Genomic DNA, 144,179 nt, shown 5'->3' with positions numbered 1-144,179 from the left:
GTGGTGTGTGGCATGAATGTCCATGAATGTCAGTTGGTGAATCCACCGGTCACCCCAAAAGCGCCATTGCACCCTCTGCCATTAATCGAGGTCCCCTTTGAGATAACTGGCATGGACCTCATCGGGCCATTAGAACAGATGGCACTCAGACATTGCTTTGTGTTAGTTCTGGTGGATTATGCAACGTGATATCCAGAAGCAGTGCTTCTGCGCAACATCTCAGCATGCAGCGCTGCAGAGGCACTCTTCAGAATTATCCTCCGAGTGGGGATTCCGAAAGAAATCTTCACTGATCAAGGTGCTACTTTTATGTCAAGTACACTACGTGAACTGTACGAATGATTGGGTATTAAACCGATTCGCACCAGTGTTTATCAGCCACAAACAGACGGGTTGGTGGAACGATTTAATAAAACCTTTAAAAATATGATTCATAAGTTCGTGCACGAGGGTGCTAGAAATAGGGATAAGTGGCTCGAACCCCTGTTATTTGCAGTCCGAGAGGTCCCCCAAGCCTCCACAGGTTTTTTCCCCATTCGAGCTGCTGTATGGGCATTGGCCACGTGGCATGCTCGTCATCATGTGGAAAGCTTGGAGGAGGGACCTTCAAACAGTAAAAATGAAATTCAGTATGTTCTTGATCTTAGAGCAAACTCCATACTTTGGGTTGACTAACACAGGAGAATTTGCTCCAAGCTCAAGAACGCCAAAGCTGGCTCTATGATTGGGGAGCTCGGCTACGGGAATTTGCACTGGGAGACAAAGTGCTTGTATTACTCCCAACCTCGAGCTCCAAATTACTCGGCAAGTTGCAAGGGCCCTTTAAGGTCACACGACGAGTAGGAGATCTCGATTATGAGGTAAAAATCAACAGATAGAGGTGACGCACATCAAATATACCATCTCAACCTCCTGAAATTATGGAGGGAGGCGGTCCCTGTGATATTGGCGAAGGTGGTTCTGGAGAGGGCAGAGCTCGGGCCGGAGGTGAACTTAAAAGCCAATCATCTCACACCGGTCACTTGTGGAGGCCACCTCTCAACTCACAGACTTGGCTAAATTGCAGAAAGAATTTGCAGATGTGTTCTCGCCTCTACCTGGTCGTACAAACCTCATACAGCACCACATCGAGACTACGCTCTGGGTAGTGGTGCATACTCGTCCCTACCGACTTCCCGTGCGCAAGAAAAAAGTGGTACGAGAAGAACTGGATACAATGCTTGAGATGGGAGTAATAGAAGAATCCCACAGTGACTGGTCCAACCCGGTAGTGCTGGTTCCTAAGAGCAACGGGTCATTCTGGTTCTGTGTGGATTATCTAAAGATAATGCGGTGTCTAAATCTGATGCATATACAATGCCTTGTATTGATGAACTGCTCGATCGGTTATGCACAGCTCGATTTTTATTCGACACTGGATTTGACAAAAGGCTATTGGCAAATCCCCTTAATCCCAAAATCCCGTGAGAAAACGGCCTTCTCCACACAACAATTCATGACGCTTCCGTTTGGTTTGTTTGGGGCTCCAGCTACGTTCCAGTGGCTCATGGACCAAGTCCTCAGACTGCATGTTGCTTATGCCGCAATGATTGGCAGCGGCACCTGCAACATCTGAGGGCTGTCCTGAGGTCATTGAGGTGAGCGGGGCTCACGGCAAACCTGAAGAAGTGCGCAATTGGGCAGGTGGAAGTACAGTATCTGGGCTTCCACTTGGCCCACGGGCTGGTGCGGCCCCAAATTGATAAAACCGCAGCGATTGCAGCCTCCCAAGACCTAAGACCAAAAAGGAGGCAAGACAGTTCCTGGGGCTGGCTGGCTACTATTGTAGGTTTGGACCTAATTATTTGGCTGTCACCATCTCGCTGACTGATCTTTCTAAAAAGGCAGCACCAGTTCCAGTGGACGGAGCAGTGTCAAAAGGCGTTTATGCAGGTGAAAACTGTACTCTGTGCCGGGCCGCTTTTATATACACTTGACTTCTCTCTCCTTTTCATTTTACAGACGGACACTTCAGACAGGGGGTTGGGGGCAGTGCTCTCGCAGGTGGTGGAGACCGAGGAACAACCAGTGATGTACATTAGTCGGAAGCTCTCTTTGAGAGAGACTAAGTACAGCACCGTGGAGAAGGAATGCTTGACCATCAAGTGGGCCATCCTCACTCTCCATTACTACCTGTTGGGGCGGGCCTTCACCCTCTGTTCAGATCACGCCCCGGCCAAGTGGCTCCACCGCATTCAGGACACTTGCCGTTGGTATCTGGCATTACAGCCATTTAAGTTTGAGGTGGTCCACAGGCCAGAGGTGCAGATGGCTGTTGTGGATTTCCTCAATCAATTAGGTCTAACAGCTGTTTCTTGTTGAAATAATCCAAGAAGAGCGATAAGAGGAGCCCACGCCAGAGCCCAGGGAGAGTGACAGTGATGCACAGCACTGCGGCATGTTAGTGTGTTTGAAGAAAGCTACCTATGAGTCATTATTGTGTGTGAATAAAGAGTTGAACTTACTTGAACCTCACTTCCTCCTTCCCATACTGACCAGTCCTACTACAATAAGCTTAATCGATCAAATTAATAATGACAAATAATACATCACCGGTTATTCATTAACATCCCTTGTCAGAATGTCTGTACATTTATTCATTTAAATGTATTTATTTAAAATGTACAAAGTAACCCTGCAACTAAATTCAAACAAGTTGACTAATATTTTGTGTATATAAAAACTAGAGATTTTGAAATAAATTTTTGGCAAACAAGCCATTGTCCATCAAAGCCAACCATTGAGCTTAGCAGTCCTCATGTGCTCTGTAGAGGTCTGATGCAGGAGCTTGCAGATCACAAATAATTTATAAGGGCCTCCCATTCATAAATTTAAAGATTCCACTAAAGCAATTCAGTTTATTTGCTTTGTTTAAGAGCACTAGAGTCTGTTCAATACTGGTCTGAGTGCCAACATCCCCGGGATTCTGCTTGCTTTGGCTGATGTCAATCAAAGAGAGCTGCTTTCCAGCATTTGTGCATTAGATAAAAAATAGAGATATATTATTAAATACAATTCAAATATTAAAACAGCATATCCACTACATGGCCAAAAGTAAGTGTACAGCCCTTTCTAGTGGGTTATTTTACCCACACCCATTACTAACAGGTGCAAAATAAAATCAACAGATACGCATCTCCTTAAACATTTTTTAGCAGAATGTGGGCCCTTTTCTGTTCCAGCATGGCATTACTCCTATTCACAAAGCGAGGTCCACAAAAAATGGTTTAATGGCTAAAATGGTTTATCCCTACAGTAATGTTCCAACAATATAGTCAAAAGTTTTCCCAGAAGAGTGGAAGCTGTTATAGCAGCAAAGACAGCACCAAATCCCTATTAATGACAAGGTTTTAAAATGAAATGTTCAAAAAGCACATATAGACTATGGTAGGGCTGAACGATTAATCAAAATAAAATCAAAATCACAATTTGACAGTGCTATTATCAAACTGCAAGGGCTGCGATTTAATTAAATAAATAAATAGTCTGCATGTGCTGCTCGCTGCACTAACTCTATGTGCTCAGCTCTGTTCTCTGTACGCATGAGGCTAAAGAGCTGAACGCCTTATATTCACAGTGCTCTAGATTCACTGACTGCACATTGTGTTATTCCAAATATGCTTGGCCATTAAAAGTTACTATCTAAAATAACCTCAATAACTCCGGGTTTTTGTGGACAGAAGAGTGGATGAGAGCATTTCTCAGCAGTAAAAGGCCATTGTCAACTCAATACAAAAAAAAAAACATCCTCCTTCATTGTTCCACCAAAATGAAGGCTAAAGGGTTTAATCAGACTGCAAAGCAATGCCCTTTGCAAGTTAGGAAATTATTACATATTAGTGGTAGTGTTTAATAATAATAATAATTATTATTATATATTTTTTTGTTGTTGTTACAAAAATATATTTCCATAATAACTTATTTTAAAAATGTAAGAAAAAGTGGGCTGATGCCCTATCACAAAGTGGACAAAAAGGTACACAGTTAAAAGATACAATGTAAAGGTGATGTGAATCTGTTTTTTCCCCCTCTATGTTTCACTGTATTTTTTATTTATTTAATCAAATGTGAACATCCTTTCTTGAACATTATTTCTATTGGCAGTAGAGCATGTTTGCCCTCAACTTAATTTTGGTCAAAAGAAAACACTTACCAAGTTATTTTTAATGCTAATAATTCCATCGCAGTTTAAATTGCAATATTTTTCCAAATAATCACAATTAGATTGTTCAGCTCTAGAGTATGCTGTTTGGGTGTCCACATACTTTTGGCCATGTAGTGTATGAACCTAGGATGTGTTTTAGACTTTGTGAATTTTAGCTTTTTAATCATTATCTAAATGGAGAACTTTTTATACGATTTGTATTTGCTACATGGACAAAACCGCTCAGGAAAGCCATTGATGATATTGACATTTTTAAAAATTCATCATAGACATTGTGCTTGGGTTAACCTTTTCCAAATCGATCTTATAGCAGAATGTGTATCTGAAACATGACTGGCAGTGGTCATGACAGAGGTCATTTGTCTCTTTAATGGATCGGGGGTTTACAACAACAAGGGGCATTTGAGGCTACAGTCCATCAGAGCTAAAAAAAAAAAAAAACAATTACTGCAATTACTGAAACTCATAAAGAAGTGTGTGACATTTAAACTGTACCCTGACCTTTTAAAGCCATATGATCAGCTGACCCCCACCCCCCACCCCCCCAAAAAAAGACACTATGTCATATGATATGTTGACCCTCACCTTTCATGTGACCTTATTAAAGCCCTTCCTCGTGGCCTGAACTGCAGTCTGATATTGCTCAAGCCCTACTGAGACCCTACTATTGGCCTGTAGTGATCTGGAGGACTAATTGATTCCTTGATCCATTCACACTAACACAATAAGCGAGGTAGCCATGAATATCTCCTGCTGCAACCATAGTATAAGATCACAAACCATCACCCCCTGACATAACAGCACCATTAGCTGATGGGAAGGTCACAATTGTTATAAAGACACGCCCTCCTCGAAATACAGCACCGTGGTTCTCAACTGGTTTGGCTTCAGAATATGCGCCAAAAACCATATAGTTTGATTCAACATAGAGCCTTTGAAGAAATTGAAAGTTTTTTTTCCTCTCACAAGACTATTTATTATCCTCACCATTAATGATTATTTAGTTGCATTTTATCATTTCAATTTAGCATTAATTTTCCCTGCTGTCCATTACCCGATCAGAACAGACCAGCAACCCATTTTTGGGTTGTGACCCTCCAGTTGAGAAACACTGATATAGCACATGCATTACAAGTAACCTCTAAAGCCCAAAGTACACTTCGGTTAGACGTGAATGCTGAGTGATTTCGTCATCAGCAGAGTGCTCAAGCACTGAACGCATGCAGCCCGATTTTTCTAACCATGTGTCTTTGAACGCTAGAGGTGTATCAGTTCAAATTTATCACGGTTCGGTTTGTATCACAGTTTTAGGGTCACGGTTTTGGTACAGTTCGTTATTTGTTATGTTCGGAAAAAAATTATATTACTGCCAAAGCCAAAGTAAAAAATATTCTATTTGGTAACAAACACTTCAAGAGATTTGCCCTCACTACAAATCACCATGGTTTTACTACAGTAACCATAGATTAACCATGGTATATGTAGTAAAATCATAGTAACCACAAAATTAACATGGTTACTGTCATGGTTACAATACTATAGTAAAATCATGGTTACTATATGGAATCTACAGTATTACTGTTGTAAAACAATGGTTAATTGTATCAAAACTATGATTTCTGCCAAGAAATCAATGGTGACAGCAGTCATTGTTACTTTAGTCATGGCTACTACAATATTACTATAGTAAAACCATGGTTACTGTATGGCTACTACAGTATTACTGAATAAAACCATGGTTAATTTTCGTTAGTGTCCTTAACTAATTTTTTCCCCCCTAATTACTAACTCAATATTTTACTTAATACCTGCATTTATGCTACATGGATCAACATAAAGTGCATTTCATACTCAACTCAACATATATTCAACATTCAGAAGCTGTATATTACTATAGAAGGAATAACCTTGCTGTTAAAATGGATACTAGAAGGGATGTCATAACGCAACATGAGTGTTTTAATCATACGCGGAATTCCCACATCTTTATCAATGGTGTAGGGCAACATAACTTTGAGCGTTTTAGTTATTGTTATATATCTGTCCGGACTAGCACTGAGTTCCTTAAAGATGAAAAGGAGTGTGTCTGTGTGTAGTTTCGGGCTCACCTGCGGCTCTGTGTGTGCCACGCGCTATCTATCCTAGGGTAATATCAGCGTAAATAAACATCGATGTATTACCAGTATACAGCACTCACGTCAAGCAATGTCTGCAAACAGTGCCTGTTTTGTAAAGGTTTTATGACCATCACTGTTGTGACTGACTGCAAACAGGAGATTTGAATGATGCAGAGGCTTCTCTATCTTGTGGCTTGTTTTCTCAGCTTGCCATTTTCAACTTCACACTAACACGTGCAGAACTGTGATGTCATCAATTGATTTAACATACTTAGAGTTAATAGTACAGCTTCTCTCTGTAGAAAGTTGACCAACGTGAAACAGGCAGAGCATGTCTACAGAGTGATACAGGTGCATTAGCGAAGGTTATAACTGCGCATGTCTATCTGTTGCTTTATGATCTGATGCAAAACTGTATGATCCAGATGCGTCATTAAACTTGAGATGAACCGCAGTGCAAATGCTTACTGAACCGTGGGTGGCTAACCGTACGGTTCGTTTTTTTACAGAGAACCGTTACATCCCTATTGAACGCACAGCATGCGCATGCGCCTGGAATTATTTGCACTAACTAGTGAGTCCACAAGGTGGCAACACTCAAATTTGAGCCTTTGCATTCACGAAGAAGCGCTAGAAGATGTAATCACCGCTAAACCACAGGAGACTTAGGTAGAAACAACAACAGTGGATGTGCAAGTCAAGAGCACGTGTGTGAGGAGGTCAAGAGATAACTGCATTTGTATAACTGAAGTCCGAAAAATAAAAAGACATCTTTATGAGTCTAAACTCCTGAGGAAAAATAGTCCAGTATCTCATAGCAGTCGTAGCATGCATGAATCAACCACATGTGTATGTGTGCACAGTCAAATGAAGTATACTTTGAAAGGCAAGCGTTTGACTGTACACAGACCGAAGTATACTTTGATACTAAAACTGTTCCACCGATCTGAATTCATCTTTACCAATCACATGGATAACCATGTTTCTAAGTGTGTATTCATCGCCATGGCAACGCACTGCATGTATTTCCCTCCTGAACTCCTGCTGGGATGTTTGACAGGCAGGCTGTGAGCAGAAATCCTGTCCAAAAACCAGCCCATCCCCCAAGGAACATTTCACATAAATTGGAAGTGCAACATCCAGCAGAACTCCATTAGTTACACCACTGGAGTTTACACGCAGTACATGTGTTCCTGAATCAAAAATCACATATGAGGAAAAGGTCACTCAGGTAGGGAAGTGAGTGTGGGCAGCTGCATTTATGGATCTCCATTACTTAGGATAATTTCAGAGAGAGAGAGATAAGATGTTACAATCAAAAACATCAATCACGTGGACTGTAACTCCATTATAGGCCAGTTTCAAACCATAGCCAACTGCAGAATTCCATGAGCCTAATAAGCATCTTGCCTATAATGTATGGGATTCATTTGTTTGGATATTGATTTACATTCTTAGAAAAGTAGACTGAAGTACTATTAAATACCTGAAATCAAAATTGGAGTTTTGTGGATTGATGACTCACTCTGTAGATTTTTGTCCAATCAAATGCTCTCTAAAATGAGACTTCCCTTCCTCCTACTACCACCAACTAGCAAGTGGCAAATCATGTTTCTTGGCTAACATTACTACAGACTATGGCCTATAGAGCTGCACAGCCGTGACATCAATTTGTAGGCAAACCCAAAAGGGTAAATCGCCATTCCTATGGGGTTGTTCAATTAATGATTAAAATAAGGTCTGTGGTAAAAATGACTTGAAAATACTTGGATGTTTTGTTCAAAACAAAACTTTCCTCAAACGTGAATTTTGAAGCCACCATGTTTAAAAATATTTATGTTGCTAATATGTTGCTAGACAATACTACAAATACCACAAGCATGTAAATGAACGTGCCTGACGAAAACCGAAGTAGCAACTTGTTAGCAAAACACAAACACGGTGGCTTCAAAATTCACATTTGGGGTATGACTGTGTGTAATTTATGTTGTAGAACAAAACGTCTAAGTATTAAAGTAATATTAACCACAGAACTTATTTTACTCCTAAATCAAACACTGTCATTATAAAAACCCAAAGGAAAATTCAGAGGGAACCAATGGCTCTAATTCTTTTTCCAGGTTTGTGACTACAACCTGAACAGCTCTATTGGCCATTTAAAAATAAAAAAAGGACTGTCTTTTCGATATTTCCCCACCAAATGTTTCAATAATAAATACAGAAAAGAAAACCACTATCCTTAGGCCATTTTATTTGGTCTTTACTAGTGCCCGACCGATTTATTATCTAGTGACGGTGGTTCTGCAGACAGTGCGGAGTTAAGCAGTGCGGTGTTAAGTGGTGTCTTCACAGTAAGTTGCTAACTAGTTTGTGAAATACATACTCGAAAGTTAATAAACAATGACCCCATCATTTTCCCTTTTCAATATAACTAATATAACATTAACCCTGTCCCTGACAACCATGTCACTCATGTTTATCACATCTATTTGCTATGTTAGCCAGCTATAGTTTGTCAAAGCATCTTTTTGCAGCTCAACAGACAAAGGTGCAGTGGTGGATTGTATCTGTTGAGTGTTGAATTCACGCACGTTGTTACCTAGTTGGTAAGACGCAATGCTGGAAAGTAAATAAAGTTCATCTTTTGCTCTCCGTGACAAAGAGCTTATAGCTAACTAGCTAACCACGTAGCTACTTCCATTGCTTGTCAGCTGAGTGGAAGCTAATGTGTAAACATGTATTCACCAAACTGTTTTGTTCAGGATTCACAGTTTGGTACACCCTTCAACCGTTGCATTTACAAAATGTAATATTTAAAAGTCTGGTTTTCCAATGTTGAAAGTTTCCCCTGAACTTGAATAGCAGAATATGGTGTAACACTGCTGCCGCTGTTTATCTCTTGACTCGGCAGGTGTAAATGCTTCTTGTTTTATAACCTGCCCCTAATTGACTGGCAGTATTAAAATAGTCAGCATTTGATACTAAACAGTACTACTGATGTTTATTTAGCTATTTATTGTATTTTTATTTATTCTTTATATAAATGGTCAGCAACTGACTGATACTGAACATACAGTACTCATGTTTAGCTATTTATTGTATTTTTATTTATTCTTTATTTAAATGGTCAGCAACTGACTGATACTGAACATACAGTACTGATTTTTATTTAGCTATCATTTTAATTTATTCTTTATTTAAATGGTCAGCAACTGACTGATACTGAACATACAGTACTGATTTTTATTTAGCTATCATTTTAATTTATTCTTTATTTAAATGGTCAGCAACTGACTGATACTGAACATACAGTACTGATTTTTATTTAGCTATCATTTTAATTTATTCTTTATTTAAATGGTCAGCAACTGACTGATACTGAACATACAGTACTGATGTTTATCTAGCTATTTATTGTTTATCTAGCTATTATTTCTCAGTGTTCATTTCTAGAATTTGTTGACAATATATAATAATAATGTCAAATATTCTTTGATAAAAATATTTAAGAAAGCAGCCTTCTGAGTACCTTTGCATAGTCATATCAGTGCAAAATCAGTGCACAATCCACATAGAAAAGATCTGTTTCCATTCCAGCTCAAAAACTATATCGGCCACCATATCGGTAATCGGTGAATTTTTCCCCTCTAAAATCGGTATCAGTCTCAAAATCCCATATCGGTCGGGATCTAGTCTTTAATGACAGATATGTTAGCAAATGTCAATAAAGGACTAGTTTTTTTAATTGCAAAATTCCACAGGCTGAATCATATGAATGAAGAAAACCATTTCTTGAATGACTCTTGGTATTAAGGCCAAACAAACTGCATATGTGTCACCAAGCCAGATTGAGTCTCATCTGAAATATTCTTTGTATCAAGTTATCATTTAAAAGCAAAGATAACAATTCACATAACACAGAAAGATCACAATTCACAAAAAAATAATACAGAATTTCACACATTATCTGGGTTTCAAAGTGACTTAAAGTCCCCATGATATTGGTTTGAATTTGAGTTTTATGTCCAGTGTTGATGAATTTCCTATTGAAACAGCAAGTTTGGGTGGGGCATATCCCATATCCCCCCCCCCTCCCAATTATAATAATATAATTCTTATAGAAAACTGGTAACTATATAATGTGGCAATATTTTTAATAGAGTTATACTCTATTGGTATTCAGTTCTTGTTGGAGTCATGCATACCAACGGACAAGGATCTGTTTTTATGGTGGAAAGGAAATGCGAAGCAGTACGAGAAACTCGGAAGCTTATTAGACCGGTGTGGTGAGCGGGGCAGAGCCGAGCGGCATCTGGGCAGAGGCTGGGAAGATAATTGGCGAATGACTTCTACCTGCGCTCCACACTGAACTCACGTTCCAGCGAGGGGAGGCGGGAGTATTTAAGGAGAAGAGACAGCAGCAGACAAGAGAGAGAGATATGAAGCTTGTCCGCATGTTTGACTGTCTTTATGATTTGATGCAGCAGGCTGAAAAGCAGTGCGTGTTTTTGTTTCTTTATACACTGCAAAGTGTCATTAAAAGTCTATGTGTTTGTCAAGCCAGTCCCAGCTTCCTCCTTACCTTCATAACTGTTACAACCGGTATGTGTGTTAAATATCTGAACACGAGCAAAGCACATTTTTATAAAAAGCCAACAACGTTTTTCTGAATAATAACATGTGAAATGATAAAAATGTGATAGCCATTTATGTAGACTCAGAGTTTATATATGTGCATTACCCTAATGCCATCAGTATTGGTTTCTATGTAAGCTCCAAGTAAGTGCAAATGTTTTTTACTGTTATTTTTATTATATATATATATATATATATATATATATATATATATATATATATATATATATATATATATATATATATTTTTTTATTATTAAAGAATATTGTAAAATATATATATATATATATATATATATATATATATATATATATATATATATATATATATATATATATTTCTCCCAAAAGAAAACCATAGTTTGTTGAAGTAAGCTTATTTTAAAATAGTTCTTGGTAACATTTTTGAATAAAACAATAATTTACAAGTAATCGATTACTCGTTTTTTGTGGGTTAGAGTACTCGACAACAAAATTACTCAAAAATGCCTATCCCTACATTGCAGCTTTTTTGCAAGAATGTGAAACATGCCAGCACTTGAGTTATCCAACATTTACACAACTTCTGAAACTTCAGCTGATCAGAAGGTTCCATGTTGGTCCATGGTATTAAGGTAGTCAGAGGCTCTTTATACAAACTACAGTGCCTTCCACCACGAGAAAGGTACCATTTCATTTCCAAGTCAAATGTTGGACAAACCTTGCGAGCAGGTTTCACTACCACTGAGACACACACGTTTGCCTTTGACATCGATATGAGCATATACTGTAAATCTTTGGGGGAAAGCTGCTCTAAATCGGTGTCAAGCGTCTGCCATGTGGCTGTAGTCTTCTGGGAGTGAAGGGGAGGTGGGGTGTCTCTTGTGGGCTTTATTGCTTGTAAGTGTGTGTGTGTGTGTATGGCCAAAGACCTCTTTACATAATTAGGCTATGTCTAAATGGAAGGGTACCGTGAAATTGTGCCTTATCCATTAAAGGCATTTTGTATCTTGGTACGGATCTACCCCTATGATGTTGCGGGTAAAAATGCATGACACGATTTAAAAGGGTTATATCAAATCTCAAAGGGGAGAAATCTAATATTTGAAAGAAAATATTTTTATGCACTATATATACATACTGAAACTGTACTGTAACTTGCAAAAAAGGCATTAACATAGAAGTCTTAAAGGCACAGCAGCAAATAATTGGCAATTTACTAGCAAGGGTCACAAAGTAAAGTATATATTAGAACTTCTCACATATTTAAAGCCACAAAATAACTAAATGGAATGGAATCACTGTATAATCACAGCTTCAAAATGCCCCATTTAATTCCAAAACGAGATATTAAACTGGGGCAAGCAGTAATGGGTAATGTGATCCAGCTCTGGCACCTCTCTGGGCTCACTCTCAGCAGAGCATCACCCTGCAGTTCTTTCACAGCACAACCATGTGACTGTCAGAGGATTTGGCAGGCCATAATCACTCCAACAGTTGCATGTGTGCACGTATCAACCAACTGACTTTTGTTTTGGAGTTTAATGATAATTTAAAATGTCTTCCTCTGTGGAAACAGCTCTTTTGTGAGAATAGGAGCCTGACCTCATGAAAATTACAAGACTTTGGCAACATTTTTGCAAAATTATATCACGTGGCTCCTTCAGAGGTGAAACGTTCACTGAGTGGCACTAAACTGCGTTACATTTTCTCCCAAGCAGATCAGGTTAAGTTTAAACCTCTACTGAGTTTTAAATCAACAAATCCTAACTCCCTACCCTAAACCTGAAACGTTAACCTTACCGATAGTGTAAAAAAAGAAAACAACTGCTGATGAAACGTCATTTTGTGGTGCATCTATGACACTTTCAACATGTGCTCTCCAGGACTTGTACCACAGTCCTTTGCAGCACAAGTGTAATGCACTATCAGTTGAGCTACTGCACAATTTGATCAAACTTGAACAAGCTTATAAATGTAGATGGTTATGTAGTGCAAACGTTAAAATGTGTTGCCTTACAAGTCTTGTACTATAGTAAAAGTGCTTAGATGTCATAAGATAGCACTGTGTGAGGAACAGGGTGAAAAGGGTTATGTTGCTATCACAAGTTTCCTTATGTCATACTTAAGGCCCAGGTACACTTAGTTTTTCTTGCATTCCCACTGTCACTTCCAGGGCTTCATCGTGCCTCCTCTGGGCTTTCTCGGAGCCAATGGCCAATGGCCTTTGGCCCGCCGATTACCCTTGGGCCAAACAAGGCCAACTGGGGATTGAGGTGGGTTCAATATCAAAGGAAGTGTTTTGCCAAAGTTGCCAGATTGTGTATCCAGCGCACAATGGTACAAGTTCAGGAAAAATTAATTAATTGCGGGTACAGTACAAATCTGTTCAAACGCACAATGGACAAAGCAGTGGTCAAAGAAATAACTTTTCGTAGTTCGAGATCATGGACGGTGTGCAGGAACTTCGTCCCGCTGTTAGTGGAGAGACCACTCAGGACACCATAGCAGCTACAGTCAGTGAGCTGTCAACGCTAACTTATCTTGCTAGCTAGCTAATGCTTACAAACAATATAAACTCAATATTCTAGATAAATAGATAACATGATACCTCAGCTTGAGCTTTCCTCTTGCTTGTGAAATGGCCAGGGTGTGTGATGTTGGCACCAGGGCGGTGTGTTAAGGGCAGTCTTTAGGGCAACGCTGAGGGGCTATTGGCCTGATGGTGGGAATCAATTTTGGTCTTGCGGCTCAAGGTCCGAGGCTATTGGCACCACCTGGCCAGTTGATAGCCCTGGCTCGCACTGGCCTTATAGTGAAAAAGCGGCTATTGTGTTTGTGAATTTGTCAATTACAATCAATTACAAATGAAAAACAAATGGCATGTCTTTAAAGATGAAGTGTGTAATTTGTGCACTACAATTGCAAAAACATTGTTTTCAAACAGGTCTCCCTAGAACAATCTCTCAAGTCTAACATTGGTCTCCCAAACAGATAGAATCTCAAGCCATTGGTTGAGCCAATGTTGCCATTTCAGGCTTGTCAGGATGCTTACACAAACAGAGTAATGGATACCACCACAAAGCCACAGTGTTAACACTTTTTAACCTACGAATGACTAACTTATATAACGCATACTTCAGCTTTAAAAGTCACAAATAAAAGCATGCACAAGCCTTCAACAAGTATAATAATCCAAAATATTTGACCATCTACCTGTTGACCGCTGAATGTCATAGCAGTGAGCTCTATACCTTCACAATTCCAGTTTCCCAGTGCTTTTGATCCATTTAGCCAGATAAAGAAACCCTAATGAGCTATTGGTGCACAGAACTTGCATCAGAACCTAACTCCAAGGATCTTGCAGTAATGTCCAGCGCTCCATGTGTAGAGCAGAAGTGATGCTACAGAAGGATGAAACAGCCAGTTACCCAGACCAACAGAGAACAGGAAGATGCGTATTACAGTTTGAGGACAGGTTGAAAGTCCAGCCTTTACACAGCTGAGCGATATCTCCACTGCTCTGCTCTCCTCTCAAACTCTGCTGTATCTGGAATTGACCCCCTCCTCTCTTCCTCATGTTCTTTCTCTTTATCTCTCTCTGTAACCCTCTCCTCATGTCTCCTCCCCCAGAGCACATACTAATTTCAGCACACTCAAGAGCTCCACCTTGTGACTGTATAGAATTTTGCCCCAGTGTTATTTTATAATTCGTAATATGTTTTTACAAAAATAAAACGTGGAATGGTAAAAGGAAAATTGATACCAATAGCCTATCAGTGCTTGCAAGGCAGCAAAGGCATAGTTTTAAAGTTTTAGGTAAGTTTAGAATTTAGTCTTTGGTTCTGCGCAATTAAATACCAATGTTATGCACACGTCTTTTTTTCTGTAGGCTGAGCACAGAAATCAACATATATTGGAACACCATCTTTGCAGTTTGAAACTATCAATAAATGGTTTAATAGATGCAAGAAAGAAGACTAATCAAAACTCAGTATTAAAATAGATGCAAGATAGAATATATTTGCCACCTGGATTGTTTTATTTTTTTATTTTTTTTTTGACCGCACATTTTGAATTTTGGTGGCATTTTTGTACTTTCGATGGAAATTTTGCCCTGAGACCCCCTTAATTTCTGACCCTGCTTTCTATTAATGTAAGAGATTTTCAAACCTTGAATTTCTTCAAAAGTAGCCTATAATGTTTACAAAAACAACTATCTACAAAAAGTTTGACTGGAGTCTGTTTACTTGCAGAAGTTTAATAGACAGTGTTAGGTATTTAAAACAAACCACTAACCAAAATGTAACAAGTAATATCTATAAATTGTTGCCTCGAAAGCAAATTTGTGAAATTCATAAACATGCAGAGAAAGTAACTGAAAGAGAGCATTATAAACCAGAAAAAGAGAAAGTGTACACAGAGGCCTCCAATTCTTTCTTCCTCTGATTTGCTTTTGTCTCATTCTTATTATTCCATCCACAATGAAGAGACAGAGAGCAAATATGCCTCTCCCTCATGGACATGTTTCCAGTCCTATCCTGTCCGGTTCTCACTCCACAGTAGGTAAAATTTAATGTGGCTCCCAAATACAAATGCAAACAAAGCACAATCAGTCTCGTTTGCCCTGTTTTCTATTGTAAACCTCTGACAACCTGTTTTCATAGCTCAAAGCGCTAATAACGTGCAATCCCAGCCAGACATAAGCCTTGGTACCTTGTCCAAAAATACAGCTTATCTAGACATGACCTGAATGCAGCCAAAAAGTGCTTGTAGTTGCACCAGACATCAGTTGCACAGCTCCATTGCCTAAAAGAGAGCTGAGATGGGCCTTGCTTTATCTAGAGGACCTGATTTATGGTTGGACCAAGTAAAGCTACTGCTGACCTGGATATCTGGGGTAAGGAGGGTATGGACACGAAAGAGGATTGGTCTCATCTGCCCATTTCAATAATCTCTGAATAAATGTCATTACAGACATAATTAACATTTTATCCAGTTAACACTACACTACACTACACTGAACTTGTTTGTGATTGATCTATTTTTGAAAGCTTAAATCCCCATTAATTAAACTAATTTTCTTTCCAGAAACCTTCCTATCTATTTTTTGGATCTTTCTACCATTATTTAGGCAATTCACCCTTAAATGGCTGAAAATCGTAGGCTGTATTATACCCTGTGTAATACAAACAGAATTTTTCTATTTTTTTGAAGCTCTTTTTCATTCAGTGACAGTTCTAGTGACCATGTTTGTACACTGTAGCTATCAAATAAAATATGACACTGTTAAACACATTGCGTCAGGTTTGACCACTGAAGTTTGGTCACATGTTAAACGAGAACGAATGACTTTTGATGTCACCAACGTCCAACATGAGCCATAGGCATCATAATTAATTTGAGAGCTACGGCGGAGGGGAAGAAGTTTTCGGCATGTACCCCGCTCAAAGCTATCGCCCGGCTTAAGAAGAGCTGACTTATAAGTAAATTGTCTAATGAAAAAAATTATAATTTCAGGGGGAACTATTCATTTAAGTGAGAGTTTTCTTGTTACCACCAATCAGTACGCTTACATGCGCCGTTATAATCAAGCTATAGCAGGTTTTTGTGTAGTCCAGCTGTAGTTTTCTGTCTTGAAGTAACAGTAGTTTATACTAATTTGCCAAAAGAAAAATACATTAAATTATTTACTCGATAACAGTTCGCAAAACAGTTTCTCACTTGAGCAATATTGTACCAACCATTCAAATTAGTTTTTTGGCCAAATAGTTCCAGAAGAAAAAGAAACAAAATTAGGCAATTTAAAGAGATGAACTTTCCCTAACAGGCAGAAATTGGCTTTGTTGGTACAGAAATATTACCAAAATTCTAATTATATTCAAATTTTAAAGACATTATTTCAGGTAGGGGAAACAAATCTACAAGATCGATGTTGTCTCCTACGTCCACAAGAGGGTGCAATGAAACAATAAAGACCAATCAGCACCATCATAAAGCGACTGTTTATTGCAAAGAACACATCTGGTTGTTAACAAAAATGTGTAAAGTCAAAAGATTTAGCCAGTTCATCTTCTCAAATCTTAAGTAGAGAGTAAAATGGGAAAAGAAACACTTCAATAGACAGTTCTATGTTAACTTAGTGTTGCACAGTAACGTATACCAGTGCCATATTACTACAACAGACACAAGCTTCATAATAATGGCGATACCACAGTGTTTCCCATTAAAAACAGTTGTATGTATGTACTTAATGCTTATGCAGTGAGATGCTCATAAGAGCAAGCCAAGGCACAGTCAAGACACAAACGCCAAAGACCTCCACCTAAGGGGCCGTTCACTATGAACACATCTGTCTTTTTCAATGTAAGCATGTGCTAGACTGACATCTTTGACTGTTGAGCAAAGTCTTGCTGTTTTTCAGTGTCTTGTGCAGGAGCATTGCATTTTTAGATGCTATGTCAATATAAAAGGAAATTCAGCATTTAAAATGCATCTCGAGACACTTCCGTTGTTTTATTCATTGCACTACATCTTTTCTAGCCTAAGAATGCGATCGTTCTGAATGACAATTACTTCCAATCCTGTCTTATATGGAAGTACTGTTGGAGAAGAATAAGAGATGTAGACAAAAATTATTTATCAAGATTATGAAGCTCAAAATAAAGCTATTTTAAAACTGTGAACGTTCTTTAACAAATTGTCTTTTGGGGCCAACATCATAGGCCAGTTTTTATTTTCCATTTCAGATGGTTCTTCTGCCCTATCAGTCACTAGAGTCACTGCCTTCTATTTTTGAACAGAGCATCCTGTTTGTCTGGTATTAGACTGAGGGGCTCTGTCTCTTCACATGTATTACTCTCTGAGCTGAATGGGCAAAAAAGGGCGTAAAGACGTATTAAAACATTTAATCAAGCCTTAACCTCTCCCTTGCCCCTTTTTGTTCCTTATTGAAAGTACCTTGAGAAATAAATTGCAGAAAAATCTCATTCATTCATTGCATCATTTCTGTAATGCTGCTTCAGCCACTTTATGGACTTTCATTCAAATCCTCTTATGGGGGGGCTGGGAAATGCCTCCCACTGACTCTCAGAAACACCATGGTAACAACTTCTGTAGTAGAACGAAAAAGAAAATTCACACTAACAAAGTGATGAAATCTTTTAAATAATTCTGTCAGACCAACTGATACATTTATGACAGTGGGTAGAGTCTGCTCAAATTATATCTTATGACAAATCATATGATATTAATTGTGTTTAGGATCACTGAAAAGTCAGGGTGACTCCATGGCTGGGTCATTAAAGTTAACCCCCACATGGCAGAGGTCAGCTCAGCTTAAATGGGATTGTTGTAATTTGCCCTTTAGAGTCTTTATTGCACAAAACAGATATTTTTCAAATCAATCCTAATCAATCATACTGTATAAGACAAGGGCTTCCAACCAGGGGTCTGCAGAAAAGATATATAAAACAGATAGAATTTCCGTACATATCCATGGCATGACAACTAACTTCTTAACTATTGATCTGTTCAGCATAATATAATAGTATTTAATGTTCTCTTATTATAAAATGTTATTTATTCTAGCTTTTTATACTGGAGTTCCTGGGTCTGTAAAGTTTCAAAACACCTGATATAAAAAATAAAAATAAATAAATAAAAAATAATAATAATAATAATATATATATATATATATATATATATATATATATATATATATATATATATAGTAAAAAAAAATTTGTTTTATTTAAAACACAATCAAGCGTTCTAGTTGTGTTTTGTTGCAGACCCTTTTTGGAAAGCATAGACCACCAACAACCCAAACAGCCTATTAAATCCCAAGCTACAACAATAATGACGTTAAAAAACTGTTGGCCACAGTATAATATTGTCAGAGATGTGAGGTTAATATGAAAACTTCCACTCACCGATTCCATCTTCAGATTTCAGCACCATGATCACAGCGCTTAAGCAAGCAAATGCACGAATCTTACGACTCGCGGAAAATACCCAAAACTTCTCAGACTTTAACCTGCAAACTCACAGTTTTGAGCTGTTCCGAAACCCAAAATGTCTGTTGAAAAATGTGTCTGAAAGTATTCGCAGTAACAGCAGTGACCGAAAGGCAAGGCGTGAAACCCTCATGCTCTGCAGACGGGGCGTGACCTGGTGATGACGAGCAGCCAATCAGCGTCGAGCTTTGATTCTCGCAACCTTTAGGATTTTGGTGCGCGTGCAGACACACACCTACACACAAACTTCCCTCAAACTTGTGAGAGCTATAGACCTCTGTTGTTTTAAGATAATTATAATACATCCAGTATACTTGTGTAACCAAAAGTGATTTGTAAGAAAGAAGAAAGAGTAAAACATTTTCAGCAGACATTGAGAGCTTAAGTATTTTCAAGGATCTAACAGTGAAATTGGAAACAGTAGGTTGACTTTTCTTTAGCTAAAATCAGTCTTTGGTCTGTGTGAAATTCGAAACACTGCCCCCTGTGGCCAAAGTGGTAAGTGTTGTTGGGCGTATGGTCACATGTGAGCTCAAGAACTCCAGAGTGCAGTCTGGATGATGGGGCGTGGCGACACATTGGGGTGGGGCGACACATGTAGCTCCGCCCACATCTGATTTCATTGGTTTTTACAGCGAACGTTCTTACGTTTTGTCTCTGATAAGACAGTATGCTGCTTCATATTTGCTGTGAATGACACTGAGCTATGCTTAAGCTATTAAGCCGCATTCAATTCTCGATCATCGCGTTAAATTTTTAAAAAATATATTAATGAACTTTACACCGACCAGTTTCTCTCACCTCGCGCAATGACAGCGTCCTCATGTTCCCCTTCATCCTAAATCGTTCCACTGTTTTAAGTTTGAACTGCCCCTTGTGTCGGAGCTATTCTGTATTTAGTGTGGCCCTGCCCCATCGTCCAGACTGCAATCTGGGGCTACTCTGTGAGCTCCATTTTCCAGGTGAAATGTCCACGGAGGGGCACCAAAATGAGTTGTATAGACAGTTACTACGTAAAAATGCTAGTGAGGTGTTTTGCTGTCACTGTAAATGTTCATTTCTCTGACACCCATGGAGGTACCAACTGGACCTGGCAGATCATATTTAGACAGCTATGACACACTGCACTTTTTCATGATACAAGGCAAGCATTTAATTGTTATATGTGAATTTTTTAGCATTTTAATGTGGTTTGTATGTGCGAGGAACGGCAGCCGGTGGAGTTCCTGGTGCCCTCCTAGGGTAAGTTGGGGCCCCCATAGGGAGGTGCACTATGCAGACTGTTTAATATGCGTATAGGGAGTGGCAGTACCGGTCAATAATACCACATTGAAGATGAATAATACCAAAAATTACTCTACTGGTGCTCCGAGAAGACGTCCTGGCTGCACAAGACTAGGACAGAGACGTCCAACAGGCCCCATCAAGATGAAAGCCCCCTGTTAGATTTAGCAGTTTCTGTGATTTAAAAATTTGTACCTGTGATTTACTGTGACAAACTGAGACCTATTCATGCACTGGAGGAAAAATTCTCAAAAAAAAATTCTCAAGTTCTGTACCTGCCATAACTATACCCCCTTGTGTTTGCTTTGGTGCACCCAGACACATACCTCAACACTAATTGAAGAACAGTATTAAATATTTGCCTCTGATGATTAACTGCTGCAAGTGTGGAACACTTTGGTGTAGTCAATCTTCAATGTAAAAGTTCAAAAAAAGAAAAGAAAAAAAAAAGCAGGCATCAAGTAGGAATTCGCTTAGGGCCCCTACATGCTCAGAAACAGCCCTGCCCACTGTACGTGGTGTTGAGTCTGGCATTTTCTTTTTGCCTAGTACAAAAATGTACAATAGAAAAAATGTGATTATTGCAGACTTATAAACGTCAACAAAGAGATTCTTGGAAACGTCTGTTAAGCCAAAGGTTCTGTTGTTGTCATGGCAATGAGAGCTTATAAAGTTTCTAGTTCTAGACACAAATACTTCTGATATGTGGGTAGACCCATTAACAACACATTACCATCATAAAGTCTACACACACACACACACACACACACACACACACACGCAAAGGTCATGACAAAAATACCCACAGGCATATTGAATAGAAGTCAAACAAAGTGTTTTGAAATAAATCTTTGTTTCCATGGCACTCAATAAATGTTATTTCAAGAAGAAACCCCCAGATTTTTGATCGAAAGACTTATTTGCAGCAAGCCATGGTTTTGAAGATAAGCTTTTGTCGCTGAATGAACTAAATACAGTATATTTTGTCTCTCTCACTAACAAATTTGCAGCAAATTTAGTAGTGGTCGACCAATATGGGCTTTTCAATGGCCGATGTCAATGCCGATATCTAGAGAGCAGGATGACAGATGGCCAATATAAATGCTGATACAAAAAGCACACATTATATACAATGTTCACTTATATATACCGAAGATAGACCGATAAATTGGCCTCTCACTAATATTTAGTGTCAAACTCTCAGGATCTCGAGACCTCAGAGTTGTCATTACTGCACTATAATTTATGTAATCCTTTAAAAATACGTTTATCTAATTAAAATAGGGAACTGCTAATGGATTGATTGAACTAATGGAAGAATATTAGAACATGTCATGTCATTACGAATGAAGGAGAATTCAAACAGAAAACAAACAAAACTCTGATGCATGATAGGACAGGGATATTGTCCTATCATATGAGATACAAGATGTTTACATTTCTCCACTGCTGTAGTGTGAAGTACTGTAGAAAATAATAAAAAGCCCCAAAGTAAAATGCAAGATTCTGTAGTGGCATATTTAGTCCACTAGAAGGGGCTGCCATTTTGTATAACATAATGGATGAGCACCAAGCAAATATTTCTACTGCATATTTAACCAAAAGACAGTTTTAATGCATTGCTTAAATGTAAATTAAAATATAGCTGAAGGCTATATCCTGTTGATGGGCTAGAAGTGTTTTTCTACAATATAAAAGCATTGGATTATAGGAAAACTTTAACTATGCACAATAAAATTGGCACTGGATTAAAATATAATTAACATATTACTAAATTCAGTGGCTTTCCAGGATTTTTATAAAGGTAAATGGGTTTATAATCATCTCTATCAGTGCTCTATAATCCTCTATTAAAGTTATTTCTGTGTAAAAGAAGGTGAAAGATATTCACAACAGAATCTAGAATAGAAATGTTCTCTCCCTCCCTCTCTACAGTCCATACACCCATTTAATAATACATATTATCTCACAGATCCGAGTGCTGAGTTTTTGACTCACAGCAGAAGAAAAACAGGGCAAAAAAAAACATTAGCAAACATAAAAATAACACAATGACTGACCCCTTGGTAACATTAGTACTCGCACTATGCAATTTTTACAAAGGCCTCGCATTTCCGGCATATCTGGAACATGTCTTTTTCTCTGTAATTTTCTGTCATCTCATATACTTTGCTGGTCTCTCCTTCTTCATGCCTGAAAGAAATGGCAACAAACAGGTGGCACTCTTCTGAAAGCCATTACTGCAGGACAGGGGTGAATCTAACAATACATGTTCGGGTCACATTGCAAAATGAAGCCTACTTTTGCTAAATTAAGCCTATTTTTAGGACCATAAAGTCTGTTTGCACTGTGATGTTTTTTATAAAGCACATTTCCCCCAACCCCAAATTGTCATTATCATAATGCGTAATTCCATTACTGTAATGCCTATTATTCTTGAAGGTGATTATCATAGATTTTCATTACTGAAATGCTATTTTTTTATTTAAATCCGCATAAAGGCAGTACAACAAATACTTTCATGATGTAATACTTCATCATTTAAATATTTTTTTTTTCTTCAGCATTACATTGAGTTTTTTTTTTTTTTTTTTTGGTATTAAGGAATAGTTCATTCTAAAATTACAATTTTCTCATCATGTACTCACCCTCCTGCCATCTCAGATGTGTATGTGTTTCTATCTTCTGCAGAATGCAAATGAAGATTTCTAGAAGAATATCTCAGCTCTGTAGGTCCATACAATGCAAGTGAATGGTGGTCAGAACTTTGAAGGTCCAAAAAGCACATAAAGGCAGCATCAAAATAATCCACACAACTCCAGTGATGAAATCCATGTCTTCTGAAGCAATATGATAGGTGTGGGTGAGAAACAGATCAATATTTAAGTACTTTTTTATGATTAATCCTCACTTTCACTTTTACATTCTTCTTATTTTATTTTTGGCGATTCACATTCTTCGTGCATATTGCCACCAACAATATTTACAATATTTAAGGACTTAAATATTGATCTGTTTCTCACCCACACCTATCATATCACTTCTGAAGACATGGATTTAACAACTGGAGTTTTATGGATTAATTTTATGCTGCCTTTATATGCTTTTTGGAGCTTCAAAATTTTCTTTCTCATTCACTTGCATTGTATGGACCGACAGAGCTGAGATATTCTTCTAAAAATCTTCATTTGTGTTCAGCAGAAGAAAGAAAGTCATACACATCTGGGATGTCATGAGAGTGAGTAAATGATGACAGAATTTTCATTTTTGGGTGAACTATTCTTTTAAGATAATGAGAATTACAGGGAAATATGTTTGATTGTCATTAAAATAATGTCACAATGCTAATGCTAAAGGTCCTAAAAGTAGGCTTCTTTCTTTCCTTAGATTTTAGGGATGAAATATGACCCGGTTATGAAAGATTTTACCCAGATTTTGTGAGATTCACCTAGACAAACGCACATTGTTAAATATTAATTGATTGCAATAAAAAAAAAAAAGAAAAAAAAAGAAAAAAAAAAATATATATATATATATATATATATATATATATATATATATATATATATATATAAACCACCCCAAAAAGATGACCTGGTGGTGACTGACTTGAATGAGATCAGAGAAAGGGAGAGCTCAGTACAACAGGTTTAAAAGATGCAAGAAGTGCGGACATCTTTTTAATGCGGATATGAAGTTAAAATAATTAACTACAAATGAGTCTCATTTGTAAGTAAATTTGGATAAAAGCATCTGCTAAATGAATAACTGTAAATGTAAATGTGAAATATGCATTTTATCTATCTTTATTTTCATCTATTTACCTTCCCAAAAAAAACAAAAACAAAAAAACATTGGGGAACGTTGCCTTGAAGGGGATGTGTTATCTGAACTTTGATGTAAACACTTCAGCAAACAAATTGACTGAACAAACAGGGGAAATTAAATAAGACTAGACTCCTCCAGGAGATGTTGTGCCCCAGCAGAAACAGCTAAAATAAAGTCAAGACTCCTCCCATTCAGTATGCTGATTTTGTATTCTGATTTTGTATGCACAGGCCAGTGTAAGCCAGTGTTAGCACAGACAGTCGTCTGTTCAAGGCAAAGCAGATGTGCGACTTAATCACAATCCTTAGCGAGACAGTCTGAATACATTTAAATATAATTTCCACCTTGTACCCGGTCAGAATCACACTACTCAAATCCCCTTGGCTAACTCCATAGTCCTGTAACTTCAGCTTGCTGAGAAAGGATAACTTAAAAATACACATCCCAGGAGATCAGCAGTTACAGATATACTCAAACCAGTCAATCTGGCACCAACAATCATACCACGGTGGAGATCAAATTTTTTTAGATGGTTGATGTGAACATTAACTTAAGCTCCTGACCCGTATCTGCATGATTTTATGCACTGCACTGCTGCCACGATTGGCTGATTAGATAATTGCATGGATGATTGTTGGTGCCAGATGGGCTGGTTTGAGTATTTCTGTAGCTGCTGATCTCCTGGGATTTTCACACACAACAGTCTGTAGAAATATACTCAGAATGGTGCCAAAAACAAAAAATATCCAGTGAACGGCAGTTCTGTGGATGGAAACGCCTTGTTGATGAGAGAGTTCAACAGAGAATGGCCAGACTGGTTTGAAATGACAAAGTCTTTGGTAACTCAGATAACCACTCTGTACAATTGTGGTGAGGAGAATACCATCTCAGAATGCTATTCTGAGATGCAGGTTGGTGCTGTTTTGGTGGCACGAGGGGGACCTACATAATATTAGGCAGGTGGTTTTAATGTTGTGACTGATCGATGTGTGTGTGTATATATATATATATATATATATATATATATATATATATATATATATATAGGTTTGGGTGGTTTATGAGGACTTTGTTTAGGTTACAAATTGGTAATTACAAGGGTATTATGCTATAAATGTAGTTTATGAGGACATTTCTAGTGTCCCCATAATTCAAATCGCTTAAAAAAACATACTAAAATATGTTTTTTTGAAAATGTAAAAATGCAGAAAGTTTTTTTGTGAGGGTTAGGTTTAGGGGTAGGGTTAGGGGATAGAATCTATAGTTCTTACAGTATAAAAATCATTATTTCTATGGAGAGTCCTCAAGGATAGCCACACCAACGTGTGTGTGTGTGAGTGTGTGTGTGTGTGTGTGTGTGTGTGTGTAGCAACATTACATTTTTAATGCTATTTGTGTAATGACACAGCGTCTGAATCCTTAAACTGTGTCCTTTTTCAAATGGCTGCCTTTAAATTACTAAGCACCAAGGTCGACCAAACAGCTTAAGCTTTTATCTTTTAAAAGGCTTTATTTAAATGCCAGATGAGACAGCCATTAGAGTATCTTATTAAAACTGCACAGCATTCAAGACTTCTGAGGTCACTTCACATTGCTGTAGCTCAGAGACCAAATGACACATACTCAATACACTCATTTAAGAATTAATTTAAGGAGGCAGAAAATCTAAAGATGATCTAGAGACAATTGTGCTCTGTGAGAATGACACATTAGTCGATTTTTAAGGTATAGAGGAAACATCCTGGCAAAATCCATGCAGTCGCTTATTCATACAGGGCGTCAAAAGTAAATTATGTGCCAAAGTGAAGTTCATCTCAGTAAACAGAAATCAGTTCAAATACATACTTACAAAAGTATGTAATATCACCCTGTTGGCATTTATTTTGAGATAATGACTGGCTGAACTGTTCATTTTACATTTAAAGCTTAGTGAGCTCTCTACTGCCTATATAGGCAGCTGCCTTCTAAAGCCACATTCACACAATGTTTTTATTTAAAAACTTATTGATTTAGCTACATTTAGGCCTGTCATCCACACTAAAACACCAACCCACATCTCATCCACTCCATCACTGAGAACAAAGACTTAAGAAAACGCTCTCTATTACCGCATATACTTTGGAAAACAATGAAGTTACGTAACTGAAAAATTTGTTTTCATGTTTGTCTAACTCACATTGATTTCAATAGTGTTAGCATGTCACTAAAATAACAGCATGATACTCTTATAAGCAAAAAATACATAATGCACAAAACATATTGGGCGATATTGTTCATTTTTATTAGTTTTTTCGGTATTGAATAAATTAAGTATAATTATAATCAACATTTCTTGTTTTGTCTTGTTTAGCACCATGATTGTTTAGCATTATCGGATTGCCTTCTACACTAAAGATACATGCGATGGTGCCTTAGAATTGGGCATAAAGAAGGTATCTCAGAAGGCAGCATAATCATGATGCCTATTTATTGAAACCTTCACGTCGGGAGCATGCCCATGTTGCCTTAAAATTAGGAATGGGACGATATTATCTCACGATTCGGTTCGATATACGATATGAGGTTCACAATTCTATATAATCTCGAACTGATATAATAACACTTAAATATTACAGAAAATGTTTTTATTTTCACAAAAAAGTTTGAGCAAAATGCACATTATAATTTCAAAATAAAGTTCTTTAATACACAATACAAATGCTCATATATATTTCTCTATAAGAAAAGATCACAAACAAATAAGCTTTCAAAAATGGTGGGCTACATTCAGGCTGATCTGGTGCAGAATAAGCAATAGAACTGAACAGAACCTGTCCTGAAAAAAGTATGTGAAAGTGAATAGTAAATTTGTTAATAATCTGTTTAATCATCATTATTATAATCACATTTTAACTGTATATATAATAATGATATGAGCCTTCATTGTTTGAAATAACGTGTACAATTTACAAGTAATAACATTGAGTTTAAATTCACTTGTATAAGAAACGCTAAAAAGGTACTGTCATTTTAAGAGTTCAACAAGCACCTCACAGTGTTCCGGTTCATCGAACATCAACTAGAATCTTTCGGTTTTGTTAGCGCATTTATGCTGCATGAGATTAAAATTCATATTTATTTTTACTTTTTTATATGACTGTAAAGAACAGAAAGGATATTAAGACACATTCAATGAAAGTGGAGTGCGCATCATCTTGGATGGACACACATTACACGGAGGAAACTATCCGCTTTAATCTCAAGCACTTTTCATCAAAACAAGGCGAGTTTCCAGGTATTCCATTTCATAAAGATCTAAAAGCTAAATTCAAGCACTTTAAAGATCTTGTGTGAATCCTGTAAACAGTGTCGAAAAAAGCACAGTAGGTGTAAAATCAAGCGATAGAGAGATTATGATATTTGATGGGTCATTTCATTTATGATCACATGGACAGAAAAAATGTAGCAAATTTCGAAATATCAAGTTTTGCCTCGATATGGTTTGTCATTTTTTTGGTTCACGATATATTTATCGAAATTCAATATATCATCCCATCCCTACTTAAAATGCTGTAAAATAAAGTCAACAATTCCATAGCTAACCTACTACCATCAAGGGTAGGAGGGCTGCCAGCAGTGGTATATATTTTAAGAATTAATTTATTAGCAGTGCTGTTGCCGAGTGGATTGAACTCATGGTCTGTATTTCAAAACCAGCTGGAGACAGATCAAAATAACAGTCATTATGCTGTCTCACCACTCTCTCTATCTCTCTCTCCTTTCCTTGTTTCTTCTCTCGCTTCTTTTCCAAGAAGACCTTTTGCTGTGAAAAAGAAACTCACTACCACTGCACACCTGTTCCAAAGCTAAGTGACAGAGAGAAGGAACAGGTGAGGTGGTGCTTTAGAGAGCAAGGCAAGGATGATAAGAAAGTTTAACTACTGTATGTGCAAAGAAGCACTAGCAGAAAGAAAAGAGTAGACTTGCATTAGTTAATAGAGGAAAATGTTGCTTGAAAATGGCATTTTCCTCATCTGTTTATATAATGGTCGACTGATCATTTTTTTCAATGACTGACGGTTCTCCAGATAGATAGCAGGGTGGCGGATATAATGCAGATACATGTGAAATAATACAACTTAATTATAGCAAATGAGATTTCTTTTACACACACTTTACCTAAAATTCTTTCAAAACATTTTTAATTCAGAAAATGTGGATTTATGGTTCTCGTTTGACTTTCTTTCTTCTGTGGAACACAAAAGGCAGAATTACAGTCTTAGTCACCATTCACTTACATAGTATGTAAAAAAATAAAATAAAAACAAATAAAAAAGATGCAATAAAAGTGAATGGTGACTGAGACGAATCTCCTTTTTTTGTTCTTTGGATGGAAAAAAACTCATATTGATTTGTAACAACTTGAGAGTGAGTCAATGATGACAGCATTTATAGATTTGGGTGAACCCTGTCATTATCGCATTGAAAACCAGCATTCTGCGACACTAGCAACTGAGAACAAATGGCATCAGCCAGGCAACCTATCAGCTGCATCCAAGATGTCTGTGTGACATCATCTCTCAGAACTGTCCTGATGACTGAGATCAGAGCATTTGCATCATGAGGGTCTGCCCTGGTGGGCTGTTCTGTTTTCAGAACAGAATTAAAAGTTAGACCAAACAAAGCAGCTGAATGATTAAACCTGTTGAAATAGCCCTCTTCACAGAGAGCAGCTGAATTACCCTAATGTTCTTTGTGCCATGGAGAAAGATTTAAGAGCAAAAAACAATTTCCATGGACACTGCATATGAAAGGAAATAACAATAGCATACGGTAAATAACTGAACAAATGTTTCTGTACAAATCAAGCTGTTCTATGTCTGCCAAGGGCAGTCCAACTCCAGAGTTGGGAGTTCAAGGGTTTTTGAAGCTTAACTGTCCATGTTCTTTTTGGTAATCAACATCAACAAATTATGTTTAAATAAGTTAAAGTGTACATTTTATGTGCTGTGACTGCTCACCATTTTTCTTAAGTTTTTCAACATTTTAATCACCTTTTTGCATTCACTAATTCAATATAAATGGTGTAACAAATACATTTTTAAAAGGATAGTCGATTGAGTAGTTTAATCCATGTCTTCTGAAGTTATACGATCAGTTTTTGGTGAGAAATGTACCAAAATGTAACTCCTTATTCACTACAAATCTTGACATCTTCAGTCTCCTTTGCACATTCATGAGAGAAGCTCCATTACCCTTCCTCATGCTTGACTCACATGCACATGTTTTTTGGAGCTTGGAAGTTTTGGCTTGACTTGGAAATTTTGACTGCAAACAGACATCATATACAGCAGTGGATCTCAAACCAGTCCTGGAGGCCCCCCAGCACTGCATATTTTGCATGTCGCCCTTTGTGACACACCCAATTTAAGTCTTTAAGTCTCCACTAATGAGCTGATGAGTTGAATCAGGTGTGTTTGATTGAGAAGACATCCAAAATGTGTAGTGTTGAGGGACCTCCAGGACAGGTTTGAGAACCACTGAATCTGATATACAGTATCCTTCAAAAAATGTAATATAAAGTCATAAGAGTTTAAGAGACGGCATAAGGGTGAGTAAATGATAAAAGAATGATCATTTTTGGGAGAACTATTCTTTTAAAAACCAAATTAGCAAAATACTGTTTAATTTTAGATATAGTATAGCAAGTCACACTGCAAACATGTCTACTTTGCAAAAGTGTTGCATGCAAGTTTTTTTTTTCATGTCAAACATTTGCTGAATTCATCTTTCTGTCTGTTTAGAGTTTTTGATAACTATTATTCTTACATTTACTTAAAAATTTCTTCTGGTGGTGATGCTTTTATAGTGCTTTTTTAGCCCCTGGTCAAACATGATTCCGAATGTTCCAGTACCCTGACATTGCCCCCAAAATGTAGAGTTACTCACAAGCGGCATCTCCCTTCAAACATCTGTTCACGTGTGTTTACCTTTTCCTGTGTTGAGAACAGGTGCGCATTAATGCACGGGCTGACCTAAGTTGATGTTCGCGGGAGTAGGTACCTTAATGTGCCCCTGGGCGTGACCCTGGGCGTGACCGATAGAATGTTGCACCAGCAGCGTGGGAGACATGGGTTCTTTTCCACACTGAAACTAGCAAGTAATTGCATTTTTATAATTGCATTCAGTGATAAACATGATTCTGAGGTTCCATTTTCCCTTTAACTTTACATTTTTACTCCACATTTTACAAACTGTCCTTTTACTGACAGTTAAGGTTGGGGTTTGGTGGGGGTGGGGGGGTGGTTTAGAGTTAAATTTGCATTCCTCTTCACTGTATTACATATATTCTCTCTTTTTTTTTATTTTCTCCCCAGTTTGGCATGCCCAATTCCCAGTGCGCTCTAAGTCCTCGTGGTGGCGTAGTGACTCGCCTAAATCCAGGTGGCGGAGGAAGAATCTTAGTTGCCTCCGCATCTGAGACGCAGTTTATCACGTGGCTTGTTGAGCGCGTTACCGTGGAGACCTAGCACGTGTGGAGGCCCACGCTATTCTCCGCAGCATCCACGTACAACTCACCACCTGCCCCACCAAGAACGAGAACTATATTATAGCGACCACGAGGAGGTTAACCCAACGTGACTCTACCCACCCTAGCAACCGTGCTTTACAGAAGATCAGGCATTAACAGAAGATAAAACTGTAATATCTATAATGTCTTAGAGTCATCATTGTGTAGTTTGATAAAATAAGATTGTGAATTGTTTAAAAATAAGTTATTAGCTACCACCCCTGGAGTTCGCTAGTTCGAATCCCAGGGTATGCTGAGTGACTCCAGCCAGGTCTCCTAAGCAACCAAATTGGCCCAGTTGCTAGGGAGGGTAGAGTCACATGGGGTAACCTCCTCGTGGTCGCTATAATGTGGTTCGTTCTCGGTGGGGCGTGTGGTGAGTTGAGCGCGGATGCCGCGGTGGATGGCGTGAATCCTCCACACACGCTATGTCTCCGTGTCAATGCGCTCAACAAGCCACATGTAAGATGCGTGGGTTGATGGTCTCATACGCGGAGGCAACTGGGATTCATCCTCCGCTACCAGGATTGAGGCGAATCACTACGCAACCACGAGGACTTAAAAGCAAACTGGGAATTGGGCATTCCAAATTGGGTGAAAAAGGGGAAAAAAATAAATAAATAAAAAATAAAAATAATAAGTAATTAAATAATAATTGTATTTATAACCCCATTGAGCAAGCCGAAGGTGACTGTGGCAAAAAACACAAAACTCCATAAGATGTTGGTTAATGGAGAAAAATAACCTTGGGAGAAACCAGACTCACTGTGGGGGGCAGTTCCCCTCTGGCTAACAGCATGAATATAATTCCAATATTACTTACATATAGTGCAAGTCATGGTTTAAAATTATTAAACTAAGTGTTAAGGGTCAGTGTTTAAACAAAGATTTTGTATGAACTGTAAGATTAATGACTAATATCTTTGAAGTCCATCCTGGATTAACTGCAGAAGTTCACATAGATGCAATTGTCCTTGTTAGTTGGCTGATGAAGGATTTTGTTGGCAATTAATTGATAGTCTATGTATTCCATTTCAAGAGTGTAGTCCATCATTAGATCGAGGTGATGCAGGCAGAGATCAGTTCAGTGCATCGCAGTTCAACCTGGCCGGTAATTTTGGTGAGGTCTATCCTAAATCCAAGGTTCAGGCTATGGTATATGAAGTATCCCATGTCTTATGGTTGGAGTTGGAGTTGTCATTACTCACTGCTTTGGCAGAAGCAGCTTCAGAAGTCAAATATTCCACATATTAGGGCAAAAATACACCACGACCGGAGAGGAAAGCGTTGGTTCATTGGATGGTAAAAGACAGACCTCCCTTAAAAGACCCCATGAGTTAAAAATTGGAATTTAGTGGCATTTAGTCCATGTCTGTTAGCTTGTACTCCTAGAAGTTGAAAAAATTAATTTTTAAGAGATGCACTCATTTAAATTTCTCCTCCAGGAAAATGGAACAAAATATTGATGAATCTTGCACTCATGGGTGTATCTAATATTTTGTCCAATAAACTGCTCTTTAGAATAAGAATGTCCCTCCCACTAAAAGAAACTAAACACTCCTCCCCGTCTGCAATTGGTCCCTCAAACAGTGAGCATATGTTGCAGTTTCGGGCTAGTTGGGATGCTCAAATAAACAAAGCAATATTTTTGACAGCGCTACAGAACCACTTTGTTTAATCCTTTAAAAGGAAATCAACCTATGAATGGCTTACTTAAAGTTATATTACTTATGCATACATAATACACTGATATAGGAGAAAGTATTTTAACATTGAAACTTAGAGAGGAGGCAAAATAGACTAGAAAAACGGTTTTCAATCACCTCTGCTCATTCCTGATGCTGATCAAAGATGGGTAGGTAAGAAAATGAGGGATGGATTTGAAGAAAGATGAAGCACAAGAGTGAGATATTAACTTTCAAGCACACGCAGTAAATAAAAGAGCACAGATCATTCTCTTTGGAGAGGCACAGCTCAATAAGAGGCTCTGGAGAACTAGTAAGAAAATTAAATATAAGGGAAATATTTTGTAAAGAAAGAGAAAGATGTAAAGAAGAGTTTTTTCTTCTTCACTGTTTCTCATCACAGACGGTGACTCCCTCAGAAGAACTGGTGGGCCACCACACCAGCATCAAGGGAGCTCCATGAGTGGGTAGCATCCATGACATGCCGCCAACATGGTGATATGGGCTAAGAGTCCAAAAATGAGTCACTTCACTCATATCACACTTCTATCTTCTCACACACACACTCCTCTCCTTAACCACTTTACAGTATTTTCTCTCATTTCTCCTCTTTGAATATTCTCAAGCATTCACACTCTCCCTTCAACTCAAGAGTATCTAACAGAAATGTGCCTGGTAAGTTACTTAAAAGGGGTCATATATATATAAAATCATCCCTGAGGCTCACTTATGTTAGTTAAGTTTTATGTGCCAACAACTGCCGCCAATTTTCTACCCTCTTAAATAAGACGTCTGACGTTGATAACATCAAACCTCATTGGTCCATGTCTCATGAACAAATGCAACATGAGGTTTGGTCACAAGATGCGCAAACACCAAGTTTTGATGTTTTCTTTGTAGACGCCATATTAGATTTAGGCGCTTAATTATTTGATTTGATTTGAGAGTGAATAATGATTTAAACTTCATTCTATTCATCACAAATAGTGTTCGTATAAATTCAGGAGACTTGGAATATGATCCACCACTTTTATGACACTTTTGGGTGCTGCTGTTGTATGCTTTAAAGGGACATGAAACCCAAAAACTATTTTTTTGAGATGTGAACAGATATGTACAGGATGCACATCACTGAAAACAATGGTAGCACTCATTAAGTTTATTGTAAAGTGTAAAGTGTTTTTGTTTTTTCATTTTATTGAGCCATTTAGTTCTTCCGGTTTCAAAAGGAAAGTTGAAGCAACGTCACAAAAAGGAGGTACATGCGTAAATTATTACTTGTTATTGACTTATTATTGGTCAGACAGCACACATTTACTTCACTAGATTCTGAGCATTTCTCCACATTATTAATGAGAAGGAACGCTTCCATCCAATCAAAGCACTGCCTCATTCATGAACTCACATTACAGCCACAGCGAAGAATTCAAACTCATGTCATGGATGTAACCGCTGTTCCGCAGGCACGAGACTCCAACAGCACTCAGGGAACAGAAATGAGAGCAAACTTTTACACTAAATACTGTGGTCAGATTGAAATCACTCCACAAAACGCACTGCAGTCCACCGCGAGCATTTCTTGGCTGCAGTTGTGCAAGTCCCGCTCCAAACACGCTGTTAATGAGGGAGGGCTACAAGTGCTGATTCCATCGCTTATTCTCAATGTGTCGGATAATGGACACGATAAGATTGAAATCGCAAGTCAGAATGGACCACAGTCCACCCCATAACCACACCGAAGCGAGCATGTTTATCTGTTGGCTGCTGTATGAGGCAGAGGTGTATTCCACGTGTTTTTGGGGAGACTATTCTGTTTAGACGTTACAGAGAGGAACACTTACAATGGAAGTGAATGGGGCAAAATTTAAGTGTTTAAAAGCAGAAATGTGAAAGTTATAATTTTATTTATTTTTTTTGTCAAAATTGAGCTGTAAAGTTGTTTAAATCCCTGTTTCTAGGGTAATTTTAGGGTTTACGTTATATTGAATATAACTTTACACAGAAAAGATTAGTAAGTGATTTTATCACACTAAAATCTTGTTAACATAAGCATATTGCTTACGTCTTGTGGCCATACTTTTGAAGCAGTACTTTAACATTTACCGATTGGTCTCATTTACTTCCATGACAAGTGCCTCACTGGAATACAGATATTTTTCTTGTTTTAAAGAAAAGGAAAAACAAGTCAAAATATTTTTTGTGGTAATCAATATTATGCCACAAATGCTGTTGACTGAGCTTAACTTGTATTGAACCCAGAATATTCCTCATTCCTCATACCTCATTTGACTGTTTTGCTCATCCTTTTGGCATATAAGTACATATCTAATTTGTTAATGACACATAACATGCTCTCTCCCTCCAAGTTTATGCTATACAGTTGTTGCTCACGTATGCAATAGGTTAATAATTCAGGAAATCCCTCTGATCTGCTTGTGTATTCTTGTATGCTCATGGCAGAGATCTCTGTACTCATATGAAGTGGGAGACCAAAATGAGTGGGCGTCCAGTGGGAGGCGTGACTCTGCTCTGACAAATAATGAGCATACCCACTGGATCCACATTCAGTAATTCTTAGTAATTCTTCAGTTATGTGTTTAAAGGTTTGTGAAAGAGCAATCTAAGCAGATACTAAAACCACCAGGCAGTTTTTCAATATATCCAGACAGACAGAAGAAAAGCTTTACAACATCTTAAGAACATTAGAGAATTAATTAGAGCATAATTCACATCAATTAGTAAATAATGTAAGGAAACACAACAGCCCACACCTCTGGTGCCATAATAACTCATTCACACCAACTTTGCGCTATGAGTGTTTGCTTGTGAATAAGTCTGTTTTTACAAAAATTGGTGTGAATAGGACACATCAGACAAAACTGACTGCTCAAATTTAGTTCAAATGCAACAGCTTGCTGTGTGACTCGTTCCGAGTATAAAGCTCTATAATAATTATTTACCAAAAACTAGAAGGACAAACTTAGAAAAGTCTAAAAGTATGGCCAAAGTAACGCAAGACCACACATAACCCTAACCCTAACCCTTACAGGATGCTTGCAATACACTGTACAAGCATTTAATTGCTTAGAGTATGTTTTTGGCTTTACAGTGAGTAACAGAGGCATCACAACAAGAACACTCTTTCTGGACATGAATTTCATGTCACATCTGGTATCTTGATTAGGGAAACATACTAAAACTATTACATCACAAATACAAAGACATGAAATCCTCTCTTTAAAAGTATTTTTCATTAGCTGCACACAAAGTCTCAGGAATGTGGAGGAGGTGATGATAAACACTCCTCATCCAGAGAAATGTTGATTGACTTATTGACTCATCATGATTAATATTGAATCACATTGTGTGTGTGTGTGTGTGTGTGTATACGGCTGTGCTCACACATAAAAGTATATGAGAGATAAAACCCTCATTTGTACACTCTCTTATATGCAATCTACTTCCTCCACACAGAACAGCACTTCACGAAGTCCCTCTCCAATCTCTCATTCCCGCATTCTCACTCCACAACCCTTTTCATTTCTTTTAATTTCTCCATTTTACCATTCTTTTTTCTTTTTTTTTACTTTGAGTGACCTATACATGAAGTTAGTCTTACTTAAGCCTTTTTATGCACAGTGTGATATCTCTCTGTCTGTCATACACACAAACAGTTTCTATCACACAAGCACACACTGGCACTTCAACAGTAAAAAGTTTAGTCACACAGTAATTGGCCTCTCAATCTCGGCTCTCTCCAATGGATGACAAAAATACAGTCTTGTTCCAAGGATCGATGGAGGTGTGTGTTGTCTAGGTGTCTAGTGGTTTAAAGCTCAGGTAACCAGAAGGTTGCTGATTTGATCCCCACAAAGAACGAGGCACGAGCCATCACCATTGTGCTATTGAGTAATCCCAGGTTTCTCCAGGGACTTCTTGTAAGAAGTTCATGCTGCCATTCTATGGTGACACTGCATGAAAAATGTGGAAACAAAGTCTTCTTAAAACACCCACAGTCAATGACTTCCCACTTTACGGGATTGAAAAAAGCTGTCGTTTGCCAAAATCTGGAGAAATGAAAGAGGATGCATTGAACCATTTTCTGTCCACATATCTACACAAAAGTGGCCTGGTAATGACCCATGAAAAATGACTTCCTAAAATATAAATCACAGCATGCATATACAATATCTTACTGAGAAAGAAGCCAAGATTTCTGTATGAACGCCCTGTTAATTGGTGTTTAGCAGACAGTTTCCTATCCAAAGTAAATTACAGTTCATTTACTTTATGGAGTACCTTACTCAATGGAGATCCAAGTAACCCTAAACTTCTTGAATCACCCACAAAGGGTTTTGAACCTACAACCTTGAACCTAACAAAAATGGTTAGGTGATATTAATCTGATGAATGAGGCATAAAGACAAATTATTATTTTTTTTTTTTTTTGGCTAGTGTGTGTTTGTGTGGGCAGGTTTAAGTGGTTTAGGAGGACTTTTTTTTTAGGTTACAAGCTGGTAATTACAAGGGTATTATGCTATAAATGTGGTTAATGAGGACATTTCTAGTGTCCCCATAATTCAATCACTTAAAAAACATACTAAACTATGTTTTATTGAAAATGTAAAAATGCAGAAAGTTTTTTGTGAGGGTTAGGTTTAGGGGATAGAATCTATAGTTCGTACAGTATAAAAACATTATGTCTATGGAGAGTCCTCATAAGGATAGCTGCACCAACATGTGTGTGTTTGTGAGTACGGAGGAAGGGGTGGGATACTGTTACTGAAGTATTGCCGGGTCAGATATACTGCATTGCACAAGTTAAAAAATATTGGTTAATATATCAAAAGTATGTTCATTATGAGGTAGACTTGTCATCTCGCTGCATAGTACAACACAACAACATTGAGATAATCATTGGATTGGCATTGGGATAAACTTATTAATACAAAGAATTGAAAAAATTTCCTTTAGAGGAGCTTGACCTCTTAAATATTGTTTATTAATGGGCTTTTCACTACTATTGTAAAGGAAAAGTCAGGACATGCCGCAGGCCAGATTCAATCCTGTATCCCCAATCACTTTGTCATACTTTTGCCATTAGAAAAGAAACTTCACATATGAGATCTTAATGGTTGGATCCTACACAGCAATGAGAACAAATAAGAGTCCTGCTTCTCATTATTTCATGAGAAAAATACTGCAGTAAACTAATTTGTCTTCAGTAAAGTTTTAAAGGGGTCATGACAAACTCTTTTTATAACTGTATTATTTTCCCTGAGGTCCACTGATAATGTTAGTAAAGTTTTTTTGCACCAAAACGGTCATATTTTAGTAATATATGATAATTTTCCAACCTGTCTGTCTGAAACACTCAATTTTGGCTCAGCGTCTCCTTTTAACTTCAATGTAAACGCCCACTGTTATGACTGGCTAACATCGTGCAGCCCCTCAAATACAGCCGTATTTGAAACTCAATCAGAAGAGAATGAACAAGCTCCACAACATTATAAAACAACATTTCAAGGTTTACATATAACGCACATCCAACACATTGCATCTGAATATATTAAACTATTCACTCAAACACAGCAGCATCATAAACTATCAAACAGTCATGACATTTGAAATATTCATGAATTAAACCGTTTACTTAAGGTTTTGTAATCAGGTCCAATAGTGCTTTTCACGCCCCATCCTTCAATAACAGTTCCTTTGCAAGGAATGAATCGTATTATGACTAGTTCACATGAAATCCATGCTGTTATGAGCCGAAAAAAATGCACATACATAGTCCAAAGCATGATGAAACAAGACGCAAACACGTACAGTAACATCCTGCACTGAGGCGCACACCGCCAGAAACGCATCAAAAGACATCCATCTAGTGCATGTTTACATACACCAACAATTTAAAATAGCACCAGATAGCACAGAACGCGTCCAGGATTCATTTGTGCTCAAAACAACAAAATACTGCTCAGCTGAATGAAACAGAATGGAATGAAACAGTCTCCTTTTCAGAGTTGTAACTTGACACGGCACCTTTTAAAATCGGCACGAGATACATGACAACGGTCAAAGACGTCTGTCTAGCGCGTGTTTATATACAAAAATAATTCAAAATAGTCCAGAATGGTGCCCTTTGGTGTTCAGGAATAATAGGTAGGCCACAATAGGCCTGTCCGTCCTGCTCTCTCTCTCTCTGTTTACAATCTAAGCTCTCTCTCTCTCTCTCTGTTTATGAACTAGAAGTGGAGAATGGGGCATTTTGCAGCTTGGTTTCAATAAATGCTTTAATTGCACTGGGGATTAAGTTTTGAGTTCTGAAATTTACAGGATGTTTTTTTAGTAGAGTGACCCCTTATATATATCAAAATATCAAGGAAAATTGTATTCCTCATGACATGAACCCTTTTTAAAATATAGCTCAACAATGTCTCAAACTGCCAGATACAAAAGTCTATAATCAAAAATCTGATATTTAAATCATGAACATTTAAATATTTAAATATGAATATGAACATGTAATCCAAACTCTGGCTCAGACCTCTCAGATTATAAAATTTAGGAGCATAATCAGTATATAGAGGAGCATATACAGATTTAGGAGCATAATCAGTAACTCAGAAACATCTTAATTAATTTAAGCTCTGCAAATAAAAAGTGTTTCAGACAGCAGAGGCTTTTAGTGTTTTTAATGTGCATCTTTTTTAGACTGGATTTTGTCACTAGGTTTTGACAGATGGCAAGAAAAAAAAAACATGATATAATTTTAACATAACATAATTTTTAACATAACATAATTTTGATGTTATTATTGTGTTGATGTCAAGAAAGAAATAACCAAGAAATTTGAAATCAAATCTTAATCACCCCCTCTTTCTCTCTTTGTTTCTCTCACATTCTGCCTCTCAGAGTTTCTCCCCCTCATTCTCACCTTATAATTGTCTTGTCAGCAGCTCTTACACTTAATTCACACTAACCAGCACTGATAAGCAAAAAAAATATGAATAAGCACACTGAGAGAGGTGCTAAAATAAACAAATAAACAAACACACAAACAGAGGAATGCAAGGCTACAAACATAAAGAAACAAAGCGTATGTGGACTACAAAATGAAAATGGATCAAAATAAAAATAATAATGGGTAAAGAAACTACATTAACTTTGGTTCAATTATTTACGGATCGTAGGAAATAAACAAGCTAAAATAGAAAACTGTACAAAATTAGATGGCAATGTGAGTCTATTACAGCGCTAAACAATTGCATTACGATATAGCACCATTGGGCTAAGCCCAGGATGTCATTTATGATGCCCCTGATGATATTTATGAAGGGGACAAGGTCAGTGGGCAACAGGTGGATGTTTCAAAACTGGGGTCTGAGATGCAAGGATCCACACAATCAGTATTTGATGCTTTTAGTGTCTTTGTGTCTGACTGTAATTGTGTCTACAAGAACTCTATTTCTGACAGCTCAGCATCCACCAACAACTTTACATCAACACAATAAACGATTCCTTTCACACGCTACATTGCACGACCATTGACAGCAGCTTCTCTTTTAGTCAAACTCTCCATGATCCAGGGACACTGTTTATCACCACGGCAACAACACTAGACAGATATAACATTCAATTAAAGAATGATTTTAATGAGGATCTACAACCAAGTCAGATTCATTATGAATCCATAACTAAAACTAAATGGTTTTATTAGCAATATAGGCATATCACAGACATAACTCAGCAAACAAAACAATGAACAGAGGATTTGACGTTTACAAATGTATGTAAATCTCAAACACACCTGCTGGAGCGGGCGGGCAAACTGAGGGACACAGGAACGCCTGGAAGCTGGAGGCACAGAGTTCACTAACCGTCCCCATAGCTCAACGGCAAACTGTGCACGAAACCTGTCCCTGTTTCACTTTGAGCAAAAGTGAGCAATTGTGTGAAGTGTCTGTGAGCGAATGCAGAGAAAACACAAAAAGCTGCTTCCCTTTTTGTCCGAAAGGAGAACTTGTGTAGATACCAGTGTAAATACTTATAAAATGCTAGTCTTTGTTATTATATTTCCTTTGTTTTTCCTCTTAGTGTTGTCCTGTCCGACAGATTCCAAAGCAAAAACCTTAAACGGCAACAGAGATTCACCAGTGCTGCTCTCTCTTCCTGCTGATCTCTCCACTCTGATGTACTCTGGTCTCACAATCTCTCTCTCTCTCTCTCTCTCAACTGAACTCTCTCCTTGTGTTCTCTCCTCCCTCTCTCTCTCCTTTTCTCTCTATATTTCTCTCTCTCTCCTTTTTTTTACTGTCTATCATACAAGGATTTCTAACCTCTGCTAGTGCTTGTCCTTCCCTCACTATTTGTATCTCTGATTTCTATTCAAAGTCTCAGTACTGAAATAGCCTTGGTAGAGAATGATTTACATAGACATAATCACAAGCTCATTAACGCCTCCCAAAAAACATCCCAACTCACTCCCACAAGTTTAGTCAGAGCTCAATCTTTGGCATCTTGGCCATGCGTGGTTTTCAAGGGCATGTATATGTTTATAAGATCACATAGAATCATAAGATCGCCCACCCCCAAACTATAAATGTACACCTGCAGATACGTTTAGACTGTGTTGGTTTGGATCCCTCTGAAATGCACCATCAGTTTACAGTGAAAATCTCCAAATCTGTGTTGTACAGAATGAGTGTTTGTTTGTGTGATTGCACAAGTGGTCATCTCTACAGTAATTGCTGGTCCCTGGAAGTAAGAGCCATCATGGAATGCTGTTGTAGATATTTTCATGCAACAAATTTTCTATGATGAAAAATGTCTTTCAATACGAAAATAATTAGGTAAAGCATACGTATATTGATGCACTAAAGCAAATATACAACATGCACAACTTTGCAATCTACAAAACATGTCTAATATAAGAATATGATTGCATCGGGGGCCTGGGTAGCTCAGCGAGTACTGACACTGACCACCACCCCTGGAGTCGCGAGTTCAAATCCATGGTGTGCTAAGTGACTCCAGCCAGGTCTCCTAAGCAACCAAATTGGCCCGGTTGCTAGGGAGGGTAGAGTCACATGGGGTAAACTCCTTGTGGTCACGATTAGTGGTTCTCGCTCTCAGTGGGGCGCTTGGTAAGTTGTGTGTGGATCACGGAGAATAGCACGAGCCTCCACATGCAGAGTCTCTGCGGTGTCATGCACAGCAAGCCACGTGATAAGATGCGCGGATTGGCGGTCTCAGAAGTGGAGGCAACTGAGATTTGTCCTCCGCCACCCGGACTGAGGTGAGTAACCGCGCCACCACGAGGACCTACTAAGTAATGGGAACTGGCCAAATTGGGGAGAAAAGGGGATTAAAAAAAAAAAAAACATGATTGCATCTGCAATGTTTCTACAATGCAGGCATAAATTTCTCTTTAAAATAAGCACACTTTTTGTGCAATTATACTGCTAAATCATAAGACTGATAAAAATTGCTTGCTAAGCCAGTCATGTGTCAAGTCATGAAACAGGAACAGAATGTTACCCTCAAATGACAGTCTCAGACTTTCAAAAAGAAAGGCTTCTAGCCTAAAAGAACCTCTTTAAAGTTATTTCAGTAATTGCTACTTTTTCTTCTTCAAACAGTAAGTATTCAACCATACGCAGTACTAGGTAGATTACTTCTAAAATGTAATTAGGTACTGATTACAAATTACAAGATTTAAATTGCATTCAGTAATCTTATTTATTACAATTTTTAGGTAATCTAATCTGATTATTTTTAGATTACTTATAGCATGTTTTGCTAAATCTAATCTTTCATTTTAATGTATTAAGTACCAACACTAAGGTTTTTAACACTCTGTGGTGAGCAGGGCGGGGTTGAGCGGCGTCTGGGCAGAGCGAGGCCAGGAAGATAAGTGGTGAATGAGGTCCACCTGTGTGCCACACTGGTCTCGCATTCAAGTCAGTGGAGGTGGGAGTATTTAAGGAGAGGAAACAGCAACAGACAAGAGAGAGAGAGACGCACGAAGCTGACTGTGTGTAGTGTTGAGCTGAAAAGCCAACAGAGTTTATGTGTAGTGTAGCTGAAAAGCATAACGTAGTGTGAAGCAGTGTGTTATTGTGTGAGACTGAAAAGTGTAACAATAAATGTCTATGTGTTTCGTCAAGCCGGTCCCAGCTTCCTCCTTTCCACGAACTGTTACACACTCCTTTCATTAAGCATTAGTAAGCATAAAGTCAAACAGCAACTTGCTTTTTATCAATCGTGGAGTAAAACAAAAGGGTTCTGTGAACATGTTCACACAGTCAGTAGTCGTTTTCACACATACAGCCTTTTCCACAAAATTAACTGCAATTTTCAGTTTAGAGGTCATGTGTGAACATGACCCATTCCTTGAATGAGAAGTTGTAACATTACCTGAAAAGTTCAGTTTTGATGCTATGTGTGAACAGAGTCGTAAGATTAACAGGTGGAGCACGTATGAGGTCAGGACGTGCTGACATAAGGTGGAGATTACTCAGTAACTTTGGAGTCAAAAACATGTAATCAAATTGGACAGATAGTGAAATTATTTTATTTAGCCAGAGGATTTCAAAAATATTTGTTATTTTAGAGCCGACTATAGAGGAAACCTCTTTGTGTATGATGCTCTACGCATGTCATATGGTGAGCAGCCTATAGAAATCGGCCGCACGTGGCCACAACAGTGATGCAATCACTTTGGGTGAGAAACAGATAAATATTTCAATCCATTTTTTACTATAAATTTCCACTTTCACTTTCATTTTCAGAATGTGAAAGATTGTGAAAGTGAATGTGGAGATTTATAGTTAAAAAGGACTTGAATATTGATCTGTTTCTTACCCACACCTATTATATAGCTTATGAGGATATATATTTAACCACTGGAGTCATATGGATTACTTTTATGCTGCCTTTATGTGATTTTTGGACCTCCAAAGTTATATTTAGAAGATGTGTAGTGTAAACCAGCCTAAAAGCTCTTCTGTTCATCCGAGGGGATAGAAAAAAGACGGAAAGCCGTGCATGTGTGAATAGCAGATGTGATACATTTACCAGTAAAGGCAATCCAACTTTTTACTGCAATTTATCAGGTTTCATGTGTGAAAGTGGCTAATGTTTGGGATTGACAACTGTATTTACTAACAGGTGTTGTTACATGCAATTGTTATTGCATGTAATCCAAACTCTGGCTCAGACCTCTCAGATTATAAAATTTAGGAGCATAATCAGTATATACAGGAGCATATACAGATTTAGGAGCATATTCAGTCAATTACCCAAAAGTTATTGCTGCTGGCTGATTGGTAATGTAATAAAACATTTAATCTATTGACAAGTAACTGTTATCTGATTATGCACATTTTAAAATGTAATGTAATCCAATTACAAGTACTTTAAAATTATGGAATACAGTTTAAATGTTAGTCGCTACCCAGCACTGACTATACAATTCGATGATGTTTGGCACCTACAAAACCATTTGGAAACATCCCCAAACAGAGGTCTCAGAGGAGAGACATTTGGGAGAGCCTGTTGGAAAGTCCACCCAGTACTTTCCAGATCACTCCTAAAATTTCCTCATTTTATCTTCTGTCACTCTTATGCTGGTTCACACCCTTCCTCTGCTCCCTTTTCACCCATTCATTTATCACACCATCCCTATCAGACTTTTAAAATACAAAAGTATAATTAACTAAATTTTTATAGTAATTCACTTATAGTATTTTAAAACTCTTTTACTGTTTCTCTCTCTAGGTTAGTGCATTTACCTTAAAAAATTTCCACTGTAAAAAGTGGGGGAAATAGCAGTTGTTACTTTGAATAAGGCACAATTTCTGTTGTCTGATTTAAATATTAAACAATATTTTTGACTGGAATAAAACGAATTAAGATTAAAGATTGGAATAAAACTAGATTACCACATGAAGCACATTTTTTTATTTTACCTGACAAAATATTTGTACAGTGTATCAGATGAAATATCATAACATTTACTAGAAATTAATTCACTTCACTTTGAGAGACATTTAAAACAGCTCTTTTTATTATGGACAAAATACAGTTAACAAATGAAATTTAAATTATTAATTTGACAATTATCTGAAGCTTTTATCCAAATTGAATAACAACACAGCATTACCGGGACAGCCCCCCTGAAGCTACCTCTGGTTAAGTGTCTTGCTCAAGGGCACAATGTTGATCATTCATGAACCACTTCCTTATGGGGTTTGAATCTACAACCTTTTGGTCAACATCCCTCATCTTTTAACAACAGCCTAAACCATTCCTAATGAAATTAGCAATTCTTTATACTTGCTTTTTCTCTTCTCTTCTTTTCATGTAAAAAAAAAAATAAAAATTCAGCTTCAACATGTGTTACTGCTTTGGTGACCCATGAATTTTCTTACATAGCAACATAGCTGAGCATTTTAGGATTACTCAGTCTCCATAACCTCATCAACAAACATTCATAATCAGATTCTTGAGGGACTACAGAACCAAGAACCATTCTCATGTTTCATTCTTTTCTAAATGTGTATTTGAGATTTGGAGTGCACCCTGCTGCTTGGGGGGGGGGGGGAGAGCAAAAGAAATATTTTATTTGAAAGGTTAGTCAGTGGGACTTTTAAAAACACAAGACTTTCCCTGGTGAGTTGAGTGCCCATAAATCCTTGAGACATTTCCCCATATTTCTGTGCAAAAACCATCTACCAAGACACACTATTGTGGGAGTCTGCAGACATGCTAAAATCAAATAACAAAAACTAACAACAAATACTGACCCTGAAGAAACCGAAGGCGGTTACAGAGCATAATATTAGACACTTAATTCAACATCAGAAAAATCAGACAAACATATCATCATTTGTCAACTATGTTGTTTACCTTTGTCTCATGTGTAGTTCTGAAAAATTCATTCAAGGTAGAAGAACAGTAGGCAGTAGCAGTTTTAACCACCATGCAAACCACGCAATTGCGTGGGGCCCCGGACGTCAGAGGGGCCCCCGCCCCGGTAGGAAAGCTCCCCAAAAAATGCTTGAGGGGTGACATGTTGTTCTGGGTACACGCATGAATACGCTGTTGTCAGCACTCTTGGAGCGGTTCACGTTAGAAGCCGCTGGGGTCGGGACAGCTGAGTTTTTTTTAAGTAGGGTTCGGGTTTGTAATTTATGAAAAAATACATAGGTCGTCCGAAATTGTTTCACGCACACGCTTTCACTCACAAATATGCGCAAACGGATGAGTTAGGGGCTATTCACACCGAACGTGTTTTTGCCTGCGTCTGCTCTGTTTTGCCATTGCTTTCCTGTGTAAACGCGCTGGACGAACGTCCATATCTGCTGCACTGCCTCTCTCGGTGTTTCTTCAGTGTCTCATGGAGGACTGGCACATTTTTAGACACTGTGTCAAATGAATAAGAGCTTCAGGTTTAAAAAATGCCGAGACACCTGCGTTCTGTATCAGTTGTTGAACTGTGTCTAGATTGGGTTTGTTTTAGCACAGGTGTCACAAAGATTTAATGTTCTGAACAAGTTTAGGTTGCAAAGAGGGGACTGTTACAATTATTCCAGATTGTTCTGCAACAAGCAAATTTCAGCTCTTGATAAACGGCAATGTTTTTTTTCCTTCTGCTCTAGTGTGCTGAGGGGCTGCCGTGCTTTGAATGTTTATTGTTAGTTACGAATGTTGCTTACAATGATTACATAAAATACGCAGGTAAGTAAATAAGACAGGAATATATTACTATTGTATACAACAAATCCTCAAAGTAAAAAAAATACTGTATTATATTATAATGGCAAACTGGAAAACAATAAATAATTGCCCATTTTCAAAATGGGGCCCAAGCTTGGTCAGTTGCTCAGAAATCGTAAACCCGCCCCTGACAGTAGGAGAGATGTGCGGAGTCAGGACTTTGGCAAGAATATGTGTGTCTTGTAGCGGGGTTGAGAATGAGGCACAGACAACAGCGGATTTTTAGGGTACCCGGAGGGGTGTTTATTACAAGCAAACAATGAATTTCACAAGTGAAGTGGTAGATGGAGAAACAAAAACGTAATGTGCTCGTGGAGTTCCTGTGTTCCGCTGTGTTTGTACTTGAGTCCTCGTGGGTGAGCGTGGGGAGTGGAAGAGTTCGTTAATCTGCGGCTCGTGTGGCTTTTAGTCCATTTCTGAAATTGGAGACAGAGAGAAATATTATTAGGAGTTTTTTCGTCGTGGCTCACCGTGTGAGTGTTCTGTGAAAATTTATATGGAGCTCTGTTGATGTGGGTGATTGCCGTCAACTGTTGCTTCTCCCATTGTTTCATCTGTTTCCAGGTGCATGTGATTGTGGTTGCCAAGGGCGACGCTGACTTCAGCATGGGAGGCTTCCCACACTCCCTCCCCCCCACCTTAGGCATCGTACTGGCCCTGTAGGGTGTATGAGAAAGGAGGCTGAATGAGGAGGTCAGTTGGGGGAGGGAGCTACTCACCAGATCTGACCCACCATGGTACATTCTTTAGAGGCCATCGAAATTGCCGTTCCTCAGGCCGGCCCGATGTTTTATGTTTTTTGGTAGACTTGGAGGGCTAGAAAGAACCATGTCATCCTGGCATTGGTTCCCTTTGCTTTCTCCATCCATTGAAGAGGGGCATCATCGGTAGCCAAGGTGAACGAATGTTCAAGGAGGTAATAGCCCCGCTCCAGGACTGCCCACTTGATGGCCAAGGCCTGTCATTCCAAGGCTGCATATTGAGTTTCCGCTGGGGAGAGTTTTCAGCTTAGGAACAGAATGGGGTATTCCTCGCCTCAAAACTCTTGGGAAAGGACAGCCCCAAGACTGGTTTCTGATGCGTTCGTCTGCAACACAAAAGGTAAAGATAAATCTGGGGTGTGAAGAATGGGTTCGGAACTTAGGGCTTTCTTCAAGGACCCAAAAGCTTTTTCGTCCATTCAACCTTCTCGGGCTGTCCCTTCCGGGTCAGGTCTGTGAGGGGAAAGGCTAGAGAGGAGAAGTGAGGTATAATGCAGCGGTAATATCCAACCAACCCCTGGAAATCACGTACCGGGGTCTTGGTGGTTGGCTGGGGGTAGTTGAGCACCACTGTTACCTTTTTTCTTGGGGCTTAATGAGTCCTCTTCCAATTCAGTAGCCCAGGTATCATGCTTCGCTGAGGCCGAGATGACACTTCTTGGGGTTGGCTGTAAGCCCAGCCCGCCTTAGTTCAGACAGCACCTTCCGGAGGTGGAGATGTTCTTCCCAGTTCTCAGTGTGGATGATGACGTCATCTAAGTAGGCTGCAGCATAGTTCTGATGGGGCCAGAGTAGGATATCCATCATTCTTTGGAATATAGTGGGGGCCCCATGTAACCCGAAGGGAAGGACCCGATACTGCAAGTGCCCACTAGGTGTGTTGAAGGCCGTCTTTTCTTTAGCCGAAGCGGTAAGGGGGACTTGCCAGTAGCCTTTGGTGAGGTCTAGGGTGGAAATAAAACAGGCCCTTCCCAGCCGCTCGATGAGTTCATCCACATGAGGCATAGTGTATCCGTCAAATGCAGAGACCTCATTCAGCTTCCTGAAATAGTTGCAGAACCAGAAGTTGCCATCAGGCTTGAAAACCATTACAATGGGGCTGGACCAGGGGCTGTGGGATTCCTCAATGACACCGAGCTTGAGTATCCTCTGCACTTCTCCCGCAATAGCCTGCCTCCGGGCCTCAGGCACCCAGTAGGGGCGCTGCCTAATGATGGTGTTGGCGGGGTGCGAATATCATGGGAGATAACTTGAGTTCAGCCCGGGGTCTTGGAGAACATATCCAGGAACTCTTGGAGGAGGTGTTTGAGGTCGTTCTTCTAGTCCAGGGCCAAGTGTTCTCCCAATGAGACTACGGGAAGAGTTTCATCGGCCAGAGCAGCAAGTCAGTGGGGTCCTGGATCAAACCACTTCTTCAGGAGGTTAATGTGGTAAATCTGTTCGGTTCTTCAGCGGCCCGGCTGACGGACTCTGTAGTTCACTGATCCCACTCGATCAACCACCATATACGGACCCTGCCAGGTGGCCAGGAACTTGGATTTGGCACAAGGGATGAGGAAAAGCACCTGATCTCCTGGGTGGAACTCCCGGGCTGGACCGCTCGATTGTAAACTTGCTGCTGAGCGCATTGGGCTTCCTGCATGTGTTCCTTCACCAAGGGCATCACTTTTTCAATCCTCTTCCTCATGTCTTGTACGTGCTTGATGACCATGCGGTGTGGTGAAGGTTGTTGCTCCCAGGATTCTCGGGAGCCTGTTGAGGCCTTGGGAACTTCACGGACACCGAACAGGACTTAGGGGATCATGAGGTCCCAGTCGCACCCATCCTTAGTGATCACTCTCCGCAGCATCCTCTTCAGGGTGTGGTTAAACCGTTCTACGAGGCCATCCATCTGGGGGTGGTACACCGAAGTGCATAGGTGGGAGACGCAAAGCAATTTACAAAGGTCTGACAGCAGCTGGGACACAAAAGGATTGCCTTGATCCATCAGGATTACTTCTGGAATTCTGACTCAGCACATTAGGAGGAACAATTCCTTGGATATGTTCTTCGAGGTGGCTTTTCTCAAGGGAATGGCCTCGGGATACCTCGTGGCATAGTCCAAGACGACCAAAATATACTCGTGACCCTGGGCCGATTTCGGCAGCGGTCCTACCAGGTCCATGCTGATGCATTCAAAAGACACCTCTATGATGGGCAACAGAATGAGTGGGCTTGGGGCCGGTCGCTGAGGGGCTGTCTTCTGGCAGACTTCGCAGTGCTGGCAGAATATTTTGATGTCTCCGGCCAGTGGAATCTTTCACGGACCCTTTGGGCAGTGTTTTGGGCCCCCATGTGTCCGGCCATGGGATGGAAGTGTGCCATGGTTAAGACGGTCTCAGTCCTTCCTTGTGGTACTTCCAGCAGCTGCTTTTGTTCCCCTCTCCTATCAGCAACAGTACAAGAGCCCATTTTCAACAATGTAGTGAGGAGCTGGGTGAGGTCCGGGTTGCCGGGGAACCCACCCAATTTCCCGAAGTTGGTTCCAGCAATGTTTGAGCCTGTCGTCCTCTCTTTGCTCTTGGCCAAACGATCCCCTGGCCGAAATCTACTGGAACAGATCAAAGAAGAAATTACTTGTGTTTCCGGACTCATCTTCTCAATCATTTTCCATTGCCATCAGCGCAGGGAGGGGGCTGGGTCGAGGTTTGGGTCGTCCAGTCCTCCGCTTGGTTATACTGGCTGGGATTGTACTCAGGAGCTGCTCTAGGCCCGGTCAGTCTGGTAGAGAACTGGTAGCTCCTTCATCACTCCGACCTTGAGTCACCAATTGCCAGGTTCAGCCACCACCATGACCAAAGCAGAGGGGAAGTACCGGGTGTCACCATGGATGCAAGTCGGGTCAGTCCGGTGGCAAGCTGTTCAGATATCTGTTGCTTGTGGAGTGTGACTTCAGCGAGACGGTGGATGAGGTCTTCCATAATTAACGAGAGAGAGCGAGCGTGGAATCTATGGGAACACAAAGAGAATTACATAGTAAGTAACTTTGTCTGTCAAACTGTAGACCAAGCCAGCATTCTCCACCAGTGTAATGGGGTTGAGAATGTGGCACAGACAACAGTGGATTTTTAGGGTACCCGGAAGGGTGCTTATTACAAGCAAATGATGAATTTCACAAGTGAAGTGGTAGATGGTGAAACAAAGACGTGAGGTTCTCCTGGGGTTCCCGTGTTCCGCAGTGTTTGTGCTTGAGTACTCGTGGGTAAGCGTGGTGAGTGGAAGAGTTCGTTGATCTGTGGCTGGTGTGGCTTTTAGTCCGTTTCTGAAATGGGAGACAGAGAGAAACATTATAACGAGTCTTCTCATCGTGGCTCACCGTGTGAGTGTTCTGTGAGAGTTTATATGGTGCTCCGTTGATGTGGGTGATTGCCGTCAGCTGTTGCTTCTCCCGTTGTTTCATCCGTTTCCAGGTGCGTGTGATTATGGTTGCCAAGGGCGACACTGACTTCAGCATCGGAGGCTTCCCACAGTCTGCACAGCTGAAGTGCTAGCGGCCCAATAAATGCCTGCCCAGCATCAGCACAGTCCTGCAAGCATTGGTGTCTTTCATTTGGTCCCTCTGTATAAAAGGCACATAGAACTGAAAATGAAAGGCTGGATTCTATTGAAAAACCATAATGATCAAATGCTTGGGTTTTACCATCAAATAAATATTCCAAGAACATTTTCTGCTTCATAATTCTGCAACAAACACTTTATTTCTGGCCATATGTTCCAGTAATATGTGCCCCTGATAAGTCTGGTAGTTCTGTTAATTAATTGAGACTACGGTTCTGTTCCAAAATGTACTGAGTTACCTTTGAAGACAGCATTTTAAGGCATCTTAGGTGTGGTCCCCAAGCGAAGGCAATTCCACAAGGTAGGTATCTTAATTTTTCTGTCTCCAAAGATACCTCGTTCTGGCCAAATTTTAAGGTAGCATTGTATGTATCCTTCTCCAGGCAGGCGATCTCAGAATGCAATGTGATAAGCTCGATGGAAAAATAAATCCAAGATGGTGGACAAAGCAAGATAAATTTTGATTATAAAAATCCATTCAATACTGCAAAGAATCCATAAAAATAGTTTAAAATAATAGAAAACTGACTATTTTATTCAAAATGTTTGTGTACTTTGTATATTTATGCTGATTAAAGTATACCCTAACCCTAAAACATTTTTTTTTTTTAAATTGTGTGATGATGCAAATTAGTGCCTGACCGATATATCGGTCGGCCAATATTATTTGATATTATCTGATCCGATACTAGCCTTTCACCGATATATCGGTATCGGCGTATATTTTACCGATATGCGCCGATATGACAACTTTTTTTTCAGAACATATAATGCAGAAAACAATGCTTTAGAATTGGTAACATAGCGTAGTTTGTCCAGCAGAACGCACTCCGACTCCATTGTTTACAGAGCTGAACTGACGGTGGCTCTGCAGACAGGGCGGAGTTCAGCTGTGTCATCACGGTAAGTTGTTAACTAGTCTGTTAAATACATACTGGAAACTTAATAAGTAATGACCCCATCATTTTCCCTTTTCAATATAACTAATATAACTAATATATAACTAATATAACGTTAACCTTGTCCCTGACATCCATGTCACTCACGTGTGTTTGCTATTAGCCAGCTATAGTTTGTCAGTGCAGTCAGTAATGTAGCAGATTGAAAGGTAAACATCAGAGCATCTTTTTGCAGCTCAGCAGACAACGGTGTGGTGGTGGATTTTGTCTGTTGAGTGTCAATTTCACGCTATGTTATTACCTAGTTGGTGAGACACAATGTTGGAAAGTAAAATAAACAATGTCCGTCTTTTACTCTCTGTGACAACGAGCTTATAGCTAACTAGCTAACTAGCTAATCACGTAGCTACTTTCATTGTTGTCAGCTGAGTGGAAGCTAATGAGTAAACATGTATTCACCAAACTGTTTTGTTCAGGATTCATAGTTTGGTACCCCCTTCAACCGAACAATTCCAGTCATGTCATTTCTAAAATGTAATATTTAAAAGTCTGGTTTTCCACCGTTGAAAGTTTCCCCAGAACTTGTATAGCAGAATACAGTGTAACACCGCTGCTGCCATTTATCTTGACTCGGCAGTATTAATATAGTCAGCATTTGCCTGATACTAAACATACAGTACTAATGTTTATTTAGCTATTTATTTTATTTGATTTATTCTTCATTTAAATGGTCAGCAATTTACTTATACTAAACATACAGTACTGATTTTTATTAAGCTATTTGTTGTATTTTGATTTATTCTTTATTTTCTCAGTGTTCATTTCTAGAATTTGTTGACAATGTATAATAATAATGTCAAATATTCTTTGATAAAAATATTTGTTTAAGAAAGCAGCCTTCTGAGTACCTTTGCATGGTCATATCGGTGCAAAATCTGTGAAAAATCCACATAGAAAAGGTCTGTTTTCATTCCATCTCAAAAATTTAATATATTGGCCACCATATCGGTAATCTGTGAATTTTCCCTCTCTAAAATCAGTATCGGTCTCAAAAATCAGGCTCTAATGCAAATGAATGCATAATAAATCAATTCATTGAATTAGACAGTTTGAAATGATTCACATAAATGCATCAAACTTACACATGAACATTGATTTTGCTACTGAAATTTAAATGGCAGATGCTATTAAAACATCTCCGTCTTAATGCTCTCATACTCGTGAGTCATGAGACAAGAAATGATAATGAAACTAGGCTAATGACACAAGTCTAACCACTAACCCAAACCTAAACATAAAGCGTAATCCCTTAACCCAAATCCTAAACATAACCATGATTTTAATTGGAAAATAACTTTTGTGTACCACAGAAGAAAGAAAAACATCAGGGTTTGGAACAAGACGAGGGAACCGTATTACAGGTCATTGACGTACATCAGTCATTTGTATGGCATAAATAAATATGGAATGAGTGACCAAATTTGTTAACAGACGTTTCTTTTATTTAAAATAAAGTGTTGAATTGGAGGCTATCTACAGTTTGATGCCTATATTGTATCGATTTGAAATTCTGTTTGTTCATTGGTTGGTCTCTAAGAGAATAAAAGTCGTACTTTTTCGTACAAACCAAATCGTAAGATATCTTGCGATTTCGCCATCTTGTACGAATTATTACAAGTTGTCATGAGACTGTTGGAATTAGAAACTTAATGGCCAAATAACAATTAAAATCATTGCAATATTAACAACATTGCTTAATTGTATCGGCATCTAAATAATCACAAATTTAAATGTAAATCGCTTAGCCCTATAATAGCACATACAAAAATAAAGAATTTTGTGTTGTCAGTGACCACCCATATGATCGATTTATGCACTCAGTAGGCATGTCATAAAATATCGATATATCGATTATTGATTGGCACCTTATTTTATTGATACATTTTTGAGGTATCGATATATAAACATTAGCAGACATTTAAATTAGAATCCTAATTTGCATGCTTTCCAATTCATTGTCAGTTGGCCTTCTGTTTAATGTAGTGTGGCGTAATAGCTTTGGGAGACCACAAGAGAGTGATATAACATTTACTGAAGCCGGTCCCACAACGGATGAGAACCATTGTGGATCTCATTTTTGTGCTTCTTCAAGAATGAACAAAGTGATGCTGATGAGTTTGCTGTTTAGTGTATGAAACAGGTGTAACTGCTCAAAATGTACAATTTGAAATGATTATGCAATTTCTCTGTAGCTTTGAAGAAGTTTCATTTAAGCTGTCAAAACACAAAAGACATACTTGTAACTGAAAATACATTGTGTTGGCTATCTGAAAGATACAAGAAATATCATCCAGTGATGGCTACAGTAAATAATCCTTGTCCTTTGATAATGATTTTTGTCGAATTTAATGGAAAACTGCAAGTTTCTCTCTGTGGCGCCGCTGTATTTTGAGCAGCCTCTGGAGACAGCAAGCAGCGGTGGCGGTGTTAGCGTACCTTCGTAGTAAATCATTCTTTCTATTTTTAGAGCATGCTATGTCATCTACCAGATGCGTCCAGTGTGTAGCCCCCTTTAAGTTGTCGCTCACACTTTCCCAAAGTTGTGTTCAGACATTGTACATAAGACTCCAGTGGTTGAATCCATACCTTCAGAAGCGATATGATAGGTGTGGGTGAGAAACCGATAAATATTTAAGTCCTTTTTTTACTATACATTTCACTTTCAAATTCTTTCACATTTTGAAGGTGAAAGTGAAAGTGGAGATTTATGGTATATAAAAAAGGACTTAAATATTAAATCCACTTAAGGATTACTTTTAAGTGGTCTTTATGTGAATTTTTGGAGCATCAAAGGTCAGGTCACCATTCACTTGCATCGAAAGGACAAAGAGAGTGGAGCTATTCTTCTAAAAAAATCTTCATTTGTTTTCAGCAGAAGAACATCATACATACCTGGGATGGCACGAGGGTGAGTAAATGACGAGAGAATTTTAATTTTTGGGTGAACTATCCCTTTAAGGACTGACTGCAAATGTTAAGGACTGACAGCCTCAATTTCATTTCTGGGTGAACCATGCATTTAAAAATTCATACACCTCTGACTTATGCACCTAAATGGAAAACTACACAAGGCACTATATTAAAATACTCATTTAAAATGTTTATCTTTATGGGACATATCATTACAATAGTTCATTGTGGCAGATTCTGTCTCTCATTTTTCATAAACAGTCCAAATGGGAAGTGGTCATGGCTGTTGGTTGTGACCGACCTAACACTCGTATCTCTAAGTCCCAGACGTCCCATGCAGGGAGACTGGTGTTTCATCTCAGTTGATCTTAAAAAAGATCAGCCTTTTGAAGATTTCTCCTCTGGAGCTTAAGATTAATGAGTGGAAGAGAAACTTTAGAAGAGAGAAAAAGAGCAAAATACTATGGCTGAAATCAATTTTCCATGATGAAGAAAGGGACAAAAAGATGAACTTAGTCTAATGTAACAAAATGCAGCAAACACACTACAGTACAATGTACAATTTGTGAATGCAAATGATTTATATACTGAAATATACAACAGGGTACAAAAGTTTGAGACTACTTTGAAAATTTAAAATGTATTTAAACATGCATGGAAATAAGGAAACGTTGTCCTGGAAAGCTTGAGGATTTTGAAAAATTGCAAAACTAAGAACATTTATGACAAAATAAATAGGAAATATTTAAGATTCTGAATCATTTATAGGTCAATAATCAAATGTCAAATCTGTGACATGTTAACTTACACATTATGATGTATGGAGTACATTTGCAATGGTGTTGTTTGCAAGAGATTATAAGTGAGAATGTGACTGTGGAAATTAAAGCCAAGGAAAGCATGTCATTAGGGGACACACCATAAAACATCTGTTTACCTCTCACTTCCTCAGTGAAACAGCAACCTCATCTATTCTCTCTGCAGGAAATTATAACAAATAGAGAATATACAAAAAGGACAAAACAGATGACAATGACCTTTTTAAGCCTCTGTTGTAATGTTTGTACTTGTAATTTTTTCTACAGAATGCATGCAAATTCTCTGTTTAAAGTGGTACGATAGACACGTGTGATACGTGATGATTGTTTTTGTGACAATTAAATCTCAATCTCACAGAATGTGAGGTGAATAAGCAAGACATGAGCCAACAGGTAAGGCCTTTACGTCAATGGCTAGAATCCCAGATGATACTCAATGAACAGCCTACGTACCATAAGCCCAAGATAGCCTTTCTTGGAGAGCTGTGTGCACTCACGTTGCAGTGACATGGTCTGTACTTGAGCATGAGAGGTCCTTGGGACTCAAAAACTCACTTAGTGACCACAGACCCCTACAAACCCCAAGCATCATGACACAGAGTAGTCACTATGCCAACCAGGAACAAATTCAGCATACAGTAGTATAATAATATCCGTCTGCCCCTCTGTTACCTCTTTTTCCATCCATCCATCAATGCATCCATTAATCTATTCATCAAATAAAGTGTTCTGTGCTCAGGAAACTGTGCCATTTGTGTGCAATGTGTGTCCCTGCGACTTACTACTTATTTAATTAACAGGATACTAAACTTAGTCACACTATTTGATAGACTCTGTCTAAATGTTATTTTTAAATGCTTGTTTTTCACCAGAATATCTGCCACGTCCCCACCAAGATTTAAAATGTTTTATGCCTTGTTTGAGGAAATGTAGAAATTGTCTTTGTCCCTGAACTTTCTGTTCAACCCTGTTGTGACATTTTCCCCCTTAGCCACATACTGTATTACGATTGGGTTAATGGTTAAAGAATTGGCTACTGAAAACTTTGTATTTGTTGAACACTACTCGGACATTGTGCATCTGCAATTCTATTGAACAAGGGTATATTTTTTTTTAATTAGATGCCATCTAATGGACATGATGTGCAAGTGCACAATTTGTTTCTAAATGGATTTTTCACCCAAAAATAAAATTTCTGTCATCATTCTTCCATTGAACACAACAGGAAATGCATAGCGAAATGTGCTTCAGTCACTATTCACATATTTTTTTCCATAAAACGAAAGTGAATGATGTTTGAGGCTGTCATTCTGCTTAAAGGAAAAGTTCACCCAAACATGTAAATTCCTCATCATTTACTCACCCTCATGCCATCCAAGATGTGTATGTCTGTCTTTCTTTTTCAGAACACAAACAAAGATTTTTAAAAGAATATCTCAAGTGAATGGTGATGACCAGGCCTTTGAAGCTCCAAAAAGCCAATATAGTCAGTATAAACATAATCCATTAGACGCCATTGGTTTAATCAGTGTCTTCTGAAGTGATACAGTTGGGTTTGGGTGAGAACAGACCAAAATGTAACTCTTTTTCCACTGTACATCTTGACAGCAGTCTCCTTGGCAATCATGATTTCAAGCTCAATTACACTTCCTACAGCACATTTTCGCATGCGTCAAGCACTAGGATGTGTAATCGAGCTTGAAATCAAGATTGTGCCTAGAGACAGCAATGACAAGATGTACAGTGAAAAGAGAGTTACATTTTGGTCTGTTCTCACCCAAAACCAGATGGATCGCTTCAGAAGACATTGATTAAACCACTGGAGTCGTATTAATTACTTTTATGTTGACTATCTACTTTTTGGAGCTTCAAAGGCCTGATCACCATTCTTGCATTGTATGGATCTACAGAGCTGAGATATTTTTCTAAAAAAAAAAATTGTTTGTGTTCAGCAGAAGACAGAAAGTCATACACATCTGAGATGGCATGAGAGTGAGTAAATGATGAGAGAATTTTCATTTTTGGGTGAACTATTCCTTTAACCTCTCTTTTTGTGTTACATGGAAGAAAGAATGTCAAAGGGGTTTGGAATAACAAGAGGATAAGGAAAAAATCACATAATTTTCATTTTTGAGTGAGCTATTGCTTTAAAACTGCCAGCCAAAAACATCAACCCAGGTGTCACTTCTTCTGCACTTAATCTGGATTATTAAATCTGGCTACATTGGTATATTTTCTATTCTTTGCACAACTGTGAATGATTTAACATGCCATTATGTGGACACCATATCTGTCTTAGTTAAGTATTAATTTAGAGGAAATCTGTTGTTAATACAAGCCTGCTAAAGTAGGGAACGAAAAGTACATAAAAGTAGTATTTACTAGTAATATCTTTAAAGTAATAACTCAGATCGGCCTCAAAATAGATTTTAATATGTGCAGCTGCCATTGTAAACAGTGATTTGCAGCTCACAAGTAAACCCAAAAATGCATAGACAGCAAAAACTTTGGCAGGGAGAAATACATGAAAAACAAACCTCCCTTCAGTCTATTGCTATCTCTAACTGGAGCAACAAACTGATGGGAAGGAGTAATCTGCATTGAGAGGTAAGCTGAGGACAGACTCAGAGGTTTCCTGTGCAGCTTTGCTCCTTCCTGGATGTGACACTTTGCCACGTCTGCAGCTGTAATCGTGGCAATGACAGACATATCCCAGTCCCACATACTGTACCTGTCCATATACAATGGTTTAGTCAGTGGATAAAAATGATCATTGGCAGTCAGATGTGACAAGGGAAGAAGTGCATCTCACTTTTAATGAACTAAGTAGCATTACACTGAAACATTACTGAAAGCCAACTAAATCTGTGCATGATGACACCACCTCATTTGATGTTAGGATAACTCTGTCTCAACATGCTGTCTGAATCAAGCTTCACATATTTATTTCCATTTAGGACTAATATTATGCAAAGCTTTTTAGTAATCAGACACCAAGATTGCAAGACTGGAGAAAAGGAGAGGAAAAAAACTCATTTGGCCTACGTGACAGCAAAACAGTCATCTTGTTCACTGTGTGACTTTGTAGTTTTCATTTTACAGCACTTTGGTCTACTTTTGTAGTCATTAAAGTTTTTTATTACATGGCTCTCTCTGGAACACTTGATTCTGAATGGTCAATCGTGCCATTCTAATAAAATAGTTTTGTGTATGACCACAAAACTGTATATTTGACTGTTGTACACTTTGCTAGTTTTATGTCGTAGCACTCTGTGGTCTCTTTTCTTCTCACATAATAAAACAATTTCAACTCAAATGAATATTTCAAGTCCATTTACATGTGTGTACTTATTTGGTAAGTAGTCATGTAATAAGCAGGACAGTGTGCATTTAGCGGGTCACTATCGACTGACTATACATTTACCCTTAAATATAAATACATTTGACTTGACAAACATAGTGGAGAGGCTCACCCTTCATTCACTGACTGATCTGAAAAGCGAAATCTGAGTGATCCTTATAATTATTCACGCAGCAACCACCATCAATACCACAAAACATTCTTTAATCAGAAAGAGACCGTAATGATAAGTAGTCATTACTTATGTGAATCAAACCACCTTTGAAATGACAATGAAGAACTCTGCAAATGTTCCTGCTGCTCATGAAATCTTTTCATTTTCTGGTTCACATGAGTTTAGCCTTCAAGAAAACCATTTGGTATAAACTTCTAAAAGAGCACTGTATTTTTCACTGCTTTTGAACAGGTGTCATTTTAGCCAGTTTGCATATTCACCCAGATGCTCACATTTAACCACCCTGTACAAGTTATATTTGTGGTGTGTCTTTTGTTTTCAAACAGGAAATCCTGTAGCATCATTTCTGCTACTCTGCAATAAAAATTAAAAAAACTAATAAAATAAAAAAGCAATTAAATGGAAAAAAAAAAATGTGTCGGTATATGCACCATATAGAAACAAAATCTACAAAGTATACCATTTGAAGCATTTGTGGTTAAAAGAAAAATACTTGTATAGTAGATAAAGTCATAAAGTCACCTCCAAACAAAAGCTCCCTGACATAAATACACATCATCACAACTAGCAGCACTTAAGTGAATGAAATACATTTTGTGGCAATTAAATCCTACTTTCAGCCTCAAATAAACCTTAATAACATTGTCTTTATCTAATTCTCACAAAGAGAGAGCAAATCATACTTTGACACACACAATAACTTTAGAAGGAGAAGAAAAAGAATGCAAATAGAGACACATTGGGACAGCTATAGATACACACAACCCAAATGTTTGGCTCAGTTACAACTTAAAAAAAAAAAATGTATTAACTTACTGTACATATGGACATGTGTTACGTCATGTCACTGTCACCATTCACCATGTGTTTACATTACTTTGTCTTATTCCGTGATTACAGTACTTTTTTCACTAGTATTTTATTTGAAACTTAAATACCATGTCTAAAAAGAAATGTAATCTTACCATAATCGTCCGCCTCCATCCTGCAAAACTCTCTAGTCTTCCACTACTAGTATCACGACTCAACTTCACTTGCCTGTTGCACCATAGCACTGTCTTTTTAACTCCAGGTAACTTCTGCTCCACTCACGGTGAACTCTGCACACACACTGGCTGTGGCTGAAAACCCATAGAGCTGCCTAACAAGAAAGTATTTTGAGGCGTAATAAGCGCGCTCAGTCAAATCATAAATGCTGCACGCGCCTTCAGTGCAAACTCCCCGCAGTCTATGTAGGAAACTTACTAGACTTTGAAGCACAACCCTCGTCTTTAAAGCTGTGAAGAGCAACAAAAGAACTAAAACCTGCTGAATATAGGAACTAAATAACTTAAAGTATGGTCAAGTGTGACGCTTTTACAATGAAATATTTTATATAGCGTGTTATCTATCTAATCTGTACTGTTTCCTTTCCTCAGTTTTTCCAGAGGTTATTTAGCAGATAAGGGCCACTTCTATTTAAATGAATGGGAGAAATTGGAACGCCCAACCAAAATGCTCTAGTCTAGCGCCCAACGGTCAACGGATGTAGAAAGGAAGTCCCGCCTTATGAGTAAAAGAGCCAATCACCTTTTAGATACAGACATCGCCTGTCAATCAACTCGCTAACGCGCATGCGCAGTAGCTATAAATGATTGGAAAATTACGTGTTTTAGCGTAATGAGAGGTAAAGAAGCACAATTTATGATTCCAATATTATCACATTTAATTGCTGATTTGAATTATGTTCTTTGATCGTAATCTTAACCAATCGTTTTTGAGATTTCGATGTTCACCCATTCAAGTAGATAGGGGCTGCACTGGCATGACTGGAAATAGTCTCACTAGAGCGTTCCAAAGATGGGAGACAGTGGACTGACTTGCTAGAAAGACTTTGGCTTTTCCCACGTTATTTTTTTATTCTGTCCAGCAGGAGTCTCCCCATACTTCAAAGAGATTGAAACGAGGACTTTTAAAGGAAAATTGAGGATTCAATACAAGATAAACTCGATCGACAGCATTTGTGGCACAATGTTGAAACAAAACAAAAAAAATTTGAATTTCCCATTTTCTTAACTTTTAAGCTCAAATAATACATATATTTTAACAGAAGAATTAATCTAAATTCTTTTATAAAATTATTAGTTTCCCATTTTTGCCTTTAAACCTCCAAAAATTGACCCCATTCACTTCCATTATAAATGCCTCACTGTAACCTCGATTTTTGCTCTTTTTTAAAGAAAAAGAGGGATGAGATGAAATAATTTTTTGTGGTAATCAACTTATGCCACAAATTCTGTCGATTGATCTTAACTTGTATTGAACGTGGAATATTCCTTTAAACCCATACGGTAACAAATACGTAATAATTCTTGGACCGTTTTCATAGCAAAGGAATACAAATGAATGCATCTGGACTGGAATGCTACAGTTCTGCTGTTCTCACCCACCTGAAACCAAAAATACATGATTATTTTGTTGTTGTTGCTCCCACATGTTTAGTTTAATTGTTATTCATACACTTGCACACTCCAAAAATATGCTTTAAAATGTGTAATTTATGCACCTTGTTATTTTCTTTAGCAAACTATTTGAGTTTTTAACCTTTTTTACCTGGTGTACATAAATATTATTCCCTTTTTTTTTTTTTTTTTTTTGTAGTAGCCTAAATCTACATTTAGGATTCACTCTGAATACAAATTATATTAAAAGTGAGAGCCCACATTATCAGTGAATATATATATTTAGCTCTTATGATAACCTTATCTCTTGTTAGTCTGCATGCTCACTGTCTATTCTATATTGGAAATCATTAAAGAATGACAACAGCAGTGATGGTTGGTCTAATTGTTATTCCAAACTCTGCAAAAACCCAAACCGAGATAATAAACCTGCTATGTTCCTTTAGGAACATCTCTGTTGGAAACATGTCGTCTTCTGTTGAGGAAAGTCAGATTGTAAACTCTAACATTTTGCAAGTATTCCACGTAAGATTTAAGGATAAGTTTTAAAGTGGCAACTGTTTACAAATTGGCCAACACAAGAAAGTTTGGTGTTGTTTTGTATTGCTCGGATCATTTGCAGATTTTTCAAGGAATGCAGAAATCACAAAAACACTCCTTCTGGGCACCACATACACATTTTTGACATAGTTTCCTTGTTAAGTATTGCCACAGACACTAAATTGCTTTTGTCTGTGCCGCACACCGTCATACACACAAAGGCAGACTAAGTCACAAAGTTTCTTTTCTTCAAAGGCACACCATCAATAGAAAACTTTTAGCTATGTAAATGATTTCATCCTATGAAATAAAAGGAAACAAAGTATGAACAGGATATTCTCTTTAAATATCTGTATGACAAGAAGGTTTTGCTTTCTGAAGAAACCTAATGTAGGCAGACTCTACTTACCGCATGTTATATATACAATCGCTATATGAAGTGGTAATAATGGTAGTTTAATGGAGAATGAAAAAGGCTATTAATGCAAACAGTAGGCCTGCATAAAGCATTTGAGGTGGAGGTGACATATTTGCCCCCTATTTACCCTGATAATGTACTATTTACCCAGAGTTTCTTTTTGAGACACTGTATAACAATAACTTAAGTGCAGCTTGTGCTTGTTGTCAGAGACAGATTGTGAGATAATTTTGCTGAAACCAAATAGTTTAACAGAGATGACAAGTCTCATACCTGTTTATGGTGTGTAAAGTGTGTCTTGAGTAAAGATGAAGTGTGTAACTAGTGTCACCAAACTAAATAAAAAAAATAATGACTGTTTTCAAAAAGATTTCCCAAACACCTCCTCTACTATTCACCCAAAACTCACGTGATAGGCTGAGACAAAGATCCTATTATTTACAGTTTTGGGGGGAATCAACCTACAGTATGAATGGCATACTCATAGTTGTCTCTGTCTGCACACATCACCTTTAACATAAAACAAGACACAGAGCTCATAGTGGCAAGAAGGTTCTAACGTAATCTATTACAATCAATTATAAATGGGGGCCACTGTGACATTTGAATCCACGAATCCACAGGGGCTGCACAGCCACAGTCAGAGAGGTGATGCCATCAAATTGATGGAATCATTCCCAACAAACTTACCATGAGATTTTCCAACCATTGCATTAATTTATTTATTTTTCATCATTCTCTCTTATAGCAGCACATTTTGGATTTTTGTTTTTCCCTCTAGTCAGAGTGGAAACAATAAGAGTGTGCCAACTGCAGACGCAGTCTCATGGCAGACACCGGAGCAAAAAGAGCCTTTTACTGCTCTTCTGAGTGGGAAGAGAAATAATAAAGGGACTTCAGAAAGGTTTATGACTACAAGAGCAAATTCCTTATAGATGTCATAGCAGCTAAAGTAGCCCCTTCAACATCTCTAGAGTGCTTTTGTGTATTAATATGAGTAGGAAATTAAGCTTTCTATTGTGGGATTATGGTTCACAATAAGTGTAAAAAGATGTTTGAATGAAAGAGGTTGGATGTAAAAGAATATGAAAGCAGAGAGGAAAAGGGAACTTTATTTCACTTTGTTTTATACTTACAGAATGGGAGCAGCACTACCACATGTTTGTACTGTTGTAATGTTTATACATCAGAATTAATGTGTATTTAAATGTTATGTTTTGGTATTGATCCATATTGCTCAGAAGTTTTTAAACTATGCAGAGATTGTAAAAATCAAAACCACATCAAGAAAACCTGTTATACCTTCCAATTTTCCTGACCTTCATTTGTCACTTTCATAATTATTCGATTTTTGCATATATTTTGGTCTTTATTGATTCAGTTCAATATGAGACTAGATCAATGACTAGACCAATCTTAGATGGACTATTCTTGTTGGTTAACATGTTGATGATAGGCTACTATTGCATGATGTCAATCTGTAAACTACATGCAAATTCTCTACTAGCATAATAACAATGTACATAAACAAAATTATATGTCTTTAATGAGTCATTGTAGCTACCAGGGGCGGGGCCAGAAGGGTGGCACGGGGTACAGCTGCCACCCTAAAAATGAGCTTTACCACCCCACTTGCCACTCCAACCTGGACCCCGCTGGTGTACTGGAGATGGTGCGCAACGGCTTAACCCATCCATGTCGCGCATGGTCCATAACGTTCCGCCCCTGTCTGGCAGGACACAGCGGGATTCCTTTCAACATAATGGAATAAAGTTCTTGTAAAATAACCCAACTAAGTAGCCTCAAAGTGATTTTTTATGTGTCCCTAACATGATTCATTCCCTCAGTTTTACATGACATTTTTGTGTCCATAACAGATTTAAAGGGATAGTTCACCCAAAAATGACAATTCTCTTTTACTCACCCTCTTGCCATCCCAGATGTGTATGCCTTTCTTTCTTCTGCTGAACACACATGAAGATTTTTTGAAAAATATCTCAGCTCTGTAGGTCCATACAATGCAAGTGAATGGTGGCCAGAACTTTGAAGGTCCAAAAAGCACATAAAAGCAGTATAAAGGTAATCCACATGACTCCAGTGGTTAAATGAATATCTTCACAAGCAATATGATAGGTGTGGGTGAGAAACAGATCAATATTTAAGTCCTTTTTTACAATAAATTCTCCTCCCTGCCCAGTAGGTGGCGATATGCACAAATAATGTGAATCAACAAAAACAAAACAAGAATAATGTGAAAGTGAAAGAGGAGATTTATGAGATATTTTTCTAAAAATCTTAATTTGTGTTCTGCAGAAGAAATAAAATCATACACATCTGGAATGGCATGAGGGTGAGTAAATGATGAGAGCATTTTCCTTTTTGAGTGAACTATCCCTTTAAGTTGTAAGGTTATGCAGGTTACCAAACGTTCAGATAACAATAGCATACATTAACAGGCTAAACGCTAAATAGTAATTGCTCTTTGAGTAAAACAACATCATGCATGTTGTTTGTGTACCCATCCTCAAACCTAAGCAAAAGCTCCACTTTTCACCAAAATGGTAACCCAGCTATACAGAATAGTTTCTAAATCCCAAAACAACAACATTATACACTATTAAGCCTCCCCCTTTTCTCATCTTGCTCAAAAATACATAAAACACTTAATTTCAAAATTTTTACTCTCCACATCAAGTCCCACAAATCCCCTTGGCCATGTTGTTGAACATACTTGACTGTAAAACGTTCATTCACCCTACATAATATAATCTTGTAGAGTGCATATATTAGAGAATTACATTAATCGAATGCAAAGAACACAAGTTTAGATGAGAAATTCAATTTTGTTGTGTAGATCACAAATAATGAGTTAGTAAATAGGACAACCTGCGTTTCCCTGTTTTTTCAGTGGAGAAAGAAAGACTGTTTACATTTTCTTTCAACAATCACCATCGTTCTTGTAAGTCTTTAAAATAATATTTTGCATTTTATTTAATAAGTGAATTTGTCAAGTTTAAATTGACATAATTGTATGAAACTCACTCATTGACAGAAAGAGTGCAAGAAATCTTTTTAAAGATCTTTACCGAAGCGCCCACCTCTGGTTGAATCTGGTTTAAAGGGAGGAGTCCAGGCACAGTATTAAGGCATGAACCTGGTCTCTCTATGCGTACACACCCATAGAAGGCAGTGGAAAGAAAGAGACTGGAAAGACCATTACAGATAGAGAAGCAGTGCAATTTCTTTATTAACTACAAGTCCGTTCTTCTTCGAGGAATTAAAAAAACTCAACGTGTGGGCATCTCAAACGGCGGTGGACGTTGTACTTCTTCGGTGTAAGGGACTGGACCCAGGTTGACATCGCAGATTATCGCCTTGCTATTTACGTCCTCGTCTTCTAATTTTGCAGTCAAATATTAAAGTAAAGCAAAAATGAAGAGTGTCAGGAGCTGTATTGGCACACTTGTGGTGCTGATACTGTGTCGAGTGGGAGAGATTGCAGAAGCGTGCAGTTGTTCACCCGTCCATCCTCAACAGGCGTTTTGCAATGCTGATGTTGGTAAGTGCGTTTCAACATTCCAAACGCTGCTATGTCACAATGCGAAATCGTTATCGTTACGAGTTCATTGTAGATGTATTATTACAGTTTGTTATGGTGAAGGCACACACAACGACGAACTGTAGTAATACATTTACTATCTGAACGCGTGCATTCAGTTAGTCTATGGGCATTCAGTGGCATCTAGATCTTGTTTACAAGTCCCATTCTGTCAGGTTTTGTGTTGTGGGCATTGAAAGCTCGCAGAGGCACTTTTTTTTTTGGCTTTGTTTGGTGTGTGGGTCATTAACAAATAACAAAGGTTGTCCGAATCTGTCCAAAATCTAGATTAAAACACATGTGCCAAATTCATAGAATTTTTTTTATTTATTTTTTAATCTATGTTGGTTTCATACATTAAAAAATTAATAATGCATTTTCTATACAGAAATTGATTTAATTGCTTTTAAAACATCAATAACCATCAAGTGAAAGGTATTAAAATACATTCATTGCACCTTGATCACAACTTAATTAATTAAAAAAAAAGTTTTCAACCCTATTAATTAAAGCTACACTATGTAACTTTTTTTGTTAAAAAAATAACAAAAGGTAATTAATGAGAGAGTGCAACAAAAATCCATCTTCCAAACCATATCTTTACCCAAATACACTTTGATAAACCTATAATAATAATTTATATTTTAGAGCTGTCGGGACGGATTTCATGGGAAATTGCATACATACGTCATTCGCCCATGCGTGTTGACGTCAGATCCGTACACAGAGAAAATAAGATCCGGCTACTGTAGCACGTGTATGGCAGGGGTGGACTGGGAAGAGAAATCGGCCCAGGATTTTACATAGCAACTGGCCCAAAAGTTGTTAAGTGGGGGTGGGGTTCGCTGTCCTTTTCTGCATATCGCTGCCCCCTTCGGCATATCGTGGCGCCGTTTTGTGGCCCGTTCTGCATAAGGTGGTGGCTCATTTCAGCTTATCGTGGCCCATTCAGCCCGGTTCTCCCGATGGCCAGTCCGCCCCTGATCAGCCCCAAAGTGCGTCGGCCCACTGGGAAAATGCCCGGTATGCCAGATTACCAATCCAGCCCTGGTGTATGGTGTGGGAGTAGCTGAAGCTGAAAGTTTGTTGTCACAACGAACGAGAAAAACTGACCATGGATCATTCAAAACAGCAAAACAAATAAACCTGGAACAGAGCAGAGCCTACAAGCAAAAAGGGAACGCGACAGAGTCCATAAAAAAACCCGAATCAACATCGGCTTGGCTTTTCAGAGGTGGTGACAACTCTGAGATCTGAAAGGATTTTAAAAGCAACCCAGAGATGGCTTTTTTCTTACTCAACAGGTAAGATATTTTATTGATATGGTTTATGTAAAGTTGTGTAATCACACACACACACACACACGTCTGTGTGTGTGTAGTGAAATACAATAATTATACTGTAATCGGTGCAGAACTTTTCACTTGCTAGCACATGTGTGTATTTTTCTTTATAACGGCAATCATTTATATAAATAAATCCTTTAGTTCAAGGCTTGCCAAGGACATGTGAGTCTTGAAATGATGTTGACCACTGGTTGGTAACAATGACAATCTATAAATTAGGCTTTTTGGCCAGAATATCCTGCAGTTATAAAAACTTTACAACATTTGACCTTATCAGACTAGCAATCGTTATGTGTAATGTTAAGGAACTTTGCCTAACTTTTGTAACATCATTTATTTCACAACATCAGTGTTTCCAATAAGTCAAAACAACAGAATAAGATGGCACTTATCAGCTCAGATGACATGTTTTCGGATATCTGTCTTTTCCTTTCTTTCTTATTTATTTGTCCATTCGCTCTGATAAGATGTCCTGTATCCAGTGTACACCGATGCCTCGAACCACATTCATCCACGCAGAGGAGCAGAGCTGAACAACAACCAAAACAATGTTCTTCCGCAAGACGCATGCAGTTTTATTTTTTAACTGCTAGGGAGCTAAAAGTTACATAGTGTAGTTTTAAGTTTTTTTTTTTTTTTTTTTTTTGAGTCACAAATAAATCATTTTCTTAGGGTTATACCATTTGAACTAAATAAAATGTGATTATTCACAAAAATTTCATACACAGTCATGGGGGTCTAAAAATGTCTAAATTTTTGTCACATGACAACAGAATGGCTATCTGCATGTTAGTTACACCACCTGACTCTGATTAGGTGGACAAAAGGTTTTTACTGCTTATTTGTTTGAAATAATAATAATAATAATAATAATAAAAGATTATTCCACACTACTTATGCCGACATTTGTTTTTCAAAATGTTCAGCTTTTATTGACACTTTTATTTATTTATTTATTCAACTGACTGTAGACGGTTACACTACATAGACATTCTGGACTTTAAGCCCCAGAAAAAATATCAAAATGACTTTGAACTCACAAATTGAAAACATGTTCATCGTTGTAGAGGTGTATTGAAGAAGAAAAAATGTCAATTGCATTTTTAATGTATTTTTGAATAACTTCATAAATCTGGACAAAAACATATCATTGACCCATATATTGGACAAAATTTGTTTGTGTGATTAATCACAGAAATGTTTATGCTTCAAAACTTTATTACTACACTTTATAGTATAACAGTGCATACATAATTATAAGCCATCCAGAACAACAATAAAACAGTAATTAGGCTACACACTTATCCATACTACATTGTATTGTCACATACCCACACCAATTATGTTGTAGTTGTACCCAGGGCTGTAATCATATAATTAGGATTGGAGGGGACAGAATGTAATAGATCTCCCATCTTCCATTGGACAGACAAACTGAAGTCCCACCCCAGATTTACACCATTGGTTGAGCAATTGCTGTGTTGGACTGGTTGGGATGCTCAAACAAACTGAGCAATATTTTGATAGTGTCACAGAGCCACAGTGTTTACACTTTTCAGGGGCCTCAACCTATGGCTTTTTATAGTTGTCTTTGCATGAAGCTGGGATATGAGAACGTATTCAGACATGGATCAGATTTATACACTTCAGCTGTAGTGTGGTTTTTACATATTTGTACTTACTCTTGGACATCCCATCAATGTTTCTTCTACATGTATGGATAACAGGAGATGAAGTGTGCTGTGTGCTGGAACAGTCCTTTATCACCTCATTTCTTCAGCATTTACTGGAGCACAATAGCCCGACTTGTGCAGGATGACGTATTGTGGCCTGTTTATATCTATTTATATCTATCTTTGTTTCATTACTCAGACACAAACTCATTAGCCTATGTCTAGGTTTCAGAGAAAGCTTTAAGTTTGCCGAAAAGGGATCTTTCATCTAAAAATTAAAATTATGTCATAATTTACTCACTCTCATGTTGCTTCAGACTTGAATGAACTTCCTTTTGAAGATGTTTGGCAGAAGAACAGCCTCAGTCACCATTCACTTTCATTGCGTCTTTTTTTTCCCATACAAAGACAGTGAATGGTGACTGAGAATGACATTCTGTCTGATTTAAAATAACACAATGGTCAGTACAGTAAATGATGACAGAATTGTAATTTTAGGTGAACTGAGCCTAAGTGACACAACAGTACATTTCGGGTACAAAATCTAAAGTGGTTTGATATTACCAAAGTATCTGTTGAAACCAAATTGCCTGTTGCATGGGGAAATAGTGGCAAGATGTTGTTTTGCAGAATGACAAATGTGGATGTAACTGATGTCCACACTGATGGCCGGGGTGACAGTCTGGAACCCAAACAGCAAGATACATTCACACCATTCTTCTGGCCTGTGGATTCACACTATCTAGATGCAAGCCACCAAAACCTCTGCAATCATCCACAACACAATATTATGTTTAGTGTGTCACTAAGTGTATCTCAGATAAGGAGCAAATTTAGATCTTGGTGTTTTCATAAAGGAATAAAAAATGCTCCTTTTGTCCCTGTAGCTCAACAGGTAGAGCATGCCAGTAGCATTGCCAAGGTAATGGGTTTGATTTCCAGGGAACACACAAACTGATTAAATAAATACCTTGAATGCATTGTAAGTTGCTTTGGGTAAATTTGTCTGCCAAATGCAAGTGTCCTGTTGTAATACCCTGAAGTGTGCAATGCAAATGTAATTTTTTTAAGTGAGGTAGAGAATGAAGGGAGTAAAAGAGAAGTGAGAAAGTGAAGATAAGAGAGCTAACTGAAGAACTGCACAACTGGCCACTATATTTTATATTTCTCTCAGATGAAGAAAGCTGAGGCAAAAAACTTGCAAGAATGTTTTGCATCCCGCCAGGGCTTTCCCTTCTAGTTTATGCTTAATTCAAGCGCTGTCCAGAGATTTGGTACGCCTGCCATTGGAACAGAATCCCAAGCCTTCTCTAGAGCTGGTATAGAATAAGGGTTAATTCAGTCATCATTTACTCACCTTCATGTCTTTCCAAACACCTTTGACTTTCTTTCCTCTGTGGAACACAAAAGAAGATGTTATGCAGAATGTTAGGGACTGAAAGCTTCAGTCACCATTTACTTTAATTGTATGGAAAAAAGAGGGTGGCTGAGGCTAACATTCTGCTTAATTTTTTTTTTTTTTGTGTTCCACGTTAAAAAGAAAGTCATATGGGTTTGGAACAACATGAATGATAGCAGAATTGTCATTTTGGGGTGCTTTAAAGAGCATTTTAGTTTGTTTAGAACTTCCCACCTTCTGCAGAAACCATTTGAGAGCATCCGACATCTGGCTGACAGCTCTGGATGTGCCAGAGAGGAAGAAGCTAAGAAAGTCAAAGACCTTTTAGAAATATGCATGGCATTCTTCAAGCAGTTAGAAAGGCACAGTTTTGGCTGCACCACCCACCCTTGCCTCAGCTCAGTGGCTCTGAACCAGTGCTTCTTGGAACAAGTGAGAAGGGTTTTTTTCCCCCCATCTATTTGCTAAAAGCTAACTTTACTGGCTGTTCCATGAGGCTCACTGCTTTCATGACTCACAGCAGAACTGAACAGGCTTTCAGCCGGAAATGAATTCAGTCCTCATATTTCATGACACAAACTGGTACTTGATTTATTAATAAAATAAGCAAACCAGAATGCTGTCACTTGCCCTTTGCAGTCTGTCAAGTGTTTTTGCCAATATTCATATCAATCTCTAGTTTCTTTGGGGTGGGACATGTAAAATTTTAGTCATCTTAGTCTGCTATTCTCTTAGTCTGGCACAGCCAAACTGACTAACGACATAAAATCCAGTCCAGATTGCAGCTAATTCTGGCCAATAACTGCCCACTTAAGCCGGCATCACACTAGCTGATTTTTCCAATATTTTCAGGTGTAAGCTTCATTTATATAATAGTCGGCCAGTAGGTGAGAGACGGAGCGTTCAGTAAGGCCCCTATATGCTTCTGGAGAAGTTATTTTATGTTCTTCGTTCAGGGGTAAAAAGAAGTTCGAAACAGCCAAGCAACGGTATACTGTTTGCGAACATTCAGACACCCGCTTCGCCACTGTCGTCGGAGTTTAGAAGTACATGCGAATATGAGGACACTCAAGACTACATGTAAAACCTTAACTAATGTGACATTAAAATGTGTTATCAATGAATTGATGCCTCATTCTATGAGTAGAATTCACATGAGGTCAGTAAAAGAAGCTGTTTTAACCACTTGATGATGATTTAAAGTAATATATTTGCAGTTGATATTGTTTAATTTGTCTTGTTTACATTCTGAATTCATGGAGCTATTGAGCTAACAAGCTATACCATAATATGCACAGATTACACTCTGTTATTGTAATTTATGATGACACTGATACTACTGCAAAGATGGGTGAAAAGAGTGTTAATAGGCAGAATACAGACAAAAGAATGATGATAGGCATATCTTACTTTGGGCAGATGTGTAAATGGCTTTCTGCTGCAGATGGCACATGAGTGAATGGGCACTTCAGAGATTTGAGTAGATTTGATTCCTTTTGTAGACTAATTAAACAAACAAAAAAAAAATCACTTGACATGGTCTTTGAAAATGTCTTTACGCAAACGATCATACAGGTGTAGGTAAATTTGCACCAGCTCGCTTATAACTGCATGTCGGTGTGTTCATGTGGACTGATCTTGACTGGCTGAACAACGTAAACAGAATTAGCTGTCGGCCTCAAGGTTGGTGGAGCTCCAGGTCACACCTACCGATGACGTGGACCAATGGCAGTACACTGCAAAATAAATGATTTTCAAGACAAATATTTTTGTCTTGTTTTCCAGTAAAAATATCTAAACATTCTTAAAATGTGATTTATTTACTTGACAAGCATACTGGAATAAGATTTTAAGTCTTGTTTTGAGAGAAATCTAATCAAATATAGTGAACTTTAGACTTAAAACAAGAAAAAAATCTGCCAATTGGGTAAGCAAAGTAAACTTGTTTTCCCTTTGAATAATTTTTTTTTGTTTGTTTTTTTTTGTGTTTTTTTTTTTGCTTACCCCATTGGCAGATTTCTTTCTTGTTTTAAGTCTAAAGTTCACAAAATTTTGTCAGATTTATCTTAAAACAAAACTTAATATCTTATCACATTTTGCTTGACAAGTAAATACATCATGTTTTAAGAATGTTTAGATAATTTTACAGGAAAACAAGACAAAAATACTTGTCTTGAAAATAATTTTTTGCAGTGTAAAAAGGTGTTTAGCAGCTGGTAATTCATTTTCCTAAAAGTTCGCCCCAAATGAATGCGAAAACTAATTATTTTTCGCTAGATTTTGTTCTAAATGACGTCACACCTGTTCGTTCTTCGATTTCGTATGAGGTATATTGGAGCCTTTAGTGTCTGCCAGTTGGAGGACTTTAATCCCTACACTAACTGGACTCCCTTAGTTAATGGCTCCGAGAACTAGAAAAACACATCCAACATCAGCTGACAGAAAACATCGTTCTGTCACCGGGGGAGTGGGGTGGGGTGATGTGTTCTCGTTAAAGGGATAGTACACCCAAAAATGAAAATTCTCTGATAATTTACTCACCCTCATGCCATCTGAGATGAGTATGAATTTCTTCTGCAAAACACTTTTGTAGATTTGTAAAAAAAAAAAAAAAAAGATCCAGGCTCAACGGGTCCTTAAAATGGGAGAGGAAGGTGATTAAATATTTGTCCAAAAAGCAGAGATAGTCAGCTTAAAGCTAGAGTGTGCAATCTTTTTCAGAATTTAAAAAAAAAAAAATTTATACTGGTTGAAAGTCTCTTCACATCCTGGTAGCAATCAATAATTTAAGTGGTCTAAATGTAAATATATATATAATGTATATTTATAGTTTAAAAGTGCTTAAATATTCTTTTTCACACACAAAGTGATTGATGTGCTTTAGAAGATATTAATGTCACCGCTGGAGACAGGATGGATTAAATTTAAGTTGATTATCTGTGCTTTTTGGATCTACAAATATTTCATCATCATCCTCTCCCATTCTAAGGACATGCAGAGCCTGGATTTTTTTCTAAAAATCTTCAAAAGTGTTTTGCAGAAGAAAGAAAGTCATACATATCTCAGATGGCATGAGGGTGAGTAAATTATGAGAGACTTTTCATTTTTGGTTGAACTATCTCTTTAAGAGACCAGTGAGCTTCTTCTTTCACTGAAGAACTGACAAGATGTCATGCAGATCTGAACATGTTCATCGCACTCAACTGCATATCATCACAAATGCAGATTGTAATCCATAGTGGTTCTATCACAAAGCATTTTTTCTGGGGTTCTCCTACACTAAAATGATGTATAAAATCCAAAAGTGGAGGCACAACAGTCAGTTTTTATTGAATGGAATTTCTTTACTCACTGAAAGCTGCATATTGTTCTATGGCAAGCCTTGGGATAAATACACAATCACACACATTCACAAGGAAAAGTTACTCCATCAATTACATCTCTATTAAAATTGGTTACATAAGCAGTACTCCTGTAGTTATTTTAAGGAGCGCCACGTGACGGAATCAGAAAGAGAGTCAGCATGTCTGTCACCACCTCCACATTTTTTATTGTATATACAGTATATTATTATAATATAAAAATATTGTTTCTATACTTATGTGACATATCACTAACTCTCTTCGAAGGAGGAAGCGGGAGCCGGATGTAAGTCTCTTTATTCACAGTACTTTTCAGTATAACACAAACGGGTAGTTTTTCAGCTCAACATTAATGTCTGGACTGCCCTCTTATCCCTCTCTAGCTATCACTAACAGCTGTTAGAGATAATTTCCCACAGGTGTCAATCCTTACCGTTCTTCCTCTCGTGGGCTTGCCCTCCACAGACATCGCTCGGCGACACCCACATCACCAAATACCCCCATCGCCCGACTCAGGCCGGGGAGCTCAGGCCCGTCACTTACCCCCCACCCCCCATTTCTGGAGAGGAAATCCACGCCTCCGGCCTGTGGACCACCTCGAACTTAAAAGGCTTGAGCGCTAGATACCAACGGGTGATCCGCGCGCTGGTATCCTTCATGCGATGGAGCGACTGGAGCGGGGTGTGGTCCGAACAGAGGGTGAAAGCACGCCCCAACAGATAGTACTGGAGGGTGAAGACTGCCCACTTGATGGCCAAACACTCCTTCTCTGTCGTGCTGTACTTAGTCTCCCTAAGTGAGAGTTTGTAACTAATGTACAGCACGGTGCACTCCTCCCACTCCACCATCTGGTACAGTACCGCTCCCAACCCCCTGTCCGATGCATCCGTCTGCAAGATAAAAAGGAGAGAGAAATCAGGAGAGTACAATAACGGCCCGCCGCAAAGTGCAGCTTTCACATGCATGAACATCTTCTGACACGGCTCCGTCCACTGGACTGGATCTGGTGCCCCCTTTTATTAAGATCAGTCAGCGGGCTGGTGATGGTCGAATAGTTAAGCACAAATCTACGATAATAGCCAGCCAGCCCCAGGAACTGTCTCACCTCCTTTTTGGTCTTAGGTCTTGGGCAGGCTGCGATCACTGGGGTCTTATCAATTTGGGGACGCACCTGCCCATGACCCAAGTGGAAGCCCAGATACCATACTTCCACCCGCCCAATTGCGCACTTCTTTGAATTTGCCATGAGTCCCACCTGTCTCAACGACCTCAGGACAGCCCTCAGATGCTGCAGCTGCCGCTGCCAAACATTACTGTAAATAATGATGTCGTCGAGATAAGCAGCGGCGTAAGCAGCGTGCGGTCTGAGGATTCGGTCCATGAGCCGTTGAAACATTGCCAGGGCCCCGAACAAACCAAACGGAAGTGTCACGAATTAATGTAATCCAAACGGTGTGGAAAATGCTCAGGTAAATGGTAGGCACGACTACGTACCACTACCCCTGGGGTCAGCTCGATATGGTGCTCTATGAGATTCGTACGACCGAGAAGAGGCGAGAACACATTGGAAAATTCTCCTTGCAACCTGACAACCTCCGTGACTTGGGATGGTGAGAGATGGTCTCCACAAGTGACCAGGGTGACTCGATCGGTGGGTTTTAAGTTCACCTTCGGTCCAAGCTCCTCCTCCCTCCTCCCTCCCCGGAACCACTGTCGCCAGTGTCACGGGGACCACCTCTCTCCACAGTTTTAGGAGGTTGAGGTGGTAAATCTGACGTGTTCCACCTCTATCCATTCGTTTCATCTCATAATTTATTTCCTCATTCACAGTGTGACCTCAAAGGGTCCTTGCCACTTGGCGAGTAATTTAGAGCTCGATGTGGGAAGCAATACAAGGACTTTATCTCCCAGTGTAAATTCCCGTAGCCAAGTACTCCTATTATACAGCTGGCTTTGACGTTCTTGAGCCTGGAGCAAATTCTCCTGTGTTAATTGCCTCCGTGTTTGGAGTTTTGCTCTCAGGTCAAGAACGTATTGAATTTCATTTTTGCTGTTTGAAGGTCCTTCCTCCCAATTTTCCCATAGGACGTCGAGCACGCCGTGCGGTCGACGCCCATACAATAGTTTGAATAGTAGAACCCCGTGGAGGCTTGCAGGACCTCTCCCACTGCAAATAATAGGGGCTCGAGCCACTTGTCCCAATTCTGAGCATGTTCATGCACGAACTTACGAATCATATCCTTTAGGGTCTGATTAAATCGGTCGACCAAGCCATCCATTTGGGGTGGTAAACACTGGTCCGAATTGATTTAATCCCCAACAACTCATACAGTTTGCGTAGTGTACGTGGCATGAAAGTAGTGACCTGATCAGTGAGGATTTCTTTCAGAATCCCCACTCGGGTGGTTATTCTGAAGAGTGCCTCCACAACACTTCGCGCTGAAATGTTGTGCAGACGCACTGGGAATGTATTTCATTCACTCATTAAAGATGAAACAGTCTTGTACCTTTCTCTTTTTGTCCGCTTTTCAAATACTTTTCAAATACTTCTCTGTTTCATATCAAAGTTTATAATGTTGTGATTTACTTATGGGCTGAATTGTTTGGTTCATGTCTTTGAACTATTTGATTAAGAATTTTATGAAATCCCTTTGGAAAAAATACTTCCAGAATCAAGATGGCTGAAAAAGTGGGTTGGCACTGTTGCACTCTATAATGCCATGATAGTCTTCTCAAACGGTTGTACCTAAAAAATAGAGGTTAAGGCTTTGTGATCAGAATTTCTGTCCATCCAAATGTAAAAAGTAGGCCTAGTAAATATTTCACAGAAATTTCTCCAAAAAACAAAGCATAATTTGCAGTTCTGCTCATGGATATCTTTAACAAAACTTTGAGTATCTTTCAAAGATTTTATGCCATTAACCAGGACAATTTTGGAAAATCCATTCTTCCTCAAAAGTACTTGTTGTGTTAGATCAGATTGGAAATGGTCATTTCCAGTGGCGAATTCTCAGGGCCAGCAAAGCCTTCTCTGCTGGCCTAACATGCCAAATAAATAAATACTTTTCATCTATTCATTCTCAGTCACCTTTTTGCCTATGTATTTTTAATCGCTTTCCACTCTTAATTAATCTACAATCAAATAGAGAAAAATGAAAAGTTTATCCAGTCAGAATTTATTCCTTGATGCTTACAAGCAAAGTGTGACAACTGTTTCACAAATCGCATGCCCAAAGCAGCGCTTGAGTCTGAGCTCCACCTTGTCAGACCTTCAGAATTTCCACAGAACCCCTCAACAGTGCAAATGAATGCGCATCTAATGTCAGATTGTCAGATTCATCAGCCAATCAGATTGATCTGTTTGGTCTTGGTGGGTGTGATCTTTAGGATATGTCCCGGTCAAGGCCTTCTAGCTGGCCTTGAGTGATGCAATCACGCTTTAAGTGATGTACGTAATTTGAAAGCGAAGAGCGTGAGATTTTGCTGACGAATCGGCTGTCATCACTTCTGTTATTGCAGTTGAGAAAGAGATCCTTATGGATTTAAAAACAGGAGATATTCTGCATGACCGTGTGATTGCTTAATTTATTAAACAGGAAAGGAGGACTGATTTTCACTTCAAGTAAATTGGTAAGTGCTTTTTGCATTGTTATAGCAACATCAGGAGTTTTCTAAGTGTAAATTAGGCTGCTTGAGCATTCAGTGTCGGATCAAGTTTTGAAAAGTAGTGCTGCGTTCCATTCAGCTCGGAAAGTCGGATTTTACAACTTCCTACTAGGAAAAGTGCAATGGAATGCATCTTGAAGTCAGAATTACAACTTGTAGGCTTGTGCAGAAATTCTCAACTCCAATTTTGCCGAGATGCAGGGGCATGATGTCACACAAACATGTTGACATTCAGGGAGATACACTACCGGTCAAAAGTTTTGAAACACTTGACTGAAATGTTTCTCACGATCTTAAAATCTTTTGATCTGAAGGTGTATGCTTAAATGTTTGAAATTAGTTTTGTAGACAAAAATATAATTGTGCCAACATATTAATTTATTTCATTACAAAACTAAAAGTTAATTAAAAAAAAAAAAGTTTTTGAAATTGATGAATTGGACCAAATAATAAATAAAAGCAGCCAATAAGTGCCCAACATAGATGGGAACTCCTTCAATACTGTTTAAAAAGCATCCCAGGGTGATACCTCAAGAAGTTGGTTGAGAAATGTAAAGAGTACATGTCTGCAAATTCTAGGCAAAGGGTGACTACTTTGAAGATGCTAAAATATAACACAGTTTTGATTTATTTTGGATTTTGTTTAGTCACAACATAATTCCCATAGTTCCATTTATGATATTCCATAGTTTTGACGACTTTACTATTATTCTAAAATGTGAAAAAAAAAAAAAAAAAAAAAAATTATAATAAAGAATGAGCAAGTGTTTCAAAACTTTTGACTGGTAGTGTATACAAAGTAAGTGATAAACATTCACTTTATTAAGTAATATCGATAAATGAGTTAGTTTCCATATTACATGATATTAAAGCTTGTTTAACAAACGCCTGCAGAAACAGGTATATAAAACATTATAATCTCTTTTGATAATCATACACCTGAAGCACAAATGCTAGCGCTGCAGCATTGTTTATCAGTTGGGTTGCTAGGAGACATCTCTAATGAGAGTCAAACCCCTGCTAAGCTAACGGGAGTGTTGCAGTTTTGTTTCCTTAAACATCATCTTCCGAATATCGGGGAATGGAATGCATTTATGGTCGGAGATATCAAGTAGGAATATCCCTCATCCAACTTGAATGATATGCAGCATAACCGTGTACCCTGACGAAATGAAATTTATTGCAAGCAACAATTAAATCACAAATATTATTAGAAAGATTTTCCAGGTATTATAGACCTCCTTGGTAGATTCATATGAAAAATTATGATTTTTGAATGTCTGTTCGGGAGACTTTCATTTCACAAAACAGTCATGCTGCTGTTAAAATTAGGCTTGCTTGAGCATTAAGTGTCGTTTCAAGTTCTGGCTTTCGTGCATGGACGTGTTTTTAAAATGTCAATTGGTGTTATTAGTTAGCTGCGACATAATGTATGATGCCCAAAGGCATAGGGTGTCTTATTCATTGTGAAACTGTGTTTTCTTAATGGCATGAATCACACTGAAGGCCTAGACTTGAAATGCACGGCCCGCCACTGGTCATTTCAGCCAGTCCATGCTATTGTTGCATACAATGAGCAACTGACAGACAGTGAATGGACCGTGGGCGTGCTGTCTGAGGCTTAGACTACTGTGCTCCTAACAGTCCTTATGGGAATGACACAGCTCTATTATTTACCTTGTAGTTCACTGTTATTGAGTCATAGACAAGCACAACATGCTTTTAGAGAGTCTGAACAGTGATAGGGTTATCTCAAGATTGAGAACTGCAAACGGAGTTGTAGCACTAGTTTTTTATCATGCACTTAAAAAAATATGCTGTCCAAATGCATTGCAAAGCTTAAAAGTTTTGTCTTAAAACCATTCATTCATCACACGCAAAGAAATAGAAGTTTGATATAGTGGTTTAAAGACACATTTGTCACAAAGCATGCAATCTCTTTTTTCCATAAGAAGTTAAAGCTGAAGTATGTAATCTCTGCGATACTAACGCCACTGAACGGAATTTCAATGTTTTTACAACAGCTTTCTAAATACGCCCCTCATCTACAGTTGTTCAAACAGTCAGATAGTCCCACCCCCAACTCACGCCATTGGTTGAGCATCGTTGTTGGGGTTGGTCTAACTGGGTCACTCAAAAGAGACACAGTTTTTACTATTTTCGAGCAAATGAACCTATGAATGGCTTACTTATTATAGTTATCTCTGCATATTAAGCTGGGATAGGAAAAAGTATTTTAACACTGAAAAAGTTACATCGGCTTTAAAGCGGAAGTTTTTTTTGACATTAGTATACTTCCTCATATCACGGCCTAATATGCAGAGACAACTGTAAGTACGCCATTTGTATGTTGATTTCGCCAAAAAGTGTAAACACTGTGACTCACTGAAACATTGCTCTTTTTGTTTGAGCCCAACACAGCAGGTTCAACCAATGGCGTGAGTTTGGGACAGAACTATCTGATTTTCTGACCAATGGAAAGCAAAGGTAGTATTCAGGAAATCATTATTTTTGCAAAGGAGTACCTTTGGTCTTGAGGCCTGAACCTAAATTGTACCTTTTTTCTTTGCACCTGGGCATGAGTCGTAGTCTGGCCTGATCCCTTTTGCAAGTTTTTTAGTGACTAACCTGATTTCATGTCAAAGGCATGTGTACCATATCGGTCAAATGGGTCAGAGAGCGGGTCAGGGTGTGGTGCTGAACATTCCTGAATAAAGAAGAGGCAAGGATTCCTTTTGGGGAGACTGAGGAAGTTATAAATCATGGAAAAAAAAGAGGGAACTACCAGTGCAGGATGCCAAAGTCATCTCTGTACAAACATTTCTCATCAGAGTACAGGTAGCCCTTTGAAAAGGTTGAGTGTACCAACCACCCTTGTACAACTGGGCCAGAGATTTTTGACTGCAGTACTTGAACACACCAAGACAATGGTGGTCATTCATATATAGTGACAAGGGAACAATAATTTATGGAAGAAGTCAAAAATGTTTAACATCTTTTCGTATGATGTGTTTGGGGGGCCGGGGGTGAAATGTCCAGCGGGGGCCGCCAAAAGAGTGTAAAAATATGTTGTAATAAGACAAGGTTTTTAATGGAATAGTTCACTAAAAAATGAAAATTCTCTCATTATTCACTTACCCTGATGCCATACCTGATGTGTATGACTGTCTTTCTTCAGCAGAACACTAATTAAGATTTTTAGAAGAAGACAGAGCTCTGTCAGGTCCTAAAAATGGAAGTACACAGGTGCCAGCACCTTGATGGTCCAAAAGTCACATTTAAGTAGCATAAAAGTTATCCATGTGACTCCAGGCGATCAGTGAATGTCTTTTGAAGCAAATCGATAGGTTTATGTAAGAAACAAGTTGATAATTAAAACGTTTTTAACTTTAAATCGGCACTTCCATCTAGAGCTCTGATGAAGTTTGAAATGGCGAACTCTCACGTGACGTTCGTTGTAATTAAGCGCCGCTTCCGAATTCTTGCGTGAACTCGCTGATGCGCTTACGTCTTGCTTCTTATCAGCTTCTTGCAGGAAGCACTTTTAAAACATTAATAACATTTTAATTATCTATTTATTTTTAATAGATTATTTTTTATCGATTTGCTTCAGAAGACATTCATTGATTGACTGGTGTCGTGGGGATTACTTTATTGCTGCCTAAATACGACTATTGGACTGTCAAATTGCTGGCACCCATGTATTATAAGGACCTGACACAGCTTTTATCTTCTTCTAAAAATCTTAATTTGTGTTCTGCTGAAGAAAGACAGTCATCCACATCTGGGATGGCATCAGGGTAAGTGAATAATGAGAGAATTTTCATTTCTGGGTGAACTATTCCTTTAACATAGAAAAAGTTACATAAGCTTGAAATGAACCTTTTCTTTTCTTTCCTTTTTTCTTTTCCATTGTCCCCAGTTTTAAAGGAATAGTTCACCAAAACAATTTAATTCTAAAGGCATTGTTCACCAAGAAAATTCTGTCATTATTTACTCACCCTCATGTATTATACTGTTATTGTTTTTGAAACACAAAAGGAGAGTTTTTGAAGAATCTTTTAAGCACCTCTTGCAATATAAAAACTAGTCATAGTGAACACAGCTGTCAAGTTCTAAAAAGGACACCAAAACAGCATCAGGAAGTTATCATAAAGATAGTCCATAGGACTTGTGTGGTATATTCCAAGTCTTTAATATTTTAAGTCATTATGTATACATTTTTTCCCTTCCCGAAGCGAACCCTTACAAAAATCAAAAATTCTATTTGCCGCAAATTCGCCACTTGTTATTTTCACATGCAATTGAGCTTTACGGCAAACTCGTTATTGTCGCCAAAGGTTTTCTGCAGGTTCACCACTACTAGTGAAGAGCTGAAAACTTACGGCAAACATTAGCGGTGAATCGCAAGCTCATTATGCATATGAAAATAATGAGTGGGAAATTTGCAGCAAGTTTGTCAGAAGATTTCTTGTAAGGCAGGGCTCCAGACTGCGACTAAAATAGTCATAAATGCGACCAAAAATAATTTATTGCGACTATAATTTAAAATCTAGTCGCCATTGGCGACAGTCGAGTTGTGTGCATCCATATGTGGTTTCGTCAGATATCATCTTGTGAGTTATTGAATACATCTATAGAGCGAGCACCAGTGTGTCTCGTGACGCTTTTCACCCGTTCTGTTGTGGTGACGAGCTCACTGCACCACATGCAACAACAACAACAAACCCAGCGCAAGAGAGTCGTGACCAAATTACTCTTTTGAACCGGATCTTTTTCATGAATCACCCAAAAAGAACTGAGGGTTTGAATTCAGGAGCTCAGGTTAGCAGTTTGAATCAGATTCACTTTCTCAGCGAATCAGCCATCAGTGAGCTCATAACTGGGAGTGCAGACATTTCAAAATAAGAGTCCCATGTGTATTTTGAGCTTCTTTATAATTAAAGGTCCCGTATTGTGTACCACTTTTATTCTCCTGGTAATTATTGATTGGGATTGGAGTAGCACAATAAACTGCATCTGGGATTTCATTCAATTTGCACTCTTGTAGTCTCTGTGTCTGGGCCATCTGGTAACAGTAAAAGACTACGGCAATAGACCTTATTCACGCTAGCGCCATCTTTGAGTTTTTATAGGAATGACAACGAGGCTGTGAGGGATAGACGTAGTCTCTTCAATGGCACGAACGGTATAAAGCTGTATAAAACTCCTAGATCACATCTGATTTTCCATAACTCATGTTGTCTGGAGTTCTTTGTATACAGAATGTTCTTGCACAGATATTTGATCAATGTTTTGTCCGTGGAATGATCCAGAGACACTTTAAACTGCAGTAAAACCCATTGAAGAGATGGTAAGTCTAACCCTCACAGTCTTGTTGTCATTCCCATTAAAAATCAAAGATGGTGCTACTGTGAATAAGGTCTATATTGTAAAACAATATATATAAATATGTATGAGATCAAGCTTTTGACACTTAGGACAATTGAGGGACTTGTTCACAACTATTACACAAGGTGCAAACATTCATTGATGCTCAAGAAGACAACAAACTACTATATGCATACTATATGTAATTATCTGTAATGTAGATTGTGAAGAGCAGTATTAAATTAAAAAAAATCTTTTATCTCTTATATTTGAATAAATTATGAAAGGGGTGTGAACATTTATGAAACAAAAGGGAATGCAAACATATCTTCTCAACTATATATACTGTTATTAAACCTCTAATTAATGGGTTATCAGCTGTTTTCCTTTTCTTCGGCTTTTATCTTGTTTCTGAACAGTAATCTAAATCGAGCAATTATATGATATGGCGATTAAAAACAGCCATTTGGCTCCTTAATGTTTCAGTTTAGGTGCCAGTGGCTCTTAAGACATTTTTTGTCTGGAGCCCTGTAAGGGAATGTCTAGCTACATAACAATGCTTCCAGAATTTCTCATTTGTTTTTCAATATTTGCTATTTAAACCTAATATTCTGGATTTCATATAACATGCTGCAGTTTACGTTAGACAAATTGTCATAAGGATGTGACTTTTGCAAGCTAAATATGGGAAATGAATTGCATTTAAATGTTGTCAGCAAACCTCAAAACACAAATGTGTCTTTACATCCTGCCACACCCTCTCACCATGATTATGTACCCAAGCCTAAAGTGGTGGGTAGTATCCAACACTCATTTGTCCAGTCCAGACCTTTTCCATGTTGGTAAACCTCAAAATCGAAGAAAATCTGCACGGCATTTCATGTAAAGGCAATGATGACAATGCACACAAAACCAACAACTGCTCTCGTTGTGTGAATCTTTTTGTTGGTACTGCATGGGCCATTTAAACATCTCAGGCCCTTACAAAAATCGAGAGTTCATGGCAAATTTGATGCTAACTTGCTGCAAATTTGCCACTGATTTTCATATACAAATGAGTTTTGCTGCAAACTTGCGGCAAAGTGTCTGTTGTTGCCAAATGTTTGCTGCAGGTTCAGTTCCACCGGTGAAGAGCTGCAAACTTCTGGCAAACATTTGCGACGAATCACAAGCTCATTTGCATGGGAAAATAATGAGTGGCAAATCTGTGGCAAGTTTGCGGCTAGTTTGCCAGAACTCTAGATTTTTTCTAAGGCTTATAAGATATCAATGCAAAGTGAAATTAAGTCACTTATCTTTGTAAGTGGTCTAAAAAACAATAACACTGGGCACAACAACTTTGAGGCAATCTGTTTCATTATGTGTTTTTTCTGTTTTAAATTTGAAGCGTGTGTATATAAATATATTTTTCCCAGCTTAATATGCAGAGATCACTAACTATAATTAAACCATTTGAAGTTGGATTCTCCTGAAATGTGCAAACATTCAGTATGTTTAAATGTGCCGTTATAATCAAGCTATAATCAGTTTTAATCAATTATAATAGTTTTTGTGTAGTTGAGCCACAGTCTTCACCTGTCTGTTGAAGAATACTGTACATGATATAATGCGTGATTTTATATTTGAAGGACATCAGCTGAGGAAGTGCCAGTAAAGCGCAAGCGCTCAATGCAGAGTCCTATTGTTGTCCGATTAACATGTATACATGCTGGAAGACATCAAGCTATAATTGCATTATATGACTAGGTCCTCGCAATATTCTGACTGATACGATTTCGGGCTGACTAAAGCAGACAAGACATTGGACATGACATTGTAAAAAGACAAAATGTTGTTTTTACAGTACTGACTGTGACATTTACCTGTTAAAAAGGTTAGTTCACCCAAAAATGAAAATTCTCTCATCATTTACTCATTTACTTTCTTTCATTGAACACAAACAAAGATTTTCAGAAGAATATATTAGCTCTATACGTCTATACAATACATGTAAATGGTGATCAGGCCTTTGAAGCTCCAAAAAGCAGATACAGTAAAGTTAGCATAAACATAATCCATCAGACTCCAGTGGTTTAATCAGTGTCTTCTGAAGCGATCCAGTTGGTTTTGGGCGAGAACAGAACAAAATGTAACTCCTTTTTCACTGTACATCTTGGCAGTAGTCTCCTTGCTGATCATGATTTCAAGCTCGATTAAACTTCCTATAGCGCCATCAAGCTCTGCGCTTGTGTCAAGCACTAGGAACTGTAATTGAGCTTGATATCATGATTGTGCCTAGAGACAGCAATGGCAAGATGTACAGAGATAAAGGAGTTATATTTTGGTCTGTTCTCACCCAAAACCAACTGGATCGCTTCAGAAGACATTGATTAAACCATGGGATGGATTAAGTTTATGCTGACTTTATCTCCTTTCTGGAGCTTCAAAGGCCTGATCACCATTCACTTGCATTGTATGGATCTACAGAGCTGAGATATTCTTCTAAAATGTTTGTTTGTGTTCAGCAGAAGAAAGAAAGTTATACACATCTGGGATGGCATGAGGGTGAGTAAATGATGAGAGAATTTAAATTTTTGGGTGAACTATCACTTTAAACGGGTCAATAGATGGACAAGCCACAAGTGAAGGTTGTGTTGCTGTAGCCGTTACTGAACAAGCACGAATTCACACTGTTCAAAGAGCTCACACAAGGGCTCATACAAACAGGGGAGAGATTCAATTACAGTGATGAATTGTGTCAGGAGTGCAGGAGTTCAAAGAGACAGCGGAAACCACATGCAGAGTATACAGATTGAAAGGGGAACAGCTCCATTCCCCTGCTCGATTTTTAACCCTGTAGTGAAACATTATACTAGCTTTGTGGCTGTTTGTTATCCATCTATTTAAATAATGTTATACTTTTGTAAAGTTTCTTTTTCCTTCCCAAATTGTGCAAGCCTAAGAAACACCAACAAATTCCCTGCACAGGTCACTATTATTTAGATTACTGTCGAATGCATGGAAAAACTTGATCATTCAACAATGCCGTAGAATTTGTCATTAATACCCTATGAAATGATCGCTGCATGCTGTGCTAAATCATTCGGTTCCTTCATACTAAAACTATAAAAAGACTGACTGTGACTCATTTTCCATATTTTTAGTAAAACTTTTGAGGTTTGTATCCAAACCTGTCCTTATGGTTCGCAAAGGTAGAGACAACCTTCTGTAATAGTAAAATTAATATTGTATTTGATACCCATGGGGCAGAATATTTTTGGTTGCCATCAAATTAAAGTCAGAAAGTGCTGTTTGTAAAGGTAGGAGTGGAAGAGGAGTTTGGGGACTGTTGTTGCAGTGGTCTGCCTGGGCTCGGGTTGGTCATGATTTCTAAAAGCTGTACAGTCATACGGAAACTCAGGATGTGGCTAGTATTTGTGGTGGGTATGTTTTCATGGAAACTATGATATTTTGATTATGATATGTGCATATGTAAGAGAGTGTTTAAGTCATCCGTGGAGGGAGCAGGCGTTGTTGGATATGCATGATTATCGGGCAACAGGAATGTGGGTCAAGAAGGAAAAATTAGGCAGTGGAACTGAAGCTGAAGACAGACACTACAGAACATCACTCCATTTGAAGAGGGTTACGGTGAGCTGTTATTAACCCTTTGATGCATGAATGACTAAATCACAAAAGGATGAAAAATCTTGATGTTTAATAAAAAAAAAGAATAAATCATTCCAATTGACCCGTCACTAAGCCCCGCCCTAAAATCATTTCTGACCAATCCTATCTTAGCAACTGTTGCCCCACACCATTTTGCTGACAAGCACTTACTTTTTTCCAACGAGAGTCTATGGCTTAATTTGTGACTGAGAATTTTTAAGCAGAATTTTATAGAAATTATCCAAAACATTTCAAAAATGTTGTGGCTGGGCCATTTGTAATAGTGACAAATGAATTAAATAAATCTTGAAAAGAGCATGCTATGGATTAAACTGTGTCTGCCCTCATTCCCAAATGAACATGTATAACATCAGCAAGGGCACCTACATTTGCTCTAACGTAAATTAAAGCTAATAACTTAACATTAATTCATTTACGTATTGATTCATCAACAAAGGCGATAGTAAATAAAAAGTTCACAGCATCATAGTGAGTGTGTTATGAGATGTTATACAGTAAGCAGTTCTGTTCACTTACACTAATGTTATTAGGTGTGTAATCGCCATTAAATGAAGCTTTTCTCTTTTCAGGGGTCTGTGATAATCGTTTGCCTCAATTTTGATTCACAGTCTCCACAGTTTTCAATCGAATTACTGTGTCATTTAACAATTTCTTTAAAAAATGCATCAGGAAAATATGCTTTACAGTGTCACTCTTCATTCCAGCCCACGTAAGAATATTATCAGTTTCGTTTATGAGAATATTTAGCCAAAATCACGGCATTCACGGTAATGTCCCATTCATTCCTATGGGATGTTCTGAAGAGCTTGTCAGAGCAAGCGATCTTACCAAGGGGGGCGGAGCTTAGCGAAGGGTCAATTCATTTTCAAAATAATATATTTTCTGTCCACTGAAAAACAGATGCAATTTTGATTGGTTCTTTAAAAAGATTGTCAGTAATAGTCATCTGAGCCACATCATACAATATTCGGGAAAGGGGTCGAAATCTCAAAATTACTTCTGCAGAGGGTAGATATTCAGAAAACAAGTTTTCAAACTCAGTTTCAATGGCTATTCAACTATTATCAACCTAATAGCAGCAGATTGACACTATATTAACAGTATCAAAGGATATTAAAGGTCTACAGAAGCTTTAAAGTTTTAGACAAAGTTGTTGGTGTCATGAGTCTCATGATGTTGGTAACAGTACATTCTCAAACTAACAAATGATGTCTGCAAAGTCAGACAGTTGCCACTGCTTTTCATCTGCTCGCAAAATCCTTTGAAGAATTGCTTGATTACTTCACCAGTAGAAGTGAGGCCTTCTTGCCCTCAAAATGGTTTTAGCCCAGCGTTAGGCAGCTGGAATTTTAGGTGCAAAGCAGCTTGTCCCTTAACTTGTCAGACTGATGACATGACCTACTTTAATAGTGGAAGGAAAAGTGGAACCACAATAAATTGGTTTTAGAAAAAGCTGATATTGGGCTTTAATTGGACTGTGTCTTTCGGCATAAAGCTGGCACAGTTATAGCATAGGTCCCCCCAATAAACACAGGAATCCCTGACATACACAGAAAAGCATGCAACTTGGACAAGAGGAGGAGAAGGGGGCTATCGTTAACTTTAAGAGCAATGAACCCTTCATATTTGCGTCCTTTCCAGCCCATAAAGTGAACCCATGGGTGTAAAATAATGGCTGTGAACCCAGCAGAGAGTGTGTGTGTGTGTGTGTATGTGTATGTGTGTGTTTCCCTTTTTCTAGTTATTTTATGTCTCTGCATCCTATATCACTGCTCATATTTTCCATGGTGATCAAGTGCCTTAAAATATGCAGCTGTTACACGTTGTAGTTTTTCCATTTATCTTTATATCTGTTCCAGTGGCGGCTGGTGGTTTTCAAAAGAGGGGAAGCACAGATGTCGGTAAAAAAAAAAGTGTACTCATTTTTTCATTTTTAATGTTATTATTTATTTCATTATTCTCAGTTGTTTTTGTTGTTGTTGTTTTTTGCATGTCTAGTTAGGCAACTTAAATGTGAAGTCTGTTCTCCTTTTTTGCACAAAATGGTCCATTTTGATTCTCCAAAATTAAGTCAACAACATTAGCATTAGCAGTGTCTGACATTTTGCCCCCAAAAGCAGCTATGTTGCCAAATCACAAAAAAAAAAGAAAAAAAAAAACAATCTAAAAAAATATTAACGAGTGAACATACTGAATAAAAATAAAATACCAAAAATACAGAACCTTATAATTAGAATTTTATTTACAACATATACATTTGCCAATGGTAAAAGTTATGATTTATAATCACTGAATTAATTGTGTTAAATAAACAGCAATCAGTTTCTTCTGCACCGCCGATCACTCTGCTGTCTGCACCTACTGAATGACCGTTTGTGTATTAATCCAAAATGCTGTCACTCACACACATCACCTTTTTAATGATTGGCCATTTGTTAAATTTCCAGGAGGGATAGAAATACATTGATTAAAAGCCCACTGTCCAATCAACAATCAGATAATTTCCCTTATGCAAGTAGCACTCATGAAGCTCCCATAGACCCCCAGAGACGCACGGCATCCGGGCGGGACAAAAAATGACACGTTTAGAGCCTCTTGTCCAATGAACATCGATCTTATGTCCCACTGTATTCAATAGGACACGCCTCTGCCATAGACTCCCATTGAAGCAAGGCTTCAATGGGGCTCTATGGGCTGTGCGTCAGTGAACTCCGATGGACATAATCATGCAGATAACATCAATGGAACGAACATTGCGAAAGTGTTGTATGCTGTTGCACACTTTTGTTACTGGAAATATTGAGCTGGGACAATAAGTATCTGAATTATAGAGAGGCTATATATGCAATTTGATAATGTCATTGTGCAATTTTAATGAAATTGTAAGGGAAGCCATGCTTCCCGTGTAGTCTTCACTCTGAAATATGTCAGATTACACAAGTAAATGGGTTGGGAACTTAGTTTCACATTGACTTTAATCTTAATTATTGCAGTGAGTCTTATTCAACTTGTAAAATCCTGTTTGTCCCATAAAATGTGCTCCATTTGTATCTCTTTTTCATTGCAGTGTTTGCCTAAGTAGTTTTGCAGAAATGTTCCCAAGCATGCCTCGATTAAAACAAGCTGTCCTAACAAAATACACAGCCGATCCAAACAGCTGGCAAAGCAAAACGATGCTACAGAAAGAGTGTCTGTTTGTGAAAGGACGGGGTGGGGCTAAGAATTAGTAGCCCAGCTAATATGTTAATACTCCAGACCTCTTTGAACTGACCTTAGGTCAGTGTTCTGAATATACTTTTTCTGACTCAAGCAGAAGAGGCCTTATTGCTTTGGGTTGCCCGCAACTTCTGCAGCTGTAACTGGAATTCTGGTTTACAAGACAGCTGGTGCTGATGAAGGACTACTTGAGAAGCTGTTTTGATTCATTTATATCTGCAGTTGATTAACACACAGTGCACACTTAATCTTTTTTTGCTTCTTTATAGCTGTTTTTTTTCTGGGTGCAGTAAATGAGAGCCACTACGCCACCTCGAGGACTTAGAGCGCATTGGGAATTGGGCATTCCAAATTGGGGAGAGAAAAAAAAATCATGGTTTACTGTGAATACTGATTTTCTACAATGGCATCTACACCCTAAAACTATTGTGTTTGAATAATGCTGCATCCATGCCCCTAGGTGTCAGTGTAAGTCCAAGACAACAAAATCTTATTGTTCACCTTTAACATTTGGTCATAATAAAGTGCCCGACGTGGTCTTCTGCTGTTATAGCCCATCCACCTTAAGGTTTGACGTGTTGTGCATTCTGAGATGCTATTCTGCTCACTTCAATTGTACAGAGTGGTTATCTGAGTTGCCGTAGCCTTTCTGTCAGTTCAAACCAGTCTGGCCAATCTCCGGTGACCTCTCTTAACAACAGTGCGTTTCCATCCAGAGAACTGCCTCTCACTGGAAGTTGTTTTGTTTTTGGCACCATTCTGAGTAAACTCTAGAGACTGTTGTGCATGAAAATCCCAGGAGATCAGCAGTTACAGAAATACTCAAACCAGCCTGTCTGGCACCAACAATCGTGCCATGGTCAAAATCACTGAGATCCAAAGTTTTCCCCATTCTGTTGGTTGATGTGAACATTAACTGAAGCTCCTGACCCGTATCTGCATGATTTTATGCATCGCACTGCTGCCACACGATTGGCTGATTAGATAATCACACGAATAAGTAGGTGTACAGGTGTTCCTAATAAAGTGCTCAGTGAGTGTATATGTTAGGTCCGAATTTGAACCCAGTTTTTATGCTAGACAACTAGACTGTCCCATCTGATGCTTATATAACAAACTACTGCCAGACTACCTCCGGTAAGAACAGCAAAATACATTAAATAGGCTTATCACTTTAAAAAAATATGCTTTGCATAAGTATTGTTGTTGATGTTGAAAGCCATACATCAGACTATATATAGTATTTTGGCACAAATTCATCAGTCACTTGGTCGAAGTTAATCAAATTAGACAGATTCCAACATGGACAAGTTGCATGACATGCACTTAACTTGAAAGCTGTAAACAAAACTATGCAAAGTGAAAGAAAATATACAAACTACTTTAAATTTGGTATATGTGTGACAATGTGTACGGTCTCCACATGTATATAAAATCCAATTTATGAAAACTCCAATGGAAAATCTAGGTTCTGAACCACTGCATTAGCTGATTTATAAATAAAAGACAACAAACTTTATCATTGGTGCTGTGCAGTTTGAACCATTTTTTGTAATGTGCTTCTGACCTTTACATGCAATACCTCAGAATCTTAAATATCTTCCCCTTTCTTGTTCTCACCAGAGGCTCTGCCAACTCAAATAAATGTTGCATATTGACACTGCCTCTCATTTTAGGTCACCAAATATATGCAGACATGGAAAGGACAGGTTATTTTTGGGTAAATAAATTTCCTAAAAACTGTGACTTCCAGTTTATCTTTGAAAACAGATTGCCAAGCTACGAGATGATCAATCTGTTTACTCAGACAAGTTAAGCCTTGAGGGAAACATTAGCCTGCAATTGTTTCCTCCTTTGTTTACTTGGCAAATGTAGACGAGACCAACAGGTAAACGACACATTTTACATGCATTTTCATTTTGTAGTGGTAGCTCATAGACATCTCACATGGCCTTTAAATGATGCTTGACTTCTCAACTGGCTTGTATTTTTGTCCAACAACCAATTTCATATGCTGTGCTAAACTTATCAATGACAGAAATCTATTTATTTTTTGTTATAATAAATGTTCAATGTTAAAATCCTCACACAATGGCAAGGTTGTAGTTTTTTAAATGGTGAGGTGCATATCATTTCTTCACCACAATGGGTCACCAAATGAAATTGTAAAAATACGGACAAAAATAAAGTTTTCAAACAGGTTTCCTGAACATTCGCCCTTTCTTCATAGGTCAAACAAACAGATCGTCCCACCCCAAACTCACGCAAGTGGTTGAGCCAGTGTGGCTGTGCTGATCCATGGTGTTTATAGTTTTAGAGTTAGAAGTCAAATTGCTTACTTACACTTGTCTCTGCATAACAAGCTGGGATAGTTTAACATTGGAAAAAAAACTGCACACATCACATCTTAATAATTTGATCTCTCTTGAAAATCTCATTTAATGGATTTGACATCTGTAATATACATATTAGAAGAGCTTATCACATGTAATGAAGCTTGAAATCATTGTTTAAAATTTGCTGTACTGCATGGTATACAATTTATTTTAAAGGGCTTTCAGTTCTGTTTACTCCTCTGTCAGAGCAAAGTTGTCTGTGTGAGAAGTTTGGAGTTGTGGAGGTTTTTGGGGCAGTAAAGTTTGTGTTTGTAGTGGAATCATCCCATTACAGCCTCCATTTGGACACTAAAAGAGATAGTTCACCCAAAAATGAAAATTCTGTCATCTTTTCTTACCAATCTGTTGTTCCAAACCTGTATGACTTTTTTTTCTTCTTCCATGGTACACTGGAGAAGTTTTGAAGACTGTTGTTCATGCTCTTTTTTTTATGCCACTATAGTCAAGTCAAGCTCTTTATTGCCATTGTACAGGAACAACAAAATTATTTTTGTATTCCACAAGGTAGTTGCAAGTTGTAAATTAAATATCTTATAAATGGAAAATATGTAATAAATAAAGAAAACTTTAGAAATATATGTTGAATTAGACAAATCTGCCATTGCTGGTTCAAACCAAATGATGCGTCCAAGCCTTCGTTAGTAATTCAAAAATGTCACTTCAGAAATAGTATCACGGCTTGTGCTGTTTCTACCAAGTTATTGGATAAACAAGGATGTGTGTGTGTGTGTGTGTGAGAGAGAGAGAGAGAGAGAGAGAGAGAGAGAGAGAGACATGGACCGTGTGCTATCACCTGTTGCCACTCCTAAGCAGAGATGCTGTCAGCTTTCTGAAGATCAGCTTTCTCAGTGGAAAAATAGCCGTCCAAGTGGGGGTATTTCTCCCTATTTTGCAGTAGCGGTGCGCAAGAGTCATTCACTATAGAAACCACAATGTCCTCTGCGATTTTAAACAGTATGTCCTCTCCAATGTGGAAAGTCGGGTAGAGGTATGCGCCTTGAGTTTGTGTAATCAGTCTATTGTGTCTCTCAGCTGTGATGAGCCGTAATGCTGAAGTTTTTAGCTTAAAGCCGTTTAAAGCTATTTCCTAGCTTTAGTAGTGTAGTAGTAATACAAGCGATCACGTAGTGCTGTTGTATGTAAACACTGACTGACACTGACTTCACTTCACCTAACTGGCTCATATTACAAACAAAAATGATCTTTGCCACCACCTGCTGGCTAACTTAGGTAATGTCAAAAAATTACATGTAAAGAGACATATACAGTAGCTCTTAACACATCTACACTGCTCTTACACTTTAGTTTAGAACGGCACGAACCAAAGCGGAGTGATACACACCGTGAAGCGTCCGAGTGATGATGGATATATATATATATATATATATATATATATACACACATACATATACAGCCGCGGGCCGTGCATTTTAAGTCTAGGACTTCAGTGCGATTCATGCCATTAAGAAAACACAGTTTCACAATGAATAAGACGCTATGCATATTATACATTACGTGGCAGTCATCTAATAATACCAACTGACATTTTAAAAACATGTCCACGCACGAAAGCCAGAACTTGAAATGACACTTAATGCTCAAGCAAGCCTAATTTTAACTGCAGCATGACTGTTTTGTGAAATTAACGTCTCCCAAACAGACATTCAGAAATCATAATTTTTCATATGAATCTACCAAGGAGGTCTATAATACCTGGAAAAATATATCTAATAATATTTGCGATTTAAATGTTGCTTGCAGTGGCAGTGGTAACTCAGCGGGTAAGGCTCTGGGTTACTGATCAGAAGGTCAGGGGTTCAAGCCCCAGCACTGCCAAGATGCCACTGTTGGGCCCTTGACCCTATCTGCTCCAGGGGTGCTGTATCATGGCTGACCCTGCACTCTGACCCCAGCCTAGCTGGGATATGTGAAAAGAAGAATTTCACTGTGTATGTGCAAAACAAAAAAGGATAATGTGTGATAAATAAAGAAAATTATATAATTATTATTAATTATTATTAATTCTATGCATTCCATTCCCCGATATTTAGAAGATGACGTTTAAGGAAACAAAACTGCAGTGTTCCCATTAGCTTAGCAGGGGTTTGACTCTCATTAGAGATGTCTCCTAGCAACCCAACTGGTAAACAGTGCTGCAGCACTAGCATTTGTGCTTCAGGTGTACGATTATCAAAAGATTATAATGTTTTATACACCTGTTTCTGCAGGCGTTTGTTAAACAATCTTTAATATCATATAATGTGGAAACGAACTCATTTATCGATATTACTTTATTAAAGTGAATTTTTATCACTTACTTTGAATGGCTGATGAAGCTGACAATCTGACTTTAGTTGCTCATTCATTTGCACTGTTGAGGGATTCTGTGGAAATTCTGAAGGCCTGACGGGGTGGAGCTCAAACTCACGCGCTGCTTCTGCTAATGAGCTCAGCTTCAGGAATGCGATTTCAGGCACACTTCACTTGTAAGCATCAAGGAATAAATTCTGACTGGATAAACTTTTAGTTTTTCTCTCTTTGTTTGTAGATGAATTAAGAGTGGAAAGTGATTAAAAATACATAGTCAAAAAGGTAATTGAGAATGAAAGGATGAAAAATATTTATTTATTTAGCAGCAGAGAAGGATTTGCTGGCCCTGAGAATTCGCCACTGATATATATAAATATATATTACGTATATAATAAATATTATACATCCTTATAGAATGTACATACTTACAAAGTCGAATAAGAGGTAGTGAAAATTATAGTGCAAGTATTATATGATGTGCAAAACGCTCCAAATAAAGTGACAACTAAAGTACTTGTAAAGTTCTTGAGAGAAGTAGCGATGTCTGTTCACGCAAAACAATTTAATGATAAAGTTAATTGAACTGATCCAGCTCAAAAAACCTCTGAATAATTTGTTCGCATATCAGATTGATCTGGTTCTCACGTTCAACTCAGTGACCACGTTTACATGTACTTAAGAAAATTGCTTTTTTTCTACTCTCACACTACTCTCCATGGCATCCACGCACAACTCACCACGTGCCCCACAGAGTGCGAGAACCACATTAAAGCGACCATGAGGAGGTTAACCCAACATGACTCTACCCACCCTAGCAACTGGGCCAATTGGTTGCTTAGGGAGCCTGACTGGAGTCACTCAGCACACCCTCGATTCGAACTTGCGTCTCCATGTGTGGTAGTCAGCGTCTTTACTTGCTGAGCTACCCAGGCCCCCTTTTTCCAGGGTTTTTGAAGAAAGTGGCACTCTGAAACTTCATGTAAATGAGAATGACGATTTCCTTACACCATTTAAGGGATTAAGAGAAAGAGGTTTAACACACCTGGGTTTCTCCTGTAGAACACAGCTTAATGTGGCCATGTAAACACAGAAGCTTTCTGACGTGTTTTTGAGGAATGCGCATGTGCGTGGAACAGACCAGAGAACATATGTCATAGGATGGAGCCCAACAACAAGTCAACAGAGCGGAAATAATTCAACATTTGTGGGACTACAGTGGGAAAAGCATATACACAATAAACTATACTTTTACATTTACACACACCACTGTAAAATATTGACGGTCCCTCACGTTCGCTTATTTGTGCTAGTACATTGAGGGAATCCGGGAGTTTTATGTAAGAGGGAAATCCTACTATTGCAGCACAAATCCACTGCATATCGCGATGGAAAGTTAAGGAAAGAAACACAACAACAACTCTGGAATATCTACAAATAAAAGCGAAGCAATGGAGAATAAAACAGTGAAGTCTCCTCCGATGCCATGTTTGTTATTTACACAAGTGTTGCAGGGAAATTATGTTGCTGTGGAAAAAGCTGCTTACTGACAGACCCGCATGTATACGGTAGTAAAGAGTATGCAGCTTATCCAGTGCATGTAAACAGGAAAGCTGCTTTTTCACAATACGCTGCTTTCCCGCAATAAGCCGCTTTCTGGTGTCCATGTAAACGTAGTCAATGACTCGATGATCCAGTTGCAGCTGTTAACAGCTTACTGAAAGTGAACATTATCAGTGAATAACTACTTAAATTCCTATTTGTTTCAAACACAAAGCTTTCGTATAACTTCAGAAGACTTAGAACATAGAGTTGTATGGACTACTTTTATGGTGCTTTTGCTGCCTTTTTGAAGCTAGACAGCTTCAATCCATTCATTAATTGCATGGAAAACAGTCTTTCAGTCTCTGTGGAAGAAGGTCATGCAGGTTTGGAACAACATAAGTGTGAGTAAATAATTTCAAGAAAAATCGTTTTTGGTGATGTTCCATGCTATGTTTCCATCCAGTACTTTCATAAAAAAATAACAGCCATTTAAAAAACGATGAAGGAAAATACTGGTGAATATAAAAGTCAAGAGAATGAATGAATCAGCAGAAGGTTGTCATGTGTCAGCTTCTCTAGCAGAGGCGTCTCTGCCACATGTTGGCCGACCTGACAAAGAGAGCTAAAGAAAATAAGGACAGCTGCAAACACTCAACTTGCAGGAAATGGGATTGGGTTTGGGGGCATGACTATCTTTATATGTGAGAGACTTCTCACTGTGTTTAGACATTAAGGCCTCAGATGAGAGGTGGCAGAGAAAGTATGATGATATTTTAGTCATGTGTCTCTTTTCATTACATGACAAAATCTCTTTGTTTGAGCTTGTGCTGTAGTTTATATATTCTACTGAACAAAAAAACATTAAGATAATTCTAGCATACCATTGCACTGTAGTTGTGTCTCAAATTATGTTCTATACACTGTGTATACATATATACACACATCACTGATCCTCCACCAAATTTCACAGTGGGTGCTAGACACTGTGGCTTGTAGGTCTCTCCAGGTCTCCGTCTAACCATTATATGACCAGGATGAGTATCTGTGATGATCTGGGGGTGCTTCAGCAAGGTTGGATTTGGGCAGATTCGTCTTTATGAAGGACGCATACAAGGTTAGGCTGGAAGAAAACTTGCTTCCTTCTGCTCTGACAATGTTCCCCAGCTCTAAGGATTGGTTTTCCAGCAGGACAATGCTCAATGCCACACAGCCAAGTCAATCAAGGTGTGGATGGAGGACCACCGGATAAAGACCCTGTCATGGAAAGCCAAATCTCCAGACCTGAACCACATTAAAAACCTCTGGAATGTTATTAAGAGGAAGATGGATGGTCCAAGCCATCAAACAAAGCCGAGCTGCTTGAATGTTTGTACCAGGCGTGGCATAAAGTCACCCAACAGCAGTGTGAAAGTATGGTAGAAAGCATGCCAAGACGCATGAAAGCTGTGATTGCAAATCAGGGTTATTCCACCAAATAGTGATTTCTGAACTCTTCCTAAGTTAAAACATTAGTATTGTGTTGTTTAAAAATGAATATGAACTTGTTTTCTTTGCATTATTAGAGGTCTGATAACACAGCATCTTTTTTGTTATTTTGACCAGTTGTCATTTTCTGCAAATAAATTCTCTAAATGACAATATTTTTATTTGTAATTTGGGAGAAATGTTATCAGTAGTTAATATAATAAAACATTTTACTCAAACACATACCTATAAATAGTAAATCCAGAGAAACTGATCATTTTTTCCAGAGCTATATATATATATATATATACACATACACTTGCTGAGTACTAGGAACACTATGGTCCTAATAATGTGCCTGACATGGCCTTGTTGTAGCCCATCTGGCCATTCTCTGTTGACCTCACTCATCAACAATCATGCCACGGTCGAAATCATTGAGATCAAATTTTTCCCCATTCTGATGGTTGATGTGAACGTTAACTGAAGCTCCTGACCCGTATCTGCGATGATTTTATGCACTACATTACTGCCACACGATTGGCTGATTAGATAATCGCATGGATGATTGTTGGTGCCAGACGGGCTGGTTTGAGTATTTCTGTAACTGCTGATCTCCTGGGATTTTCACACAAAACAGTTTCTAGAATTTACTCAGAATGGTGCCAAAAACAAAAAACATCCAGTGAGCGGCAGTTCTGTTGACAGAAATGCCTTGTTGATGAGAGAGGTCAACAGAGAATGGGCAGACTGGTTAGAACTGACAAAGTCTACGGTAACTCAGATAACCACTCTGTACAAGTGTGGTGAGAAGAACAGCATCTCAGAATGCTATTCTGAGATGCGGGTTGGTGCTGTTTTGGCGGCACGAGGGGGACCTACACAATATTAGGCAGGTAATTTTAATGTTGTGTCTGATCTGTGTGTGTGTGTGTATATATATATATATATGTATGTGTGTGTATGAGTTTTTGAATGTTAGTATTGTCTCAAATGAATAGTCTCTATGGAAGAATTCATAATTTTTCAGTAATAGAGGGAAATGACAGTTCAAATGCATGTGATGTGTTGCCACTAGCTTTAGTATGTTAGCCCAACACTGTGTCTCATGCATATATTCTCACATTAAGGTGATGGGGAACACTAATGCTTTTTTTTTTTTTTTGTATACACGGATGAATTAATTGTCTTTCTGTTGAGAGAAATTACATTTCAAATGCACTTGATGTGTTGCCGGAAGCTTTAGCACATTGTCCAGAGTCCAACACATTGTCTCACGTGGTGTATATATTCACACAATGTGCTTTTTTACTACACAGAAAAATTAATTGTTTTTCTGTTGAGAGAAATGATGTTTCAAACATATGTGATCCCACTAGCTTTAGCATGTTAGCCAAGTTTGAGTTCAAAACTGCGTCTCAAGTGATGCATTTATTCACACAACTGGGTGATGGGAAACATAACTGCTTTTCTACTGCACGTAAGAATTCATAGTTTTTCTGTTGAGAAAAATTACATTTCAAATGCATGTGATGTTGCTTCTAGCTTTAGCACTTTAGCCAGCTAGAGTCTTCACTGTGTCTTAAATGATGTACATATTCACACAATGTAGGGTGATAGGGAACACTAACCCTTTTTTTTGTTTACTGCAGAAAAAAAAATATAATAATATATATATATATATATATATATATATATATATATATATATATATATATATATATATATATTCTGTTAACAGAAATTATATTTCATACACATTATTTTTTTTGCCATTAGCTTTTGCACATTAGCCAATTTTTTATTTTATTTTTTTTAATTTTTTTTTTTTTTGTCTCAGGCAGTGTAGGCCTTAAATTTACACAATGTAACTTGACAGTAAAGCATTCAACTCACATTTGTAAGCTGCTGTCTTTTCAAATAAGTTTTAGTAGTTGTTATGTCCACCATATTGGCTACTATTATAATTTTTTTCAGGCCAGTATCCACATGTGATAGTCCTGCATAATGTAACACAATCACAACCAATAGGTCTGAACAAAAACTGAGTTGGATGGACAGTTTAATGGCTGGAGTTTATTTATTATTTTTTAATGCAGTAATCTTGGGATGTACAACATGAGTAAGTGTTCTTTTTTACCTTTATATTTAGTGTATTGTGATTCAAAACTTGAAATATTGTAATGTTTTACTTGCTTGTGTCTTAATGGTTAACCCTTACAAAAATAGAGAATTCATGGCAAATTTGTCACAAACTTTTCACATGCAAATGAGCTTTGCTGCAAACTTGTGGCAAATTGTCCATTGTTGTCAAAGGTTTGCTGCCAGGAAAAAGCAGCAAACATTTGCAGCGAATCACAAGCTCATTTGCATGTGAAAATGGTGAGTGGCAAATTTGCTGCAAATTTTTGGCCAGTTTGTGGATAGTTTGCCAGAACTCTAGATTTTTTGCCTCGTTGTAAGTATAGACCACGATTTGCTGTGTGTTTAAGGGCTGGTTATGTATTAATGTTGTCAGTTAGATCATCAGTATGTTAAGATCACTGCTCAATTTCCCCGGTAACTAGCTCTGGCACAAGCAGCACGGTGGAAGGGGTGTGTATGTGTTTTGAGTGCAAACTCACATTCAGGTCTGCCTCCATTCTGGTATGCAATTCTCACTTTTCGCAATCCAATCAACAACCATTAGATAAAATCAAGTCCCGCCCTATATTTTGTTCTTGTTCGATAAGGTGTTTCACTCAGAAATACCCCAGATAGCATGAACCTTTGGGCCAAATGTGGAATTTAGCTGTCACATCTGGCCTAGGTCTGGCATGGCTAAACACATGTGGGCCAAACTTTCACCATATATGTTTTGCCAAAGCTTTAGAATTGGAGGGGATTTTGGGGAATTTTGGAGGGTCACAACTGACATTGAGGTATATGGCCCACATGACAACATAGCTGAGAGCCCTGTGTGGCTTGGCTATGGCAAGCCATGGAAAACGTTAAATTGTGGTTAACATTTGGTTTATACTCGGGAAAACATGTAGGCAGGTGTGGGAGTCCACACCTCAGCCTGTTCAACAATGCCATTGGTTGGTCTTTTTGTTGTAGCATCTTCCTTCAATTCCTATTGGTGGAGGAGTGAAACTGTCACTGCAGCAGCAACTTAAATACTGGACAGTGGCCATTTTTCCCACTCTTTTCTCTCCTCACAACTGTCATATCCTGACGCACCCTTAAGTAGCTTTAAGGCATTTTAAAATCCTATTACTGATATATTCAGAAAATTAAAAAAAAGAAAATTATAAAAAAGTTTTAGCTTAGGACCATAAGTGTTAGGTGTAGATGATGTGTGCAGTGTTTTTCAGGTTATAAAAAGTGTCTCATATGTGACTCATTCTAATAATTCTATCTAACTCTATTTTCTTCCTAACAGGTTGGAAGTGAAAAAGATATTGCCCATGGATGATATTTTTTTAATATGACTACCAACTTTTCATGTGTTATGTTTAACTTTATCTTAAATGAAAAATAAAAATGATTGTAAGTACGCTCACATCATGCACTAGACAATTCTAACCACTTCCAATGTTACTATCAATATCAACACACTTCTGTAGTGTTTAATGTGTTATTTTTACTTCAAATAAAAAAGATTGTGATTTAATTTTGTGGTTTATGTTTGATTTATTGTGCAGTAAATTAAATTATTGAGAAGGCTTTGTGTTCTTCTGGTTAAATTCAGGGAGAATACTGGCATTTAGTCTATCAGCCACATATGGGCCACTTAAGGGCCATCAGGCCTTAACAGAACTCAGCCAAACAATAATTACATATAAGGCCCATGTATGGGCCACACAAGCTTGACTTATTTGGCTTTCTATTGGTGGAGTTATGGCACAGTTTTGGTTCAGTTCTGGCAAAAATATATCTGTACCAGATTTGGGTCGTCATTCACTTTTTAAACTGGGCCACATTTCAGCCGTTTATTTGGGCCAAAGCTGTGTCAAAGGAAATTTGCTGACTGGGATCACAATACGGAAGAAAAATCGGTCGCAACATTCGTTTAATGCCGACTTTAAAATGGAAGATATATATTTTCTTGCTTTCCACTTTATCGTGTTGTGCTTGGTTAGGATGTGCTTGGTTGCTGTAGATGGCCGTGAAATGCAACTACTTTTGAGCAGTTCTTTTCCTAAAACTTTTGAAGAGTGTACAACATTTTTTATAGTTTTTCCAAAAATGTATATTCTGTCATCATTTACTCACCCTCACGTTGTTTCAAACCCATATGGCTTTCTTTCCATGGAACACAAAAGGAGATGAACAGTTTCTTAGTTCTTAGTCTGTGTTCCACAGAAGAAAGAAAGTCATATGGCTTTAAAACAACATGATGAAAATGATATATAGACTGATGAGCCAAAACATTATGACCTAATACTGTATGCTGTTGGTCCTCCGTGTGCCACCAAAACAACGCCAACCCGCCGAGGCATGGACTGTCCTGTGAGATCTGGCACCAAGACATTAGCAGCAGATCCTTCAAGTCCTGTTAATTGCGCCGTGGATCAGACTTGTTGGTCCAACACATCCCACAGATACTCAATCGGATTGAGATCTTGGGAATTTGGAGGCCAGGGCAACACCTTGAACTCTTCATCATGTTCCTCAAACCATTCCTGAACAGTGTGTGCAGTGTGGCAGGATCCATTATCCTGCTGAAAGATGCCACTACCATCAGGGAATACCATTGCCATAAAGAGGTGTACCTGGTCTGCAACGATGTTTAGGTAGATGGCACATGCCAAATTGACATCCACATGAATAGCCGGACCCAGAGTTTCCCAGCAGAACATTGCCCAGGGCATCACACTTCCTCCACCGGCTTGTTGTCTTCCTACAGTGCATCCTGGTTCCATCACTTCCCCAGGTAAACGGCGCACACGTATACATTCATCCACGTGATGTAAAAGAAAATGCGACTTATCGGACCAGGCGACCTTCTTCCACTGCTCCAAGGTCCAGTTCTGACTGTTGCGTGCCCATTGTAGGCGCATTCGCTGGTGGACGGGGTCATCATGGGTACTCTGACCGGTCTGCGGCTACGCAGCCCTATACGAAGCAGGGTGCGATGCACTGTGTGTTGTGACACATTCTTCCCGTAACCATCATTAAAATTTAATGTGACTTGTGCCACAGATGGAACTTCTGATGGTTCGGACCAGATGGGATAGCCTTCATTGCCCTTGCGCATCGATGAGCCTTGGGCGCCCAAACACCCTATCGCCGGTTTGTTGTTTGTCCCTCCTCGGACCACTGTCGGTAGGTACTCAGCACAGCACTCACTCACCGGGAGCACCCCACAAGCCTCGCCTTTTTAGAGATGCTCTGACCCTGTCATCTGCCATAACAATTTGGCACATGTCAAAGTCGCTCAGGTCTTTACTCCTGCCCATTTCTCCTGCATTTAACACATTGATTATGAGAACTGATTGTTTGCTTACCATCTAATATACCCAGTCCTTGCCATGTGGCCTTGTTAGGAGATGATCAACGTTATTCACTTCACCTTTGAGTGGACATAATGTTTTGGCTTATCGGTGTATACTGTATATAATTTTCAATTTATATAATTTTTGGGTGAAGTACCCTTTAACTAATTTTCTTTCACACAGTGCTGAGATATATATATATATATGATCAGTGTACAGTGTATATATACAGTTGTGCTCAAAAGTTTGCTTACCCTGGCAGAAATTGTGACATTTTGGCATTGATTTTGAAAATATGACTGATCATGCAAAAAAAACCTGTCTTTTATTTAAGAATAGTGATCATATGAAGCCATTTATTATCACATAGTTGTTGGGCTCCTTTTTAAATCATAATGATAACAGAAATCACCCAAATGGCCCTGATCAAAAGTTTACTTACCCTTGAATGTTTGGCCTTGTTACAGACACACAAGGTGACACACACAGGTTTAAATGGCAATTAAAGGTTAGTTTCCCACACCTGTGGCTTGTTAAATTGCAATTAGTGTCTGTGTATAAATAGTCAATGATTTTGTTAGCCCTCACATGGATGCACTGAGCAGGCTAGATATTGAGCCATGGGGAGCAGAAAAGAACTGTCAAAAGACCTGCGTAACAAGGTAATGGAACTTTATAAAGATGGAAAAGGATATAAAAAGACATCCAAAGCCTTGAAAATGCCAGTCAGTACTGTTCAGCCACTTATTAAGAAGTGGAAAATTCAGGGATCTCTTGATACCAAGCCAAGGCCAGGTAGACCAAGAAATATTTCAGCCACAACTGCCAGAAGAATTGTTTGGGATCAAAGAAAAACCCACAGGTAACCTCAGGAGAAATACAGGCTGCTCTGGAAAAAGACGGTGTGGTTGTTTCAAGGAGCATAAAAAGGTGCCAAACAACTATGTGATAATAAATGGCTTCATATGATCACTATCCTTAAATTGCATGATCAGTCATATTTTCAAAATCAATGCCAAAATGTCACAATTTCTGCCAGGGTATGCAAACTTTTGAGCACAACTGTATATATACACTGTACACTGATCATATATATATATATATATATACACACACACAGATCAGCCACAACATTAAAACCACCTGCCTAATATTGTGTAGGTCCCCCTCGTGCTGCCTAAACAGCACCAACCTGCATCTCAGAATAGCATTCTGAGATGATATTCTTCTCCCCACAATTGTACAGAGTGGTTATCTGAGTTAACATAGACTTTGTTAGTTCGAACCAGTCTGGCCATTCTCTGTTGGCCTCTCTAATCAACTAGGCATTTCCGTCCACAGAACTACCACTCACTGGATGTTTTTTGTTTTTGGCACCATTCGGAGTAAACCCTAGAGATTGTTGTGCGTAAAAATCCCAGGAGATCAGCAGTTACAGAAATACTCAAACCAGACCATCTGGCACCAACAATCATGCCACGGTCCAAATCACTGAGATCACTTTTTTCCCCATTCTTGTGGTTGATGTCAGTATTAACTGAAGCTCCTGACCCCTATCTGCATGGTTTTATGCACTGCACTGCTGCCACATGAGGGCTGGTTTGAGTATTTCTGTAACTGCTGATCTCCTGGGATTTTCACACACAACAGTCTCTAGAATTTACTCAGAATGGTGCCAAAAACAAAAAACATCCAGTGAGGGGCAGTTCTGTGGATGAAAAAGCCTTGTTGATGAGAGAGGTCAACAGAGAATGGTCAGACTGGTTCGAACAGTCCATCTACGATACGATAGACAAAGTCTACGATAACTCAGATAACCCGCTCTGTACAATTGTGGTGAGAAGAATATAATCTCATAATGCTGTTCTGAGATGCGGTTTGGTGCTCTTTTGGTGGCACGAGGGGGACCTTCACAATATTAGGCAGGTGGTTTTAATTTTGTGGCTGATCGGGGTATATATATATATATATATATATATATATATATATATATATATATATATATATATATTTGGCAGGTAGTTCATGAAAGTAATCTTTTCATTATTCTCTTTTTCCTGCAGTAATCAGGGCCAGGGTGGTTGGAAAAAAAGAAGTGGCTTCTGGGAACGATATTTATGGGAACCCCATCAAGCGGATCCAGTATGAGATAAAGCAGATAAAGGTGAGGGACATAAAGGATAAATAAATGTAATTTTGCCTTAGCCTATCCAGCTGTCTTTCTAACATATAGTAAAATGTCATTATTTACGCACCCTTATGTCATTCCATACCCTGACTTTTTTTCTGCCATGGAACACAAGAGGAACATTTTCAAAGAATATTTATGTTGTTATTTTTTTCCATACAATGAAAGTGAATGGTGACTGAGGCTGTCAGTCCCGAACATGGAAGTTGTGTTCCCTGAAAGACAGAAAATCATATGGGTTTGAAATAATAAGAGGGTGAGTAAATTATGACAGAATTTTAATTTTGGGGTAAACTGTCCCTTTAAATGCAAGGTATGAATTCCTCTTTCAGATGTTCAAAGGCCCGGATCACCACATCGATGTGATCTTCACTGCACCCTCATCTGCTGTGTGTGGGGTGACGAATTTGGACACTAATGGCAAGAAAGAGTACCTCATCTCAGGTAAAAGTCATTTCTCTGCAGAGAGGTTAAGAGTTTTGTTTTTTGGTCAAGGAATGTGTAATTTGAGATGTTTAACGAGCATGGTCTAACCACAGTGCCTTCACAGCAAAGCACTTGCCAATTGGCACATCCTACACTTAAAGGGATAGTCAACCCAAAAATAAAAATTCTGTCATCATTTACTCACCCTCATGTTGTTCCAAACCCATATGACATTTTGTTTTTGCTGTGGAAATCAAAAGAAAATGTTTGGCAGAATGTAGTCTACAATTCGAGCTCTTTGTCTTATGCTTGGAATAGCTTTCTCGATCAAGTCAGCACAAACCTGATTGGCTGGTTAAATAGAACTTCCGCGAGTAAACGCACACAGGATGTTTTATCAGTCCATCTGTTGTGTTGTGTTCAAAAGGTGTCGCGTTGATAGAATGAACATTTTTAAGGACGAAATAACCACAGAGTTTGCCCAAGTTTGCCAGGCTTGTGACATCAAATCTTTCAAATATATTCAGTTTCGTTTGAGTCTCGCAGCATAAAGTAAATCGGATATCCATGAGCAGAGCTGCATTTTCTGCTTTGTTTACTCAGTTATGTCTGTGAAATTCTCTATAATGAGGTTTTCCACATGTCTGTCTTTTATTATGGTATGATACTCCAATAACCCCACCCCTAAACACCCCGTAATGACAAAACCGACTGTGATTGGTCACTTTAACATGTCAGTTAGATAGCTTTTCCTGTTTAACTGCGTTGTTCTTGGCCAATTGAAGCTGCAATAGAGCCCAGATCTTGGCCGTAGTCATAGGTCTGGCAATGCGGGACTAGGCAGAATGTTAGTCTTACTCACCATTCACTTTCATTGTATGGAAAAAAAAAAAAGATGCAATGAAAGTCAATGGTGACTGAGGCCAACATTCTGTCTAACATCTCGTCCTACGAGTCATACGAGTTTACAAACCCTGACTTAGTGATATACAGTATGTTGAATTTACAGCTGGATTTCAGTATGTGCTTCTTTCTAATGAACTTGCTGAGCAAGCAGCTCTAAAGGGAAAAAACAGAATATACAGTAAAAGGACATCAAAAGATGAACACAGACATCTTCTGGTTTCCCCATCTTAGGCCATTCCAGCAGAGCCCAAATTACAGAGTTGACAAAGCAGAGGTCTGTGGAGGGTAGCAATTGCCTTTAAAAGCTGAAGTTTTAGAGGAGGAGGGGAGGTAAAATAATGAGGGAGCTGATCCTGTAGTGCAGAGTAACTGCTGATGTTGTTATTTCAAGGCACACATTCCCTTCAGTACAAGGGTTAGAAAGTGTCAGAGAATGCAGAGGTAGGACCCAAAAGCAGAGTTTAAAAAATAAGGAGATTTATTTAAACAAAAACAAAGGCTAAATCCAACATAAACTCCCACAAGCGGGAAAAAACAAACAAACTACCCCGTAGGGGAAACAGACAATCCAGGCTGGGGCAGAGGAGAATGGGGCACAGGACCGACTGGACCGAGCTGGGACAAAACAGGACCGACGAACAGGACTGACATAGGGGAACAAACAAGACAAACTGGCTAAACACACGAGGAGGCTAAAATAGGGAGAGAAATCAAACCGCTTAACAGGGGATAGGTTAGGTAAATGAACTAATAATAAGCAAACAAGGAGGCGGGGTATGACATAAGACAGAGAGATGCGTGGTGATACAGAAACTAAACAAAGCCACGTACTCTCACAAGACAACAAAACACCCGAATGGCATGAGCGCACATCGCCAAGACAATGAGGCAATATACGCCCATGCCAACTGACGAACAAGACGACAGAATGCGTAGCAACGCCAAACAAAACGATGCCATGCATTCTCACACTAAACAAAACCTGAGCATACATCGCAAGGCAAACACCATGCAATTTACGCAACAGGCGACAAAAACAAGACAGGACACCTGTGCGAGAGTTCGGCCACACACACACACCCAACACCTTAGACTGAAGTGACCGAACCTCAGCACGACATGAACACAGCTCGCGACCCGGCCGCATGACGCAAGGCACACCCCTGTTCACGAGAGACAGAAAACTCGAGTGCATGCTGCCAAGATGACATAAGCGCGATGCACCCACGTCAATAACAGACAGGCATGGAGCACAAGTGTCTGGATCCCAACACAGACCGAAACCGAACCAGACAGGAAGTCAAGACCCAGACACTGTGCTCCTGACACGAAACAAGACAGACCAAAGAGCGCACGGCAGGGAATACAACCGAAACAGTGCGCTCACACAAAGACAGACAATGAAACACAAGACAGACATGGGACGATAATGCCACGGTCCTGTCTGAAAAAAACCCAGACTGACAAGAGTGAGAGAACCATAACAAGAAAGTACCTATCTTTTAGATTGTAACCAAAGCAGACCTTAAGAGAGGGAAAAGTCATGCTTTTGGCAAAAAAGAAACAATCTTGAGGTTAAGCCATTGTATTTGTACGTTCCCTCCTATTCTGTGAAGTCCGTGGTTAGCTACTCCTAATCCCCACTGTCAGGGTTCACAAGCTTTGCATGTAGTGTTTTTCACTAATTCCAGGCTTTGACTTTGCAGTGACCTCCATAACTTGGTTCAGTAATAATACAACACAACAGTTGACCAACAGAGATGTACAATTTATTCCTGAACAAAAGAAGCCTTGGTAAACATGGCAACTTGTTGTTGTGTTATTGTGTGCTATTTTCTCTCTTTATTTTGTCTGTTGGACCATACTGTAGTCGTGACTATCAGATGTTCACAGACTGTTCTGACTGTTTTGTCTGTACATGGTGTTTCAGGCAAGGCAGAGGCCAATGGAAAGATGCATGTGACTCTCTGTGATCTCATCATGCCCTGGGAATCCATGAGTGCCACCCAGAAGAAGAGCCTCAGTCAGCGCTACCAGATGGGGTGTGACTGCAAGGTACATAATAATCATTACTGTTAGCTGTTCTTTGCACTGGAATTCTTTCATGTCTGCTTCTCATAATGGATCATCAGTCGATATTAAGCCATAATTGCAGTACACCCTTCCCTGCAAGGCCCTTTTAGGCAAGTCAGACCACCTAGATCCTGACAACATCCCAGGCCAACTATTTTCTATCTCGGTACACTGTAAAAATTGGTAATCTAACCCTTAAAATGAGTTTCGTTGGTGTGAACTAATGTATTCAGATGATTCAGTGTTGTTGAATAATAATTTTGACTTGAATAAAACTAGGTAATTTAGATGTTACCACATGAAGCACATTTTTAGTTTTTATTTCAGTGTGATAGGCAGGCATGTGAGTAAAGTTCCTATTTTCTTAAATGGATAAAGAACGAAATCTTCAAAACCACCAACATGGTCTCATGACAACTCGTAATAATTTGTACAGTACGAGATGGTGGAATTATAAAATATTGTATGACTACAAAAAGGTATGACTTTTATTCCCATAGAGACCAACCAATCAACAAACAGAATTTTAAATCAATACAATACAGGGATTACATTTTAGCTAGCCTTCTTTCCAACACTTTATTTTAAGAGAGGAAATGACTGATGTATGCCCATAACATGTAATACGCGTCCATTTTCTTGTTCCAAACCCCAGTGTTTTCTTTCTTCTGTGGTACACTAAAGGTATTTTCCTAAAACCATGGATAGGTCTAGGTTTTGAGTAAGGGCTCAGACTTTATGGTTAGGTTTTGGTTTGAGTTAGGGGTTAAACATAGGAAAAATCTTAATAACATTGTGATCTCATATTATTATTATGACTTGTCATGAGACCGGGTTGAAACCTCTGGCTAATCTTAATATCATTTCAATGTTTTAATACTATATTTCAAACACCTGACAAAAGTTATCATAAATTTAGCTTCTTTTGTTGAAATCAGGCTAAAATTATTATTTTATTTTTTTTTACATTTGTCCTGCTTTTTAAGTTGGTTCTGCTAATGTGGATATACTGTACATTCTGTGCACTATTAAATAATTATGAAAACTTTTGCAAGAGTAGAACTGTAAAGATAATAATTTTGTTTGCTTGACAAAGACAACATACCATTATTCTACAGACTTGGTTTCAGGTTTTTCCAAAATTCCTAAACCAAGACCAAAACTTTTAAAAAGCTACATCCACCAAATTTGACACAAACCTTCAGACTGTTCTGACTCGGGTTGCTGTCTTTTCTAACTGATCCGACTAATGGTTTTCCCATAACGGACATTTGAAAATCCCCAAAATCCCATAGACTTCTAATAATGGAATGTTCAAACCTATCTAGCAACACTCTAACAATTAGCTAGAACACCAGGTATGCATAGCAACCAACCGAAATATAATAGCAATCAGCTAGAACAGACTAGCAACAAATACCAACCAGCCAGAACACCCAAGCAACCACTTAATAATGAACTGTCTATAAGGCCTGAATAACCTTTAAACTTAAGCTATTTTAAACAAGGCTTTTTCAACAAACTTTACCTATCTAGTTTGTGTTTAATTTACTTGTATTCAACATATGCATAGTTAGTTTAGCTGAACAAGGTTTGGCTGATAAATACTAGCAAAATCTGTATTATCAGTATCACACCATGTTAACAGAGGATATTGTTTTTGCTGCACCCAGATCACACGCTGTGCGACCTTCCCATGCGAGATCAATGCCCCTGAGGAGTGTCTGTGGACAGATTGGATGACGGAGAAGATCATTCACGGGCGCCAGTCTGACCATTATGCCTGCATCAAGAGAGGAGATGGCTCCTGCGCCTGGTACCGTGGAGTTGCTCCACCCAAGAAAGAGTTTCTGGACGTGGAGGACCCTTAATCTGTCTCTCTCTCCCTCTCCACATCGCCCGCTCTGAGGTTCTTACAAATATAATAGATAAGGTGTAAGTTAATATCAACATAAAGACAAAACTCTACCAAATTGAAATATTAAGGCTAGATTAGTGTACAGTCTTCATTAGATATCGGAATAGGACACAGAATGGAGTGAAGTTACTACCCATCCAAGACTGGCACCCGAAAACACTCCCCAGGTGAGGGACAATCTTTAAATAAGAGCACTTTCCGCCCCAAACAGCGCTTAGATTTCTCTTTGCAAAAAGGACTGAAATGTCTTCTACCATCTCCCACAATTGCAGTCTCTTACAGTCTCTCAGCTCATTTACATTTTTTTAGTTTCTGGCATTTTAGTCCAAACCCACATGGGGGTGACAATGAAAGTATTATGTTTCAAGGTAGTGTAATTTCCCAAAGCCGTGCCAATTGGTCAACTCTGATAAATGGTGAGGCAGGACTTCCCAGATGTTCAAAGATGTGCGGGAACCACAAAAGAACTTCTAACAGACAGCTGGGGTTTGGAAAAATGAAAATTAAAGACCAAAGTCAATGTCACTAGACATGCATTTGTAAGGGAAACAAAATCTCCTAGTGCTGCTAACCAAATTTAGAATGTTGAACTGTTGTATATTAAGCTGTTATTAATGCTTTTCATCACCATTGTGTCCATTCGCTTCATGGTGTATCCTACATACATGCAAAAATGAAGGAATAACAGTGTAAACATCTATTATCCTGATGACAGTTCTAGTGTTCATAAATAGTTTAGCAATATACAATAAATTTCGTTCTAATTTGATTTTGTTAATGCACATTTATGAATTAAACATCCCTAACTTGTTGTCTGTTTACCTTTCTAAACCTTTACTTTGTTTTAAACATACAATGGGTCTCATTCACTAACCATGTGTACACAAGTCGAGTAATGCATTTTATTGTAAGTTGTAGCTTGACCTGGGATAGGTTAGGCCTAAATAAAAGGTGTTTGTGTTTCAACTGGTTTTGAGAATAGCACACTTGACTTAAAGATCTTGCTGTGCTTTAGAGAGCATGAGATAATAAAAAGCTAAGATTGCACCTGTACAGGTGAGGTTGAGCATAAAGCCCTCATATGGAGATGGTTTGTTGTGTATTATGCTAATTACTAACTGCAGGCATGCACTCCGTCATTTAGAATAATCCTATTCGTCAACATTAGAATCAGGGTAGGATAAATGTATATGCAGAACCTTTTCTGCGCACATAAATACAAAAAATGTTGTAGGCAATTATTAGTGAATGAGACCCAATGAGATTTTCCTGTCCAATTTACACATTTATTCCTCCGTTAAGAGTTAAGACTATGAGTTCAGTAATGATTCTATCTGAACTTGTTGCACTTTTTAAAAAATGTATTACAAATAAAACCAGGAGAGGACTGTCTCCTCTTTTTTGTAACTCTCATTTTCAGCTTTTTCCGCACATTTAAATGCTTTAATACATTTAAGAATTAAAACATCAATTATCTAATGTCGTTGTGAGCTCTTTTACATTGTGTATTGTTATTTTCTGTGTCATTATTATACCCAAAGAGGTATATAAGGATTTAGTTGCCATGGTAATGGGAAGACCCTTAGTTTTTCCCTAGAGTAAAACAAGGCTGATTGGATTGGCATGCAAAGACACAGACCTATAGCATGCTCTGATTCTCTGCACAGAAAGAGGAAACCAAGGCAGGGCTTCCTTCCTCCTGTGATGTCAATAAACTCAGGAGTTTATTGGCAGCTTGAGAGGAAGGCACAGAGTTAAGTTGTTGCAGCTGCCCCCTGATTGGGCGTTCCAGTCACGTGATGGACTAAGGGTAAGACGTTAGAATACTAGTTGCTAGGCGCTTTGTCAGGGTGAACCGTGTGGCCCAATGTGGTCAGAGTGATGGAGAGAAAGAGGGAAGAAACAGGACCACTGATGAAGCAACAACATAAAGTGTTGATACTGTAGATTGGGTGCAGATATTGCCATTATTTTTAAGGCATCACAATCATTGTATAAAATCAACACAGCAATCATTTTTATCGACAAAGGGAGCATTATTATGGGTAATAGTTAAATTCATGCCTTTATATTTTGGCTATCAGTGTTCCAGCACTAATGTGTATGAAGCTTTCTGTGATTTAAATTAAGATTTTTTTCAATATCCTTTTCTTTCATTATACTAGAAGCATTGTCGGAAACAAGCTTGAAGTCTTTCGAACAGGCTACATAAATCTTCAAGGTTAATGTTTAATACGCATTGAGCTATAACTACTTAAACTGCTTTGTATTAATTGTTATTGAACCTAAATGGCATAAGTTAAATGTTTTTGTTTCCACATTTCTACTTTTTTTAATATGTGTTATTATTACCTTTGATTTATATGATCATTGTGTTATTTTTACCAGTCTTTTGTCTTTTTAATAATTTGCAGAAAAGTGCAGGAATGTGAGAACTCTTGTGTCTAAACCACATGAGAGTTGTGGTAGAAGAACCAGACTATGCATGTTTTTGATGCTTTATGTAATTCCCATGTGGATGTTCACTTGATGGATAAATATACAGTATTACCAAATAAAACATTAAACTAAATCTACTCATCCCATTGGTCCTTTTTTTGCAAAGTCGTAAGAATATTTGTGAAAACACATTACCAAGTGCAGTTTTCTATCATATCACTATTTTTGTTTGTGATGAATCAAAGAGAAAGATGCTACAAGAAAAATAAGCTAACCATTCATTTTGTCAACTTTTGAGAGTGCATTAGCATACGGCTTCAAAGCTAATAGACATTGACTAAAAACCACAAAATTCTGATTTTTTATTTTTTTTCCCATAAGCACATATTTGTGTGAATTTACAAAGAACAAAAACAATTTAGAATATAGCTGCAAGCAGCCATCCCAGGGCCAAGCCCCTTAAATTGCCTATATGGCCTACAGGACATATAGAACCCTCAGAGTGGCTACATTTTGCAAATGCACACTGGTACAATACAAGTCATACCAAGCAGGGTTTGAACCTGTACCTTTCCATATTTACATTTATGCATTTGGCAGACACTTTTATCCAAAGCAACTTACAGTGCCCTTATTACAGGGACAATCCCCCTGGAGCAACCTGGAGTTAAGTGCCTTGCTCAAGGACACAATGGTGGTGGCTGTGGGGATTGAACAAACAACTTTCTGCTTACCAGTTCAGTGCTTTAGTCCACCACACCACCACGTTGGTGGCTTATTACATATTACAGCTCTGTGCACAATCCACTGAACCATGCTGCTTCATGGTTGACAGCCACCAGAGTGTCATACCATGCTGACAGTAAGCACAGCCAAACACAGCAGTTATCATGATCAAATTCATATTGAAGTAACTTTACAACAAAGATGAAAATCAAAATTCAATTAGCCCTGCTATCATTCAGTAAACACAGTACAAAGACTCCAGTAAAAGATAAATCAAACCAGATGACGTGCTTAGGTGGGGATTCAAACCCATGACTTTTTGAATTATAGTCCAATGTTTAACACACTGTGACACTCAGTTGATGTGCTCAATGAGTGGCAAAGAGACAAGCTGAGTTTAGAGTCAGCACACAAGTGTGGCTATTCTTTTTAACTATAGGTGTGCTGTCTTCAAACAGCTCAGGTACCCTCAGGACTTGATGTTGAAAACGCATCCCAATGACAAAAAACATCAGAGAGCAGATATAGCTGATATCAAACACAACTGAAAGAAAGAACAGTCTGGATACAAAGTTCATTGCAACTTCAAAATTGTGCTCATCTTGCCCAGAGTTCAGACTTGAACCAGCACCCTTTCTTCTCCAGGCCACACACATTGCACAGACCACTGTGCTATAAAGCCACAAGCTATAGAAGTGCTAAAGAGACATACCAAGCTCAGAGTCAGAAGGTTTTAAATAAAATCAATCAATAAATACATTTTGAAATTTGTCTCTGCATTTTCTGAAAACTTAGAATAAGGATGCAATAATACACCGAACTTTTAGCTAATATTGAATAAGCATTTTGACCACTATGTGGAGCTGTCTCCAAACTGCTCAGGTATCCTCAGGACATGATGTTGATGAAGCATACCAATTTTCTTTCAAATCCGACAATGCATTCAAAAGATATTAAAAAAAGTCTAATATAATTAAAAATGGCAAAGAGGCAGTATGGCCAATATGGGAAAATTTGGTATTATTGAAATCCTCATGACCCAAGGAATCTAACACCACCTTCATGATTTTAGGACATATGGTTCAAAGGTTTTGGGCAAAAACAAAAAAATTTCACGTTTCTCTACCCATAGGTATCGCTGTCTCCAAACTCAGCATGTACCCTTAGATCATGTTCCTGATAAAGCATACCAAGTTTCGTTTTGATAGGACAAAGGGTTGCCGAGATTTAGCCTTAAATCCTATTTCACGTCAACCTCGTTAACTTCACGATGCTGTAACTTTTCAACAATTGCAAAAATCAACATGAAGTTAAGTCATATCTGTGCGACTCAGTCTGGAGATTATTTTGAGCCATTGTTTGGAAAAATCAAACCAAGTTTAAAGGATGTGAAAGGTTTAAACTGTAAACATCATAATCCAAGATGGCGGCCACTGTAATGGGTGGAGTTTTAATGGAGTCCATTGGAATCATCAGGATTAGAGTAATCAGACAAAAAAGAATTATGTCTCTAGGACAAATGGTTCAAAAGATACGCCCAAAATAAAAGTGGATTTTTGGCATGGTGGTGGCTCTATAGAGTATGTCCTAGAGACCCCAAATTTGGTATGGGGGTTATTCATGACCACCCCTATCAGAGTGCCAAATTTCATCATTTTCCTACATACAGTCCTATGGGCTGCCATAGACTCCTAGCCAGAAGAATATTATTAATAATATAGAAAACTAATGGATGCTATAGGGCTACAGCCCCTTCGAGGCTTGACCCCTAATTAATCTATGGAGAGAAATAGTGTACAGCTGCAGTCAGCTTTCATTTGTCAGTACAATATAAGCAGTCTGTATCAGACACCAGGCAAACAGATGGCTTCAACATATGTGATATGTCTTGAATGTTCTCTATATTATCTCATATACACATCTGTCATCTGTTTATTCATTAGTTTATTTAGATTGATAACAAATCGCAAAACTTTTGTGCAACCCCCAGTGTCAGATCAACCCAAAAAGAAGTGTTTTATGACAATTTTGGATTATGTTTTGGTACATTCGAGTCAATATTTGACTGAAGCGGAGTATTTACCTTCACAAGCGCTCTCTCAAGTTTTTTCTCAAATTTAAAATAATCAGATACTGCCCTCTTGTGGCAGGAATGAATACTGAGAGCATTAAAGTTCTTCATAAAATAAACAAAAAGTCTACTTTGGTTTTTACTCCAGTGAATTGTCACTGACAAGTGTTTATTTTGACAGCTGTCTGTTTATTTCATCATCTCATAATGATGAAAACAAGTACATAACTCAGAACAAAGTTCATAGTGAGGGCAAAGTTGGATTCAACAGCATCCTGAAGATGGTTTTTGTATTGAAGGCACATTCCAACTGTGAAATGCTCTTTAAAACTGACATTTCATGGACAGTTTATACGGCACCGCTTTATGTAATTGGTATTTCAAACAACTTTAAACTGATCAGTCATTCAGGAATATACAGCCAGTATAAAAGGATATTTCACCCAAAAAATTACAATTCTCTCATCATTTACTCATCCTCATGTCATCCCAGATGTGTTTGACTTTCTTCTTCTGCTGAACACAAATGAAGATTTTTAGAAGAATATCTCAGCTCTGTAGGTCCATACAATGCAAGTGAATGGTGACCAGAACTGTGAAGCTCCAAAAATCACAAAGACAGCATAAAAATAATCCATATGACTCCAGTCACAGTGGTTAAATCTATATCTTCAGAAGCGATATGATAGGTATGGTTGAGAAACAAACCAATATTTAAGTCCTTAAGTCCTTATCGCCAAAAACAAAAGAAGAATTTGAAAGTGGAAATTTATAGTAAAAAAGGTCTTAAATATTGATCTCACCCACACCTATCATGTTGCTTCTGAAGATATAGATTTAACCACTGGAGTCATATAGATTACTTTTATGCTGCCTTTATGTTCTTTTTGGACCTTCAAAGTTCTGGCCACCATTCACTTGAATTGTGTTAAGCAGAAGAAATAAAGTCATACACATCTGGGATGGCATGAGGGTGAGTAAATGACAAGAGAATTTTTATTTTTGGGTAAACAATCCCTTTAAGAAAAAACGGATAAAAGTATTTTCAATGATTTCAACAAGGGCTTTAGTGAGAATTAATGCATTAAACCTTTAAAATAAACCCTTCCTGAGAAATGCAGTAAAAGATAGAGTCAGACTTCCCTATTGGCTTCTGAGAGAAACATAGTTCTCTAGACATTAAATCTGTTCTTAATTATTCAGTGTATAACCAACAGGAAGGAATAACAGAGATATTTGAGCATGTTTGCCCATAAATTCTCTGGAATTTTTTTTTTTTTTTTTGCAGCAGAAGCAGCAGTTATCAGGACCAAATATAAAACCTATCCATAAATGTTTCTTACGGGACATAAAACTAAACCTCGTAATCAAAAAGTTTAAACAAAACAAAAAAATAAAAAATAACATCTACAACTGTATATTGTATACAACTGAATATTGTATGCAATAGACACATCCTCAACAAGGTCCTTCTTATTTCTTTTTTTTGTTGAAAAAGGTGTCATAAAAGGGTCTGATTGGCCATCGACATGTGCATAGAGTCTGGATGGAATAGTCTGATTGGCCGGCACTCACAGGCCCTTGTTGAAGTACACAAAACTGACACGGTCCCCGTATTGAGAGATGATGGAATCTCTGAGCTCAGGTTCCAGCTTGGATACAGCAATGGAACTGCAAATCAAGAACCACAAAATCAATATCTTCCAAATGATCACAGTGGAATACTATCACTAATGACTGATGGTAGTGATGTGGGAGACCACAGTTATTGTTATAATAAAAAAAATGAGAGACAAAGGATGCAGCAAATGCAAAATTGATGTGAATAAGCATCATATACAGTTGAAGTCAGAAGTTTACATACAACTTAGCCAAATACATTTAAACTCAGTTTTTTTACAATTCCTGACATTTAATTGTAGAAAACTTTCCCTGTCTTAGGTCAGTTAGGATCACTACTTTATTTTAAGAATGTGAAATATCAGAATAATAATATTTTTTTTTTATCACACATTACACATATACAGTGAAATTCTTTTTTTCCACATATCCCAGCTAAGCTGGGGTCAGATTGCAGGGTCAGCCATGATATGGTGCCCCTGGAGCAGATATGGTCAAGGGCCTTGCTCAAGGGCCCAACAGTGGCATCTTGGCAATGCTGGGCTTGAACTGCCAACCTTCTGATCAGTAACCCAAAGCTTTAACTGCTGAGCCACCACTGCTCCTTTACTAATAGTAAAGAGTATGATTTATTTCAGCTTTTATTTCAGTTAGTATTTGGTAGCATTGCCTTTAAATTGTTTAACTTGGGTCAAACATTTTGGGAAGCCTTCCACAAGCTTCTCACAAGAAGTTGCTGGAATTTTGGCCCATTCCGCCAGACAGAACTGGTATAACTGAGTCAGGTTTGTAGGCCTCCTTGCTCGCACATGCTTTTTCAGTTCTGCCCACAAATTTTCTATTGGATAGAGGTCAGGGCTTTGTGATGGTCACTCCAATACCTTGACTTTATTGTCCTTAAGCCATTTTGCCGCAACTTTGGAGGTATGCTTGGGGTCATTGTCCATTTGGTAGACCCATTTGCGACCGAGCTTTAACTTCCTGGCTGATGTCTTGAGATTTTGCTTCAATATATCCACATAATTTTCCTTCCTCATAATGCCATCTATTTTGTGAAGTGCACCAGTCCCTCCTGCAGCAAAGCACCCCCACAACATGATGCTGTCACTCCCATGCTTCACGGCTGGGATGGTGTTCTTCGGCTTGCAAGCCTCACCCTTTTTCTTCCAAACATAACAATGGTCATTATGGCCAAACAGTTCAATTTTTGTTTCATTAGACTGGAGGACATTTCTCCAAAAAGTAAAATCTTTGTCCCCATGTGCTCTTGCAAACTGTAGTCTGGCTTTTTTATGGCAGTATTGGAGCAGTGGCTTCTTCTTTGCTGAGCAGCCTTTCAGGTTTTGTCGATATAGGACTCGTTTTACTGTGGATATAGATACTTGTCTACCTGTTTCCTCCAGAATCTTCACAAGGTCCTTTGCTGTTGTTCTGGGATTGATTTGCACTTTTCGCACCAAACTACATTCATCTATAGGAGACAGAATGCATCTCCTTCCTTAGAGGTATGATGGCTGTGTGGTCCCATGGTGTTTATACTTGTGTACTATTGTTTGTACAGATGCACGTGGTACCTTCAGGCATTTGGAAATTGCTCCCAAGGATGAACCAGACTTGTGGAGGTCCACAAATCTTGCCTGATTTCTTTTGATTTTCCCATGATGTCAAGCAAAGAGGCACTGAGTTTGAAGGTAGGCCTTAAAATACATCCACATGGTACACCAATTCAGTACACCTCCTGTCAGAAGCTAATTGGCTAATTGCCTAAAGGCTTGACATAATTTTCTGGAATTTTCCAAGCTGCTTAAAGGCACAGGTAACTTGTGTATGTAAACTTCTGACCCACTGGAATTGTGATTTAGTCAATTAAAAGTGAAACAATCTGTCTGTAAACAACTGTTGGAAAAATTACTTGAGTCATGCACAAAGTAGATGTCCTAAATGACTTGCCAAAACTATAGTTTGCAAATATGAAATCTGTGGCATGGTTAAAAAAAATTAGTTTTAATGTCTTCAACCTAAGTGTATGTAAACTTCTGACTTCAACTGTAATAATAAAGCATAAAAAAAAAATTCTCAAGTCATTGCGTTTTTGAAACTGCCTCACATGTATGCTACTTGGAAAGAGGCAAGAACCTATATTAAAAATGATACAGTGGCAAGAGAAATATGTGAACTAATTTGGCATAAAATGTGATCTCAGACAAACACAATGTGCTTAAACTAACAACACACAAACAATTATAATCTTTCATGTCTTTATTGAACACATCCCATTAAACATTCACAATGCTGAGGAAAAAGTAAATGAACCCTTGGATTTAATAACTGGTCGATCCTCCTTTGGCTGCAATAACCTCAACCAAGCATTTCCGGTAGCTGCGGATTAGACCTGCCCAATGTTCAGAAGGAACTTTGGACCATTCTTCCTGACACAACTGCTTCAGCTCAGCCATATTCTTAGGATGTCTGGTGTGATCGGCTCTCTTGAGGTCATTCCACAGCATTTCTATTGGGATAAGGTCTGGGCTCTGACTGGGCAACTCCAAAAGGTGGATTTTCTTTTTTTGAAGCCATTCTGTAGAGAATTTACTTTGATGTTTAATGTCATTGCCCTGCTGCAATACCCAACTCCTACTGAGCTTCAGCTGGTACACAGCCACCCTGATATTATCCTGTAGGATATCTTGATAAACTTGGGAATTCATTTTTCCCTCGATGATGGCAACGGTCCAGGCCCTGATGCAGCAGAGCAGCCCCAAATCATGATGCTCCCTCCACTGTACTTCACTGTTGGGATGATGCTTTCAAGTTGGTATGCGGTGCCCTTTGTACGCCAAACGTAGTGCTGCGTGTTCTTCCCAAACAATTTAATTTTAGTTTCATCAGTCCACAAAACATTTTTCCAGTAGCGTTGTGGAGTGTCAAGGTGGTCTTTGGCAAACTTCAGGCGTGCAGCGATGTTTTGCTGGAAAGCAGCGGCTTCTTTTGTGGTGTCCTACGTGGACACCATGCCTGTTAAATGTTTTCCAAATAGTGGACTCATGAACAGTGAATCCAATGATTCCTTCAAGTCTTTAGCTGTCACTGTAGGTTTCTTTTTTCCCCTCATTGAGCATTCTACGGTGTGTCCTTTGAGTCATCTTGGCACGACGGCCACTTCCAGGGAGAGTAGCCACAGTACTAAATCGTCTCCATTTATAGACAATTTGTCTAACTGTGGACAGATGAATATCTTAGCTCTTTGAGATAACATTGTATTTCCAGCTTTATGCAAAGCAACAATTCTTGATCATAGGTCTTCGAAGATCTTTTTTTTTGCAAGGCATGGCCCACTTCAGCAGATGCAAAATGTTTGAGTGCTTTTAATAAGTCAAAGAAGCTCTAACCCACACCTCCAATCTACTTTCATTAATTGGATGCCAGGTTTGCAAACACCTGACTCTTAGCTTTTGTTGTCATCTTTAGCCTAGGGATTCAAATACTTTTTCCAACCTACACTGTGAATGTTTGAATGATGTATTCAGTATGTACAAGAACAATACAATAATTTGTGTTATTAGTTAAAACTTGTGTTTTTTCGTTATTGTAACTTATGAATATCTAACCAAATTTTAAGACAAAATTATACACAAACGCAGGTAATTCCAAAGGGTTCACATACTATTTTCTTGCCACTGTATAATAAAGATACTATTTTTAATAAGCTGCCTTAAAGGAATGGTTCACCCAAAAATGTATGTATTACTTTCTTTCTTGGGACACAAAAGGAGATAACAAGCAGAATGTCCACGCTGCTCTTTTCCATACAATGAAAGTGAATAGGGACCAGGGACAGTTATGGTCACCATTCACTTTCATTGCATAGAAAAAGAGGCTTGGACATTCTGTTAGGTAACTTTGTTTTGTATTAGACACATTAAATAAAATCATACCAGTTTAGAATGACATGAGGGTGAGGAAATGATGACAGAATTTTCATTTTTGGGTGAACAATCCTTTACAAAATGAGATTTGTATGGTGTATGCAAACTTTACCATCTCTGAGGAAACAGTGAACACGCTGCAGGCACCATGAAGATCAGACTGTGAAGAAGAGAAAAGCATGTTATCATTTTTTCTGAACCTAAACTTTCAGATTTGACATATTTGCTATATTAAAGGTCACTACTTTCACTATTAGAAAGTTGATCACTTACAATACGCCAACCATCATGACTTGAAGTGGCCCATGAAGAAATTTTATTTTCTGTTACAGATTTAAAAACAAAAATATGTGAAGACTTAAACGTTTTATACTAAATCATACATCTAAAGCAGCTTCTGAAATAATTACAGACCTATATGCATTGTAGAGACCGACTAATATTCATTTTCAACATATTTACACTTTCCCACTTAATCAGTTATCGTTTTTTTATTATCATTATTATTATTCAGGTTATTCCAGTTTACCAATAACTGTTGGCATCTGGTAGGTCTCAAAAATATTTATGTAAAAAAAAAAAATAAAATAAGTTGTTATTGTGTCAAAAATGTTAAACCATCGTCTGTCGGACACTTTAACAAACAATTCGTATCTGCTGTAAAATAAAAAAAACATTATTGTTCGATCTCTAATGCACTGACGATAAATGACTGTTATGCCAACTTAACAGCCTTTAGTGAATTTATATCAAAAACACCTACATATCATACACTGGCTATTTTATCACCTCTTTATTGCACTGCATCACACTAACCTGCATGAATTTGTATTTTTCCAGCCTCTGCATAACAATGGGCAGTATGACTAAAAAAACAAAACAAAAAAAGAGCTCAGGATTCAACATTGGTCAGTGGCTGACTGCTGGTTTATTTTAGCTCAGAAATCTGATAACACTGGCCGTTCTCTCTGCACTTACTCATGCCTGGCGCTGCCATGGTAACTCGAGAGATGACCACCTGTGTGATGCCCTTTACAGCTGCTTTCTGTGACAAGTACAGAATGGAATTAGACTGCAGTTTTCTGTATCTGATAGTGATTCCAAAGACAGAAAAATGCAAAAGGCTTAAAAATGCAATAGGTGAAGGAAGGCATCTGATTATTTTTAACAAAAAACAAAAACAAAACTCAAATCTATGTAAACAGATGGATGTTTCTTCTGCAAGATGTTTCTTTTTTTTCTTTTTTTAAGAGTGATCAGAAAAAAGCCTTTTTTTAGTACCACCCTTACGAAGGACATTACAAAGATTTATATATTTTTCAAAAGACAAAATAACTAAAATTTCACAAATTAAGTTAACATACCTATACCATTGGTTTTTAATATTGTGTGCTGACTCCTCAAGCATTAATGATAGTTAACTCCTCAGCCTTTTGTGATAGTTCTGTGTCCTGGATTGTTCTATATGTGATGTACAGTAAATACAGTATATATCTGTACACTAAATATATGTAAATATTTGTTATGCTTTCTCAGGGCATTTCTAAATATATATATATATACACACACACACAGACACACATAAATATACAGGTGCATCTCAATAAATTAGAATGTCGTGGAAAAGTTCATTTATTTCAGTAATTCAACTCAAATTGTGAAACTCGTGTATTAAATAAATTCAGTGCACACAGACTGAAGTAGTTTAAGTCTTTGGTTCTTTTAATTGTGATGATTTTGGCTCACATTTAACAAAAACCCACCAATTCACTATCTCAAAAAATTAGAATGCATCATAAGACCAATAAAAAAAACATTTTTAGTGAATTGTTAGCCTTCTAGAAAGTATGTTCATTTACTGTATATGTACTCAATACTTGGTAGGGGCTCCTTTTGCTTTAATTACTGCCTCAATTTCTTCGTGGCATGGAGGTGATCAGTTTGTGGCACTGCTGAGGTGGTATGGAAGCCCAGGTTTCTTTGACAGTGGCCTTCAGCTCATCTGCATTTTTTGGTCTCTTGTTTCTCATTTTCCTCTTGATAATACCCCATAGATTCTCTATGGGGTTCAGGTCTGGTGAGTTTGCTGGCCAGTCAAGCACACCAACACCATGGTCATTTAACCAACTTTTGGTGCTTTTGGCAGTGTGGGCAGGTGCCAAATCCTGCTGGAAAATGAAATCAGCATCTTTAAAAAGCTGGTCAGCAGAAGGAAGCATGAAGTGCTCCAAAATTTCTTGGTAAACGGGTGCAGTGACTTTGCTTTTCAAAAAACACAATGGACCAACACCAGCAGATGACATTGCACCCCAAATCATCACAGACTGTGGAAACTTAACACTGGACTTCAAGCAACTTGGGCTATGAGCTTCTCCACCCTTCCTCCAGACTCTAGGACCTTGGTTTCCAAATGAAATACAAAACTTGCTCTCATCTGAAAAGAGGACTTTGGACCACTGGGCAACAGTCCAGTTCTTCTCCTTAGCCCAGGTAAGACGCCTCTGACGTTGTCTGTGGTTCAGGAGTGGCTTAACAAGAGGAATACGACAACTGTAGCCAAATTCCTTGACACGTCTGTGTGTGGTGGCTCTTGATGCCTTGATGCCTTGACCCCAGCCTCAGTCCATTCCTTGTGAAGTTCACCCAAATTCTTGAATCGATTTTGCTTGACAATCCTCATAAGGCTGTGGTTCTCTCGGTTGGTTGTGCATCTTTTTCTTCCACACTTTTTCCTTCCACTCAACTTTCTGTTAACATGCTTGGATACAGCACTCTGTGAACAGCCAGCTTCTTTGGCAATGAATGTTTGTGGCTTACCCTCCTTGTGAAGGGTGTCAATGATTGTCTTCTGGACAACTGTCAGATCAGCAGTCTTCCCCATGATTGTGTAGCCTAGTGAACCAAACTGAGAGACCATTTTGAAGGCTCAGGAAACCTTTGCAGGTGTTTTGAGTTGATTAGCTGATTGGCATGTCACCATATTCTAATTTTTTGAGATAGTGAATTGGTGGGTTTTTGTTAAATGTGAGCCAAAATCATCACAATTAAAAGAACCAAAGACTTAAACTACTTCAGTCTGTGTGCACTGAATTTATTTAATACACGAGTTTCACAATTTGAGTTGAATTACTGAAATAAATGAACTTTTCCACAACATTCTAATTTATTGAGATGCACCTGTACATCCTACAGATTGTACAAGGGCAATGTAAACTTATGACCACAATTGTAATTCTAATTTGTGACTAGTGTCTATTTCCTTATCTCATGCATTTATTGATCGTTGGTAATCTGGTGGTTTGTTCACTTTAATACAACCACTGATAGTGCCTCACCCTTGAGTGACCCAGTTTATTTCCATCTTCATCTGTAACAGCAATGCCGTTCAAAATCTCCCTGTTATGAGAAACAAAACCTGATTATACAAATATCTAGACACATAAAAAAAAATGGTAAAAAAAAAAAAAACAAAAAAAAAAAATGGGGGAAGAGAACATAAAAGGTCTCACTGTTGTCTCATCATAGGAATGTTCACACAGTTAGCAGCAGCCACAGCAGCAAATGGCACCCAGCGAGCCACCAGAGGAGGAGCTTTCTGAGGATGTAAAAGTTAAAGAATCACAGCAATATTCAATATTTTTTTATAGCTGATGCTTCTATATATGACATTAATGATGTATAACCACTGCAGTTATCAAGATTGTGGATCCACTTAGAAATGTAAGCGCAGCGTAGTTCTAGCGGAAAGACTAACAGCTGTACATCACTGCACCATTAGCTAGGTAACTCCTAGCCAATAACATGTAAGCCAATGCTTTATAAATCTGCTCACATTTCTGTTTCAGTGTGCTAACATGGCAACCTTCACTACCCCACCACCACCAGTTGAGTCCCATCCTGCACGGGGGTAGGCTCCTCGCCCCTGCCTCCTATCTCCGGCAGGATATGACGGTTCCGAGTACAACTTCTTCGGACCGCCAGACGGAGCTTACGCCAAAGAGAGACATTACATTTCTGTTTTATATTCATCAAATAAATGTCATCTTGAATTTCACTCAAGTCTGCGAGTCTTCCTGATAGAACAGTAGTCCTATCACAAAATTGACCATTTTTAAACAACTTCAAAGGCCTTCGTTTTTTACAGAATAATTTAACCAAAAAAAAAATAAGAGCTTTAACAAAATATATTTATATATATATTTCTGCCTTTAAAGCTGAAGCATGTAACTTAATCGGTGTTAAAATATTTTCTCCTATCCCAGCTTAATATGTAGAAACAACTGTAAGTAAGCCATTCATAGGTTTAAAAAAAATAAATATCTGTAAACACTCTCTGTGCCGCTATAAAAATTCCTCTGACGGGTCTCAAGAGAGACAATAACACTGACTCGACCAATGGCGTGAGTTGGGGGTGGGACTATCTGTTTGTTTGATCAACAGAAGCAGGGGGGCATTTTCAGAAAGCTGTTTTGAAAACAATGTTTATTTTTACAATGCCGTTTGTTGGTGCAGAAATTACATACTCCAGCTTTAAACTCCCAAAATCTGGCACATTTAATTACTTCCATTGTAAGCGCCTTACTCTAACCCTGATTTTTGCTTTTTTAACCCTTAATTGCATGGGTGTTTCACCAACATTACATACCTCTGGTCTTTAGCGACCCAGCACATATTTCTAACACAAATGCATCTACAAAATGCCAAGATAGTGTCAAGTTTTCAAAACATATTCGAGACAATTAGAAAATAATAGAATAAAATAGATTTTGATGTTTTATCTTTCATATATCAGACATGATATACAAATATATTCATTACTTCCACACTGAAATTGCATGAGACCCAACTGGCTGTCAAACACATATTGAGCTACACACAACACATAAGATACACATAAGTTTCACATATGTATTTTCCCAAGCACTTTTTGAGTCTAAATACACGAACAACTTACATAATTTTAGTACTAGTACACCCAAATGACAAAAGCCAAATCATACTGTTCATGTGTTACACTTGAAATAGTTTACTTCCACATTGCTTCTTTATCAAATAGCAATATCAAATGTAAATCAAGTCAATCAATGAAACATCAGGGCCACCTTAAGAAATAGCATGTATAATATTGTATGTGTCCATGCATATGAAATACTGATAATTCACCACTGTCACACAGAAAATAAACATGATATAGTAGTCATTTGTATGAATATAGTCCTCATTTGTCTTGTAATAAACTAAGAAATTTCCTGTATATCCTGTGATAGTAAACTTATATAGATATGAATAAATCATGAAAATATGATTTATGAAAGCACAAAAAACACTATTACATCGGAGTCTTTAATTACTATACACTTTTGGTAAGTAAGCAATTATAAAGAATATTTTTTTTTGCAATTTTGCCTTTATTTTTTACACTATTTAGAAGAGAAATGTTTAGGTATACTAAACTAAAGATCTGTGGGCATAACTCCAAAAAAAATGGATGAGGAACAGGGGGTGAAATGAGGTTCCAGGTCACTAAAGACCCGAGGTATGCATTAAAAGGATAAAGAAAACGAGGGGCATGAAGAAATTATTTTTTGTGGTAATCAGCATTATGCAACAGATGCTGTTGATTGAGCTTTACTTGTATTGAACCCGAAACATTCCTTTAAATGTTGATTTGCCATGTTTTATTACTCATACAAGAGGTAAGAATACCTTTGTGTAGAGATTCAGCCCCACCGCAGTGGCCAGTGCAGTGCTTGTTGCTGTTACATATGCTACTCCAATCTGCCTGGGGAAGGGAGAGAAACACAGGTCTGGTCAGAACAACCAATACTAATCCTAAAAATGGCTTGCAAAAGCTTTTTTAAACCCTTATCTTTTACTGAAGCTTATCTGTTATTTGAAGCTCATTCCAGACATTTGTTAATGAATTCCTAGGTATCACGGGACTGTCAGATATTAAGCAGTATCTTCCACACTCTAAATTCCCACCATATGACCAAATCTTGCTTGCAAGTGAGGAGTTCAAAGTTCAAAATATGGACTGAAGTCACAGGAACTTACTTTGGAGTAATGGGGGAAGCAGCATTGCGATTGGTGTAGTTGACCAGGGCATTAAAAGACTGGTTCACCCACTGCCAGAACACTACAGCGGGCACCGTCCTATACCACCACAAAAAAACAAAGGTTTTCAATGAGGACACGTAGCTAGGAACATCCAGTCTGTACACACAATGTTAGCAAAAACTGGCATTAATCTACATTATATTCTAATAGAACCCTCCCCTTTTTTTTCTGTTTTTGGTGTGTGTGTATTCCTATTTGTGACCACAGGGGTGTTCGTTGGAGGTCAGGGTGGGGTGGGTGATTGGGGAGGGAGAGGGGTAATAGTGGGGGTTAAATGTTAAATGTCATTCAGTGTATATATGTTGTGTTTTTCTTTGTGATACGTCTATGAATCAATAAAAAATTTTAATTGAAAGAACCCTCCCAAAGTCATTATGTCATCTACTGAGTATCTGTATGAGGTCATAAGTTTTTCTAACTATTTAAAGCTGTGTCTATTTAACCACCCCTGGAGTCGCAAGTTTGAATCCAGGGTGTATCATGCACAACGAGCTACATGATAAGATGCGCGGATTGACGGTCTCAGAGGCGGAGGTAACTGAGACTTGTCCACCCGGATTGAGGTAACCGCGACACCACAAGGACCTACTAAGTAGTGGGAATTGGGCATTCCAAATTGGGATAAAAGGGGATAAAAAACGTCAGTCAGTCCATTCTTACAAATTCTAAAAGGGATAGTTCACCCAAAAATTAAAATTCTCTCATCATTTATTCACCCTCATGCCATCCCAGATGTGTATGACTTTCTTTCTTCTGCAGAACACAAATTAAGATTTTTAGAAGAATATCTCAGGTCTGTAGGTTCATAAAATGCAAGTGAATGGTGACCAGAACTTTGAATCCCCAAAAATAACATAAGTCAGCATTAAAGTATTCCATAAGATTCAAGTAGTTAAATAATTGTTTTTCAGAAGATTTATGACAGGTGTGGGTGAGAAACAGATCAATATTTAAGTCAATTTTTACAATACATTTCCACTTTCACATTTTTCTTCTTTTGTTTTTTGGCAATTTGCAATCTTTGTGCATATCGCCACCTACTGGTCGGGGCTGGTCAAAGGTGGAGATTTGTAGAAAAAAAATAACTTAAATATTGATCTGTTCCACACCCACACTTGTTATATATATTATATTATATTGCTTCAAAAGACATTAATTTAACCACTGGAGTAATATGGATTACTTTGATTCTGCCTTTGTAATTTTTGAAGATTCAAAGTTCTGGTCACCATTCACTTGCATTGTATGGACTTACAGAACAGAAATATCTTTAAAAAAATCTTTGTGTTCTGCAGAAGAAAGAAAGTCATACACATCTGGGATTGCATGAGGGTGAACTATCCCTTTAAGACTGAGAATATATTACTGGTACCTCTTACCCTAAGAATTACATCAAAATCAACTCATTTTTTATGCCATAATATGTATAACTAGGACTATAATAAAATATTAAGAACTACGTCAGATGTTACAAATAAAAAACAGATTAATTCATTATGAGAGCATTTTTCCCCCCAACATTTTGAATTTCAGGGGCATTTTTATATCCGACCCTGACCCTGTCTATCTTTCAGGTGCTGACCTGTAGAACTGTAGCATGAAGCCTGTGATGGCCATACCCCCAGGCACCTGGAATGACATTCTCCCTATCATGTTCATCCTGTCACCGGTGTCGGGGTGAAATGCCGAGTCAAACAGTTTTTTGGCATAGTGTAGCTGCTCCTCAGTCGTGCCTGGAGGGATAGAGCCAGCTCTGAGGGGAGAGAGGCGATAGAAAGAAAAAGAAAGAGATAGAGAGAGAAAAGGAAGAGACACGTCTGCAATAACCCTCTGGAATTAATGACTCAGCAAAGTGGGCTAATAAAAAAAAAAAAAATGCAAGGGTTTTAGCATGCATTGCATACATGAGATGATGAATAATGCTATTTTACAGATGATAATCCATTTTCATTTAATTCACTTTGACTTTGTTTAGAGGGATATTTTAAGGAAGTATGCAGATAACAATGCCTGATCTAGGCAGACTAAAATAAATGCACCTACAGGTGCTGTATTAATGTGTTTCTTCCTCTTTCCTTCTTCTGTTCTTGTTAACTCACCTGCAGCTCTCCACTAAAGCTTTGGCTTCATCTAGTCTGGAGTCAGGCAGCAGAACAGTGCGACAGTCAGTGATGTTGAAAAAGTGTTTGAGTCGGCCCATGAACGTGGACTGGTCCCAGCGTGGGGCGTCAATGTCAAAGCCCTTTAGAGATGCCATGGTACTCTCTCCGTCTTTTTCCTTCAAAATACCCCAAAACAGTACAGAAAACAAATAAATAATCAATATGTTGAACAGAGATATTATGGTTTCCAGTTTACAGATAACTCTCTTTACTATGAGAATATGCAACATTTTGAATGAAAATCATGTTCTGATGAAATTGAAGTAGACTGAAAGCATGTTTGGCACAAATCAAAATACAACATTTTTTAATTCATAGATGTCAAATGTGTGTTATTGAAAGGTGTCAGTCATTGTCAGAAATTAACTTTTACATTATAGGGCAATATTTGCCCCCTGGATTTTGTGGGGTACTGTTTTCCTTAATAGGGGCATTTTTTTTCCTAACAATTTAAAACAAACTGTGTCTCATCCATTTATGTAAAATACATTATTAAGAATTTATTTATTAAATTATTACCTCTTACCCTAGTAATTAAATCAAGATCAATATATATTTTATGCCATAATATGTAACACTAGTATTATAATTTAATATTAAGAACTGATCAGATGTTATCAATAAAAAATTAAAAAAAACAATAAAACAAAAAACAAAAAAAAACAATGGAGATTCCAAAAAATAATCCATTACAAGGGCATTTCTTGCCCCAACATTTTCAATTTCAGGGTAGGGCTGCTCGATTATGGCAAAAATCATAATCACGATTATTTTGGTCAATATTGAGATCACGATTATTTAACACGATTACTCATTGACTTTAGAAACATCATGCATTTATTTAACTTGTCGTCATTTTAACAGTGGATTTCCTTGAACTTGAAATGTAAACTACACTGCAAGGGGAGGAGGCTATTGTCAAATTATTATTATTTTATGTTACATATGGTAGTCAAAGAAAGGAAAACCTCCATCGCCACCATTTACAGCAGGGGTGCTCACACTTCTATGGAATGAGATCTATTTTTCATCATCTTATTGCAGCAAGATCTACCATGTACAATAAAGTCTATACATTATCACAATACCAAAATTTCAGTAGTCTGTAGTGAAATTTGACGATTCTCAATACCAGCTTCAATACACAAACAAATAATAACACTAACTAACATGTTAATTATGGAAGAATGGTTTCAAGTTCTTAAGTAATTATTCAAGACTAGTAAACAGTCAGTAATAAAATAACAATAAAAAACAGCAATGAATAGAAATAGATTATAAATAATAGAACAAAAAATACAAATTAGGAAAATTCAGTGCTTTTTTAAACAGCTTTAAAAGTTTTTAACAGAAGTATCAAGTATTCAAGGAAACATTCAGAATGAAATGCAACATAAAACTACTACTGGTCTTCACTGTATAATTATAATACATTGATACTTTTTAAAGCTAAGTTACCCAGTCAATAGCAGCGAGTGTTTTCTCATTTTCTTGTTATTGTTGTTTGATTATTATAATGACTCACTAAAGGGCAGCAGGAGTATTAGCTTACAAGTCTGACATTTTAATACAAATCTGCTTTTTTCTCTGCTGTTTATTTATTATTTATTTATTTAGTTTTAACGCCATATCAGCAACCAGGCTATTCACATGGCAAACAAAGGTTCATCAATAAATATTCACAATATTAAATAAGACACTTAAAATTTATACAAGATAAAAACTGTAAAATCTGTTCATATGGTACTTTTTAAAAAATATCTATTAAACAAGTCTCTGTATAAAAGCGTTGTCTGATAGTTCCAAAAGTTTTACAGTTCAGTAAAATATGCTTGATGGTCGTAGGGGTTTGGCAATGTATACATATGGGAGGATCTTCATCAGTCAGTAAAAAGTGGTGGTGGCGTAGTGGGCTAAAGCACATAACAGGTAATCTGAAGGTTGCTGGTTCAATCCCCACAGCCACCACCATTGTGTCCTTGAGCAAGACACTTAACTCCAGGTTGTTCTGGGGGGATTGTCCCTGTAATAAGTGCACTGTAAGTCACTTTGGACAAAAGCGTCTGCCAAATGCATAAATGTAACGTAAAAATGCATGTGTTAGTCTTGAATGGCTCAGTCAGCATCTGGTAAACACTATTTGGTCATGCCTAGATTTAAAATTTCTTTGGACCCTGGGGTTTATTTCATATAATTTATTGCTGTTGCACTCATTCATTTCCATTCTGATTGCCACTTATTGGTGATATAGGAGTTTATTAATGGCCTAAGGTCAGAGGGTGGTATCAGACATTCCGAGATATCCAAGTTTAATGCCTCCATATCTATTTTGCAGCCATATCTGCTTTTTCATTTCCTGCCAGACCAATATGTCCCGGCACCCAACAGAGGATAATGTTGAAATCCTTCTTCTGTAATCGATGTATTTTAGTCAAAATGTTTATGATTATGGGATGATCGGTCTCCATGGATTCAAGCGCTTGAAGACTTTGAGTCTGAAGCAATTAAAAAAATGTCATCCTCGACCCTGCTCAATGTTTTCCAGTGCCAGTAGCAGCGCTCGGGCCTCAGCTGTGAAGATAGAGCTCTGTTCTGGAATACGTTGCCATATTGTAGATCTCCAATCACTACTGCTGCTGATACACTGTTATCCGTTTTGGATCCATCCGTGAATACTGTACTATGGAGTGGGAAACTACATTTCAGTTCTAAGAATTCCTGTTGATACACGTTGGGAAGTGTTTCTGCCTTTTTCAGTTGTGCCAATGCCATAATAATAGTTGGTTTTTTCAAGGTCCAGGGGGGAACAGGCCAAAAATGATACTGTCTTATGTTTGATGTTCAAATTCTCCACGTATGGTTTAATCCATATTCCAAAGGTTTTGATCGCTTTAGGTCTAGCTTCATACAGATAAGAACATTCTGGTTGGAATACTGGTGTAAAGGCCGGATTACTTAGATTTGCTTCGAGTTTGACTGCATATTGTAAGGCCAGTTTCAGACGCCTATTCTGGAGGGAAGGTTCACCGGCTTCTGTATAAAGGCTTTGAATGGGACTTGTTCTGAAGGCTCCATGAGCTAGACGTATTCCCTGATGGTGTACTGTGTCAAGTGTGTAAGAATCAGAGAAGGCAAAAATGCATACATACTGACTTTGTTTTGGAAAATCTGAAACAGTTCTTTATAGACCAGTTGTTTATTTATGCGTAGTTGTAGCTGTCGTACAATTATATTCATGTTCTTCCCTCTATAGCATATGCACAGGACATCAACATATAAACTTCGAAAAATGTGGGGGACGAACTTTGATTACACTATTGATTTTGATGCTGAATAAAGTCACTTAAAGAATGCTCACTTGTGGAACTCATAGCTCTTGTCCATGTGGGTTTGATAATGTAGTTCCTACTTGAACATGAAAACATCTGTTTGTCAAGAAGTTGGAGATAAAGATGGGTAGGTTGCCTCGGAGCCCAAGTTCGTACAGGTCTTTGAGTATTCCATATCTCCAGGTGGTATCATAGGCCTTCTCAAGGTCAAAGAAGACAGCTACAGCATGTTCTTTTTTTAATGAAGCTGTCCCAGACAAATGATTCAAGTCTGATAAGGTGGTCCAAGGTGCTTTTGCCTCTTCTAAACCCACACTGTTAATCACTAATCTTATGCTCCGATTCCAGAATCCATATCAGACGGTCGTTGATCATACTCTCAATGGTTTTGCAGGGTTATGCCTGCGACTTGGTTTTGGTGATGTCTTAGGGATAGTATCATTTGCTATTTCGATCAGCTTGTCTGTGAAACTTGTTACTGGGTCTTGGCTGTCTTGGGTTGCTGAATTAAGTTTATCGTAACATTGGGTCTGGAACAGGTACCAGTTGGCTTTCTTGAGATGCCATCTTGGAATATTAAGTTGGATATTTGATCTTGTAGATGTAACGATTAGGGGAAAATGATCACTTCCACATAGATCGTCCCAGGTGCGCCATGAGAAATCAAGCAAGAGATCAGGTTTGCATAATGTTAAATCCATTTTTGAATATGTTCCATGTCCTGGGTGCAGGTAAGTAAGTGTCTGAGCCGTCATTCAGGATACAGTTCATACACAGTTCATTGATACTGATAAAGTCTTCAAGTATTTTCGCATCCTATTTGTGTGATTTCCTCCCCATAATGGACTGTGACCGTTGAAGTCACCTGCAAGTATGTAGGGGGTTGGGAGTTGATCAGCAAGATTGTTTATATCTTGAAGTGTAAAAGGTGTATCTGGAGGCAAGTAAATGGAACACAATGTGATGGCCCTATGGTTGGTTAAACGTACAGCTATTGCTTGTAGATTAGTATCTATTGTGACTTGACTCTGAATTACATTGCGATGAACTAAGATGCTTACTCCTCCTGAAGGACGTCATATGTTTGGTCCATTTGCATTAAAACTTACAAACCTTTTTAGGGATTTTTGACTATTTGGTGATAAGTGTGTTTCTTGGAGACAAAATGCAAGAGGGTTAAATAACATGGCTAGTCACTGAAGTTCTGCAAAGTTTGCATTGACACCTCGACAATTCCATTGAATAATACTGTTACTTGTCAAGTTGGTAGCACCGGAACTTGGACTCTACTCCTACTCTAAGGAGAAGGACTCCGACTGCGGTGTTCTAATATCTCCACCATATCTATATCTTTTTTATGGTCAGCTTTCCGTGGCCTGTTCTCCTGACTAGCCTTTTGTTGCTGTGCTTTTGTGCTTTGTTGTAGCTTCTTTCCTTTTGATATTAGGGAATGTTCCATTGTCAGATTTGGTTCTTCACTAGCTCCGGTTTGTGTTTGATTAGTAGAGGTTTGAGTGCTTTGTGCTTTCTTTTTTGACGAAGGTAGGTTTTTGTTACTGATTAACTTTGGTTTGTCTTTTGTTAGCCAGGTCACATCTGTCTGGCACTCAACTGTGTGTTTGGCTGGTAATGTTACAGATGCAAAGGATTTCTCAAACTTAAAATTTGGGAGCTTTTCCACCTCTTTGCGTGCTTCTGCATAGTTCACTTTTTTTTTTACATTTTACTCTTTGAATTTATTTTTCTTTAATCCATATAGGACAGTGTTTTGATGAGGCCGGGTGATCCCCTGAACAATTTAGGCATTTTGATGGTTTTAAACAGGTTTCTTCATGCCTGTCCTCTCCGCAATTGTAACAGATAGGATTGTTCTTGCATCCAGTGGAGCTATGACTAAACCTCTGACAATTGAAGCATCTTATGGGGTTAGGGATGTATATGTCAACAGGGACTCTCAAGTACCCTAAACAGATCCATTCAGGTAATTGAGGTTTGTTGAATGTCATAATATATGTTCCAGTCTTTATCATTTGGTCTCCTTTTTTTATTGTAATCCTCTTTACACTTGTAACACCTTGTTGTGCTAGTTCTGAGGCTATTTCAGTCTCATCCATGTTTTGTATTTCTCTAGTTCTTATTATGCCTTTGCTAGAGTTTAGGTATGGGTGTAAAGATGCCTTCATAGGAACACCAGCCAAAGTATCTGCATGCATTAGATTATCTACATGAACTTTCTTTGAACATTCAACCAGAATCTGGCCTGACTTCAGCTTTCTTTGACAGTTCCTGCAATCCTTGCAATTCTTTTTTGAATTGCAAAAGGGGAGAGTTTTGTAAGTGTCATGTCAGGTGATTGAGATTCTAAAATTATAAATCTCTCCCAGTTTTAATGTTTTTGGAACAAGTACACATCTGGCATCCAAGTCATCATCCAAGGAGTTTGTTTGTTTGCCATATTTATTATGTTTTATTTCACCATTCTTGCTCCCCACCCGCCTCGGAGCCCAACAAGGGGATGCACAGAGCCGCGGAACTCCAGCAGATATGCACCAAGGATACAAGAAAGATATACTCTTGCAATAAGAGCTAAAAGCTCAAATTGTTTGATTGACCCTATGCCACTGCCTTCAGGGAAAAATGTCATTGTGGCTGATTTAAATGCCAGTAATTGACCAGGGCACGTCATGACTAGCCGCTTGATTGGATCAGGCCTCTCCATCTGCCCGTCTATATGAAATTAGAGCCAAAGCATTTTGTTGGATCTGGGGGAGTCGCAAGTGCCCACATTCCTCAAATGCCAGGATCTCTTCTTCCACAGACACGGGTCGCAACTTACGGCCAACAAGTCGCCCCATTCGTCGCCTTTTACGAACAGCAAGGGGGGGTGCTAGGGACCTATTCTACCCCGGGTCCCCACGGGGGTTCTCTGCTGTTTACGTTCACTTTAGACAAAACTCATTGTGTTTACATGAATACCTCATCAAGACGGGCATTTTGGCAATATATGAAATATATTTGACCATTCAGGTACGCATTAGTGCAAGCATGTTCAGCACACACACATATGCCTCCTGTCAATCAAAGGCGCAGCTGCTACTAGATCGCTTGCGAATTATACAATTACGTGCACTGGATTATTTTCAACAGCAGAATAAGAATATTAACTTTCTAATAAGTGACACAGGCCTAGACTATCACAAATATAGCCAGTTATTTTTTAGTTATTGATGTTTTAATCAGTCTGCTTCTGAAAAATTCTCTTTCACTTTCCCCTTCAAAAATCCACTTGTCCCGGACAAGCTTTAATGTCGAACCCTGATTAAATATTGTTTTCAATATTCTCTGATAACAATTTTTTCTTCTGCAGTATAGCTCCTAAAGTAAATGTAGGTCGTTTTAAAGGAGTTTTGGATATTATTTTGGAAAACAAGCCAAAAAAAGACTAATCAAAAACATATTTTGTTCCAGTGTATAATGGACTAAGACTACACTCTCTCGCCTTTATGTTTACTTTAATCCATCTTTAACTCACAAAAAACAAACTTTGTCTTCTTAATAGAGCTGCGTATCACCGATTTTCTTCATGATAAGATGAAGACAGTGAATGTGACACATATATTATGATTCACTATGTCACGAGCCATCACGTTATAACCTAGCTGCAGCAAATGCACGAGTGACGAGCGTCCCTGCGCCAGAGTGTGCATCAGCTGGGAGAAGATTCAATCTCTTTCCCGGTCACTTCACGCAACTCACAGACGCGTCGCTGACCACAAAGAGAAATTCCGGTTCCTAAGATCATTTTCATAACCTGCTTCCTTATTATTTGAACTTTAATAAAGGATGCTTTAAAGATATAACGTCGGGGTGTTTCATTGCGAAATGGAATGCGGCATAATAATCGTTTTATCTCGATTATCTTGTTTTCATAATCGTTGGAAGCCAAAATCGTAATTGAAAACAAAAGTTCAATTAATCGCCCAGCCGTATTTCAGGGGTATTTTTGTCATTTATGTTGACATTTTTGCCCCGAGCCCCCCTAAATATCTGGCCCTGGTGTCAGTACAGGCATGGGTTATAAAATGCTGTCATTTCATTGTATTAATTTGTGTGTTTAGGTTTTTACATTTCTTTATTTTTAACTTTATAATTAAAAATTATGATTAAGTGTCTAATCTAACATTGTGGGGGATCTCCAAGTCAGGGTTTTCCCGGACATTTCCATTTATGTACCCAACATGTGTATTATTTAAGCAAAAACACACAAGAGGTCATGATGTGTATTGTGGTTATTGGATGGTTATTTTTTCTGAATTTCTGTATTCAACAGCTTAATTAAATTGTATCATCAAAATGGTTTCTAATTAAATTAATTCATTAAAACTTTATTCAAATAAAACAGAATTATTCACATTATATTACTATACAGTAGTAAAATATTTCACAAGTCCATTTAAATTGAGCTTTAATTTTGGCTTTTCTGCATTTTTGACAGTAGTTTCTCACCTCTGGATAAGCAGTTCGCTACATGGCCCAGTGTGATTATTAAACACCAAAAAGCTGAGAATTAAGTAAACATATTCTGTATGTGCTGTGCGCTTAGTGCTCTGCTCTCTGTCATCTACTACACACGTGATGTGATGTTGATCATGATGAAGTGTTTTCAGCGTATGAGCAGCAGGCTTCACACATTCATTTTGAAACATGCAGCACACGTAGATTATATATTTATTTAATTAAATCCTAGCCTTTTCTGGTTTAATGGACCCTTTTCACAAACTGTGATGACGCTCAAATGTTTTTGTAGTTAACACAGAAATATAAATTTTGCACTATATTAATACTTAAACTATTTAGTCAGAGCAAAGCAGAGATGACAGCAGATGAGCAGAGAATGTACGTGACAGGGCTTTGTTCGTGATGATAAACTGTGGCAGCGGGCGTGGTCAAGCATCTCTCCGGAGAGAGAGAAAGCGGTAAGTGTGCTTACACCTGAGCTAAATTATCTCTAACACCTGTCTCTAATTTCAGTGAGCACGGGAGAGCGGCTTAAAAAGAATCACACCGCCAGCAGTCGGAGAGAGAGACTGGCACAAGAAAGGCCACGCTGCTACAGAAGCTATTGTGATGTTTGTGTGTTAAAGTAAATATTTTCCTGTAAAACTGTAAGCATCAAGGTGGACAAATTAAATGTCTACCTGAACCGGGAAACTTCGCTTCTCGACTCCACCTTTGCACAGAACCCCCTTACACTGGTGCCGAAACCCGGGAAAAGTTTGGTTGAAGATGGACGGAAGTCGCCCCGTAGAGTCCTCCCAGTTGGCGGAGATCCTCCAAGCCCTCGCTGGCCTACATCGGCACCACCAGCAAACACTGCTTGAGCTCCGGCAAGATCAAGATCACCGATTTGTCGAGCTCCTGCATGCTCAAGCAGAGGACCAGCAAGCGATCCGGAGCCTCATCAGCCAGGAGGTGTTCCCAGCCGCTACCCCGGACACTCATACGCTGTTGCCCCCGCCTGCGTTACAGAAGACGGGAACGGCTCAACAGCTGCCGGCGACGAGCCTCCTGGCTTATGGTGACTTGAAGAAAGCCATCCTACAACAGGTTGGTCGGAGTCCGGAAGAGAATCGTCAACTCTTCCGGAGCCTGAAGATGGAGAACTCCGACCGCCCATTTGACTTCGCCCAACGGCTCCGTGACGCCTGCCGAAGATGGCTGCTAGCGGGGGACCGCGGCATCGACGGGATCATCGACCAGGTGGTACTGGAACAATTAATACATCGACTGCCAAAAGGGACGGCGGAGTGGGTCCAGTGCCACCGTCGCTGGAGGAAGCCATCCGGCTTGCGGAGGACCACATGGCGGCGATCCCGAGGGCGAAGAGCCCTCCTACTCTCTCTCCCCTTCCCCTGTGTTTTCTCCTGTCTCATCCCCCTCCCCTCTCTCCTCTCATTCTGCTCTCTCCCCAGGGCCCGTTCCTGCCCCACACAGGCGAGGAGGACTTCAGCCACTGAGACCAGCTCCCCGGGCGTGGGAGGCGACACCTTCCCCTACCCCGATGCCCCGCCGCTCTCCCTCTCAGGTGAAGGCGCCCGCCGACGCAAGTGCGGGCGTGGCGCCTGGGCCAGCCTGCTGGAGGTGCGGGGACCCGGACCACTTCCAGGATCAGAGCCCTCTGATGGAGCTGGGGACGGTGGTGTGGGTCTCCGACCTCCCTCAGGCTGCCCCCGACCGGACCGGAGTGTACTGGATACCAGTAAGTGTCAAGGGGGGTACTCACCAAGCACTGGTGGACACTGGGTGTAATCAAACCACTAACCACCAACACTTGGTTCAACCCGAGGCTTTGGGCACAGCTAAAACGGTGGGGGTGAAGTGTGTGCACGGGGATATTCACAAGTATCCTGTGGTGACTCTGACGATTAAATTCCAGGGGAAAAAGCATAGAGTGGAGGCCGCGGTTAGTTGCTGCCTCACCCATCCGCTGATTTTGGGGATGGATTGGCCTGACTTTAGAGATTTATTGAAGGGAATTTGTGCGGATGGGTCCTGTACTAAATAAGGGAGATGTGCAATGTGCGATGCTCTGGCAGGGGAGGCGGAGCTGGGGCCGTCCTCAACAGCTCCACGTCATAATGACGAGAGAGGGGGAGAGGCTGCGGCCCCTCCCCTTCTCAGGGAATTCCCTGAGGGAGATTTCCCTTTGGAGCAGTCGTGAGACAAAACCCTCAAACACGCCTTCGACCAAGTGGGAGTCATCAATGGTCAACGACTCCAGCCAGACATCGCCCTTTCATACCCCTATTTTGCAATTATAAATGAGCAGTTGTATAGAGTGGCACAGGACGCTCAGACTAAAGAAGATACAACCCAACTTTTGATCCCATGGAGCCGTCGGGAAATGGTATTTCAGGCGGCTCATTATAATCCCATGGTGGGTCACTTAGGAGAAAGGAAAACACTGAACCATCTAATAGCCCGCTTCTATTGGCCAGGCATTGGAGGCGATGTACGCAGGTGGTGTGCGACATGCCGCGAATGCCAGCTGGTTAACCCACCGGCCACCCCAAAAGCATCATTGCGCCCTCTTCCGTTGATCGAGGTCCTCTTTGAGAGAATTGGAATGGACCTCGTCGGGCAATTAGAACGGTCAACATGCGGATATCGCTTTGTATTGTAGTGGACTATGCAACGCGATATCCGGAAGCAGTGCCTCTTCGCAACATCTCAGCACGCGGTGTTGCGGAGGCACTTTTCAAAATAATCTCCCGGGTGGGGATTCCGAAAGAAATCCTCACCGATCAGGGCACAACGTTTATGTCACGGACATTACGCAAGCTGTATGAATTCTTGAGTATTAAATCAATTCACACCAGCGTGTACCATCCTCAAACGGATGGCCTGGTGGAACGATTTAATAAAACCCTCAAAAACATGATTCGTAAATTCATGCATGACGATGCTAGAAACTGGGATAAATGGCTCGACCCCGTTATTTGCAGTACGAGAGGTCCCGCAAGCCTCCACTGGCTTCTCCCCATTCGAGCTGCTGTATGGGCGACGCCCACATGGTGTGTTGATGTATTGCGAGAGGCCTGGGAGGAGGGACCTTCAAATAGTAAGAATGAAATTCAATACGTTCTTGATCTTAGAGCAAAACTCCACACTTTGGGACAACTAACACAGAAGAATTTGCTCCAAGCTCAAGAACGACAGCGCCGACTGTATGACAGGGGAACTCAGCTAAGGGAATTTGCACTGGGAGATAAAGTGCTTGTATTACTTCCCACATCGAGCTCTAAATTACTCGCCAAGTGGCAAGGACCCTTTGAGGTCACACGACGAGTGGGAGATCTTGATTATGAGGTTAAACGAACCAATAGAGGGAGCGCACGCCAAATATACCACCTCAACCTACTGAAATTGTGGAGGGAGGCGGTCCCTGTGACGTTGGCTGCTGTAGTTCCCCAGAAGGCGGAGCTCGGACAGGAGGTGAGTTCAAAACATAAACAGTTCACCTCTGTCACTTGCGGAGACCACCTCTCACCAAGTCAACTTGCAGAGGTTGCCAGGTTACAGCAGGAGTTTACGGATGTGTTCTCCCCTCTACCGGGGCGTACGAACCTCATTCACCACCACATCGAGACTGAGCCAGGGGTCGTGGTACGTAGCCGCCCATACCGACTACACGAACACAAGAAGAAATTAGTTCGGGAAGAATTGGATGCAATGCTCGATATGGGGGTAATAGAATAAACCCACAGCGATTGGTCCAGCCCAGTTGTTCTAGTGCCTAAGAGCAACGGGTCTGTATGGTTCTGTGTGGATTATAGAAAAGTCAACGAGGTGTCTAAATTTGATGCGTATCCAATGCCTCGCATTGATGAGTTGCTCGATCGGTTGGGCACTGCTCGATTTTATTCGACATTGGATTTGACGAAGGGTTATTGGCAGATCCCCTTGACACCAATTTCCCGTGAAAAAACCGCCTTCTCCACACTGTTCGGATTACACCAGTTTGTGACACTTCCGTTCGGTTTGTTTGGAGCCCCGGCTACGTTTCGGCGTCTCATGGACCGAATCCTCAGACCGCATTCAGCTTACGCCGCTGCCTATTTAGATAACATCATCATCTACAGCAGTGACTGGCAGCGGCACATGTGACATCTGAGGGCGGATCTGAGATCGCTGTGCCGAGCGGGACTCACAGCAAACCCAAAGAAGTGCGCGATTGGGCAGGTCCCCAAATTGACAAGACAGCGGCGATTGCGACCTGCCCGAGGCCCAAGACCAAAAAGGGGGTGAGACAGTTCCTGGGGCTGACTGGCTATTATAGAAGGTTCGTGCCTAATTATTCGGATGTCACCAGCCTGCTGACTGATCTCACTAAAAAGGGAGCTCCAGACCCGGTCCAGTGGACGGAGCAGTGTCAGCTGGCGTTCACGCAAGTTAAAGCCACACTTTGCGGGGGGCGCTTTTACATTCACCTGACTTCTCTCTCCCTTTTGTTTTACAGACAGATGCTTCAGACAGAGGGCTGGGTGCTGTGCTCTCGCAGGTGGTGGAAGGGGAGGAGCGCCCGGTGCTGTACATTAGGTGTAAGCTCTCGTTAAGGGAAACTAAGTACAGCACCATAGAAAAGGACTGTCTCGCCATCAAGTGGGCGGTCCTCACTCTCTGATACTACCTGTTGGGGCGGGCCTTCACCCTCTGTTCCGATCACGCCCCGCTCTAGTGGCTCCACCGCATGAAAGATACCAACGCATGGATCACCCGTTGGTGTATGGCTCTTCAGCCGTTTAAGTTCAAGGTGGTCCACAGATGGCTGTCGCCGACTTCCTTTCCAGGAATGGGGAGGGAGTGGTAGGCGGGCCGGATGCCTCCCCGGAAAAAAAAAAGCGGTAAGGGCACTTACACCTGAGCTAAATTATCTCTAACACCTGTCTCTAATTTCAGTGAGCAAGGGAGAATGGCTTAAAAAGAGCCACACCGCCAGCAGTTGGAGAGAGAGACTGGCACAAGAAAGGCCACGCTGCTACAGAAGCTATTGTGATGTTTGTGTGTTAAAGTAAATATTTTCCTGTAAAACTGTAAGCTTCAAGGTGGACAAATTAAATGCCTACCTGAACTGGGAAACCTCGCTTCTCGCCTCTTCCTTTGCACAGAACCCCCTTACATAAACCAATGATGTTGTTTCACAATGCACAGCTGGGAACACCTATCTCAAGTCCCGATCATTACCATGTTTTTGTACATGTAACAAAAACCTTTTTAGCGACACATTCAAATAGTTTCAAAACACTAACATTTTTTCCAGGACATTTTGGTATTTTTCTCATTTTCAATGGCTTTTCCATTACTGGAAATCTGCATTTGAAAATTGTCCAGGTTTTCCAGGACACGTGTGAACCCTTCAAGTGGTATGAAATAAAGGTCAAACACCACAGCTCTCACAGTGAGGCCAGCTATTCAAACAGACAAATTGATATCAGGAAAGCAGAGCTGGGCCTTGACCAAAATTTTGTTAAAGGTTAAAAAGACCAGAAAAACTGGATTCCTAGGAGATTTAGGTCTGACCTAGTTATAGGTTATAGACTAACATGTTCAGTTAAGTCTGCCTAGACAAACTCAAGCACCTTTCCACTACTAATTTGTACCAACAACAACAAAGTACTCTGCACAGCCATGCCAGTTTCTTCCAAGTCATTTCTCTCAAACCATAGGCTTTTAGAAAAAATGTCCAGGATATCACTGGTAAATCAAGAATATATATTATATGAAATCAGTAATTTAAGCAGATAGTGATGTACTGTGAGCATATCAAAAATAAAAACCATGCATGAATAACAAATCTGATAAAGGTGGACCAGCTTGGTACTCATTGTTCACTGCACTGGGTTAATATGCATTAAAGCTAATACACAAATCAAATAAAGAAGAAAAGAGCTCAATCCTTTTCAATAGGCTTAAACGTTTTCTTTCTGTTCCATGAGAACCCAAACAGGTTTAATCTGATTTACTGGTACCTAACAGAACATATTCTGTAATTAACAAAATATCCCACCTGTAATGCAAATATTGCACTGCTAAGACAATAATATGCCAGCAGCAAGTTTATAGGAAGAGAGATCTCGCCATGTTGTTGTTTAAGTGTCAATACATCACAAACTGTGTGTGAGCGCGACTTAATACCATCAAGAGCTCTCACACATGAAGCATTAATTTTTATAAGAGCATTCCTGCAATTAAATTACTTTAGAAACATGCAAATGAACAGCTGATTAGACAGCAGTACGACAGTCGTTGCCGCAAGTTGTCCAGCAGCTTGCATCAGTTCACTCTACACACAACCCGAATATGCTCAAGACAAATCCAGACAAAATCACAAATATCAAATGTGTCACGTAGGGGGATACATACCTTTACAAAGTGACTCGATACTCTTGCTTATATCTCGCTGGGCTACAGCCGTAGTAAAAGCCAATTGCACTGTTAAGATGTGGGTTTGAAACTGTAGACGAGCACGTGGCATTTTACCATCCAATCCCTGATCACAAGAATCTCCCCTCCCCTTCCACGAATGATACGTTACAGTAATAGTTTTACACAGTGATACATCTATATTTTTCAATTATATACATTATTATTAGGTATTTCAAGAACATGTATTTATTTCCATACATTAAATGTTACATGATATAACATATTATACATACTGTAAAATACAATAAAGAATATGTCATGCCTATGCAGTGAGGACCAAAAGTCAGGATCTACATAAAAAATCTGGGGTTCAAAATCTAATGTAGGGGAAAAAAATAATAAAAACAGATAGATAGATAGATAGATAGATAGATAGATAGATAGATAGATAGATAGATAGATAGATAGATAGATAGATAGATAGATCTTGGACTTACACTGACACCTAGTGGCTTGGATGTAGCATCATTTAAAATCACTAGTTTTCAGTTTCAGATGCCATTGTAGAAATGTAATATTCAGTCATCCATGATTACACTATGAAACACTATTTTTGTTACTGGGTAGTAAGTGTTATTTCCTAATTTCTTATCCCTCAAAAGTATAGAAAATGGCTATTATTCCCCACAAACTTTGGTTTTGTGTCCAGGACAGTGATATTTTGAAATTTCTTTCACATAAAGTCAGAAAAAAACAACATATGAATCCAAATTAAAATGTATTTATACTAAAG

At 38.6% G+C, this 144,179-nt stretch overlaps 3 protein-coding genes across 6 annotated transcripts in view; 1 reads left to right on the top strand and 2 right to left on the bottom strand.

Moving 5' to 3' along the window:
• The window catches only part of cyth1b (cytohesin 1b), a 91,679-nt gene extending 31,601 nt beyond the window's left edge, over positions 1-60,078 (bottom strand). The window contains exon 1 of one of the 4 annotated variants that reach the window (XM_051667069.1): positions 59,632-60,078. In XM_051667069.1, the coding sequence (XP_051523029.1) occupies positions 59,632-59,650 (19 nt within the window). In that variant the 5' untranslated portion in view covers positions 59,651-60,078. Of the gene's footprint in view, positions 1-14,151; positions 14,461-18,869; positions 19,010-40,113; positions 40,648-59,631 lie in introns of those variants that run through there. The other 3 variants (XM_051667067.1, XM_051667068.1, XM_051667070.1) reach the window with 3 other exon arrangements.
• Positions 60,079-65,241: 5,163 nt separating this feature from the next.
• LOC127423058 (metalloproteinase inhibitor 2-like) lies at positions 65,242-112,643 on the top strand. Its single transcript, XM_051667076.1, has 5 exons — positions 65,242-65,624; positions 104,620-104,720; positions 105,077-105,188; positions 108,007-108,131; positions 109,823-112,643. Exons 1-5 carry the CDS (start codon positions 65,498-65,500, stop codon positions 110,018-110,020), a joined length of 663 nt encoding a protein of 220 aa, XP_051523036.1. The 5' UTR covers positions 65,242-65,497; the 3' UTR covers positions 110,021-112,643.
• Positions 112,644-112,884: 241 nt separating this feature from the next.
• Positions 112,885-143,499, bottom strand: sfxn2 (sideroflexin 2). Its single transcript, XM_051667073.1, has 12 exons — positions 143,384-143,499; positions 129,069-129,247; positions 128,552-128,722; positions 126,907-127,005; positions 126,556-126,631; positions 124,359-124,444; positions 124,185-124,245; positions 121,828-121,894; positions 121,666-121,715; positions 121,123-121,172; positions 120,962-121,009; positions 112,885-116,974 (listed from the first exon to the last, which is right to left on the bottom strand). The coding sequence occupies exons 2-12, from the start codon at positions 129,224-129,226 to the stop codon at positions 116,875-116,877; spliced, it is 966 nt and encodes a 321-aa protein (XP_051523033.1). The 5' UTR covers positions 129,227-129,247; positions 143,384-143,499; the 3' UTR covers positions 112,885-116,874.
• Between the last annotated feature and the right edge of the window lie 680 nt (positions 143,500-144,179).

The sequence above is a fragment of the Myxocyprinus asiaticus genome, chromosome 32, assembly GCF_019703515.2.
Source record: "Myxocyprinus asiaticus isolate MX2 ecotype Aquarium Trade chromosome 32, UBuf_Myxa_2, whole genome shotgun sequence".
Lineage (NCBI taxonomy): Eukaryota > Metazoa > Chordata > Actinopteri > Cypriniformes > Catostomidae > Myxocyprinus > Myxocyprinus asiaticus.
Note: the sequence above shows the minus strand (reverse complement) of the source record. Positions and strands in the feature narration are given on the sequence as shown.

Bases quoted from the DNA above. Each gene is read 5' to 3' on its own strand.
- LOC127423058 (XM_051667076.1), top strand. From the start codon at position 65,498: ATGAAGAGTGTCAGGAGCTGTATTGGCACACTTGTGGTGCTGATACTG. The intron at 104,721-105,076 runs GTGAGGGACATA...TTCCTCTTTCAG, and splicing joins ATGAGATAAAGCAGATAAAG to ATGTTCAAAGGCCCGGATCA. The intron at 105,189-108,006 runs GTAAAAGTCATT...ATGGTGTTTCAG, and splicing joins GAAAGAGTACCTCATCTCAG to GCAAGGCAGAGGCCAATGGA.
- sfxn2 (XM_051667073.1), bottom strand. From the start codon at position 129,226: ATGGCATCTCTAAAGGGCTTTGACATTGACGCCCCACGCTGGGACCAG. The intron at 121,895-124,184 runs GTGAGGCACTAT...TACTTGTCACAG, and splicing joins ATAAACTGGGTCACTCAAGG to AAAGCAGCTGTAAAGGGCAT. The intron at 116,975-120,961 runs GTAAAGTTTGCA...CTTGATTTGCAG, and splicing joins TCACTGTTTCCTCAGAGATG to TTCCATTGCTGTATCCAAGC.